Consider the following 104,232-nt stretch of genomic DNA (forward strand, 5'->3'; position numbering starts at 1 on the left):
CCAGAATATAGACAGACAGACAGACAGCCAGACAGACATAATTTATTGGTCCCGAGGGAAATTGGGTTTCGTTACAGTCACACCAACCAAGAATAACGTAGAAATATAGCAATATAAAACCACAAATAATTAGATAATAATAAGTAAATAATGCCAAGTGGAAATTAGTCCAGGACCAGCCTATTGGCTCAGGGTGTCTGACACTCCAAGGGAGGAGTTGTAAAGTTTGATGGCCACAGGCAGGAATGACTTCCTGTGACGCTCAGTGTTACATCTTGGTGTAATGAGTCTCTGGCTGAATGTACTCCTGTGCCTAACCAGTACATTATGGAGTGGATGGGAGACAATGTCCAAGATTGCATGCAACTTGGACAGCATCCTCTTTTCAGACACCACTGTCTGAAAAGATACAACCTTTACAAGACAGACAAACTTGCAATTTGATGCTATTTACACAAAGAACATTCAGCAAATGGAGAGCACTCTTGTCTTCCAGAGGAAGAAAAACTTAACATCATAAAAACATGTGCTTGTACATTTATAACCAGATCTCACCAGATTTAGTAGCATCCTGATCTATAATAAAAGTCAGATGATAGTTCAATGGGAAGGAATGGACAGAAATGAAGACCTGTGCAACACATGGATCTTTAAATATATATCAAAATGTGAATTTTGCAGATAAAGGCCAGCATTTACTGTTCACTATCAACTGTATCTTGATATCCACAAGTACGTAGGTGGAGCTAGACCTGGAAATTTTTTACGACAACTCAAAAGCATTTTTGAAGAATGAGGGGAGCTCTCATTGAAACCTATCAAATGTTGAAAAGCCTGGACAGAGTGGATTTTGAGAGGATTTTTCCCAATAGTTTTTTTTTTGGGGGGGGGGCGGATTGGTGAAGTCTAGGACCAAAGAGCACAGCCTCAGAATGCAAGGACATCTTTTTAGAACATAGGTGAGAAGGAATTTTATTAGCCAGTAGGTGGTGAATCTGCAGAATTCTTGCTAATGACAGCTGTGTAGGCCAAGTCATTGGGTATACTTAAAGGAAAGGTTGACAATTTCTTGATAGGTTACGAAGTGAAGGCAGAAGCATGGGGTTGAGATATATTAAATAAGACATGATCGAATGATAGAGCAGATCTCGATGGGCCAAATGGCCTAATTTGCTCCTACTTCTTATGGTCTTACGGCCTTGAATTTAAAGTCTCCAGTTGCCGTAGCTGGATTTGAAATCAGGGATCTGGATCGAAAGTCTACACTTGGAGATTTGCCTAGTAACAACCAGTACACCACAGCACTTCGTAATGGTAAAGCGGGAGGGTCACTTTCAGCCCTTCCACTTTTCAGCTCTTAATACTCAGAAAAGCAAAATTTTACCTCATGAATTTCGTATAAGGCGCTGGAATACTGTTTTAAAAATGGGTGGCATCGCCCTCTGAAAAGCAATCTCCCACTGCTGGGAGACGATACGAAAACTGTATTGTGATCACTTAGCATCAACAGAACAGATAATAATGCTGGAAGGAATTATTTCACTGACGTGCATTTTTCTTAAAGAGGAGAGCTCGCAAATTGCATTCTGGATTTTCGGAGTCGCCGTGACTCCGTTTTAAATCTCAGCGCTGCTCTGAATAGATGAGGTCACTTTATTGTCACATGACATCTGCAGAAATGATACAATGACTATCTCGATTTGTGCTATGGGAAGCACTCGCCCTCTCTCTCTCTTCATTGGTTCGCTGCTCTCCAACCCGCTCTTCTGACTGGACAAGATGTATGTCAATCATTCGGCATCCCACCCACCTCCTTGCTCAGGCTAAGTTCGGCTGCCTGTACAGTACAATGCTACCGGAGTGAAGTCAGTAGACTGTGGGATAGCGAGAGCAGCGAACTGCAGCAGTGTGGAGTTATAAATATTGACATTCGTGCTGCATGGGGAAGGAGGTCCAGATGTGTCAAACTATGTTTTAGAATAGTGAGTGCGAACAGCAGAGCTCCTCGCTTGTTACAGCGTTTGCCCTCTTGACACATTTGTATCAGTCGGATTTAAGGCAGGGGAAAGGGGGCGGGGGGGATCTCCTGGCAGTTCTATTTGTATTTGTTTTAAAGAAATAGTTTGTTTTGTTATTGGGGGAATGCAGTTGTTTGAGAACCGCTGTTCGGGTTGAACATGTGGAAAATGGCACCTTTGACATGTCCCGGTGGAAAGATGATTCGGAAGCAATGAGCTGCCCTTACCATGGCCAATGGAACCGGTCCGAAGAGTATGTTAAAGTGCGTGGTGATCGGTGACGGAGCGGTGGGCAAAACTTGTCTGTTGATGAGTTACGCTAACGATGCTTTTCCTGAAGAATACGTGCCAACTGTGTTCGACCATTATGCGGGTATCGTATATTTATATATATATATAAATTTTGTTTTCTGTTTTTTAAGTTTTTCCTCTAAATGAGTTCCTATCATAAGGCTGAACACAAACTTTTGGGAAAGTTTCAGTGAAGTTTCACTGTCTGGTTTGAGCTTTTTTTTTCAACCAGACGTCTGCCTTTTTGATGCATGTTCCATCCGCTATTAATTAAAAACATTTGTTGTACTTTTCTATAAAGTTACGATAATGTTTCATTGAAACTAGTAAAATGTACATTCTTTTCCTGTTTGAACAGTCACTGTCACAGTGGGAGGTAAACAATATCTCCTTGGACTTTATGATACTGCAGGACAGGTGAGCTGAACCTTTTAAACTTTTTTTAAAGTCTAATTTCAGGAAAAGAAGGAGTGTTTGAATATTTCTTGTACGTGGCGTAAGATACATGTACTTTAAAATGGAGGCATTTTACTCCATAATAATTATTTGATGACTTTATGACTGCTATTTGCTTTTATCTGGGGAATGCCGTTTTAAATTTTCTCTTTGGCTAGAATTCCCTATGGGATGGTTTATTTAAGTTGTACTCCTGGCAAAGATATAAACAGTTACACAAAAATGTTGGAAATATAATGGTAAGTTCAAAGCAAATAGTGTCACTAGAGCATAATCCTCCTCAGCTTTAGCAGTCTGTGGCAAAGAAGGGACCGACTGAGAGTTATAAATCGTTGTTAGCCTCTCAAAACACCAGACCTCAGTGACAGCCTCCCCAGGAGATTCAAGATATTGCTGGATTTGTGCCATAAGTACAAATTAAGTTCTTTGTGGAACATTACGGGTGGTATTTCACAGCATAAGGACCCTTTAATGTTGAAGTTCACGTAATGATACACAACCTTGGAGATCCAGAAACAGATCAGTTACAATCGCAGAGGCTCAGTACTGAAGGAGCTAAATTGTTTCCACAGGCTATTTTTCAGTTTAAAATGCTTCAGTATTTTTCTCACAGCTCTCAACCAATCCAGACTTGCTTTACCCTCATTTATTTCTTGCTTTGTTTCTAACGTAACAATATTTCTTTGCAAGTCTTTCCCTCTCCTTTGCTTTGTTCTTTTTCTATCATTAAATTTCATTGGCTACAGACTATTTGCAGATGCCCCATTATTAGTTTGCACCTCCTGTAGTCTGTGGTATAAAATCTTTTTCTGCTAAAAGTGAGAAGGAAAATGCATCCAAGTCATGAATGCTTCTAGGAAATTGCAACTCATTATGTACAAGAGGTCTTGGCAGGTGAACTTAAACAAAAACAATTATTGTAAAGGCCATTTTTCCTGATGGTGTGTTATAGTTTGCCAAAGGTAGGTCAAAAAGTTATGTAATGTGCATGTCAGTACAGTATATCATTAATGGCAAAATAAGTAATAACTGCCAAATAGATTTTATGTTATTACACAGAAATTAACTTTGGTTCTGTGTCATATTTTAAAAATCAAGTTCTATGAACATATTATGCTGTTATTTAAATAATGTTTTGGCAGCAAAAATATAACTTACTTGGATATCTGCAGAGATGCCCATTTGGATTAAAAGTAAACGCAGTTATGCTTACATAGAACTTTCAGTAGGTCAATACTTCTTTATAATCAGGGAATAAGTTATAATTTTATAAGTTATTTCTGAATACTGCCTTATCTTTGAGCTGGCTGATGTGCGTGCTTTGCAGTTTTTGTTCAATGTTAAGTGGTATAGTTTCCAAATTTTAAGTTAATATAAATATTGTTTTTAAAATAAATGTTCTAAATATAAGCAATAAAGAAATGCAGGCATTCTTTATTTTCCTGTAAAAGTCTGCAAGAACATGAATTTCAAGGTAATATATGGTGATATCTATATACTTTGATAATAAATTTATTTTGACTTTGAAATGGTTGATCAAAATTTGATCCAATTAACAGACTTCTGTTGTAACATAAAGAGATAAACATATAGTTTTGAAGTACAGAATTTTGAACTTCAAATATACATGTTTATGTAATTCCATTTTAAGTCACCTTGAAATGAGAAAGATAGACTCAAGTGCTATACTCCACAACATATCAGAAGCCTTATAAAGAGGGAGATATCTGGCCTTTGGCCAGTCAAATAAACATGGATTCAAAAGTTCCAGTATATTAAGATGGGGGTTTAAACTTCTCAATAAATCAGCTTGGTTTAACATTTTGATTTCAGTCATTTTTAATAGAGACACATCATAGTTTCTCTGATGACAACAATGCATTTGCTTAGCAGAAAAAGATAATGCTGTCTATTTCATATCACTGTAAGACTAATATTACCTAGTTTTGGTTATTATGTGCTCAATTGCAGTAGTTACTAATCTATATACAACCTCACATTTGTGTTTATTGTTTGTCAACATAATTGGAGCAAGCACAGTCAACGGATAAAGCAATTCATTTCTTTGCATTCTGAAATTGTTTTGGATTATGATGTTTTAAAATAATAGTTAAGAGGCAGGAAAAACATCAAAGCTAGATTATCCAACCTAATTTGTGACTGTGACAACCAAGATGACAGTTGACTATCATTATTTAGTAGTAAATTTGAGCTTTCAAGTAAGGCTATATATTATCTTCAGTTGTGAGCTAATCAACTTTATCGCATGGTATTTTGAAACCTTGCATCATGTAGTAGTTTCAATAGTGTGCACTAATTTAAATAAGTTTTATTATTTAAAACTGTGCACAATGAAGTGTCTATTTGAACAGCACAGTTAATAAAATCATGCCTATTTGATCTAATAGTATGCTAATTTTTTGTTTTGAGTAGGGCCTGATTAGACAAATTAGATTTCTCAATCAGTGTAAGATTTTGGAAAGCATAAGGAGTTCAATAAATAATTCCCAAGTTAAAATTCCATTATGTTTCACTTTGATTCACCTAATTCTCTTCAGTTCATGTTGATTTACTAATGTAAAGAAGCAGAAACTTGTTTTCTCTTTTGCTTTCTACCCCTACTGTTCTTTAAAATTATTCCAGGTTGCAACGTAGAAAATTGTAACTACAACTGCATGCATTTCAAGAGAATGTTTCCTGCTGAAACTGGATTCTGATCCACCAACATCTGCAGAAAGCATGTTCTCACTTAGTGCTAGATTGTACAATTGTAGATGGGAGTTACAGTGCTTTCTTTAATTTTTAAATGATATTATATCCTGGAAATAACACCCCACAAAAAGAATCTTCAAGGAACTTTTCAAATCAGCTGAATTCAAAATCTTATTGAGAATTGAATCTGCTTCTGCATAAAACTTTAAAATGTATACTACCTTTGGATTTAAGACGATAAATTCCTTTCCGCTCAAACATTCTATGCTTTTTAAAACTTGCTTCATAAGTTATTCGTTCCCAAGCCATCTATGAATTGACATTTTGATATTTGTAGGACACATGCTCTCCATCTATTTTTGTCATGCAGATGGTTTTGATTGACTCACCCTGCCATGATTAAGATTATGAGCATGAAAGCAACAGATGGTCAATGGCTTTACAATTGGTAACCTAACAACTTTAAATTTATATATGCTTTGGTAGAGTTTTCTCCTGAAGGTAAAAATATTATTAAACTAGCAATCACTATGTTAGACCATATTAATGTATTTTTTACATTTGTGCACTAAGTTTCTGAGCCACCTTGTGCCTATAAATATAAGGTTTTATTTTTCAATACTTTCCCATGTTAAGCCTCTGAGCAGGGTTTTGAATGTCTGTCTTTGAATGATACAGCATATGCTTAGCTTGCTTTTAATCTACCCTGTAAGTTAATTAAATGTCTTTTTCTCTTCTTTCGTATTACTTTTTAGCAATTCTACGTGCAGTTTGGAATGTTTTGAATTATCTGACATCTAAATTATATACCCAAGTGTGCTTTATTACATTTGAGTTGCAATAGCTTCAATTACTTGTCAAAACTGTTGAACTAATGAATTCAGATTCACTTTGCTCAGCAGCTTCCAATGATACAAAGTGTAAATTAATTGATGTTCTTGGAGGAAGATTTGTATTTGGTTTGTTTTTCTTTCAGACCTTTCATCATGCTTCTTCAACTTGAGTCACATGAAAGGATAGGAAATGTTACACCACACCCTAATTTGTCCCTTGAATGTAAGATTTGTGTTGTTAATTATGTTGGGTTATAATTTTCAATAGCAAATAAGAACTCTCAAATCGACAACTTTATAGGCAAGCTGCTGTAACATTGGTTTGGAACTTTACATAGTCCATATTATCAAAGGTTCTTTTTTAAAAATACGTACAGTTGTATGTATGTTATGAGTTGAAAAATATTCTAAGCTGTATTCATTGTATGATTTAAATTTGATTTAATTTTTACTAGAATTGTTTTGTGTATCACTATAAGAATAAATTTTTTCAAGGATGTACTTCAAATCTAGAAAATAGCATTACAATGGCCTATGACTTTTATTCATTTAAGTCCACTGGAAAAATGATTTGCTTAATATTTGCACTGACATCAGCTATCTTTATTTCTAGTTGATATCAAGTTACCAACTTGTGAAAAGTGGTCATTGCAACCCCAATCTCTGTGTGTTTGTAGCGTATATTTTATAAATGATATATGTTACTTTGATTGGAATAACAATGATTTTTTGTTATACTGTATTATTCTTATCAAACACCTGGGTAAATTAAGAGAGTCTGTGTTCCATCTCTCCAGATACTTTAACACTTAACACTATTAAATATGAAAATTAGTTGCAACACTGCTCAAATATTATCATATGGTTTCTTTTGATTTGCTTATCTGTTTCATTTCCTGGTTTTCTTTTCTAAATTAGGCATTTCAGCTGGTTGGTTTCTAATAGTGCCACAACATGGAATAATCCTGAAACAATTCTTGTTCTTCTGATTTCTTTTTTCAGGGGAGGGATGATCAAAAAAAAGCATTGCTAAAGCTGGATTGTAGGAGAAGGTTGTTGTATTAATTTCTGTGTACCATACATTGGATTCTTAATGCCATGAAAAAACTTGCTAGGATATTAGACACAAACCTTGTTTAGTCAATATTGGTTGTTGCGGCTTGCAAAATAGCTCACATCTGATAATTAACTTTTCAGGTGTAAATGAATCTGTTCTCCAATAATTTATGTTATTTAACTTGTACTTTTTATGCATATATATATCCCACTTATTTTAAGTCAAATTGCTTAATTTTCATTCATGCAGGTCAGCTGTATTGTGAAGAGAAAGAGTACTGTGTATTGAGCCTCTTGATGTAAGATCAATATGTAACTTTGTCATTTATCATCCATAAAGATGGACACTGTTTACATTTCCCAATGTGTATTTTGGCCTTTACATAACATTTGCAACTACTCTTCATTCACAGGAAGATTATGACCGTCTGAGACCTTTGTCTTATCCAATGACTGATGTCTTCTTGATCTGCTTCTCGGTTGTGAATCCAGCGTCATTTCAGAACGTGAGGGAAGAGTGGGTCCCTGAACTTAAAGAATATGCACCAAATGTTCCATTCCTGTTAGTTGGAACACAGGTACAGAAATTTCACAACATAAAATAACTTGTTCTGTGAAAATTTCTTCAATGTTTGAAAATAGTAAGGAAAAGCAAGCTTTGTTACACATAGATCAATAGGTATTTTCAGTCTTAAAGTAGATCTTGGGTTCCCTTCCCCTGAGTTTGGCAGTCGGAACGTGAAATGTCTTTACTTAACAGGTTTGACCTCCCAACCAGATGTTTTTGGTTTGCTGACTGGATTGGCTTCATCGTTTAGCACAAAAGAATCAGTGTTAGATGTAGTGAACCAGGCATTTACTTTTGTGGGTGTTTTCAATGTTACGTACCTTTGTTGAGCTGCTGTTCTTCAAATATGTATTAGTGAAACATGAAGCCACATTTGTGGCAGTTAGTTAAATCCTGGGCTGCACAACTTTAACAGATCAAAAAGTTTTGGGGGAGGGAATGGAAAATTGGAAATAGTTAATGCTCAGTGTGAACACCTATGGTAGTATACTTTTAACCCCATTTGAAGTATAAAATGTAACCTCAGTTATAATATAAATACATTTCTGAGAAAAGAAAAAAATATGCTAATTTGAGTACCCAAAACTCTGTTAATGTATTTAATACTTCATATTGTTTGTTTCACATGATTTAAAGATGCAATGCTGATTAATGTGGCAGATATGAAAATTGACGCACAAAGAATCTTCAACAGTGCCATGACCTTAGTGGTTTTGTTTTGTTGGATTTAATTCTCAAAGTTTTATCCTTTAGTAACTTTAGCAGATTGTATTATGTGGGCTAAGGTTGTTTCATTAGTGGATGGTTCAAGAAGTAGAGAAAATAAATTTAAAACGGAGTAAATTTCAAAAGGAAGATATGAGGAAAATCTTTTTTTCATTCAGAGAAGTTATGATCTTGATCTCACTGGCTATAAAAGTGGTAGAAACAGAATTGATCAGGGCCTTCAGAAAGGAATTGGATGGGCATTTGACAGAGAATAATTTGTGGGACATTAGAGAAAGTGTATGGGATTTGAACTGGTATGATAGTTATACTAAAGTTGGAATGGCTTTGCTGGGACAAATGGCTTCCAGTGCTGTAGCGATTATATAAAGAAAGAAATCACATTCTTAGTTAAATTATTTTAACCATTTGTTTTCAGATGATTGCTGGTGACAGAAAATTATTTGAAATAAAAAATGTCTTGAATTTGTTGTGGGATAAGGATAGTTTAGTTTGGAAATACTTCAAGCCTATCTGAACAAAATTAAATGGCAAGATGTGCAATGTTATTTACATTGATGCATGACTAATGCAAAGTTAGTTCTCTGTTTTATGTTATATGTGAGTTGCTCTGTATTAATGGTGATCTATGTGTCAGTGTTTAATTGAATATCACAATATTAGACAACAAGCACTTTAAGAAGGCCAATCACACTGTAAATATCAGTAGTGCAACCTACTGTGGGAATCTTTGATTTAGTAAGAGGATTCCTGCTTCTAAGTCAGAGGCTGCGGAGTTTGAGCAATGCTGGTAACCTGACAAGTGAGGATTAGAAGGTGGTCCTTAAATTCTGGCACATCACTCAGAGTAGTATCCGTTTTCAAAGAGGAGAATTAAATGTGGTCTTTTCTATGGTGAAAACGTCTTGGTTTTGAGATCTGGGCATCACCAGCAAGGCCAACATTTTTATTGCCCTTGGGAAGGTAATTGCTGCATTCCTTCTAGTGAAGGTAGCTCAGAGGGTACTACAAGACTTAGCCCCAGAGACACTGAAAAACGGTGGTTCATTTTCAAAGCAGGATGGAGTGCGACTTTGGAGTGGAATCTGCAGATGACTTTGTTCTCCAATGCTTGAAGTTCTTACCTTTCATGGTTTTAGAGGTTGTGGGTAGGAATTTTGTTTTTGGAGTAGTCTGGAAAAGTAACCATGGAATAGTCTGTAGATGATGCACACTACTGCCACAGAGGTAGATGGGACACCCAACAGGCTTCATGTTTACTGTTGGAGCAGCACACTTCCAGGTAAATGGGGAGTTGCCAAGAAGCAGTGCTCTAACAAATTAAGGTTTGAAGCAATACTTTTACGATGTGTTAATTATTATTAGCAGCAATGGAGGAAAGTTGAAATGCTTATGGTGACTATAGTAATCTCTTGCTGGCTGTCTTGAATGGTATGGGCAGTAGGCTGGGAGAAATAAAAAGTGACTAAGGAGTGTGCTGTTATTAAGTTTTTTAAGCTGGGAAATAACCAAATATACTTCACTCTTCTAACAGGATAAACAATCAATTAGTTTAACTAAATAGCAAGATAATAATAACTCGATGTTTGAGCCTTTAAAGGTGAAACTTGTTTTTGCTTGAAACCAACCAATAGCAAGGTATTCTGTTCTTTATCTGAATTGCATTTTGTTTCTGCATCATTTGGAAGAATGAAGCGTGCTTCAATTTGTTTTTTTTTTAAAATCTATTGTAACTCTATAATGGGCCGGAACTTGCTGAGAGATGCCAGCAGGTAGTATCTGATAAACCTCCAGCTGTTCAGACGTGGAAATCACAAACTTGCTGCTGAGTCACAGTATCAGGTTCTGTGCTCTGATGAGGCACTCCTATCAAGCCAGAAGCAGAGCATAAACTTACTCAATTTCTCGGCTCTGGGAGTCTGTTCCCTGTGCTGATTGATGCAGTAATAACAAACTCATTTATTTGAATCGCTGCATGAGAGTGATTAAAAACATGATAACTTAATATTTTAAATTAAGAATATAAAAACAGAAAATGTTTGAAACAATAAATGTTTCCAGGATTTCCTCTTTAATTTCTGAATCAGTGTTTTCTAATATTTTAGTAAATCAGTTTGCTATTGTCGCATGTACTGCGTACAATGAAAATCGTGTGCCATGCATGCAATCATTTCCGCACGTCGGTACATTAAGGTAGTACAAAGCAAAAAGCAGTAACAGAATGCAAAATAAAGTGTTACAGTATTTGCTGTTAGTTATTTTGAAATGAACAAGTGACTTCAGGTTTTAAATGTTTTAATTGAATGCCAAGGTCACTCGAAACATTCAGGACAATTTGGCAAATCCAGGCATTGAGTTTACCAGTTGCCCATTTGTTTTTTTTCCAAGCTGTTGAGTGGCAGGATTTGTGCAGTTCCACCCATGTGATAACATTACCTTAGAGCAATAGGACAATGCTATTTTGGATGCTGAACTTCTAAATTGGAGAATTCCAAAGAATCATTAACATCTAAATAAAGACATTTCTCCTCTTAATTCTAAATGGCCTATACTTTATTCTAGGATCTTGATTCCTTTGCCTTGGTAAGATATTCAGCCAGTCAATCCCTGTAAGAATCATGTACATTTCAGTGAGACCTTTTCTCATTTTTCAATACTCTAGAGAATTTGGCTCTAGTGTATTAATTTTCTTTCTTTGGCAAATCCACCATGTTTGGCACTGGTCCAGTAAACCTTCATTGTACACCCTCCTAAGGCAAGTATATCCTTTTATTTTTGGGAAGAAGATTTGAAACATATTGTTAGATGACACAGTAGGGTAGCTGTTAGTGCAATGCTATATAGTGTGTCAGATGAAAGTTTGGAGTTTGACTCCCATCCTTCTTTGTAAGGACCCCGCGCGTTCTTTCCGTGACCGCGTAGGTTTTCTCTGGGCAACTCCAGTTTCCTCCCACACTCCAAAGAGATATGGGTTAGGGTTAGTGAGTTGGCGGTGGAAGAGTGATAATATTTGCCGACTGCCCTACACAATCTTTGCTGATTTGACACAAAAGCCACATTTCAAAGTGACTTCTGATGTTTCAATGCACATGTGACAAATAAAGCTTATCTTTAATAAAGATAATCTTTCCTTTCTCCTGACGAAGGGTCTCGGCCCGAAACGTCAACAGTGCTTCTCCTATAGATGCTGCCTGGCCTGCTGTGTTCCACCAGCATTTTGTGTGTGTTGTTCTTTAATAAAGCTTAAGTTTACATATTTAATATTCCAGATGCAGTCTCAGCACGGTCCTATTTAATTGTAGTAAATAACTTTACTCATGTACTCATCCTTTTAATAAAGGCTGATGTGAAATTTGTCATCTTCATTGCTTGCTACACCTGCATGCTAACTTCCACTGATTTGTGTACCAAAGACACATGGTTTCCTTTGGATGTCAGTGTTTCCCAGTCTTCACATTGCTTTTCTTTTCATGTGCTGAAGTGGGTGAACTCACTTTTTCTCAATATATTCCATCTACCATGTTCTCACCCACTAAGTTATCCTGTTCCATACATCAGTATGCAGCTGCCATCCTGGGTCCAATCAAAGGTGTCATCATTTTTTTTTACAATCACAGGCCACTGCTGGGTACTAAGAACAATATGTTTGCAGTTCTGCCCCATCAGCAAGTTGCTCAGTGGCTATAGAGCTGTGTTTCTTGCGGTGCTGTCGCTTGGAGTTGTGGCAAGGCAGTGCGACTGATTGTCTTGTGATCACAAGACTCCCAATGGACATTGGTAATGTAGAACACTGCAAGTCCGGTTCTCTGGCTCATTAGTGAGACCGGCAGCAGGGGAGCTGCAATGGCTTGGCTGTAGCGCGGACTAGGCTATCATGCGATTGGGGTCACCTGTTGTAGCTGGCCGGGGGGTGGTGACATAGGAGGCAGTGTGGGAGGGTACTATTGGCACGCTGGAACCCACAGCTTTTTGCTGGCCCCTCATATTCGTGCTGCTCTCCTTGGTGTTCGCTCGGTGGAAGAGCAAGGTGGATCAGGACAACTTGCCATTCATCTACAGGCCATGCCAATGGGCTATAATTTTTTTTCCCTTTGTGATTGTGTTTTTCTGCTATCGTAGCCATATGTGCTATTTATGCAATACGCAGTGTGCTGTGTGCTGTTGGTAACATGCTTTGCACCTTGGCCCTGGAGGAACACTCTTCTGTTTGGCCGTATTCATGAGTAGTTGAATGATGATTAAACTTGAAATTGAACACCCTCTTCCATACAGACACCGAGTTTTGTATGGATTTGGAGTATCCATAAATACGCTCAAGTCAGTGGTTGAGGTAAACTACTGCTGAACTAAACCACTCCTCTGCACTCTATGAAACAAAAGTACTCTCATAATATTGACAAAATCTTTAAGAATTATGACTTGCTGACAATAAAGAAACAGTGATGTAAAATAGGAGAGTAAAGAATTAAAAGTACAGGGAAAGCTATAAAGGCCACAGCAACAACTTGAATTTGAATAACATTTTATAACATATTTAAGCATCCCAGGATAATTTGCAGAATTTGATTTCAGTTAACCTCTGGACACAATAGGAGATGTGATCAAAAGTTCATCACAATGTATATTTGCAGTAAGATTTAAAAGAAAGACAGGAGTAAAAGCCGGTATGTGAATTGGATTGCCGTGGCTGCCACTGATACATTGACTAAAGGGAATGTCAGTAGTCAAAACAAGGGAGAGTTTTGAATTCACAGAGAATGTAAATTAGAGGCCATCTGGGAGAGAACTTTAGAGGTTAGCTGTAAAGGAAACAAAAAGATGGTTGAAGCTTTGGCAGAAGCTGAGCTTAGGTAGGGTTGAAGTGAACAAAGTTAAGGACGTGCAATTACTAGGCCTCAGTGAAAATATTGGGTTGGAGGTGATGTTGAGGAATATAACTGAGATTCCATAGTGGAGCTTTTGTAACATTAAAAGAAAAAGTAAGATACTAAAAGAAAATGCTGGGTAGGAAAATGTTAGAACCATAGAGCCCAAACTTTGAGCTAGTTTAGATGGGCATCTTCATAGGTATGGATGAGTCATTTTTGTGCTCTGTTACTCCGATTGTTTTGTATCAAATTATTGGTTTATCTCTGTGAATTTTCAAAGGGCTTTTGACAAAATTATAAATGCATTAATTTACTGTAAATCGGCCTCCTGTGGAATGCTTCACTACCAGAACAATGGTACTGATTTCCTGGTAGGTAAGCTTTGCTCTGGGCAAGTGCATTCTCCCAGGAATTCCCAGTGTAATTGTTATTCCATCATCAGTATTATTTCATCATCCACTGGTGATTCCACTGTCGAGATATGCAGTTTAGATGGAGTGGAAGATGTTAATAGACATTGTGTGTGTGTGTGTGTCCACGCGCGTGTATATATGTGTGTTCCTACTGCAGTTCCTGTCTCCAGTCACCCTGAATCTCTTTGATCATGGACTGAAACCTTTTGCTTTTATGATCTTTTGGCAGCTGCTGTTCAACCACCGGTGCTTATTAAGAGAAATCATGCAATAGCATTTTCAACTCTTCACTTTAGTAGAAGGAAGTTGCCCTTGATCCCAAGGGACCTCCCAATGAGAGGTATTTTCAAGGGTTGATGACTTGGTGATCTCATTTGTTTGCTGCTCTCAGTAAATGTTAGTTTTTGGAGATAACTGATATACTGGTCAATTTGGAATGCTTATGTAGTCAAAGGTGATGCTTAAAATGATTATTACTGCACGTTCTTGTGCCTTTTTTGAATAACATAAAGACTTTAGTGGAATATTGAAATAAACCATGAGTCATATAATTCCTAGACTCTGATATGATCTTGCAGCCATACTACTTTTCCACTTGAGGTTCTGATCAACGGTGACTTTGAGAGATTTGGTGATAATTTTTTTTATATTACGTTGAGGTGGTTAACCTAAAGATGTATATTTGCTGCTTATCAACGCAACTTGAATCTTGACATCTTGTTGATGTGCACGTAGATTCAAGCTGCCTTATTAAATAAGAAATTGCACAATCTGCATTATTTTAAAAACATTTTGTGAATTATTTGAAGGGAAAGTGTTAGGTTGGAAGTTTTAATTTGAAAGACATAATTTAGCCTGTATTGTGCCAATTTTATGGATGGTATGACCTTAGTTAGGGTTTAGTTCCACACGGAAGGTGCTCATTGAGACCCAGGTAGAAATTGTGCTGCAGAAGGTGGATCAGCTTTCACATGCTATCTACACCAAGAAAAGTTAGCTGTTTTATTTTATAGCAAGCAACTTTAATGATTCAGGAGCAATATTGCTTCATCATATTCCTGAAGGCTTTGTCTTTGTCATCTGTTCTAATCCTAAAGTTGTGAGATAATCTCATACCATTGTTCAGGAGGAAAGCAGCCCACCATTTTTCATCAAATGAGTAAGCAAATGTGTATGGTCTTTAGAGTGTAGAGAATCCTGAAGCGCAATAGGTAGAGTGAATGCACTCTGTTTTTTCCCCAGGGTTGGGGAATCAAGAACTAGAGGGCATTGATTGGTGATATGTGGAGTTAAGTGTCACAGGAAGTGGATGAAGCCAGTACAATAACATTTAAGAGAGTTTGATATAGGAAAGGTTTCGAAGGTTATGGGCCAAATTCTGGCAGATGGTACTACACCTTGGTTGGGCTGAAGGACCGGTTTCTGTCCTTTATGATGCTAGGTGCAACCTACTCTAGAAACTCAACCAAATAATTTTTATTAATACAGAACCCTAGTTTCTAGATGGTCCTGAGCTTATTGTTCGAATGGGCTGCAGGCTATTCCAGGCCCAAAAGGACACCTGAAAATGTATGCATCCTGCTTTGCATTTAGATTTTGATTATCTTTTCATAAACATTTGCATTTAGTAGAAGCAAATTTAAAGGATATGCAAATACCTTTTCACTATATTAGATCCAAACAGATTTGCTATTGGCAGAATGCAAATAGCAAAATAGTCCCTTTCTGAGATGGAAATAAGTTTTTAGTTTGTGAATTAGTCATTTAAAGGGCAAGTTAACATCTCAAAATATTTTACCAGTTGCCCCAAATTATGAAACAAATGATCTTTGACAGTTGTAAATAGAATAGGGTTTGGTTTATATATGGGTAGCACAGTAGGCACATTGAGTTGAGCTGCTGTTTTACAGTTCCAGAATCCTGGGTTCATTACTGATCTTGGTGCAATCTATGTGGAGGTGTACCAGCTTCAACCACCTGTTTTACCCATTTCCACTAAGTTCTCTAGATTCCTCTTGCATTTTCAAGGACTTGAAGATTGGTAGATTATTTGGCAACAGTAAATTAACGTGTGTGTAACTTTAGTTTATAATCCAGGGACGGAGTTATAGAGAATGGTGGAATAATACAAAAGGATGAATGAAAAATTAATTTAAAATGTGTAGTTGATAGTATGAACTTGATGGGCCAAAGGTCTTATTTTCCAAGCTGTGCAGCTCTATGACTCTATGGTTGAACTGTGCTTAATTTTGCAGATCTCAAACTAAAGAAGAGGTGGAAATTGAAAGATAATTAAAGATAGAAATTGAAATATATTTTCTAAGCTTTAAATAACAAAGTTGTAGTGTATTTAGTTGCTTAGAAAATATTTCTAACTGCAGTATTTTTTGGAGATTCTGGTAATGTATTTGTTCTTTCCTGATTGGAAAAAGTTACTTTATTGTGTATTTGCTTGTAATTATTTAAATGAAGAGCTAGTTAACCACCAGCTTGCTACTATTTGAAGGGCTGGAAAAGGCTTGTGTTGTACCAGGTTCACAGTGTACCAGATTTAGTCTCAAATTTAGACACATGAATATTTATCAAGGTGAGAAGATTTGTTTTCAGCATTAAGTAGTGCCAGTGAAAATACTCTAATCAAAATATTGCCTCTAATTTGCACTAATTAAAAATATAAACATTAACACATTTGCAGATCAAGGCATGTGGGAGATTCATTAACAGAACTGTTGTGTGGGCAATTCCTGTGTGAAACTGCTAATGATAACTAAAAATTCGGAGGTAGTGTTTTTTTTGGAGGGATGAATTAGTCCTGCTATCTTTTCTTTTTCATGTTTTATCATTTCAAAGCTATGCCTTTTTCATCCTCCAGATCATTTTCCATTGCTTTAAGTGTATGGTGCAAGAAAATAGCTTAAAGTGGTAAAGAAATGATGCAAAGAAGAGTATCTGAATTGAATAATGAACTTCCCATAGGTAGATAATTGATATTTAAATTGATTTGCTGTACAATTCTTTAGGAACTGTTGCCTAGTCATTTGGAATTTTTAATTAACTATCTTTTAGTAAACATCTTGACTTCAGTTATAGATTTTGACCCAAGGATATTTAACAATCAAAGGCAAAAGCATTTTGGTTCGAAACCCTCAGGAATCCACACTTCAAACAGTGTTTAAGCTAATGAGCAATGAAGCATAAATTGACAAAAAAGGCTTGGTGTTTAATAATTTGTTTTCATCACTATCCAAAGAATTGGAGATTCACTTTCTTAATGGGGGGGGGGGGAAGGAATGAATTCCAAATGGTCAGGAAGGTACATTTCATTGGAGGTCAATGCCCCACATTTATTTGTAATTCACTTCCTAGTTCTGAATCTGCATCTGCATCTTATTTTATTCTTCACTTGAAAGACTTGTGATAGTTTCAGTTCTAACGGGGGTGGGGGGGGGAGGGAGAGAATCACTTTAGATCTTCAAGCTCAGCTTAGTCCAGCTATTATCTCCTGGCAGCCACATCACTTCCTCTAACTCCAAATGATGAGTATTTTGAAAATCTGTGAACAATAAAATTGTTATTTTTTTCCCCTTCAGTGTCAATTTAATATGTAATTAAGTTTTAGATATGCTAATACATCTATGTTTATAGACGTTTAAAATATATGGGAAATGGTTCATATTAAATGTTTCAATTTTTTTGAAAATAATAGCAACTTGTATGCCTTATCAATGAATAAAACCTGTAGAAAATAGCAATGTGACAAAACATGATTTAGTCTGTGGAAATGCAGTGGGATATTAATGATCACGAAAGTTGAAGTAGTGTGAAATTTGTATCACAGAAAATGCTTGAGGAACTCAGTAAGTCAACTTGCTCAGTATTTACAGCATTTGCAGATTTCCAGCAATATAGCAAAATTAAAGAGTGCCAAAATAGGAGAAAGATACTTAAATTGTGTGTATTATCTATTTAGACAAGCAATATTGTGCTGTCAGTATTCAATTTTGAAGCTCATTTGTGTCTTGATTTTAATGCTTGTTGGTTGCATGCTTCATGTAATTGATTTTAAGCAGGTAAAGCTATCCCCCTTTCACTCACTATCATCGCTAAAAATGCATTGACTCTATGTCACATTTGGGATAAATGTGTGTTGTTTATTCTTTCTGTTTACAAATTTCTTCCAAAAGAATGGGATTACAGCAGTCTTAGTCACTGTCAAACAATGTTCACAAACTTCTCACATTAATGACTTGTGATAAAATATTAGGGATCATTTTTCTATATATGGGCATTCTAGCACCATGCGAGTTTTGTTTACTTTTGTAAAGAGACCATCTAATTATAACTAGAGAAGAAACTGTTGCATAAATGCCTGCCTGTCATCAGACCCTGAGCTGAGTTTTAAATGTGATGTTCTGGGCATTATGTAGCAAGTTTCCAAAACATGAAATAAGAACTTTATTCTTCATTCCTGACTACTTTGATTTTAACTTTATTTGATTGTTTTAGATGACTCACTAGAGTGTTGTATCATCATTTCAAAATTCTGGAATATGTAATCACTTTCAACAATCATGCTTCAAAAATGTATGTGACTGATTCATATTTGCAGGCTTGATCCAGAACACATTGAAGTTAATTAGATTAGCATGACACAAAATGCTGGTGGAATGCAGCAGGCCAGGCATCATCAATAGGAAGAAGCACTGACGAAGGGTCTCGGCCTGAAACGTTGACAGTACTTCTCCCTATAGATGTTGCCTGGCCTTCTGCGTTCCACCAGCATTTTGTGTGTGCTGCTTGAATTTCCAGCATCTGCAGATTTCCTCATGTTTAGATTAGCATGAAATCATTTGTTCCCATCTTCATGATGACAGGAGCTTTATAGTTTTTCTGATAAAGACAGGGCACAGAGACAGGAGGTTTTAACGCTGTCAAATTTAAGTGTTATAAAGAAATTCAATATTATAGTTATTAACAGATTTGTAAAGAAATACTAAACAGGATTTTGTTGTTGTTCATATTGAACTTGCATCTTAGTGTTAATTTTGTCAAATACTGCAATAATGAAGAACAGTTTCTTTTTAACTTTTAAATTTAAAGTGAAAAGCTGATTCATAGTCAGATAATTCAGAGTACATGTTCATTTGAAAGTGGGGAACCAGATTTCATACTTTGAAGTGGGCGAGGAATGGTGGTGTTGAAGGGTGTCTTCCAGGGATTAGATGATTTTGATTTGTTTTCCTATATCTAAATCCCTTTTTTTTAAAAAAGTTACTTAGAGACACAACACAGTGACAGGTCCTTCTGGCCCAACAAGCCTGTGCTACCCAATTACACCCATGTGACTAACTTAGTAACCTGCATGTCTTTGGAATGTAGGAGTAAACCTAAGCAGCTGGAGGAAATCCACAGGGAAACATGCACGCTCCTTACAGATAGTGGCAGATCTGAACCTAGGTCACTGGTGCTGTCATAGTGCTAGGCTACCATTCTACTCCTCAACGCACTCTCAACTTTCCAGTTGCTGCTCTTTCAAGACAACTTTGTATGTAAAAATAGTATTTTTCCCTGCTGAAAGGAACAATTTCCACTTCCCATAAACTCTTTTGATGGGTCTAAATATACTAATGAAGCAATGGGATCTAACTTGATTTCCGACTGTTTCTTTAAAATCCAAGTTGATTATGATTCACAGACACTACTTTCATTTCATGTGCTTGATTTTTAGTGAAAATACAGGTATTTCAGTGACTTCATCTAATATTTAACAAGCAGCAGTGCAATTTTGACTATGACCATGTTTGCAGTTTGTGCACAGATAACAGCGGCAGTAGAGGAGGCCATGAACTGACATGCCAGAATGGGAGTGGGAAGTAGATTTGAAATGGATAGCCACTGGGAGATCATAGGAGCCATTTCTAACAGGATCCCTGTGCTTTCCACAGGGATCGCTCCCCAGTCCATTCGTCACCCCCCACTGATCTCCCTCCTGGTACTTGTCCTTGCAAGTGGAACAAGTGCCACATCTGCCTCTACACCTCCTCCCTCACTACCATTCCAGGTGAGGCGACACTTAAGCTGTGAGTCTGGAGTCATATCATTGAGACCTGATGTAGACTGGGAAACTGCTTCACCAAGCACCTTTACTCCATCTGGCTGAAAAAGCCAGATCTCCAGGTGGTCACCCATTTCACTTCTACTTCCCATTTTCATTTCAACATGTCAGTCCATGGTCTCCTCGGCTAGCATGATGAGGCCGCACTCGGGTTGGAGGAGCAACATGTTACGTTCTGTCTGGGTAGCCTCCAACCTGAAGGCACGAACATCGATTTCTTGAACTTCCAGTAATTCCTCCCACTTCATCATTCCCAGTCCCTTTTCTCTCCTGACCTGCCCATCACCTCCCAGTGCTGCTCCTCTGCCTTCCCTTTCTTCCGTGGCCTTCTGTCCTCTCCTATCAGATTGCCCCTTCTCCAGCCCTTTATCTCGTACACCAGTCAAATTACCAGCTCTTTATTTCACCTCCCCCCCACCCCCATCTTCTTACTCTGATTTCTCAGCTCTTTTCCAGTCCTGTTGATGGATCTCAGCCCAAAATGTTGAATGTTTACTCTTTTCCAGAGATACTGCCTGGCCTGTGTGTGTATTAGTTTGATTTCCAGCATCTGCAATTTTACCTTGTTTACGATTTGAACATATTGAACTATAGCATAACTGAGCAATAACTCTGCATGCCACCTTGGCTGAACAGAGGGGCACTTTTAGTAGTAGACTAAGACAACTGTGCTGCTCCAAAGAGTGCTATATGAAGTCATTCTCACCCTTGGCCATTAGGCTCTATAATGAGTCAACCTGCAGCCAGGGAAGTGATGACCCCCTCCTGTTAGATTCTTTGAGGTAACTTTTTAAAATTCTTCCTTACTTCTCTTCTAATATTTGTATATCTGTGCACTTGTAATGCTACTGTGACACTGTAATTTCCTTTAGGATCAATAAAGTCTCTATCAGTAATGAAACTCTAATACAATTTTTCATTTTAAGGATGAGGACCAATCAGTCATTAAGATCTTTTCGGAATCTTGACCGCGATGTCAAATTCACCATATCCTTTGATTTCCTGCAGTCAAAAAATAATTCATCTCAGCTTTGAATACATTTGAAAAGATTGAGCACTCCTAACTCCCAAGGTATACATTTCCAAAGATTTACTGCTTTAAAGAGGAAGTATCTCATCTCCAATTTATTTGATCCCTAATCTTGAGGCTGTGCCCTGTAGTTTCAGACTTTTCATCTTGGGGAAATAGAACCTAATTTCACTATAGTCTGCTTTTATTCTTTTGAACAGTATAATGTATATGCTGGTAGTCTTGATCACTCCTTTAAGGCAAAATAGAGTCCCCACAAATAATCAAATGCCTGCTTTTAATATACTTTAAATACTGTCCTTGTTATCTACTGACTTATTACCTGTCATTCATATGGACAGCCCTCTCCCATGTGTGGGACACTAGGGTAGCAAGTTCCCGTATGGTTTGACAAGCTGAAAAATACATGCAAGCTTGTTATTGCATTGGAGATATCAATGCCAGAGGTGTGAGTTGTTTTCAGTAACTAGTGAAAAGCCTGTACTGTTAACACTTGCAAAAAAGGAGACTTAATTGTATAGTAGTAAACATATACAGTACATACTGTAACACACACAAAATTCTGGTGGAACGCACAGGCCAGGCAGCAACTATAGGAGGAAATACAGTCGATGTTTTGGGCCGAGACCCTTCGTCAGGACTAACTGAAAGAAAAGATAGTAAAAGATTTGAAAGGGGGAGGGGGAAATCGAAAATGATAGGAGAAGATGGGAGGGGGAGGGATGAAGGTAAGAGCTGGTAAGTTGATTGGCAAAAGGGATACAGAGCTAGAGAAGGGAAAGGATCATGGGACAGGAGGCCTAGGGAGAAAGAAAAGGGGAGGGGAGCACCAGAGGGAGATGGAGAACAGGCAAGGAGTGATTGTGAGAAGGGCAGAGAGAGAGAGAGAAAAGGGGGGGATAAATAAATAAGGGATGGGGTAAGAAGGGGAGGAGGGGTATTAACAGAAGTTAGAGAAGTCAATGTTCATGCCATCAGGTTGGAGGCTACCCAGACGGAATATCAGGTGTTGATCCTCCAACCTGAATGTGGCTTCATTTTGACAGCAGAGGCGGCCATGGATAGACATATCAGAATAGGAATGGGATGTGGAATTAAAATGTGTGGTCACTGGGAAATCCTGCTTTCTCTGGCTGACAGAGCATATGTTTTCAGCGAAACAGTCTCCCAGTCTGTGTCGGGTCTCACCAATATATAGAAGGCCACACCGGGAGCACAGGACACAGTATAACACACCAGCAGACTCACAGGTGAAGTGTCACTTTACCTGGAAGGACTATATGGGGCCCTGAATGGTGGTGATGGAGGAAGTGTAAGGGCAGGTGTAGCACTTGTTCCACTTGCAAGGATAAGTGCCAGGAGGGAGATTGGTGGGAAGGGATGGGGGGGGACGAGTGGACAAGGGAGTCGCGTAGGCAGTGATCCTTGCGGAAAGCAGAGGGGTGGGGAGGAAAAGATGTGCTTGGTAGTGGGATTCTGTTGGAGGTGGCGGAAGTTACGGAGAATTATATGTTGGACACGGAGGCTGGTGGGATGGTAGGTGAGGACAAGGGGAACCCTATCCTGAGTGGGGTGGCAGGAGGATGGGGTGAGAGCAGATGTGTGTGTAGTACATACTGTAGTGATCTTGTCAAAGGCCTACACTCTTACCAGTAATCCTTGAGGAAGTGGGAGGTTATTCCTACTACTCTCTAATCTGTATTACCGTTTAGCATATTCACAGCTATATTTTCTTCACCGCTTGCTAGTTCTTGTGATTTTGGTGTCATCTTGCAGATAGTATTTTAAAAAGCTGGGGCCCCAACACTGATTCTTTCTGGTGCCTCACTAGTTCCAGCTTGTTAACCTGCAGTTTACTCATCCATTCTTACAATTACCTATTTAACTAGTCCTTTCCCCTTGTTAACTGTAAGCCTTTTCTTACACTGCAAATGTTTCATTTTAAGAAGAGCCTGTTGAAAATCTGGATGTGCCATGTCAGCAGATGCTGTCTCCACTACTGCTTACTTCCTTAAACTTGGGTTTGTCAAACATAATTTCCTGTTGATAACACTTTGAGACTTCAGATGATTTAATTACTTTAAAAGAAATATTGTGCCACTTTCAACAAATACTATTGGGCAAATCGGTATGTAGTTCTCTATTTTCTGACTCCCGTCCCCAAGTCAACTTTCTATCTTTACAATTCAATGAATTTCAGAATCTAGGGAATTCTGATTTTTACTGTGGCATCTACTAGAGAACTGAATGTTTTGACAGTTGAACGTTCATCACCCTAGAAGCCAAGAACTGTAATTCTTCCAAAATGTTCCCCATTTTCTTTTCATCAGTTGTGTAAACATCATTGCTCAAACCTTTGTCATACCTAGTATCTTCTCCTTAAGCTTGTGTAAAACTTTACTGTGCTTTAAGATTTGGGTTTTGTTCATCAGATTTGCTAGTACTGAATTCACAGTTGGCTATCCAAAGTGGAGGACAACTGCAGATCACCACAGGAAAACTTTAGAAAAACTGTTCAACACAAGTTGAGTTTGACAACTTGCAAACTCAAATATTGCAATGGATTGTTTTTCAGATTGACCTTCGCGATGACCCAAGAACTTTAACTAGGCTAAACACCATGAAGGAAAAGCCCGTGTCTACAGAACAAGGAGAGAAACTGGCAAAGGGGGTACATTGTTCCAGTTAATATTAGTGATTTAATATTTCATGTGTATCTTTTGCAATTGAAGTCCATCTTACTGTTTTTGAAAGACTCAACTTTTAAATGTTTTGCTTTGCTTAAATATGTTTTTTAAAATAAGTTCCACTTTCATCAAAAAGACTCCACTGTTTGAAAGCCAGGCCATTAGCTATAGCTGAGATTCCTGCAATACAGCGCAGGAATAATATGATTCAGGACTGGTGCTATGTGAAAGAACGTGCCTCATTATTGTCATACCGTTATATCTTCTGCATCTAAAAATGGACAAAGTAACATAAACAATCCATTTAATTTGAGCAATGTTCGATCCACTTGATCATAGATGCATGAGCAGCTCCAGGAAGAGGCAAAATATTCGTAGAGACTCATTCTAGGAATGTCTAAATTCTTTCCAAAATTTATCAAACATATCTCCTTATCCTTGCATATAATTTGTTCCATCTCTCCAAGCTTTATATCCTGTATGGAATCTGTGCACTAAACTTGCATATAAAATAGCCAGGATGAAAATTGGAGAAGCAAGTGCTTTAGTTCTGTTTGACTTTATCGTAGGTGATTTTTGGATTCTTGACACTTGCTTTTCCCGTCCTCCTGAACCCCCACACACACAACTCAAATTCCTTGGGTTCATTTTGCCTTGATTGCAATTTGGTACTTGCAGTTTTCAAGTTGGTAGAGTAAAATCTAATTCAGCTTTTGAACATGGCTGATATATCCTCAGGAACCAGGATTTTGTGTATAGCTACAAAAGCCTTGGGTGACAGCTTTTACAAAGGCATGCTTCTTGAACTGGCTTAGGGACACTGGTATTTATTCAACTACAGGCTGTGTTCTAGCTGTCCAAACTTTATCCTACATACGGTCTGAGCACTACATTTGCATATAAAAAAGCCTAGATGAAAATTAAAGAAATTAATGTTTTAATTAAACATCTATTTTTCCACTGAGGTTGGGTGGGTCATGTGTTAAGGGTGAAAGGTGAGAAGTTTAAGGGGAACACGAGGGGAAACTTCTTCACTCAGAGGGTTGTGAGAGTGTGGAACGAGCTGCCAATGCAAGTGGTGCATGTGAGCTCAACTTCAACGTTTAAGAGAAGTTTGGGTAGGTAAATGGATGATAGAGGTGTGGAAGGCTAGGGGCCCTCGTGCAGATAGATGGGAGTAGAGAGTTTAAATGAGTTAGCATGGACTAGTTGCGCTGAAGAGCCTGTTTCTGTGCTGCGCTTTTCTACGACTCCCAAAGTACTGGATTTACCTTCAGTAGATGGGGTGGGGGGGGGGGGGTAAGTCAAAACTACAGATGCTTGAAGTTTAAGGAAAACAAAAAGCTGCATAACGCAAGTAGTTTCTATAGATTAAATTTTATATTTACATTCAGAACAAGTTTTTTTTCTGCAACTTCAAAATTTTACAAAATGTAACCCAATTCCTTTTATTTATCTGACAGATTGGGGCATATTGCTATGTGGAGTGTTCAGCATTAACACAAAAAGGACTGAAGACTGTTTTTGATGAAGCCATAATAGCTATTCTAACTCCAAAGAAAAATGTTTTGAAAAAAAGACTTGGATCAAGATGTATAAACTGTTGTATGATCACATGAGGATACAAGAAAGGTTGATCTAGTCCACTGTGAAAATCCCTCCAAATATAAAATAAGAGCTTGTATTACATATGCGTTCATTGCAGCTAAAGATGAAAGTTATCTAGATTTATCAAACTGCACAAGTTTTGTACTAGCCAGAGACTGGGGCTGGGAGGTGGGGGAAAACAGCAAATAAATATCATCTGGAGGAATCTATTTCCTGGTAAGGTACAATGTTAAGATTCTCAGGGGTCATTTCATTTGCAAAAGCTACATATTTTATTTCCCCTCTTTAAGAAAGAAAATAACTGAAGGATTTCCAGAAAAATATATATAGTCTTGGAACACATGCATTCAAGTAAACACTTTACAAAATGTAATGCTGGATGCTGCGGAATGCCCATATGCCATTCAAAATAGAGCTAGTTTAACCAATATATTACAGCACTATCACCAACTGCTGAAATCATCTGCATTTGTAAGTGAGGTGCTTCCTGTTCCAGTATATCCATAAAGGCGCGATGACAAGACTGATAGTGAATCCAAGTGTTGCTCCAAGTGTACAGGAAATTGGCCACACCTGTGAGAAGTAATAAATACATAATGTTGGGTTGCACATGGGGAAACTCTTAAGCACACTTTTGCCTAACCTGGCTCTAATTAAAGTGTAAAATTAAATCAGTACAGAATAGTCAGATCTGTTCCATATTGCTGCACTGCACTCTTGTGCAAATGGAAAGAGTTAATTGACTTTTGTAGGTTTGTTCCCATCACTGCAGCCAGTTATACATGCACAAACATTTTTTTTTAAAGCCACTTTTTTTTGTAGGCTTTGCCTACTTCAAGTGTTATTTAAAAAAATGTTAAACACTAACTTATGCCATGCCTGTATTAATCAAGATCTCTCGATTTTTGAAATGTATATGAAAGATCCTCTTGGTAAAGAATGTGAAATGCAACTCCCAAGAGTTTGAAGCTACATCTAAAGTTTGACTCCCTCTTCCTAATCCCTGCCCTGAGTGTAAATAAGTTAGATGCTGAGGAAGCAACTTTGTAATGTTGTTTGATACGAAAATAAATTTTATTATCTCAGTGCATTGTGGGTTACAATCATTCATGCTGCAAACAGAAAACTTGTTCATGTCAATGATAGAACACTACTTTTATTTTTCTGCTAATTAAATGAAGTTACCAAGTGGAGTAAAACAGCTGTCATAAGCATGAGTAAGCCAGCAGAGTACCCCAAATCACTGTCATCATCCTCCTCCTGAGATTTTTAAACAATAAAGTACAGAGGACATTTGTTTTATTGTAGATTCATGTATTTAGCAGTGATTCAGATGCTTATTTTTCTAGATTGATTTAACCAAATCAATGAAACATTAAGGCAGCTTGCTAAGTTTAAATAAGTTTTGTAGTTTAAAGGATTTCAATTAAAAATCATGGGAAAGAATCAACATAGTATTCATTGGTCTATGTACTTTAAAAGTTAAGCTCAGAACGTAGGAAGAACTCTGACAAGGCCATTGGGGCCATAGAAACTCTCCTTTGATGCAGATCAAAAACAGGCACCCAGCTTCACTAGCAAAGAACAATCTGCTGGAGGAACTCAGTGGATCAAGCAGCCTCTATTGGGGGGGGAAAGGGGTGGAAGGAGAAGGAATTGATGATAATTCCACTTCTGTCTAAAGATGCTGTTTAATCTGAGATCCACCAGCAGATTTTGTTGCTCCAAATTCCAGCACTTACAGTCTCTTGTGCACCAAACTTTACCAACTCCGAATCACTTTTCCAGAAAAAAGCATCAAATGATTATAATCCAATTTTGTGGCCTTTAGTTCACAAGTATTTTCTTTCACAATTAAGAAAAACCCACAGACCCAATATTATTACATGCATAAAAGTTGATTATTTTGAATATTTAGTTAAGTTTTGAATTTGATTCTACTCTATAATATCTGGGTTGGAACATACAAGATTCCAATGGATCTGGACAGTGTGGATGTGGTGAAGTCACTAACTCATTGGAGAATCTAGAATGGGGGAGGGGAAGGGAGAGGAGAGTGCAAGTGAGCCATTCACATGAGAGTTATTCCCACAAGGTTCTCGTGTGTTTACAAAACACCCTTCCTTGTAAAGGTGATGGAAGCCAAGTTTCTGAATAGTAAGGCAGAGGTAAATTGAATTTTGATAAATAAGGAGGTGAAACATTCTTGAGGATAGATGAGAATGTGCAGTTGAGTCTGAAATCAAATCAGCCATGATCTTAGTGAATCCTGTAGCAAGCTCAATGGGCTCGCCATTCCAACATGAATGAGTTTAAAGAAATACAAAACTCCTACTGAACTATCCAAGGGAACATATCCAGCTGTTCTTAAAGCTTAACAATTATATAAAAATTATTTCCCTCCCAACTATTTTTAACATTCCATTTTGCCAAATACTGGTTTTAAAACAAAAAAAACACATGGTTTTCAAGGGAACCCGATACAAACATATTCCAAACAGGAATATATACAGCTTGCATGTGCTGTGGATCTGTGTGGGCTTTGGGCAAACATGAAAAAAAATTGGATCCTGCTTTCACTTCTTAAGTAGTTAATTAAGCAATGATTATTCTCAATTTCGGTCTGAATGAAAAGAGAAGCAGAAACTTGCTTTGAGATACCCCGCCAAAAGAAAATGTCCCTGTAGCTACTTTTAGAAGAGAAATTGAAACAGAACTGATATTTAGATATATATATAAAAACATAGAAACATAGAAAACTTACAGCACAATACAGGCCCTTTGACCCACAAAGTTGTGCTGAACATGTCCTTACCTTAGAAATTACTAGGCTTACCTATAGCCCTCTATTTTACTAAACTCTATGTACCTATCTAAAAGCCTCTTAAAAAACCCACCACCGTTGCCGGCAGCCCATTCCAAGCACTCACCACTCTCTGAGTAAAAAAACATACCCTTGACATCCCGCTATATAAAAAGAGTTACCAGAGGAAACGAGAAAAAGCTTGGCCATTAAGGTAAGTATTAAGACATGCCGTAAAGGAAAGAAGTGGAGAGTTGAGTTGAGAGTATTACAGAGCTGAGCTAGGGCCTTGGCAAATGAAGGCACAGTTGGTAAGTGATTGCATCTGTGTCTGAGAGGTGAATATTGAAGGAAGGTATTATGGATGATTAGACTATGGAGACCAACACCAAGGCCAGAATTCAATTAAATTAAAACTGTAGGACGATTTAATATTAGAAGCTACAATATTCAATTTGATTAGGATCAGTAGCTAACATAATGTGTTCAACAAAATTCCAATTTGTTTGTATCCACTTTAGTCTTGATCTGACATTCAATTAAAAATTAAACAATTATTTTTGCTAATATCTCGACATGGGCATGGAAAAGTTGTGACAGTAGGTGGGAGGAAGGTGGTGAATGCAACAGGACAAAAGTTAAACTGTTCATGTTTTTTGTAAGCTTGTTGCTCTATATCACCCACCCAACCATTCAGAATTAGAATGCCACAAAAGCTGATGGTGGCCTCTTTAGTATGAAGGAATCTTAAATTACAGAACAATATTGATCAACAGGATAATTGAGTGGAACTTAACCCATCAGAAGTGAGAAGTGATGCCTTTTGGGCGGGGGGGGGGTGGGTCTAGTAGTGTCAAGGCACACAGAACCAATGATAAGGCCCCAAAGAGTACTGAGGATCAAAAGGACCTTGGTGACCTTTAAATTCCTAAAGATAGCAGCATAGGTAAAATAGTGAAGGCACATGCCATGCTGGCCTTCATTAGAAGGGGTACAAGTGAACGGAGGGCATGGTGCTACTTTCTAAAACTTTAGTTAGATCACAGGTCGAGTATTGGAGAGTGTTGGAGAGTATTGGAGAGTGTGCAGAGAAGATTAACCAGAATGCTGCCTATGATGGAAATGTCTCAGCTATGACAAGAAATCTAATGGGATTTTGTTGGAAGCAAGGAGGGCAGGGGGCAAATCTGTTAGAGGACTACAAAATTAGGAGGGGCATCTTCCCCTTATAATAGAGGTCAAAAAGGGCTTAGTTTTAAAATGAGGAATAACAATGTTAGAGGGGAAAAGGAGTAAAAACATTTTTTCAACCCAAATTTGTTTGCAATCTTAAATGTAGCAGGATGATATAAAAAGAAAAAAAATCATAGTAAATTTATGCTTCCATATACTACCTTGAGAAAGTATCTGGACAAGCACTTCCATCACCAAGGTACAGAAGTGAACTGCTAGTAAATGGGGCAGTTTGGTGGATGATGAGCAACATAGATATGGTGGGACCAAGAGTCTGTCTCTGTGTAGTATGACTATGAATATCTTGATTCAATCTACATTATTTATGCATATTTTAAAATATGTAGACAATATCCTGTATAAACATTCTGTATTGGGAAATAAGGAAAACTATATAGAAATTTTGGAGCCCCAAAGAGTTTTCCATTTTCATCAAAATGTTTTTGTTAATCCAGCCATTAATACTGGGTGTAATATTCATGTAAAGTCCCACATGGAAAGTCAGTCACAAAGGTTCGATTGCTTGGTGCTCAAGATGAGTAGTAAACTGGATTAGACATTGGCTTTGTGGGAGAAGCCAGAGAGTAGATGACTGCAGGCTTGCGACTAGTGGAGTGTCACAGGGATCAGTGCTGGGTGTGTTGTTGTTTGTTATCTATATCAACGATCTGCATGAGATATGGTAAACTGGATCAGCAAATCTGAAGGTGACACCAAGATTAGGCGTGTAGTGGACAGTAAGAAAGTCTATCAAATCTTGCAATGGGATCCAGACCAGCTGGAAAAATGTGCAGAAAAATGGCAGATGAAATTTAATGCATTCAAGTGTGAGATTCTGCACTTTGGGAGGATAGGGTAGGCCTTGCTGAGTGAGCGGTACAGAGCTAAGGAGTGCAGCAGAACCGAGGGATCTGGGACTACAGATCCATAATTCCTTGCAAGTGGTGTCACAGGCAGATAGTGTCATAAGGAAAACTTTTGGCATATTGGCCTTCATAAATCAAAGTACTGAGTACAGGAGTTGGGATATAATGTTGAAGTTGTACAATACGTTGTTGAGGTCTAATTTGGAGTATTGCAGTGCAGTTTTGGTCACCTACCAAAAGGAAAGATGTCAATAAGATTGAAATATTGCAGAGAAATATGTAAATCCAAGCAGGCTTATTTTACTGAGGTTGGATGAAACTAGAACTAAATGTTATGGATTAAGGTAAAAGGTGAAATGTTTAAGGAGAACATGAAAGGGAACCCTTCACTCAGAGGGTAGCGAGAGTGTGGAATGAGTTGCCAGTAAGATGATGGATGCAGGTTTGATGACAACATTTAAGAGAAATTTGGATGGTTACATGGATGGTAGGGGTATGGGGGAAGCTATGGTTCTGTTGCATGTCGATGGGAGTAAACAGTTTAAATGGTTCAGTATGTACACATTGCTGGAAGAACTCAGCAGGCCAGGCAGCATCCGTGAGAAAAGAGTAGCCAACATTTGGCTACTATTTGGCAATGTTGGCTACTCTTTTCTCACGGATGCTGCCTGACCCGCTGAGTTCTTCCAGCGATGTGTACGTATTCTTTGATCTACAGCATCTGCAGTTGTATTTTTGTGTTTTAAATGGTTCAGCATGGCCTAGATGGGCCAAAAGGTCTGTTTCAGCGCTGTAGTGTTCTATGACTCTGTAAGATTTTTTATAGAAAAATGTACACAGAAAATCTTACTCAAAACACTTACGAGATTTACAGCATAACAAATGATCTATGTGTCACAATCTGTCCAAGAAACCATCTGTACTTTCAGGATTCTGCTTTTTAAAGATTTGGGACATGGGAATAAACAAATTTTGTTTGGAGTACAAGTTAATTTCAGAGAATTCCCCAGTTAACTGGGGAATACTGTTAAGCATTAATTAGATACATACATGCATGCACTATCCTAACCACAGACTCATGTTTAAATCTCCAATCTTTACAGTTCATGAAACAGTGCAGAAATATAGAAAATCTACAACACATTACAGGCCTTTCAGCCCACAATGTTGTGCCGACCATGTAACCTACTCCAGAAACTGCCTAGAATCTCCCTACTGCATAACCCTGTATTTTTCTAAACTCCATGTACTATCTAAGAGTCTCTTAAAAGACCTGAGTGAAGAAGTTGCCCCTCATGTTCCCCTTAAACATTTCATCTTTTACCCTTAATCCATAACATCTATTTCTAGTTTCACTGAACCTCAGTGGAAAAAGCTTGCATTTACCCAATCTATACCCCTCATCATTTTGTATACCTCTGTCCAATCTCTCCTCATTCTCCTATTATACAATTTAAAAAATTATTCATCCAGAATAAAACTACAAGAATTTATTAAAATCATCTTTCCAAAATGTAATCGTTTATGCAGGAAGAATTAACATTTGATTCACTTATATGATATGGGGAAGTGTGAAAATAGTTTAAACGGAAACCCATGTCAAGATATAATAAGCATCAACTTCACTCAAATGCGACTCTGGAGGTTCAAAACAGTGCTTTACTGCAGAGGTTTCAACTTAAAGGCAAAGTAGTTATATTTATAACCATAAATGTGTGCTTTCTCCAGTAACCCCGACCATTCCCAAATTCCCTTGAAAGTCAGGTGGTAACACCTTGATGAAGTTCCCATCTAGCTAAGGGAAATGCCTGAATGTTGAATGCAGACCAGATCATGTGCCACATGGCCTTCATCTGCTCTTCTTTCAAACTCTTATAATGGATATTGAGCGAAAATGTAATACTACAATTGCAATGAAGTTACAAGACACATGGTAAGAATTTTACTCATTTTTTAAAATAACATTTCTTATGAATAGTATTGGTCTTTTGAAAATGAATCAATCTATTGCCTTGCCTATGTAAAAGAAGGTGACGCAAGCAGCCTGTGAATAGTGGTTTTGATATTGATAAGTTTGTAGAAACTTTTTACTCATGGGTAATTTTATGTTTAGAAAAAATGTTACCTTGAAGATGGATAGCAGCTCACTTCCTCTTAACTATCACATGCATATTTAAGCAATATTTAATACTAAAATTGCTCAAACTTCCTGTTGCTTTGTTAGTTGCCTTCAGTTCCAGAAGTCAAACTTCTGCATTTCTTTGCAAAATAGTTTGAATAAGCAAACCCATGCATGAATTACAATCTTGGCATCTTCCATTGCATTCTCCACATGGACCCTTCCCCACCACGCAAGCAAAGTGTAAATACACATAGTTGTTTGAAACCTCCAATTTACCACATCACTGCATTTTAGACAGATGCACATTCCTCCTTGAAAAACCCAAAAACTGCCAATACTCCAAAGTCATTAGCTCACTAAATAACTTCTCCTTTAATTTTACTCACTTCCTCCAGTTGAGTGTGTAGATTTAGGTTTGTGTAAGGATTCAAGTTACATCTGTCTCTGTGTGATACAGCCCTCATTTCAGTCCTTTCTTTATCCTCCCTTGCCTCCTTTTCTAGTATGTCTTTTAAGTGCTGTTTCCTGCTCTTGCATAGAACTTGAAACTTTCATTTTCATTGCTCTCCAATTTCCACCGTAATCTTGTTTCCACATTTATCTCTAACTTTTCCCTTCTCCAAGTTCTCTATCTCAGAGGAAAGGTTTGCAGCCTGTCTCGATGGCAATCTATCCTGACCGTCTTTGTTCATGACCCCAGTTTTTGCAGCACTACTGTACTTAATTCTGATCAAATCTTCCACACCAATTCTTCCAAAATGGCTAATTTTTTTCTTATCCATAATATCCTTCCACCCAAGCTGACAGGGTTCCAATCATTTCTGTCTTATTCCCCACTGCTCTGCTTTCAGTCAAGACTGTTCCACAATCCTTACTTTCCATGCCATATTGAACAGATGTTCAGCTATTTGTTTTATTAACTTCAACATAATGTCATGATCGGATACGATTTACTTTTATGGCATTCTAAAGTCTGAACATGCCATAAATGCTCCTTATTATTTGTCAAGTCATTTGTGGCAATATGATTTCATGTGTTGTGAGCGTTATATATACTGTGTTGTGCACCTTGGTCCGGAGGAATGTAGCTTCATTTGACAGTAAACGTGTACTTGATGGAATGACAATAAACTTGAACTTGAGACCCTTCCACAGTAATTCCTCTCCAACAGGATCCTTTTCCATGGCACCTTTATATGCGAGGGCAGGAGCTGCAATATCTGCATTCATCTCATCCCTTCTCATTGTTCGGTTGAAGCAGCCATACCCTCATCATTTTGTCCCCAGTTTTTAAAAAATTTCAGATAACACATCCTTTCCACTTTGTAACAGAACTGGTCTGTCTAATGAAACTTCTAACATCAACAGTTCCTTTTCTTTTGCCACAGCTGCTACCAAAACTGTTGAGTATTTAGACCACAAGACACAAGAGCAGAATTAGGGCATCAGGCCTCCAGCCGGGAACAGGCATCGATTTTAACCGCATTTCAGTGGCCAACTCTGCATTGGGGACGATGCCAAGGCGTGTCTAGACTGGTGGCATTTTCACCTTCGATGTCCATTCCCCCTGACTGGTCATTCCTGATGGGGGTACAGATACCACTGGACTAGACATGCCCAGGCATCATCCCAGATGAAGCTGGCAGAGTTGGTCAACAAAATCCATAAGATCAAAAAACCATAAGACATGGGAGCAGAATTAGGCCATTTACCCACTGAGTCTGCATTTTCTGTTCAAGTCGCTGACAGGCACATCAGATAAAATAGACTGACCCTTCTGGACATCGGAAAGATGGTATTTACCCACTGTGTGCCGCCTTAGCTACTCTGGGAACCCCTGCTTGTGTGATCCACGGAAGACTCATCTCTTACACCGCCACTACCTCGGAAGAAGCGCTGGAGGTGAGGGAGAAGTGCCGATGTCCTGGTGAGGCTGAGGCAGCGTGCAAATCCACCGCCACCCTCTAGCATACACCTGGCTAATGTTCAGTCCCTGGATAACAAGCTGTGAAAACTGAGAGCCAGAATCTCCTATCAGCGGGAAGCAAAGGAATGCAACGTTTTGTGCTTTGTGGAGACCTGGCTGACGGAGGAGATACCAGATCATGCCATCCAGCCCCCTGGGTTCTCCCTGTACTGGGCAGACAGGCCGAGAAACCTCACTGGGAAGAGTAAAGGAGGAGGGGTATGCTTCATGGTCAACAAAGCTTGGTGCGACCCCCAGAATGTGCATGCACTCAAATCCTTTTGCTCCCCAGACCTGGAGTACCTGGTGCTGCTGTGCAGACCCTACTGGCTGCTGAGGGAGTTCACGGCTGTTATCATCGCAGCAGTGACCATTTTACCACAGACCGACACTGACCTGGCTCTCAAGGAACTGTACGAGGCCATCAACACACTGGAGACCTCACACCAAGAGGCTGTCTTCATCATCGTCAGTGACTTTAATTGAACATCACTGACAAAAGTCTCTCCAAAATTTTGTCAGCACATCCAGGTGAGCACACATGGAGATAACACACTTGACCACTGCTACTCTCCCTTCCACAATGCTTACAAAACTCTCCTTTGCTCAGCTTTTGGAAAATCAGATCACTCTTCAGTCTTGCTTTTGCCAACATGCAAGCAAAAGCTGAAACGAGAGGCAGCCGTAGTTAAAACCGTCCACTGTTGGTCCGACCAATCGGCCTCCATGCTGCAGGACTGCTATGATGATGTTGACTGGAATGTCTTCCACGATGAGGATGTCTCCAAGCTCACCGATGGAACCACGTGCTTCATCCGGAAGTGCACTGACGATGTTGTCCCTCAGAAGTCGGTCAGAGTCTTCCCGAACCAGAAACCCTAGATCAATAGTTTTGTGCGAGCAGCACTTACCGCACTACATCGAGCTTACATTGCTGGCAATCAGCTAGAGCTGAAGAAAACCAGCTATGATCTGCGCAAAGCTATTAAGGCTGTGAAACAACAATATAGGGACAAGAGTGAGTCAAGATTCACAATGAATAGCACACATGATTTGTGGCGAGGGCTGCATACCATCGCAGACTTCAAAGCCAAACGCTGTGGTGCCGCCAACGTCGCAGCCTCTCTCCCAGATGAGCTCAATCACTTTTATGCTCGGTTTGCTGTTGCTAACTCTGAGCCTCCGAGGAAAGCCACCTCTACAACCTGCAACCTCGTCATTTCTGAGGCGAGGTACACAGATCTTTCCAACGAGTGCACAGCCGCAAGGCTGTGGGACCGGACGGCATCCCAGGGCAGGTACTCAGGATGTGCGCGGCACAACTGGCAGCTGTGTTTACTGACATTTTTAATCTCTCCCTCTCCCAGTGTAGAGTGCCCTCCTCCTTCAAAACATCCACCATTGTCCCTGTACTAAAAAAGCCCAAGGTAACATGCCTGAATGACTGGCATCCTGTCACACTCACCTCAATAATAAGCAAATGCTTTGAGAGACTGGTCAAGGGTTAAATCTGCAGCGTGCTACCACCCATACTGGACCCCCTACAATACGCCTACTGACACAACCGACAGATGATGCAATAGCCACCACTCCACATACTGTCCTTACACATCTGGAGAAGAAGGATGCTTATGTGAGAATGCTGTTCTTGGACTACAGTTCGGCATTCAACACCATAATTCCCTTCAGGCTCGACAAGAAGCTCAGAGACCTCGACCTTCACCCTGCCTTGCACAGCTGGATCCTGAACTCAGATTGCAAGTAGGTTGTAAGAGTGGGCTCCCTTACCTCCAACCCTCTGAGTATGAATACAGGAGCCCCTCAGGGCTGTATACGGAGTCCCCTCCGTTACTCCCTGAATACCCATGACTGTATCACCATCCACAGCTCCAAACTACTAATTAAATTTGCTGATGTAAATACATTGATTAGCCTTATCTCAAACAATAACGAGGTGGTCTACAGGGAAGAGGTCATCTCTTTGACACAGTGGTGTCAAGAAAACAACCTCTCCCTCAATGCCACAAAAACAAAGGAGCTGGTTGTGGATTACAGGAGGAACTGAGATGGATAACCCTTATTGACATCAATGGATCTGGGGTTGAGAAGGTAAACAGCTTCAAGTTCCTCGGCAACCACATCACCGAGGACCTCATATGGTCTGTACACAGCAATTGTGTGGTGAAAAAAGCACAACAGCGCCTCTTTCACCTCAGACAGTTGAGCAAGTTTGGTATGGGCCCCCAAATCCTAAGAACTTTCTACAGGGGCACAACTGAGAGCATCCTGACTGGCTGTATCACTGTCTGATATGGGAACTGTACTTCCCTTAATCGCAGGACTCTGCAGAGAGTGGTGCGGACAGCCCAGCTGTAGATGTGAACTTCCCATGATTCAGGGCATTTACAAGGACAGGTGTGTAAAAAGGGCCAGTAGGATCATTGGGGATCCAAGTCATCCCAACCACAATCTACTCCAGCTGCTACCATCTGGGAAGTGATACTGCAGCATAAAAGCCAGAACCAACAGAGGGACAGCTTCTTCCACCAGGCCATCAGACTGATGAACTCATGCTGATTTGAGTGTACTCCATATTACGTCGACTGTTCTATTTATTATAAATTACTATGATTGCACATTCAGATGCAGACTTAACGAAAATAAAATTTCTCTTCATGTATGTGAAAGATGTAAGAAATAAAGTCAATTCAATCATGGCTGATATTTCTTTCCCCTCCTCAGCCCTACTCCCCGGCCTTCTCTCATAACCCTTGATGCCGTGTCCAATCAAGAACCTTATCAAACTCTGCCCTAAATGCACCCAATGACCTGCCCTCCACAACTGCCTGTGGTAATAAATTCCACAAATTCACCACCCTCTGACTAAAGAAATTTCTCCATATCTGTTTTAAATGGACGGACCTCTATCCTGAGACTGGGCCCTGTTGTCCTAGACTCTCCCAACATGGGAAACATCCTTTACACATTTACTCTGTCTAGCTCTTTCAACATTCAAAAGGTTTCAATGAGATCCCTCCTCATCCAGTTCCAGTGAGTACAGACCCAGAGCCGTCAAATGTTCCTCGTATGATAACCCTTTCATTCCTGGAATCATCCTTGTGAACATCCTCTGGACTCTCTCCAATGCCAGCACATCCTTTCTTAGATGAGGAGCCCAAAACTGTTCACAATACTCAAGGTGAGGCCTCACCAGTGCCTTATAAAGCCTCAGCATCACATCCCTGCTTTTGTACTCTAGACCTCTTGAAATGAATGCTGGCATTGTCTTTAACTTCCTCACCACTGATTCAACCTACAAGTTAATCTTTAGGGTGTTCTGCACAAGGACTCCCAAGTCTCTTTGCATCTCAGATTTTTGGATTTTCTCCCCATTTAGAAAATAGTCCACACATTGATTTCTACTACCAAAGTGCATGACCATGCATTTTCCAACATTGTATTTCATTTGCCACTTTTTTGCCCATTCTCCTAATCTAAGTCCTTCCGTAGCCTGACTGTTTCCTCAACAGTACCTGCCCCTCCACCAATCTTCATATCATCTGCAAACTTGCCAAAAAAGTCATCTATTCCATTATCTAAATCATTGATATACAGCATAAAAAGCAGTCCCAACACCGACCCCTGTGGCATTGGAGCCGATGCGATCCACCCAGGGCAGAGTGACGCAGCATCTAGGTTCGAGTCGATGCTGCTCCCTGTGATCGTTTGGCAGATGACAAACTATATTGTGGTCGACTGCAGGTTTCGGCAATGATGGGTCGAGAGCACACTTCTTTTTTAAAATCACATGGCTATATCTTGTACCTTTCGGTTCTTGCTATATTGTACGTTGTACGTGTGCTCCGTGCTGTGTATGATTGTTGGTACTGTGTTTTCAACCTTGGGTCTGTTTCGTTTGGTGGTATTCATGTATGATTGAATGACAACTAAACTTGAATTGAATTCATTGAAGAAGCATCTGGATGAGCTTTTGAATTACTAAGTCTCAGTAGGCTACAGACCAAGTACCTCACAGAGAATGGCAGGTTCCTGGTGAGTGTTACAGACAGAGGATCTTTGCAGTTCAGGAACAGAGGAACCAGAAAAGGATCCTTTATTCCCACTCACTGCCTCCTACCAATCAGCCAATGCTCTAATCATGCCAGTAACATTCCTGTAAAAATCATGTGCTCTTAATTTGGTAAGCAGCCTCATGTGTGGCACCTGTCAAGGGCCTTCTGAAAGACCAAATATACAACATCCACTGCACTCTCTTTATCTATCCTACTTGTAATCTCCTCAAAGAATTCCAACAGGTTTGTCAGGCAAGATTTTCCCTTAAAGAAACCATGCTGACTTTGTCCTAATTTGTCCTGTGTCACCAACTGAATGACTTCATCCGTAACCTCATCTATTGAATAACTATTGTTCCTCTCTGCTCAATCACCTCCTCTGTTAGGATCTTCTCCAGGCAGATCAGTTGCAGTTAACTCACTGTTACTACCTCCACGCAAGTAGTATGGCCATCTCTTGTGCCCTTTGGTCTCTTGGTCTTCATCATGTTAGAAATATTCCTTTTATTTTCTTCACACCTCCTTCTATAACTTAAAACATTCCATTTCCAACTTTTCCTTGTTCTAGTGAAAGATCATTCATCTGAAACATTAACCATTCTTCAAGATGCCAATGGATTTACTGAATGCTTCCATCTTTTTTTATTTTTTACATATCACAGGCTTCCTCTTTTCCTCAATCTCCTGGATAGCTAGTTCAGTTGCAGTTGAGGAAAGGGAAAATAAACATGAAATAATTCATTAAGATCCCATATGTTTCTGTGGATTTACTTAACCAAAAAGTATAAAATTGATTCAATCAGGTACTTAATTCACAGAAATGGGAGACTATGGCTATCCAATTAATTTCTAGCAAGACTTGACAGAAAAAGTTGTTCTTATTCGAACTGAATCTCTATGTATTGCAATCAAAGTGCGTGATCAGTCACTTACATGATGATTCAATTTTGGCTTTTAAACTGCTTAGTGTTTCTTTTATAAATAAAAGACTACGTCAACACTAAATGAGATACAGGAATTTTTGCCAAACCTTGGAAGGGCAGTAGATCAAACACAGACAGGAAATAATCTGATGCAAAATACAGAGGTCAGTTGTTCAAACTTGAGTTAAAAAAGTGCAACAAGTTAAGGTCAATTTTGATTATAGGCTACTCAACATCACTCCACAGCAAGACAAAATAGTCAGACGTGTAATCAGAGGAAGAAATGTGGGAGATCTGGATCTAAAATAGACGGGGGAAAAAAACATATAAAATAACCTGTCAGCCCTAATATTCCAAAAACACTTTATAGAGCAGCTTTTAGAATTTGAGCCTAGCACAACTTTTAAAATTTATTGCCTTAATAGCAGCCACTTGTTATATTATTCAGACAATTGGAGTTAGGAAATTGTGGGTTTCAGCTTCAGTGCAGAAATTTGAGTGTAGCGACTAGGCTGCTATTTCAATCCAATACAGAGTACTTGGCTTACTAGAGGTGTAATTTTTCACTTAGGATATTAAATTCTTATATCAGTCCGCATTAGAAGTTCAGACCCACCTGCCCCCTCAAGGATAAAAGACTTTTTGGGCCTCTTGCCCTCCTTCAGCTTCCTCATAGGGAGGCCAATCAGTAAAGATGGGTAAATAACATCTTCTCCTTGCTGACAATCGACACAGCCGCACCACACCGCATTCTTAGCCCACCACTTTACTCTCTCTACACTTGTGACCGGATGGTTAAGCACAGCTCAAACACCAGCTACAAGTTCGCAGATGACACCACTGTTGTTAGTGAGATCTCCGATGGCAACAGGGACGCATACAGGAGTGAGATATATCAGTTAGTGAAGTAATGTTGCAACAACAACGTCGCACTCAATGTCTGCAAGATGAGGATTTGCCAGACTTCAGGTAGGAGAAGTTGAGCGATCATGCACCAGTTGTCATTGATGGGTCAGGGATGGACAGGGTGAGGAGCTTTCCTGAGATGTTGATGCACAGAGGATCTATCCTGGGTTCAACGCATTGACACAACACTGAAGGCAGCACACCAGCAACTCTACTTCATTAAGATGTTTGAGGAGATTCGGTATGTCACCAAAGAGTCTTTTTAAAATTTCTTTGGACACTGGTGGAAAACATTTTGAGGGTTTTAATTTTGTAATGAGAGCATCGTTCATTTTTCAAAAATGAAGGCAGCTTTGGTCCCTCTGCTTACCCCTTTTCCCTGTATTGCACATATTTTCTTTGCTGGATGAGATCAGACAGTCTCACGAGGCTCCAGTATCAGTAAAGCAAGATGTCTGCTCTTGTAGTGAAATCCTCTTGCAGAACAAGCCAAACCACCTAATTACTTGAAATACCTGTATCAGTGACTCATGCAGGACACCCACGTTGCTTGTGTAAGCGTCACTCATTATTTTACAAAACAACAGTTTCTCTGCTTTTATTTTCCACTTGAGTGGATGACCTCAATTTTTCCACAGAATTCTATCTGCCAGAGCCTTGCCAATTTACTTAACTTGTCTTCATCTTCCCAAACCCTTTCTGCTCGCTTCTCAGACTGCGCTGCCACTCAGCTTCACACCAAAGCAAACCGTTTATACTGCACATGATCCCCTCATTCAGATTGTTGATACAGATTGTGAAAAGCTGACATCTCATCAACAGCAACCCACTCTTCACAGCCTTCAACCTGAAAAGGATACATTTATTCTTTCTGTTTTCTGACTTTCAACCAATTCATTCGTGCCAGTACACTAATTGTTTTCTCTCGTGTGGCGCCTTATCAAAGGATTTCTAAAGTCCACATCTGCTAGTTTGAAACCCAATTTGACAAATATGATTGCCCTTTCACAAACCCATGCTAATTCTGCCCAGAAGTTATTTTACTCACACATTTTCTTACTGTAATTTAACTGTTATTTCAGTTAATTCTCATTTTAGTTTTTCATCTACCTGTAAGAGACCCGCATTAACTTTTGCTAATCTTTCCTATTCAAAGACCCACAAGATAGTTTAGTCATGCGTTTGTTAGACTGTGTGTGTACTTTACATCCTCTTTCCTTGCCAATGCCTTTTCTTTTTACCAGATTCTGAATTTTTAAAGTTCCCTTTTCCCTTAACATGACCAGTTTCTTTCTTTGATCCAGTACAGGTTAACCACCGATCCTAAGCCTTGTCGGATTAGAGTTTTTGCTGGGCAAAAGGAGGTCACCCAATAATAATGGCAAAAATAGACTATATTAGTTTAAAAAGGATTAATAATTAAACAAAAATTAAATGTATTAATTAATTACTGTGCTTACAAAGAAAGCTGCTTCTCAGTCATCGTTTTTAACATTTCATCCAGGCAAAGTTGTTTCGTGTTTTGATCTCTCCCTGTATAATTTTTCTTGCATCAAATAAAAATTCATTAGCTCTTGTTCCGTCACTAACGTACATTTCTCTAACCATTTGATTAAATCACCCAACAATTCAATTAACTTGTCAGTAGTAAATCTTTCTGTTTCATCCGTTCCATTATCATTGCTGCCATCTTTATCACTTGCAGTGTTTTTATCAGCATTCAGAACACTGTCTATAATTTCTGAGTCTGTAAGGCGATGCACAACAGGTGTTTTGTCATCGACAATCATCCACTCACATAGATTTTCTTCATTAGGACTACTTACTATAATCTTTGAAAGCAAGTCTTGTAACAATTTTTGCATAAGCAAGCATATTATGAAGAACTACTTTCTCCTTTGGTTCATAAAATCCTGTAAAATTATCGTCAAGCTTTCCTTCAGGTGCTTTATCAGACATCAAGGCAGGCCACAGTTTATGCCAGCGAACCTTTAGTGTTGAAAGCTCTACCTCCTCCCACTCGTGGGCAATGAACCAAAGAATGTCCTTCAAGTTAAATTGCCATCATCTAACAGACGTTTCATGAAAAGTCAGCGATACTTGGCCTTGTAATTTCATCCAAATTAAAAGAGGTGCCGAACCATCAGTTTCTGGGAAAAATCGGTGGTCAACCTGTACTTTTTTTTAAACTATCTATACCCATACCAATTTTCCTGTTGGATTTTTTTTTATAAAAGTCCTTTAAGCATAACAATGCATTCAATCTTTAAATAGAACATAAAATAGTAGTAGTGTGATCACTTGAGTCGAGGAGGATGTTCCCTTAATGAGTTACACAGATTAGATGAAGAATTGCGTCAACTGAGTTTAATGTCCTCCCAGTTTTTAAGATGTAATGTTGGATTTCTTCAGGCTAATTTTAATGTCATCTTTGATGCATTTCCTTTGCCCACCAGGGACTCTCTGACTTCCCTTCAACAAGGAGTAAAGGATCTGTTTAGGGAGATGCAAGTTAGACATCCAAATGACATGACCTATCCATCGGAGTTGGTGTTCCTTTATCGTGGTGGAGATGCTGTAACGAAACCCAATTTCTCTCAGGATCAATAAAGTATGTCTGCCTATCTGTCTGTCTGTTCGTGTTGGCATCCTCCAGTATGCTGGTGTTTCTGAGCCTGATCCTCAAAGTCTTTTATCAGGATCTTTGGTGGTATTGTTCCAGGGCTTTCAGGTGTGTACTGTAGGTGGTCCATGATTCAGCTCCATGCAGTAATGTAGGAAGAATGATTATTCTATAGAACCTGTTTGGACCTGTATACCGTGGTCTTCAAAGACTCTTTTCCTCTATCTTGCTTATGCTCCAATAGCACTACTCTGGAAGTTCTTGATCTTGAAGTTGACATCTGCTTTTGCGGAAACACTGCTGCCAAGGTAGGGAAAGTGGTCTAAATCTTCAAAAACATTATCAACTTTTATCGAGCGCCGTATATGTAAATATCTGGTTTGGCAGTGGCTGACCTGTGTCAAAACAAGACCTAGGGCCCTATATGCATTGGCAAAGGCATTCAGGATACATTGGAGGACTTCTTCAGAGTGTGCTGTGATGGTCTTGTCATCCGCATACTGAAGCTCCATGAGAGAAGCAGTGCTGACCTTATTCTTGGCCTTGAACTGGTTGAAACTGAAAAGCCTGTTGACTATTCTGGTCATCATTTGGATCTCAGGTGGCAGGCCTTGGCCAATGAGGTGAAGGATGGTAGTGATAAAGATGGCAAAACGTAGGGTACAATGACACAGCCGGTCTAACTCTTTTCCTCACAGTGAAGGGAATCTGATTCAGAGCCACTACTGCTGAGTACTGTGGCTGATGTGTCATCATACAGCAGCCCAGATGCCCCGATGATGGGCTATGCCAGAGAACTTGGTGGTATACTGTGTCAAATGCCTTTATCAAACCTATGAAAGCCAAGTACAAGGGTTGCCTTTGTTCACTGCATTTTCCCTGTAATTGTAGTGCTGTGAAAGTAGAACAACACAGGAATGGCCCAAAACATCTATACCAAACATGATGAAGACGCTACATTATGCACACTGTTCTATTCCGTACATATTCTGTGCTTTTATAAAAGCTTCTTAATATATAGTCATTGATCGCTTACAGTTACATCTTTTAATACATTTCCCCAATGTACCACCAACAACTCATGCCTTTGAAGTTTGCTTTATTCAGTTTTAAGAGCTCAATTTCAAAGTTCAAAATCCATTTATTACCAAAGTACTTATATCTCCCCCTATACAATCCTAAGGTTTATTTTCTTGCAGGCAATCAGTTACTATAAAAATAGAATCAATGCAAGACCACACCCAGTGTACCGATCCAAATTTCTCTTAAACGTTGAAATCAAGCCCACATTCACCGCTTGCGTTGGCAGCTCATTCCACACTCTCACCACCCTTTGGGTGAAGAAGTACCCCCCTCATGTTCCCCTTAAACATTTCACCTTTCTCCCTTAACCCATGACCTCTCATTCACCAAAGCCCAGTGGAAAAAGCCTGCTTGCATTTACCCTGGCTATACTACTCATCAGTTTTACCTCTGTCAAATCTCCTCTCTTTCCTGTGCTCCAGGGAATAAAGTCCTAATGTATTCAACCTTTTCCTATAACTCAGGTCCTGGCAACATCCTTGTAAATTTTCTCTGTGATAATTTAATCTTATTGACAGCTTTCCTGGTGGTAAGTGACTAAAGCTGCACAGTGCTCCAAATTAGCCCTCACCAACATCTTATCCAGCTTCATCCAAATTACTTACTCAATACTTTGATTTATGAAGGCCAATGTGCCAAAAGCTCTCTTTATAGCCCCATCTACCTGTGACGCCACCTTCAAGGATTTATGTATCTTTATTCCATGACCCTCTCAGTTCTACTGCACTCCTTGGTGTCTCACTACTCATCATTAAGTCCTAGCCTGGCTTGTTCTCCCAAAGAGCAACATCATACACTTGCTTGCATTAAATTCCATCTGCAACACACTCAAAATTTTGGAGGAACTCAGGTAGTCAGGCAAATGAATAAACAGTCAATGTTTCAGGCCGAGACCTTCTTCAGGTTTGAAAGGGGAAGGTGCCAGAATAAAAAGGCGGGGGTGACAGGAATAAGGCTAACTCGATGGTGACAGGTGAAGCCAAATGGGTGGATGGTTGGAGAGAAAAGAATCTGATAGGAGAGGACTCTGGGAGAAAGGGAAGGAAGAGGGGACCTAGGGGGATGTGACAGGCAAGGGTGAAGAGGTAAAAGGCCTGAGTAGGGTATACAAATAGGGGTAGGGGAGGGGGATTTTTTTTTAAACCGGAAGGAGAAATCGATGTTTATGCCTTCTGGTTGGTAAACAAATTGTTGCTCTCTGAGGGTGGCTCATCTTCATAAAACAGGCACATGCCGGAATGGAACTGGGAATCGGAATTAAACTGTTTGGCCGCCGGGAAGTTCTGCTTTTGGCAGATGGAGCGGAGGTGCTTGATGAAGCGGTTCCCACAATTTACAATGGGTCTCACCAATGTAGAGACTGCAACATCTGGAGCACTAGACACAACAGACAACATCAACAGATTCGCAATTGCCTCACCTAGAGGGGAGGTTTGGGGCCCTGAATGGAGGTGAGGGAGGAGATGAATGGGCAGGTGTAACACTTGGGCCATTTGCAGGGATACCTGCTGGGAGGGAGGGAAGGATGGACAGCTGGACAAGGGAATTGCAGTAGGAGCGACCCTTGTGGAAAGCAAAGAGAGCAGAGAGGTAAAGATACGTTTAGTGGTAGGATCCCTTCGGAGATGGCTTAAGCTCTGTTTAAATTCTATCTGTCGACTACACCCCCAATCTTGGTGTCATCTGCAAATCCATTGATCCAGTTTACCACATTATCATCCACTTTGTTGACATAGATGACAAACAAAGGACCCAGTACCAGTCCCTATGGCACACCACTAGTCACAAGCCTTCAGTCAATGAGGCAACCATGTACTACCACTCTGACGACTTCTGCGAAGCCAATGTTGAATCCAATTTTCTTCCTCATCTTGAATGGCAAGCGACTGAACCTCCTTCACCAACCTCCTCTGCGGAACCTAGTCAATGGCCTTGTTAAATGTTACACTGGGGCAGTTTTCTTTGAGGAGCAGGAGACTGAGCAGACAGAGATTTAATTGAGCTATATAAAATTGTCAGAAACTTAAGCAGGATGTTCTTAAGCATTCATTTCCCTGTAGAGAAGCCAGTAAATAGCAGGCATAGATTTAACTTAAATGGTAGGTCTTAAGAGGAATTAATAACAAGATACCAGTTAATGGAGAGCTGCAACTCGCTACCTGAAAGGCTGATGAAGGCAGAAACATGCAACACTTTTAAAAGGTGATTGAAGGAGCATTAAAGAACCATTACATTCAGGGCTATGCATCAAAGAGCTGAGAAGTGGGATTAAATTAAAATCAATTTTTACCCAGACTGGTTACAATGAGCAAAATGGTTTCCTGTGTTGTAAAAGTGTACAATTCTCTATAGAGAATGTCTACTTCCGACATATGAGAATTTCATAACCACAGGTTGAAACATGCAAATTCTTACATGGAACAGCATGCAAACGAGAGTGGATCTTGGATAACATCTTTGTTTGGTGTGGGGAGCTGCTAGATAGTAATCACTCTCCATAGGCAGAGAATGCAACCAAACTTGGACCTTACTGAGATTTGTCCGTGCTGTGAGCGCAGGCAGGATGGTACTTATTCTCCTTTGGTGGAGTTTTGGCCCAGTAGGAGGGGAAGATTACATTAAGACTCAGTTGAATTCCATGAAACCTGATCAGCAGGAGAGAGGTGAAAGCAAGTGCAGACCGAATGTTATTTGCTTATGAAACAACTTTTGCTTTAAATGAGCCACAGTTTGAAAACCTCATTCACTCTCCCATAAATCTGTTCTGTGAAGGGTCACATGTTTAGTTATTTCTTACTGCCTTGCTGAAAACTAGTCAGTTCCTGTGAGTGCATAAGCATGCCTTTTGCCTGGAGACTGAGCACATTTGCTCTTCAGTAAATAGAGACGATTGTTATAATTTTTAACGCTAACTCATCCATTTCCATATCCACTCACTTTCTGCTGAGCTCCTTTTCTTCATTTCTATTTCTTAATTGATGCTGTTTAATTTCCAAGTCAGGATGTTAGGCTTTTCAATCTCAGACTAACGAGGTGTCCTTAAGGAAAGGGGCTTTCCTTCCTCCACCATCAATGCTGCCCTCACCCACATCACTTCCATTTTGTACACATCTATCCTCACTCCATCCTCTCAACACCCCACCAGGAAAAGGGTCCTCACCTACCACCCCAGTAGCCTTGTGCCCAGCACCTAATTCTCCGTAAACTCTGCCAATCTCCAATGGGATCCCACCAGTATGTAATCTCCCCCACCTCCATCAACTTTCCGCAGGGATGGCTTCCTATGCGACTCCCTTGTCCATTCACCTCTCTCGCCGATCTCTCCCCAGTACTTATCCTTGAAAGCGATGTAAGTGCTACACTTGATCCTACACCTCCTCCCTCACTCCTATTCACAGCCGCGAACAGTCCTTCCAGGTGAGGCGACACTTCACCTGTGAGTTTGTTGGGGTCATCTACTGTATCTGGTGCTCCTGCTATGGCCACCTGTATATCAGTGAGACCTGACGTAGATTGGGAGGCTGCTTTGCTGAGCACCAAAGTTCCATATGCCAGAAAAAGCAGGATCTCCTCGTGGCCATCCACTTCAATTCTACTTCCCATTCCAACATGGTAGTCCATGGCCCCCTCTACTGCCGCAACGAGGCCACACTCAGGTTGGAGGAGCAAAACATTATATTCCGTCTGATTAGTCTCCAACCTGAAGGCATGAACACTGATTTCTTGAACTTCTGGTAATTGCCCACCTCCACCATTCCCATTCCTATTTCCCTCTCTCACCTCATCTCCTTAACAACCTATCACCTCCCTCTGGTCCTCCTTCCCCTTCCCTTTCTTCTATGGTAATCTACACTTTCCTACAGGTTCCCCCTTCTGCAGACCTTTATCTCTTTCACCCATCAATTTCCCAGCTCTTTACTACACCACTCCCCCAGTTTCATCTATCACCTCCCACCTCGTAATTCCTCCCTTCCCCCCAACCTTCTTGGTCTAACCTTTCTTTCCAGTCCTGATGAATGGTCTTAGGGCGAAATGTTGACTGCTTACTCTTTTCCATAGATGTTGCCTGTCCTGCTGAGATCCTCCAGCAGTATTTGTGTGTTTTTAAAGAGACTCATAGATTCCACCCCGGCATCTCTAACCAGCAAACTTTGCCATTTTGCATGATAGTTCTCAGACTGAAATGGAGTCTCTTGCAGCTATCTCTAGACTATTGAGTTAGGCTCCATGTGGCTGCCAGTACTTGTGTACCTTAACACTAATTATTGCCTCTAGAAAGGAATTTTAAAAAATATAGGTGCGTACAGAATGACGACGAACTATATTTTGAGTGTTGCAATCACCATTACTGCTCATTTGCCACAAAGAGTAATTCTTTGTAACATTAAATTTTAGTGTCACTGAATTGCTGACCAATCAATTACACAAGTACATGTATTTAATACGAGTCAGGTCACTGGTCTGAGTGCTACTGGTACCATGTAACCCAGTACTACCTGTCTCATGGTCAGTGACTAAACTGGCTCCCCCACCAGGCTTGCCTGGTAAGGGGGGGGGGGGGGCTAGACACCCTGCAGGACGAAAAACAAGACCTGTGAAAGGGTGGATGAACCCTCTTGTAGGATCAACGGCCATCTAGCAAACATGTGCCGTGAAGCGCGGAGAGGGCATCCCTTGCGTTGAGGCTTGGTCTGGCCATTCACTGCAACAGAACTTCCCCCGGCTGTCTTGTACCCCACCGTGCTGCTGGATCCAGGAAGGGATGTTGAGAGGGCTAGTCTGGACCTGTGCAACCCCTACTCACCTAAAATCCATTCATGCACACGCTGTTCCTTTCTGAGGCGTGGGGTATCCTCAAAACCCCACTAAATGACTGAAAGGAACCATCACCATCCTATGGGATAGATAGACAGCCATATTTAATATATAACACTAAAGAGGAACACTGTAGTATAAGAATTTTAGTTCAGCAATTTTTGAACTAGATTTTGTCAGGTCATGCCACATTAAAATCTAGCCAGTGGCCATCTTCTGTACTTAACTGGCATCTGGCATCAATGAACACCACAGTGTTATCAAGACTGAGCAGAAACCCAACCCTGCCATTCATATCAATGATACGACTATAAAAGCAAATCCCTGGTCAGGTATTCTTATGTGAGTGTTTCACCCCTAATGCAGCCTGGCTGAAAGTTTCATACAGGTTAGGAAATCAACTGGAGAGAGGGGTGAAGGAGAAGTGGTAGACTGATACAACAGGTGCATGGGATCTGAATCCAGGTGTGAAGATGGCAACACTTACGGGGAGTATCTGCACATGGATTAGGCTGGAAGCAAAAATAAATATTCAGGAGATGCCAGAGGTAAAGAAGAGAGAATAATGAGTGAGTCAGTTCTCATCAGATAACTGATTGGTAGCAACTGTGTACATACATGCTTAAATCAGTTAAAGCACCAGAAAGGACCTGATGAAAGGTCCTGGCCTGAAACATCAGCAGTTTATTCTTCTCCGTAGATGCTGCTTGACATGCTGAGTTCCTCCAGCGTTCTGTGTGTTGTTAAGGTACCAGAATACTTTTTGTTGGATCATGGGACAACATAGTACAGAAATAGTTTCTTCCACCCACCAAGTCAGCTGGACCATCAAGAACCCATTAAAAAAAAACTTATTCTCCTCAAACTCAACTCCGCCATAGATTTTATCACTGATCTACACACTTGTGGTATTTTACAGTGAACAACCCAGATTTCGGATGTGGGTTGAAACTGGAGTAGCTGAAGGAAACCCATGTGGCCACTTGGAGATCTTGCAAACTCCACACAGAGAACAACTAAGTGTAGGATTGAACCAGGTTTGCTGGAGCTGCAGGGCAACATCTTTACTAGTGGCACTAACTTTTGATTTCACCTTTATTATATTACAGCACTAAGGGAGTACCTTAATGAAATGGATAAGTTGCCTCACCAACACTAATGAAAGAATAAAAACCAACTTAGAAACACACGTCTTATTTTTTACTGTGAAACATCATTTGGAAGGGACCTATCTGACCAATTAAACCTCCAATAGTTACTGCTCAGGATTAGCTTTATGGCTGTTAATATATGCACATTGTCATCCAAAACTATTAAAAGACAATGGAAGTCTAAATAGGAGTCACCTTTGGAACCAATGGTACTAAATAAAAAGCTGTTACAACTTTTATGAGGTGGAATTAATCTCCCAGACAGAAATGGCACTGAATTTCTCATTCAATTTGTACATTAAGGATGTTCTCACTGCCCAAAGTAGACAAGCAGTTTGTGACTGACATTTTTTCTCATTTAACAGAACTCTCTGTATTCTTTTCACTGCCAACACCGATCTGAGCTTCATTTTAGCAATGACAAATAACTGGTGAAACCGTCCCAAATTGCATCAAGTGTGAATGCAGTCTGCAAGACTGGAGAGTAATACATAATACCCTGGCTCATGTTTATCACTCAATTAGCTTTAATATAAAAAATAAGAGATTCTTACTGCTGCTGAGCTGTCTGTCTGACAAAACCACATTCTCCACACTGGCTGTATGATCTGTAAAGTTGTAGCTGATGAGGAGTGCTATTGGGATCAATGCTGAAAACTCAACTATTTACATAACAGCCCAATTAAAGTGACTGTTGCCAGATTTGTTGAAGATTCTAAGTGGGAAAGCAAACTGTGGGGAAGGCGTGAAGGGCCAAACTTAGTGGGTGTAGAATAGCGAGGGGAAACGTGAGGTTAACTATTTAATGAATAAAAGGAAAGAAACACTGTTAAGCGTAGAGACTTCATAATGTTTTGGTGCAGTGGGATCTAGAAGTCCTTGTACATGAAACACGAAGTCAGTATTCAGGTAGCAGCAAGTAATTAGGAAGGGAAATCGAATGTTAGCCTTTGTCACAAAGGAAATAGGGTACTAAAGCAGGGAAGACTTGTCTTTGACAGGCATTGTTGGGACCATACTTGGAATACAACAGAGTTTACATCATCTTCATTGTTCACAAAAAGATTCAATAGGTTGATTTATGATATCACAAAACTGTTGTCAGAAAGGCTGGAATTTAGAAGAATGAACAACTCTGATGGGACCACAAATGAGAAAATCTGCAGATGTTGGAAATCGGAGCAACATACACAAAATGCTGGAGGGGGAGGGGAGCACCAGAGGGAGATGGAGAACAGGCAGAGTGATGGGCAGAAAGAGAGGGGAAAAAACAACTCTCTTTCTGTCCATCACTCTGCCCGTTCTCCATCTCCCTCTGGTGCTCCCCTCCCTCTTTCTTTCTCCTGAATCCTCCCGTCCCATGATCCTTTCCCTTCTCTCGCTCTGTATCCCTTTTGCCAATCACCTTTCCAGCTCTCAGCTTTACTCCCTTCGCTCCGGTCTTCTCCTATCATTTTACATTTTCTCCTACCCCTCCAACTTTCAAATCTCTTACTATCTTTCCTGCCAGTTAGCCCTGATGAAGGGTCTCAGCCCGAAACGTCGACAGCGTTTCTCCCTATAGATGATGCCTGGCCTGCTGCGTTCCACCAGCATTTCGTGTGTGTTGCTTGAATCTCCAGCATCTGCAGATTTCCTCATGTTTGCTTAGACAATACGTGAAACCTGGAGGGGGAGGGATGAAGCAAAGAGCTAGGAAGTTGATTGGTGAAAGAGACAGAAGGCCAGAGAAGAAAGAGAAAAGGGGAGGAGGAGGAGGAGCACCAGAGGGAGGTAATGGGCAGGCAAGGAGAGAACATGAGGGAGGGACAAAGATGGGAAAAGTTCGGGGGGGGGGGGGGGGAGGCATTACTGGAAGTTTGAGAAATTGGTTCATGTCGCCAGGTTGGAGGCTACCCAAACAGAATACAAGGTGTTCTTCCTCCAATCTAAGTGTGGCCTTATCCTGACAGCGAAGGACAGACAGAATGGGAAGTGGAATTAAAGTGGGTGGCCACTGGGAGATCCCACTTGTTTTGGCGGATGGAGTGTGGGTGCTTGATGAAGCGGTCACCTGATCTCTATCAGGTCGCACTGATATATGGAATGCCACACTGGGAGCACTGAGCAGCATACATGACCCCAACAGCCTCACCGGTAAAGTGCCACCTCACCTGGAAGGACCGTTTGGGGCCCTGAATGGTCGTTAGGGAGAACAAGCCTGTTGGGGGTCATATACTGTTTTCAGTGCTCCCAGTGTGGCAGTCTGTTACTCTGATGGGACCACAGGATAGATACTGAGTGGGTGTTAACCCTCAATCTAAAATTGTGACCACAGCTTCAGGAAAACAAGTGTTCTCTCTTTTAAAAGAAATGAAGAGGATTTATTTTCCTCAGAGGGTCCTGAACCGTTGGAATTCTCTACCCAAGACACATGTGGAGGCCAGTTCATTGAATATATTGAGACAGACAGTCTTTAGACTAGTAGAGCAGTCAAAGTTAATGGGAAACAGACAGCAAGCTGGGAGCTGAAGCCAAGATCAGATCGACTATTATTGAATGGGACAGCAGGCTCATATGACCACATGACTTAACACTGTTCTCATTTCATTCACAGCATTAAAGTTGAAAGTCATTCCTAAAAAAAAGGAGAAATAGTATAATACTAAGGAAGGGAAAATACACTAATGTGTAATACTTCAATTAGTTGTGATTGAACTCCAAGGTGGCTCTTTCCTTCTTTATTGACGCAATGCTTTCCATTTCAAATGGGATCAGAAATTGACCGGGTGCAGTACAGATGGGACGCTGTATTGTTGAATGGTGCCGTTATCAGATGAGTTGTTAAGCCTCAAGCAAGTCTGTTCATTTACCTCAACACTGCTTATGGGATGTCATATTGTGAAAAATGTCTGTTGCATTTTCCTACAAGAACTCTTTAAAAGAAATCACTGTGTTTGGGGGAATTCTGAAGTTACGAAAGATACTTTCGGTCTGTTATTTCTGATGACTAGTTCACAGCAGGCTGAAATGGCTATCACGAGAGGACACAGTTTTAAGGTGTTTGGAAGTAGGTAAAGAGGAGATGTCAGGGGTAAGTTGTTTTTTTTTTAAAAAAAACACAGAGTGGTGAGTGTGTGGAATGGGCTGCCAGTGACGGTGATGGAGGCGGATACGATAGGGTCTTTCAAGAGACTCCTGGACAGGTATATGGAGCTTAGAAAAACAGAAGCCGATGGGTAACCCTGAAGTAAGTACATGCTTGGCAAAGCATTGTAGGCCAAAGAGCCTGTACTGTGCTGTAGATTTTCTTTGTTTCCAGGTTTCTAACAAGTACCAACGCCAGCTCTTACATACTTGCATATGGATAACAATGTTACAGACAGCAGAACAGTGCTTTTCAAGTTCAAAACAATCCAAAGTGCAAGTCTCTGGAGTCCTTATTTTCCAAAGGAAAACTGGCCAAGAATTCTCATCTGTGAAGAATTCTGTGTTGGTCAATATGGTTTCAGAGTTTAGTCAAATTATGTTAAATTGTTGGAATGGATATGCCAAAGATAATCTACCCACAAAGCAAAATTACACAAAATTCAAACAATTTTCAGTTTGTTCCATATCCATAAGGAGATAAAAGAATCTAATATAAAAGCAAGCCAGCCAATAAAATAAAAGATGACACCAAAAGCGTTTTTTCCCTCCAGAAATATAAAAAGAGTAAGAGGCAAGAGTAGATTTTGGCCCACTGGAAAATGACGCTGGAGTGGTAGTAAGGGAAGGCAAAGAAATGGCAGATGTATTTTGTGTCAGTCAGCACTGTGGAAGACACTAGCAGTATGCCAGAAATTCAAGCGTGGTCACGGACAGAAGTGAGTGCAGTTGCTATTATTAAATAGGCGATTTGAAAGCTGAAAGGTCTGAAGTTAGGTAAGTCACCGGGACCAGATGGACTACACCCCAGGGTTCTGATAGAGGTAGCTGATAAGATTGTGGAGGCATTAGTAATGATATTTCAAGAATCATTAGATTCAGGAACGGCTCCAGAGGACTAGGAAATTGCAAACATCAATCTTTAAGAAAGGAGGGAGGCAGAATAAAAAGAAATTATAGGCTAGTAAGCTTGACTTAAGTGGTTGTGAAGATGGTGGAGTCCATTATTAAGGATGAGGTTTCAGAGTATTTGGAGGCACAAGATAAAGTAGGCCAAATTTGGCATGCTTTCCTCAAAAGGAATTCATTTAGAAACAGGCAGGAGAGCCAAAAAAGATAGCCAGTGGATGTTGTTTACTTGGATTTTCAGAGGGCCGTTGAGAAGGTGCCGTACATTAACCTGCTGAATAAGATAAGAACCTCTATTGCGGGAAAGATACTAGCATGGAGAGAAGGTTCGCCATCTAGCAGAAGGCAAAGAGTCGGGTTAAAAAGGAGGACAACTCCAGTTAGCTGCTAGTGACTAGTGGTGCTCCAGAGTCTTGGTATTGAAACTGCTTCTTTTCAACTTGTATGTCAATGAATTTGATGACGGAATTGAAGGCACTGTGGCCCAGTTTGCAGGTGTTACAAAGATATGTTGAGGAAGCAGAAAGTCTGCAGGACTTGAACTGAATGGGAGAACGGGCAAAGAAGTTGCAGATAGAATATACTGTACAGAAGTGTATTGCCATAGACAGACTATTTTCTAAATGGGGAGAAAATTCATAAATCAGAGGTGCAAAGGGACTTGGGAGTCCTTGTGCAGGATTCTCCAAAGGTTAACATGTAGGTTGAGCAGGTGGTAAGGAAGGGAAGTGTAATGTTAGCATTCATTTTGAATATGAGCTACAATATAAAGCTGAGGCTTTAAAAGCATTGGTCAGACCTCACTTGTAGCATGGAAGGGGGAGAAAGAGGTCACAGCCACAGAATAGATAGACGTCCATTTAGAACAGAAGTGAGGGTGGGGAATCTGTAGAATTCATTGCCACAGAAGACTGTGGAGGCCAAGTCATTGTGTATATTTAAAGCGAAGGATGATAGGTTCTTGATAAGCCAAGGCGTCAAATGTTATGGGGGAAAAGGCAGGAAAATGGGGTCAAGAGGGATAATTAATCAACCGTGATAGGCTGAGTGTTCCAAATCTACCCCTATGTCTTATGCTGACATTTCGAAGTGATTTAAGTATTTCTTTCCAGGTTGCCATGTTATGAATGTTACATAGAAACATTGAAAAACTACAGCACAATACAGGCCCTTCAGCCCACAAAGCTGTGCCAAACATGTCCTTACCTTAGAACTACCTATGCTTACCCATAGCATTCCATTTTCTAAGCTCCATGTACCTATCCAGCAGTCCCTTAAAAGACCCCATCATTTCCACCTCCACAGCTGGCAGCTCAGTCCACGCACTCACCACTCTCTGCGTAAAAACCTAACCCCGACATCTTCTCTGTACCTGCTTCCAAGCACTTTAAAACTATACCCTCTCATGCTAGCGATTTCAGCCCTGGGAAAAACCTCTGGCTATCCACACGAGCAATGCCTCTCATCATCTTGTCCACCTCTATCAGGTCACCTCTCATCCTCCTTCACTCCAAGGAGAAAAGGCCGAGCTCACTCAACCTGTTCTCGTAAGGCATGCTCCCCAATCCAGGCAATACCCTTGTAAATCTCCTCTGCACCCTTTCTATGGTTTCCGCATCCTTTCTGTAGTGAGGCGACCAGAACGGAGCACAGTACTCCAAGTGGGGTCTGACCAGGGTCCTACATAGCTATAACATTACCTCTTGCCTCTTGAACTCAATCCCACGATTGATGAAGGCCAATGCACCATGCGCCTTCTTAACCACAGAGTCAACCAGCTTTGAGTGTCCTATGGACTTGGACCCCAAGGTCCCTCTGATCCTCCACAATGCCAAGAGTATTACCATTAATGCTATATTCTGCCATCATATTTGACCTACCAAAATAAACCACCTCACACTGAGCTGAGTTGAACTCCATCTGCTACTTCTCAGCCCAGTTTTGCATCCCATCAGTGTCCCGCTGTAACCTCTGACAGCTCTCCACACTATCTACCACATCCCCAACCTTTGTGTCATCAGCAAATTTACTAACTCATCCCTCCGCTTCCTCATCCAGGTCATTTATAAAAGTCACGAAGAGTAGGGGCCCCAGGACAGATCCCTGAGCCACACCACTGGTCAACAACCTCCATGCAGAATATGACCCATGTACAACCACTCTTTGCTTTCTGTGGGCAAGCCAGCTCTGGATCCACAAAGCAATATCCCCTTGGATCCCATGTCTCCTTACTTTCTCAATAAGCCTTGCAAGGGGTACCTTATCAAATGCCTTGCTGAAATCCATATACACTACATCCACAGCTCTACCTTCATCAACGTTTTTAGTCACATCCTCATAAAAATTCAATCAGGCTCGTAAGGAAACACCTGCTTTTGACAAAGCAATGCTGACTATTCCTAATCATATTATGCATCTCCAAATGTATATAAATCCTGCCTCTCAGGATCTTCCCCAACAACTTACCAATCACTGAAGTAAGACTCACTGGTCTATAATTTCCTGGGCTATCTCTACTCCCTTTGTTGAATAAGGGAACAACATCCACAATCCTCCAATTCTCTGGAACCTCTCCCAGAGTTACACTTTCACAATTTCTCCACAGTGCCAAATCATCGACAGAACAGATTCATTCATAGAGCCTGTTAGTTTAATGTTGTGCCCTCTGTGAAATGCTTTAATTCGTAAACTGGTATGGTAGAGTGGCTACACTCAGAGAAAGTAAGGAGCATCCAGCTAGGTTGGGTTCAGACTCCATTGCATTAAATACATCTTCAGATATCAATGTTAAAATTCTACATCTACCTTCAAGAGAAAACTTGTTGTTAGATTCAAATGTATTCTTTGGCAGTTGCTAGACCAATGTCAAACAGTGGATGGAACAAAATTGCAGGACCTCTGCCACAAATTGCCTTCTTTGTAAACGATTCAGTGAAGAGGGTAGTGATACATTAGCTATTCACTTCAGTACATTAAAAAGGGAGACTGATAGTTGAACACAATCACCAGCTGAAGTCTTCGTTCAATTGTGCCAGCATCAGTGACATTCTGAGGCATAGACTATACCCAGATTTGGTACATTGTCAGGCGCTGACTCTGCAGGCTGACAAACTGATACTGTTTTCACTAAAGTCCAAACGTAAATTTTGTCCATACGTCAGAGAATGCACAAAAATCACTCAGATGGCAAGCATATCTCAATAGTATTGTAATGAATAGCATCAAAAACACACAAAGCTGATAAGAAAGAGCAATTGCTGAAATTGCAGAGAGAAAACTATTTCTGCCATTTGTATGGAATAAAAACCTAATTACCTATGGACCTTTGAAATTAGTGATATCACGGGAGCTCATTCATATACATGGGGGTGTCCATAGTTGGTCATTGTAACCCAGGAATAATCTGTCTGGAGATGTTGTAATCATTAGAGAATAAAAAGTATGAAGGACACAACATAATTAAAAGAAAACTAACATCTAGAAAGTATTTTACACGCTAAAAATATGACATAGAATGAAAATGCTGCAAACACTTAGCAGGTTAGCCAGTGTTCATACAGAAATAACTTCCTCAAATTGATGACCTTTCAGAGTAGATCTCTTCCACTTATTAGAAAACTAATTCAAACTTCAAACTAAACATCTCACTGAGTACATTTAAACTCACCTGAAGCTCATCAAGTTTGTCACCGAAGCTGGAAAATGAGGGCAAGTTACTCCCCAAACAGATACTCTGTTCCAGGCCCTGTCACAGAGGATTACCAGGCAGACAGAAAAGTGTTCTTGGACGCACTCATAGCTTTCCTCAAGTCCCCAACTCCTGGGAGTCGCAGGTCAACTCAGTGCAAAGAAGGAATGATAAGAATGGCACTGACAATCTTTTTGGCACATGGAAGCCCTTTGTGTTGACCTAGGAGCTCACTTCCTGTCCCATCAGACACCTCTTGCTCCTTCTATGGAACAGAAGCACAACTACCACCATTTTAGGCTATTTTTCTATGTTGGATAAGCAATATACAAAATATTTTTAAAATTACATAAAATGTGAATAAAATATTGAAGTTATTAAGCAGTTAATAAAAAAAATTGGTAATAACAAGATATAACAGCAGAATTAGGCTAGTTGCCCCATCGAGTTTGCTCTGCCATTTCATCATGCCTGATCCAATTTTCCTCTCACCTGTACTCTCCTGCCTTCTCTCCGTATCCCTTCATGCCCTGATCAATCAAGAATCTATCAACCTCTGCCTTAAATATACATAAAGACTTGGCCTCCACAGTTGCCTGTGGCAAAGAATTCCACAGATTCAGCACTCTCTGGCTAAAGAAATTCCAACTCATCTCCATTCTAAAAGGATGCCCCTTCTATTCTGAGGCTGTGTCCTATGGTCTTAAACTGTCCCACCATAGGAAACATCCACATTCACTCTATCAAGCCCTTTCAACATTTGATAGGCTTCAATTAAGTCACCCCTCATTGTTCTGAATTCCAGTGAATACAGTTCCAGAGCCATCAAACGCTCTTCGTATGACAAGTCTTTCATTCCTGGAAAAGGATGATTCTATGGAATTCTACAAAGTGCAAAATTCAAAGTTCAAGGTAAATTTATTATCAAAGTACATACATGTCACCATGTACAACCCTGAGATTCTTTTTTTCTGCAGGCATTCTCAGTAAATCCAAGAACTGCAATAGAATTAATGAAAGACTGCACCCAATAGGATGGATAAACAACCAATGTGCGAAAGACAACAAACTGTGCTCATACAAAAAAAAAAGAAATTATAATAAATATCGAGGACATGAGGTGACGAGTCTTTGAAAGTGAGTCCATAGATTGTGGGAACAGTTCAGTCATGGGCAGTAAAGTTATCCCCACTGTTTCAAGACCCTGATGACTGAGGATTAAGAACTGTTCCTGAACCTGGTGGTGAGAGTCCCGAGCTGGGATCAAGTTGGGAGACCTAAATTTGAAAATTTGTACATTAAAAAGTCCGACAGCTGAACAAGTTACTTTTTTTTAGCTCTGTGTAAATTAACATGCATTAAAATCACTCATGTCTTACAAATAAATACATGTATTTTCAGATATAATTCTCCAAAAGCTTACACAACAATATATTAGTTATACTCTAAACACTTCTCATTTCAACTATTAGCCTGACGTTGATCCTCTTACCCATTTAAGAATTCACTGGCTATTATTTTTCTACTTTACACACAAGTCCTTGTTAAAATTAGTTCCTTTTCAAACAATTTGGTTCTCTTTCTCATAATGCATACTACCAAGCCAATTAGATATTTAGTAGATTTTTCAAGTTCACCGTAAGTTTCCAAGTGAAAGCCCCGGTTTCCTTGGCTGCTTAGGTCGAGGGAAGAAAACCTCCCATGCTCTTCCATGCCAAACCCATCTGTGGTAGATGCTTACCCTGTTACAAATTTGTGCCACAAAATAACAGACAGTACACTGCATAGGATTAAAGGAATTATATTTATGAACCTTAACTTAAGGAATAGTAAAGAATAACAAAAAGAAAAGGGCCCATTCTAATAAGCAGTCAAATGTGCACAAGTTGGAGCTCATCCTGAACTTCTCTGTCACTCACGCGTTGGGCCCTCAGTCAGCATGAAAGCCCACACCACCTTCCGAAAGGCGCTCGCGATCCACCTGGAACGAACGAGTCTCCCACCAGATCGTATGCAACATCCAGTTCTCCCCAGTGCCTTCTCTCTTCATTTTCCACCGAACCAAAAAACTCATGCCCAACCGTAGTGCCCTCACCAGAGAAAACTCCCCTTAATTCAACCATCCTAATTGGATAACACACATTTCTCCTCATTTCTTATCTTCGACAATAATCCTAGCAAGCTGAAAATGGAGCAAGTTGAAAACAAGCAGCTCTTACAGAACTGCTAAAATACATACAGCATAACAGTAAAAATATGAACCAGGGCATTACAGAAGATTCCTATAAATGATTATGTACCTGCCAGGGCCTGTCCCAGTCCAGTGGGATAGGAAATGCTCCTAGCCAAGCTCCAAACAAACTGGAAATTGTGGTGATTTGCAGACTCGTATCCCAGACAGATGTTGCCCTGCAGGAAGAAAAGGACATTTTATTCATTAGGTCATTCCCAATATTGTTAACCTGGAAGACTTTTATAACATGGTTAAGACAATTGCAAACAAAATAGATATTGATCAGTAGGCAGAAAAAAGGACAATGTAAAAAGCCAAATGACAGAGAATGAACATGGAGCAATGTTGCACTGGGGAGGAATTAAAGTGAGTTGGCAAAGGAACGAACACGAACTGGTAACAGAAAACAGGAGACAAGGCAGATTATAGATAATGGAAATCTGGAGCAACTCACAAAAGGCTGGAGGAACTCAGCAGACCAGGCAGCATTCTTGGAGGGAAAGAAGTGATCGATGCTTCCAGCCAAGATGGCCTTAGCCTAGAAACGTCAACTGCTCAGTTCCCTCCACAGATGCTGCCTGACTTGCTTAGTTCCTCCAGCAATTTGTGTGATGCAATGGAAAACAGAGATAAAATAGACAAAGACCCACCGGAGTAGAGTATTCGGTGGAAGCATATCAAGATGGAAGACGAAGAACACAGAATGTATTAGGATATGAGCCCTACTCTGATAACCACTACCCAAATGGTCAGGGATTGCTCAGAAACTTCCACTTCACATGACCACCATTAGCTTCCTGAAAAGTTTACCATATTACTTTCTGATACTTAATGGACTAAGTATGTTCTACCATTCAAGGCTGATTCGCACTTGGCTTAACAACACCCACCCAAACACTGCCCAAGGTACTTTGAGATCTGGCAAGACTGCATACAGCATTCTTTCCTGGTGTCTTTGATAAAGGACCTTATTGATCGAATTAATTCAAGTTAGACTTAGATATCTGAGGAATATTGAACCAGGACAACAGATAGCATTTCAAAATATCCGAAGGGGAATAGGACTCCTGACAATTAGATTGTTAATCTTGTGACATGACTACCATCCTGCATCCACTAGTGCGACAGGGTTTGAGGTGGCAATAAGAAACACAGAAAACCTACAGCACAATACAGGCCTTTCGACCCACAATGCTGTGCCAGAAGTGTACTTACTTTAAAAATTACCTATAGTTACCCATAGCGCTCTATTTTTCTAAGCTCTGTGTACCCAGTGTTGTACATGCACCTTCACACCAATCAGCCCTATCATCATACATTCACTCTGTATTCACTGACTCTTGTTTGGACAATGCCTTAAGTAGGAAGCAAAAGCCCAGGTGAGTACTCAGCTAAGCAGACTCAAACTTGTGTTAGGCCTTGGATGAGGTAACCATCTGCGAATAGCAAGCGGAGTGCAGTTTGTTGCCTGGGCAATCAGTAAAGCCCAAATGAATTCAGGTGAGCAGACTGAGAGCAAGACCCAGGAAGGATCTTATTGATTTGTTCAAGACTGGATATTACCGGAAACCAGCAAAGAATCTGTCAGCGTTTAATGGTGGCTAGGAGCCCCTAAACTCTAAAATTCCCACCTTTCCATTTCCTCTGACATTAGCAGGCATTCATTCTTTGGCCATTTTAATATTTATATGAATCACCAGTTTACAATGAAAACCATCAAAATAAGTTTTTAAACTAAGACTGCAGCTCATAAAAGACATATTATTGCTAGCTTGACTGAGTGACACAGAATAATAATAGGGTGTCAAATTCTGACATCCTGTGTCTTGCAATTTGTTTTGTGCCTCAACTATTCAAGGCCTTTATTTATGATTTCTGTTGTACTAAATATACGCATCAGAAAACTACATATGCTGGATTACAAAAGGCACTCAGGGAAACTATACACTGTGGAGAAGCAAACTAGAACTACCAAGCAGTAATAATAGATTAAACAAAAGTGTGGGAAATCTACTTCAATGTCTACAAATACAAGATCATCCACCAAGGACTTGAAAACAGTGGAAAATTAAAACTGTAGAATTCCAAGGAAACTTTATAGACAATAGACAGTAGGTGCAGGAGTAGGCCATTCGGCCCTTCTAGCCAGCACCGCCATTCACTGTGATCATGGCTGATCATACACAATCAGTACCCCGTTCCTGCCCTCTCCCCATATCCCTTGACCCGCTATCTATAAGAGCTCTATCTAACTCTCTCTTGAATGCATCCAGAGACTTGGCCTCCACTGCCTTCTGGGGCACAGCATTCCACATATCCACCACTCTGGGTGAAAAAGTTTTTCCGCATCTCTATTCCAAATGGCCTACCCCTTATTCTTAATCTGTGGCCTCTAGTTCTGGACTCACCCATCAGCGGGAACATGCTTCCTGCCTCCAGTGTGTCCAATCCCTTAATAATCTTGTATGTTTCAATCAGATCCCCTCTCATCTTTCTAAATTCAAGTGTATACAAGTCCAGTTGCTCCAATCTTTCAACATATGACAGTCGCGCCGTTCCGGGAATTAACCTTGTGAACCTACGCTGCGCTCCCTCAATAGCAAGGATGTCCTTCCTCAAATTTGGAGACCAAAACTGCACACAATACTCCAGGTGGGGTCTCACCAGGGCCCTGTACAGCAGCAGAAGGACCTCTTTACTCCTATACTTAATTCCTCTTGTTATAAAAGCCAGCATGCCATTAGCTTTCTTCACTGCCTGCTGTACCTGCATGCTTGCTTTCATTGACTGATGTACAAGAACACCTAGATCTCATTGTACTTCCCCATTCCTAACTTGACACCATTTAGATAGTAATCTTTGTGGTCCAAAAACAGTGATATCAAATTACATTGAAATTCTTCAATAATGGAAATGCTCTCCTTTTATATTCTAGTCCTCTGGATATAAAGCATGTAGAAGTTATGCTTCAGTTAAAAAAAAAAGCCCCAAGTAGACTATACCTAGAATATTATGAAAAGTTCGGGGTAACTTAATGAATAATCAGATTTTGAATTAGGGTACTAGTAGAATTAGAGGGAAATTGAGGAAAATAAATCACTATAGTGTGTGAAAGTCATAATCTGAACTGATAGTGAAGATAGAAACAATGACCATATGTAAAATATATCTGGAGAAATCCTGACACACAGAACCTATGAGGTTACAGGCCAATAACTGGAAAGTGTGACTAGTCTGGATATTTGTCCTTCACGACCAGATAAAATGGGCCAATTGACCCCTCTTCCACTATAAATGCTTATGACAAAATATAGCTCCCTGTCTTAGCAAGTCACAATTTGAAGTGAATTATTGCTGAATTTTATCTCAGCAGCAGGACAACCCTAAATTGTTCACAGTCAAATATGCAGAAACTTTTAATTGAAATACATCTTATTCAACATCTTACTCTACACTGAGCAATACATAGAGAGTTAGCTAAAGTAGATTGCATCCTCCTCCTGGGACTTAAGAATCTTTATGATACCATCCATTTTTGATTCTATGCATGACCTTTATTTCAATCTTATGTACAAGTTGGCAAAAAGCAACATTATAAAATTTAAGACTTTTGGCAAGGAGTTCAGCATTATGTCAAATGAATCTTGCTTACTATTTCAGTCTAACAAGTCATGACACAATTATGAAACAGTTACCTGGTGGCTTTGTTATTTGACTGGAGCCAGAGGCATGGACTATTGATCTGTAGGTGAAAATTCTATTAAGGTTATCCCACCAGCTGGAAAACTTTAATTAAACATATCTAACAGTGTGGCCTGTACATGACCCTGACTCAGCAACTAACTGCCACAGAATCAGTTACATAGAAAGGTGCCCTTCAGAAGAGGACCCTCTATACCCAAGTACAAACAAGAAAAAATCTGCAGATGCTGGAAATCCAAGAATCCGAGCAACATAGACAAAATGCTGGAGGAACTCAGCAGGCCAGGCATTATCTATGGAAAAGGGTACAGTTGATGTTTTGGGCCGAAACCCATCAGCAGGACTGGAGTTCAAGTACTCATCTACACTATTCTCTTTTACCAGTATAGTCATAGAGACATAGTGTGGCAACAGGCCTTTCAACCCAACTGATCCATGCTGGCCAAGGTGCTGTATCCAAGCAAGTCCCCTTTGCCAGTGTCCGGCTCAAATCCTCTAATTTTCTCCCAATCTACATACAGTATACAGTGTACAATATACAGTTTTTCTGTGTTTGCACGTTTTAAAAATCTATTTAATATACATAATTTATTTACTTGTTTAATTATTATTATGTTTTGTTTTATTTGTTATTTTTTTCTCTGCTAGTTTATGTATTGCATTGAACTAAGTTAACAAATTTCACATCACATGACGGTGATAATAAACCTGTTCTGATTATTTTCAACTGTCTCTTAAAAGTTGTTACTGTACCCATCTCAACTACTACTTCTGGAAGCTCATTTTTTGTGTTAAAAAAGTTACCCCTCAAGTTCTGACTTAATCTCTCCCCTTTCATCATAAACCCATGCCTTTGAGTTTTTGATTCTCCCCAACTCTGGGAAGACTGACTGCACTTAACCTATCTATACCCTTCATGATTTAACACACCTCTACAAGATCACCTCTTCAGCCTTCTACACTCCAAGGAATAAAATCCCAGCCTGTCCAACCTCTCCTTATAACTCAGTCCCTCAACTCCTGTTATCATCCTTGAAAAACTTTTCTGCTCTCTTTCCAGTTTAATAACATCTTTCCTATAGCAGGGCAACCAAAACGAAACCAAGTACTCCAAGTGTGACCTCCATCATTGGACTCTGGCATGGTTCCAGAGAACTGGAAAATTGCAAATGTCACTCAACTCTTTAAGAAAGGAGGAAGGCAGCAGAAAGGAAATTACAGTCCAGTTACCCTGACCTCAGTGGTTGGGAAAATGTTGGAGTCAATTGTTAACGATGAGGTTATGGTGAAGATAAAGGAAAATCTTGTCTAATGAACCTGGTGGAATTCTTTGGGTAGATTACAAGTAGGGTAGATAAAGGGGATGCAGTGGATGTTGTATAATTGGACTTTCAGAAGGCCCTTGACAAGGTGCCACACATGAGGCTGCTTACCAAGTTGAGAGTCCATGTTATTACCAGGAAATTACAGACATTTAAGGTTAGAGCATTGACTGATTGGTAGGAGGCAGTGAGTGGGAATAAAAGGATCCTTTTCTGGTTCCTCTGTTGTTGAACTGCAAGGATCCTCTGTCTGTAACACTCACCAGGAACCTGCCGTCCTCTGTGAAATATTTGGTCTGTAGCCTACTGAGACTTAGTAATTCAAATGCTCATCCAGATGCTTCTTCAATGAATTCAATTCAAGTTTAGTTGTCATTCAATCATACATGAATACCACCAAATGAAACAGTGTTACTCCAGACCCAAGGTCGAAAACAGTACCAACAATCATACACAGCACGGAGCACACGTACAATGTACAATATAGCAAGCACCGAAAGGTACAAGATACAGCCACTTGAACCATCATTGTCGAAACCTGCAGTCGGCCATAACACAAGTTTGTCACCTGCCGAACGATCACAGGGAGCAGCATCGACTCTAACCGAGATGGTGCACCACTCTGCCCTGGGTGGATCGCACCAGCTCCAATGCCTCTCTCCTGACAACTGTCAACAAGTGACACCACAACATGAGGCAGGGTCCATTGAATGCCGTAGAAATCTGCAGTTGACCACAACATCTTCTGCTCCACTCCAGCACCGACTCCAGCCTGGACGCTGCACCACACTGCCCCCCAGTGGAGCCCACCAGCTCCAACATTTCTGTCCTGACAGCGGCGTTGGCATTGGGGCTTGAGGCCTAGTGCTTGCTATGACCGAGCCCATGCAGCTCTCCCACTTAGATGTCATCTTCCTATCTCCTAGCTGAGAAAAAAAATTCACATATATCCGTTAAACCCATACTCATCATCAGGAAAGTCTATTCTACTATCCATTATTTTGTATACCTCTCTCAATAATCTCTGCTGCCCCCCCCCCCCACCATACATCCCAATTATTTCTTCTCGAAGGACTATCCACTGCTACAGTTTCTCTCTCCCACTTCAACATCAACCTTGTCCAATGCTGTGTACTTTAGGCTGTGATCCAAGTTTCTTCAAACAATAAATTTTCACTAACTGAATAACTTCCACAAAATAGAGTCTTTAGAAGTGGAGAGAACAATGTCCAGAGAACCAGATCCTAAGAAAATCAAAGCTCAAATCAATAAGATTGAAATATGATGGCACTGTTATTCGACATTCTCTGACAGCACAGCTGGAAATAAAACCATAGAGAAATTATGAGAATTTACTCAATCTGATTTGACATCTTTTGCATTTTCTCATAATCTAAATTGCTCTTGGAACCTCTAAATTACTGAAAGAGGCACAGCTTTCTATTTCTAGTCTTATTAAATTTACGTGTGAAACCATTATTTCTGGTTCTGTTAGGTAAAGTTGGACTTGAAGTTCCTAACCCAGTGTCTAAATTACAAAAAGAAATATCTTTTTACACTATTGATACATAAATACTCATCTTCAATTTAGTGAAAGCTATAAACTGAGAATCTTTTTAAACGTCAAGAAAGACAAACCTCCCTTTCTGACTTCCCTTTCCTCTCCTGGCTAACAACTCCTGTAAGTATTGTGATGGAAACCTGCATGCAATTTCATGCTGATGTCAGAAGTGCCGAAGCCAAGTTCATTTCAATGCACCACTCACTCAGATTTATATTTTAAATGTAACCAGGTGATATAATTCTTTTTTACCATATCTATTTTGTTAACAAGGGCACTGACCTCCTCCTCTTGCTCTGCTAGTTCCTGCCAGTCGGTCAGGAAGATGGAGGCGCTCCCTGTTCGTGTGCATACCACGATTAACAATGAGCAGCTGTCCTACAGTGCAGATGTAGTAGGAATGGGGCAGCTCATTGCTCATCTTGGCTTTACTCCCAAGTAAAGCTTCAGTTACATGGGACTAATATACTGCTCCTGTCTTGAGAAAAGGAAGCAGGAAAAAAAAATCTGAGATGAAGAATCACACATGCAGTCAAAATCCTATCTCCTTTATCCTTCAACCAAGCACTTTTTGCTTTTCAGCCTGTGGAAAGCAAAGACATTTTTAACACTCAACTTGAGCAGAAAAGTTTTTTCAATTAACAAAGAGTTACATATGTAAGATCCAGTTGAAAGAGTGGATTTTAATATTCAAAACATGGTAGACTGTTAATTCCAGACGTGGGTGTTGGTCGAACAAATTCTATTGCTGAGCCCCTTTTAAATCAATCCTATTGAGCCCATAAGTTAGCCAACAAAAGAACCTGTATGTAGAGCAATATTAAGGGGAAGTACTTCTCTCTATTAAGACCAGCAACCCATTACTTTTAAGAGCCCATTAAAGGTACTCAGTGCATTCTGGTTGATTGGGCTATCGGCTAATCGAGGCTGCAGTTTATTAGGGACAACTCTTAAAGAACAAAAAACTAATCGAGAAAATAGCTGGGATTTCCTTCATTTAGTTGGGACACCATGCCTCCTAATTGGGACAGCAGACTGGTGCCAAGCAGTTTCTAACAAGTGTCACTCAAGTGTATTTGTGCGGCTGTTAGACACTAGACCCTGCTTAGTGCAAACAGTTTTTTAAAATAACATCAGTTGTGTGTGTTTGTATTCAAAAAGCAGTGATATTTATTACTGATAGTTGGCAAGAAATAAGCAGTAGGACAATAACAGAACTGTTTTTCTCACTGCAGTTTCAAACAGTCAAGCTTGGAGGTGTGAGAAACAGAATGGAGTGAAAATGAAACTATTTTACCACTTCAACAAACAGGAACTATGATGAATTTGAAGGTATCGACAAACATCTTAAATGTTACAATGAAAATGATGATTTAGAGGATGCAACAGTTTTTAACTAGAAACCATGTGTGCTTGTGTGGCTGTTAAGACACTACACTATGCTTAGAACTAACAGTTGTTAAATAGCGCCAGTTGTACATGCTTGTGTTAATGTTATTTGTTTGAGGTGACCAACACCAAATTAAAAAAGCAGTGATTTCTGACACTACTTCATGCAGGAAGGCAATAAAGGCACTCCATTATTTGCAATGGATGTCTACACAGTCAAAAGAACTCGGCAGTGTACACTGTCCAAATTTCTCCATCAATAACAATTAGGAAGTAATCACAGTTTTAGAGTACTGTAGTAATATTGGTAGTGTTCCAGTTTGTTCTGCATTTCATATAAATACATAATTGGTACTTAATTAAATGGTACTTTGTCCATTTTAAACTATTACCATGAAACTTTGATTAATTGGGAGGGGGTGGGGGCAGCAATTTAATTGGACTGAAGTGTGCTGGTCCTGATATGTCCCAATTAACTGGAATCCACTGTAAAGTTATTCACACCATAGGTAGCAAATAAGGCATGGTTGCTTAGTGGTTCTGTTATTTACTAAAAGCCAGATGTTGGAACCAATGCCACGGTGAGACAAGGTCAAATCCTTGTAAAAATCCTAGGAATTTAGTTTCACATTATTTAACTCATCTGAATTTCTTTTCAAAGCTGATTTTTATCATGATAACCTTAAAGGAAGTCTGCTATCCTTAATTTCTTATTTTCTTGAGATATAACACAAAATAGACTCTTTGAGTCGTGATACCCAGCAATCCCCTGATTTAACCCTAGCCTAATCATGGGACTATTTACAATGACCAATTAATCTACCAATTGGTAAGTCTTTGGACTGTGGGAGGAAACTACAACATCCAGAAAAAAAACACACAGTCACAGAGAGAATGTACAATATCCTTACGGGCAGTGGTGGGAATTGAACCAAGATCGCCTGTACTGTAAAGTGCTGGGCTAACCAGCACACTACTGTACCATTCCACCATTGACTTACATGGAGTTGAGACCTACCAATGCAGCTGATTCTTAACTGTCTCCTCAGTTTAAGGGTAATTAGGGATGAACATAAAATACTGGCATTTTAGCTATAATTCTCAAAGTGAATGCATAAAAACAAAAGCAATAATTTTAAACAAAATGTTTAACTGCACCTGCTGCTAAACTGTCTGAGGTCAACTATCTGTACAACCTTTGCTCAACTCAAAGGAACAAGGCTTCTCAGAATGTATACTGTAAATTTAACTAAATGTCTGTGACCACACGCCTCCTAGTGGTCGAGGTACTCTGCACAACTGTGAAACAACCAAATGAGAGCAGCAAGATGCAGTGTTGATTAAATGACGCAAAGGGAAAACTAAATCACTACCATCTGTAACTTTTTTTAAATTTCCAACCTTCGACAGCAAAAGCCTTTTTATTTTTCTAAAGGGTCTAAATGTTTACCTCCTGATTTCTCTCAGATTTTCTCCTGCCACAATCATTTTCTTGTGAGAATTTCCTGGTACTAGGACCTGTTACCGTTAATAAAACATTTATTATCTGGGCCAAATTTCCTATCACAGGAAAACCTCAACAATCCAATACCGAGCTATTTGGAAAATCCTAACGGTCTGGTTTACTGTGTGCAGATTCCCGCAATCTCTTCCATTCACAGGGCTCTAGTTCCCAACTCCCTTTCACTCAGCAGGGCCCCAGTCTCCACATTCCCTTGAAACTTGCTGTGTTCACCAGAAGAATTACATTTCTACAGCACAGCATCTAAAACATTTTTAAAGTGCACTGAAGCACAAATAGAACAACCTCTGATGGTCTGGAAAATCTACTGGTCCAGCACCAAAGTGCAGATTAACAGCATTACACTGAAAATTAACGTTTTGACTTTTGCAACTCTTAATTACATCAGTAATCTGTATAACTTGCTCGCAATCCTTCATAAATGTTGTAAGTTTTTGAAAAAAAATGATATTGAAATTGAAAATCATGCTTACTTCAACCTTGGCTTTTACAATAACACATTTAAGTGCAGCTTAAACCATGATGACTATCAAATAGATGTTTACTAGAGTTTTTCCACAGCATCACCTTCCCCACTTATTTTGATGACAACAACAAGGGTTTGATGACAATAATAACTGAATCACATGAAAACACTGTAGCATTCAGTGCAAATGCCAAATTGGGTTTATTTCAAAGGGATCCAAGAAGGTGTACGAAACAGCATGAAGATGGACTATTTCCCAATTCTGACTAAATCTGCAAAGACACCATGCTCAATTCAGCACAGCTGTCAACACTTCCCTGCACGGCTATCTGAGAAGGGTATCAGCCATTAAACTCCTTCCCCTTGTGGGAGCAACATACATTGTGAATCCTATTGGACAACTGAGGGCCAGCATCAGAAATAGAAAGGGAAAAGAGTACTCAGATTTTTGGAGTTGGTGGGGAGGGAAGTCGGGGGGGGGGTGTTGTTGCGAGGGGAAGAGGCAAAAAGATAGAAGATTATATTAGAAAAGCCAAAAAGAAATGCAGATGCTGGAAATCTGAAACAATGAAACAGGCAACTCTGGAGATGCTCCGACAGCATTTGTGGAAAAGGTAAGAAAGTGGAGAGTGGGGAGAAAGGCTATGCAAATGATACAATTATTTTTTTGGGTTACCTGGTCAATCATCTGTTAGGAACAGTGTGTGGATAGATGCAGGTTAATGAAGGCAGATGCAAAGGAATGGGAAAACAATCTGCAGGAGATTTAATACCACAGTTGCTGAAAATGTGAAAGGGAAGGCTGGGGGCAAAACACTTAGCAGTACTGATAGAGAGAAACTGAGTTCATGTTTCAGGCACACGACTTCGCATTAGAATTGGCTCGTTACGATACAAACAGGAATGAATGGTTATCTGGAATCGTTGAATATTCAAGTTCAGAGAGCTGCAGAAGATGAGGTATGGTTTCTCAAGTTTAGATTAGCTTTATTGGAATAGTGCAAGATGCAAAAAACAGAGTCTGGGAGTTGAATGGAAAATTAGAATCAAAGCTGAGTGGAAACCTAGAACCAAAATTGGGGGAATGACATGCACCACACCTCTAAAGATTATACTGCTTATTAAATGAGAAGAGACTGGCAGTTTGCGGCCAGAGCTGTTACTGCCAGGACTGTGAATTACCATTTAGACGCATGTCATAATAGATTTCATGACCTTAAAAGACATGACAGGGAAAGCTGCATACCTCCAAGACACACTTACCCAGATGCATACACACGTACACACCAAGACCATCTACATTCCATCCCCTCTTTCATCACTAAATTTCAACCCTCTCTGCCTCCCAGTCAAGCCTCCAAAGATAGGACATTGGAAAGGCCACTAGGCATTCATTAATCATCACAGTTTCAGCTAAAACTGCGAGAATCTGAATGCAGGTCACCTCCACAGGACAAGAGTCTGCGCCGTTATTCCAAAATCACAGGATAAGCATTAATGGTTAGAGGATGCACAACACAGAGGAATACCCCAAGCTACATTCTGACACCAGTCATTTTACTGTGGAGAGGGTCACCAAAGAGAAGGTTCATACTACCCGAAGAGGACTCAAGTAAACACAATGATTGGAATGCTTTCATATCTAGACAGTCACAAATGCACAACGTTGCCCTCTCAAGAACAATAATTCTGAGTACTCACTCACCTCATTTAGCAGAGCAATGCCAATTATGAACATCCAACAGATGCACCAATGAGTAGTTTGCGATTCTAAAGGAGCAAAATGATGCTACGTGTGGACAGGCTATTGTTCCTAAAGTACAAAGTTGCTACATCAAAGAGAAAGGACGCAGGATCTCACCAGTCCCTCCAACATGAGTAAAGCCCTGCACAGTGACTCCGACAGAAAGAGTAAAGGCCAGATTGCAGTGATTACACTTGTCAACAAAGATTTTGCCTCCTGTAAATGTATCTTCTGGGTTTTAGGCTGCTGATCATGAAACTCCCCTATTACACCCCACTTTTTTGAAATCACCTATAATTGTTATTTCAACTCATAATTCAAGTCAGAATAACTGATGCCAAGGAAGGCATTTTTGTTGGTCCACAAATCAAACAGGTCATCAATGACAGGAAATTCAAAGAATTCCCAGCGGGACCGGAAATGAAAATTCATATGGAAGGCATTCAAAGATGTTGAAAATTTTCTTGGCAACTACAGAGCACCAAACTATGTACAGCTGGTTGACAACATGCTTCAAGCATACAAAACTCTTAAGTGCAGCATGTCATCGAAGATTCATTTCCTGCATTCTTATTCAGACCTCTTCCCTGCAAATCTTGGTGCTGTCAGTGACGAGCATGGTGAAAGGTTTCACCAGGACATTGCAGTCATGCAGAAACAGCATTTAAGGCAACTGGAATTCGTCAATGCTGGCTGATTATTGTTGGACACAAGCGAGAGGCCTCAGACACTCAACACAAAAAAAAATCATCAACAAAACTTTTTTTTGCTTAGTAGAGCGATTGCAAAACATCAGCACTGCTATGCAATTAAATGCATTATAGTCAATAAAGGTTAACTTCTTGTTTCTCCAAATTCCTATGTAATACAAGTAGTACGAAATTGTATTCGTGTTCAGATTCAAGTGGTTTATCATAAACTGAAAAATTTCCGAGGAAGCAGCCCTTTCGAAAAAGTTTGTTGCCCAGTGTTATTTTATTGTGTTGCTTTTATTTAGAGATGCAGTGCAGAATAGGCCCTTCTGGCCCAACCAGCCACACCACCCAGCAACCCACCTGTTAAACCCTACCCTAATCACAGGACAATTTGCAATGACCAATTAACCTACCAACCAGTACATCTTTGGACTGTGGGAGAAAACTGGAGCACCTGGAGAAAACCCACGCAGTAATGAGGAGATCATACAAACTCTTTACAGGCAGCTGTGGGAAATGCTCCTGCATTTGTTTCTTATAGCCAGATTTAAAAAAAAACTCTTCTAAGGGCATGTAAAACAGAAGCAGAAGTAGGTCATACAACCCCTCTGAGCTTCCTCAACATTCATTAGCATCATAGATCAATAAGATCATTTTACCTTCACCACATCTTCTCATTCCCTGGATGTACAAAACATTCATTCAGCCTCCACCTTGCATACAATCAAAAAGCAAGCAGCTTTTAAAGGGGAGCATCGCAAAGGTTTACAAACCACTTTGGATAAAGAAACTTCTTGCCTCCGTATTGCTGGATCCTGAGCCTATACTCTAAACTCTCCAACTCTCTAGCACATTTCCTGTAAATCCCTTTCAGTCTGATATACATTAATGAGATCCCCTTACAGTGATCGAAACTCTTGTTTGTATAGACCAGCCTCTCCCAAAACAACAATCCCTAATCCTGGGATTCAATCCAACAAAATTCCATGAAATTGACTCCAGGCAGGAATGGCTTGCTTTAGGTATAGGGTGCTGCACACAATACAAACACACACAACAGCGGAACAGGCCATTCGGCCCACAATGTTGTGCCGAACCAGCTAAAAACCAAATCAAAATCCTCCTACCTACACCATGTCCATATCCCTCCATGTGCCTATCCAAATGTCTCTTAATTGCCTCCATGTATTTGACTCTACCACCATACCAGGCACCTACGACTGAGTAAAAAAACTTACTCCTCACGTCTCCCTTGCATCTACCCTCTCTCAACTTCAGTGCATACCCTTTGGATAGAAGATATTCCAGCCCTGGGAAACAGATACTCTCTGTACAGTCTGTCTATAACTCATAATCTCATACCTCTATCAAATCTCCCCTCTGCCACTCGAGATAAAACAAATGAAGTTTATCCAGTCTGTTGCTTGACATAGGCCCTCTAAAGCAGGCAGCATCCTGGTAAACCTCTGCTATCCCCTCTCCAAAGCCTCAACATCCTTCCTACAGAGGGGCGACCAGAACTGTGACATGGCCTCACCAGGCTTCTATAAAATTGCAATATAACCTCTTGACTTTTGAACTCAGTGCCTCAACCAGCAAAAGAAAGCATTCCATCAGCCTTCTTAATCACGTTATTGACCTGTGTAGCTACTTTCAAAGAGCTATGAATTCAGATCCCAAGATCCCTCTGCTCAGCAACACTCTTAACAATCTTGCCTTTAACCGTCTCCTTGCACTTCTGCTACCGAGGTGGAACACTTCACATTTATCTTGGTTAAACTCTATTTGCCATTTCTCAGCCCATATCTATATTGTGCTATATTCTTTGCTAGTCTTCTACACCAGTGATTCCCAAAGGGAGCAGTTAAGTGTCCTAAGGGAGTGTTACGAAATAGAAGTTGCTAGGGAGCATTCAAGATTCTTTTGGGGGGGGGGGGGGGTTTACTGTAAGTGGAACCCTAACTTGATTCACAGGACCTGGCCAACTATTAGTAGAGCAGGCACTTCCAAAAAAAGCACTGAAGGTGGTGAGCACTCGTCATCTGAAACTCGCCGATCTCACCAGACCTTACCAACCAAACAGACGTTACTGGGGATGCATAAATTATCAAGTAGCATTCCCCTTGACACGCGGCACAGAACAGGTTTATGCAATTTAACAGTCAGTGTCAAGTACACCCTCTCAACTTTCTCTACAGATCTACAGAAAACAGGGAGCACTGGCCAGAGCCAAATGGTGAAGTAGGACCAATTAGTGAACCTACTGACCCTGAGGATTCCTCTTGAGGTGCTCAAAGTGACCTCAGCTTCATATGTGCGGTCAAGAACCATCTTTAGGGATTATGAGACCTTATGTGATTGGTCAATCGCACTGACTGGAATAGTATAAAGGTAGCTTGCCGAACATCAGCTCTATCCTGACTGACATTCAGATTGCAATCTGAATCCTTGTCAATGTAATTTTCACTGTTGTGATCGACTTCATCTTCACCTAATCCAATTCCTTTGGATACTGCTACCATCATTCCATCCACATCAACTCACTGCTGTCATCAATATTTCATATGCATTCAAAGTTTCTGTTAGTTTTTTTAGCCCTGCTAATGATGGATAAATTTGTGTAGAGCCATAAATTCTAATCCTGCTAAGAAACAGAAACTAGAAGAAGTGTGTCAATACAATGTTACATAACTGGAGTATAGCTTTATTCCATATCCGTCGGATCAGCAATGCCCCATGTTTCTTATTTCTAACAGTGTACTGTCTAATGAAGCCACAAAACCATCAGGATTGCAGAAACACTTCCTTAAAAGACACCCTGAAAAGGCTACTTATGGTATTAATCAGTTCCAGAAGATGAAAGAAGCATTTGAAAAGCATTGCACACTCGAGTCATTTGCCTAGGAAGCTGAAAATGATGTTGATAGTGGTCTCATTGCTTTTATAACTTTTCCAAATGATAGCAAAGTGTGAAAAAATCTCACACAATTGGTGAAAGATTAATAATGCCTGTTCTCAAAATGGATCCCAGTATTTTAAAAATCAATTCCTGAGTAATAACTTCGTAGCTTGTTGTATTGACAATATGAGTGAAGATACAAAGTAACAACTAAGCTCAGAGCTACAAAAAACAGAATTTGTGATACAACTGGGTGAGTCAACTGTGCGAGGCATTGGTAATGGCAAATGCATAGTTCATCAAAAATGGAAAGTTCTATGAGAGATTCTCTTTTGTAAAAAGAGAAAAACAAATATCAATGGAGAATCAATCTATGACAAGCTCAAAATGTATATTGAGGACAAAAGTATTTCGATTAGGAACATGATTTCTTGCTCAACAGATGGAGCACCATATTATGACAGGTCGTCATGCTAGTTTAGTGGCATTTATGAAAAAAGAAATTCCAAGTCTGCTTGCAATCCATTGTGTAACTCATCGTCAACAGCTTGCAGCCAAAAACCTCAGCTGGCGACTTTTTCATGCCCAACTCTTGTAATATCTGCTATCAACAAAGTTAAAGCTCATTCATTAAACAGCAGAATATTTTGCCAGCTGTGCCAAGATAACAATGAAGAGTTTGAACACCTGCTTCTTCACAATGGGGTGCGTTGGCTGTCAAAAGGCTGCTGCTTAAAATATTTCTTTGATCTTTTTGACACTGGGGTTGAATTTTTGCTCAAGGTAGACTAGAGCTTGGGAAACAAGATTGAACTTCTACTGGAGATATGGCAGAAGAATCTTCTCACAGTTTCCCTGTATAGAAAGTATGGCAATCTTGTTCACAGACAATGATTTGAAAGAGTACTGCTTACATTTGCAGTTACTAAAGGATCTATATTTATCAAAGACCTGATAAATTCAGGACTGGGTAATTAACCCATCTCTTTGTCAGGTGGAAGAACAGGATGAGAGCTTGCAAGAAGAAATTATTGAAATTCAGGACACAGCAGTAGCAAAAATGATTTTCAAAAATGTCATCATTTGTGATATGTGGCTACACTCTCATACGAAGTTTTCTGGTCTTTGGAGAAGAACCAAACTGCTCTTCATTGCGTTTCCATCCTCCTACTTTGTTGAAAGAGGCTTCAGTGCAGTGAACCACATACTCACAAAAAAAGAAACCGCTTGGACATTGCTGTTCAGGGCACGGGTACTGTGTAAGCTAGGTTTAAAGACAAATAAAAATTTAAAGCAGAATCATTTTTCTCATGTTAGTATACGGTAGACATGTTATTACAGTATGGGGGTGCTGGAAAGTATGCTGTGACTAACAGGGGTGTTGGCAAACATGAAAGTGCATTAAGGGGGCTTTGGGATAAAAAAAATTTAATAAAACACTATTCTACACTATTCACAACTCCAACAATCTTGGTATCATCTACATATTTACTAACTCACCCATCTACATTTTCCTCCAGATCATTTATATACATCACAGCAGCAGAGGTCCCAGCACAGATCCCTGCAACTTCCACTAATTATAGACCTCTAGCTTGAGTAAGTCCCTTCAACCACTACTCTGCCTTCAATGCTCAAGCCAGCTCTGAATCCAAACAGCCAATTTGCCACAGACCCCATTCATTTTAATCTGCTGGAATAGCGTCTCATTAAGGACTTTGTCAAGCACCTTGGTAATATCCATATAGGCAACATCCACTGCCCTAGCTTCAATTTCTCTCATCACCTTGTCCAAAAACTATCAGGTTGGTAAGGCACAACCTGCCACACACAAAGCCATTCTTGCTGTCCATGCCACATGTTTCCAAATGCTCACATATCCTATCCCTAAGAATTTTCTTCAGCAATTTCCCTATGATAGACGTAAGACTCACCGGTCTATAGTTCCCAGGATTTTCCCTTGTTTCCTTCTTAAATAGAGGTACAACGTTAGCCACTTGCCAGTCCTCTGGGACCTTGCCCGTGGCAAGAAAGGACACAAAGATACTAGGCAAGGGCCCAATAATTTTGTCTCTTGACTCCTGTGGAAGGAACCTGGAGCAGCTGGAGGACATCCATGCGGGAGAATGTACAAACTTCTTAATCAGTGTTGGAATTGAACTCAGAACTACAATGCCCTGAGCCTCCAAAGTGTTGTGCCAACTGCTACGCTACTGTCACACCCCTTAAATGTCTTTTAGCTTGATCAAGTGTTTTAAATGGCGGTGGTGTTATCTCAATGCCAGTGTATCATTCCATCTTTGTCCCAAGAGATTGTCTGGTGAAGGAAGCTGGCTTCAAACACATTCAAATTAATTTTACCATTAATTATTAGAAACTGTTTGATCATGTTGATAAATACATCAACTAGAAATCTGAATAAAAGTTTTATTTAACTTGGCTGTTATATAAATTTGCTCTTTGGCCCATTCTACAGTTTCCCGACCAGGTAAAGCATACTTCAGAAAAGGAGCATTTTGTGAAGAGTATATAATCCGAAAGTCACGAAGTGCCTTGCATTTGACCTTCAAATTAGTCTTTCTTTAACCTCTACACCAAGTACTTCCAATGAATGAGCTATGCATATACTTAAGTTTCCTTTTCATTTATTGCAAACACTTGACAGTAGAACTTCATCCACAGAGATGCCCAAAAATGAAGTAGCTCGCTACTCTTATTTCAGACTCAATTCCTGGCAGGATGGAAGAGAGTATCAGGTGATTCCGATAAGAGGTGACCAAAATGATATTGCCCAAATAGGCCCACATTACAGGGTGAATTTCTACCAGCTTTACTTCTTGGAGTATTTATTTTGTTCCTGCTGCATCACCAGCCTCCTGTCTCTTATCTTCACTGACAAACCGCAGAGTCCAAGTCATTCTTTTCCTTCTGCATATTGACATTTTCTACTGCTAATTAAAAAGTTTAAATTTTTCCACTTGCACGCATTTACATTTCAGAGTGTTTTAAGCTCAGACTTATTTATTTTTCTATTTAACATGAGTCAGTTCATGTCTGATTTGACTACTGGTTAATAAGTACTCTCCAACTCAATTAATATAAATGTCACTTCACAATATTGGATCCAATCCAGTTTAGGAACACATAACCTTCTGTTTCACAATGTCAATAAATAATGAGATAACTATAGCCTCTTGTCAATAGTTAATGTTCTCACAATTTTATTGCACGGCGTCACTTTTTCCATTAGACAGGTTATTTAGAATGACTTCATGCAAGTCTTAAAACAAAAGATTTCTCACGCTCCAAAAACTTTGAAATCTTTGTTGTGTAGAGAACTACCATCAAGTTGAGTGTTCTCAACACCCAAACCCCCACAAAAAAAGGAACAAAATTGACTGCAAACTAGTATCTTAACAATTTCAAACAGCTGTATCAAAGAGATTTACATATGTTGCAATGTGCAGACAGTTTATTACAGCAGTCATTACTTTGATGCAAAATAGTATCAGCACTTAAACAAGGTACACAAAATGCTGGAGGAATTCAGCAGGTCAGGCAGCATCTATAGAAATGAATAAACAATTGACGTTCCAGGCGAAGCCCCTTCTTCAGCACTGGAAAGGAAGGGGAAAGATGACAGAATAAAAAGTTGGAGGTGGGGTGGAGAAGAAGCATAGCCAGAAGATGATAGGTGAAGCTAGGTGGGTGGGAAAGGCAAAGGACTGGAAAGGAAGGAATCGGATAGGAGCAGAGAGTGGACCATTGGAGGAAGGGAAGGGGAGGTGACAGGCAGATGAGAAAAAGTAGAGGCCAGAGTGGGGAATAGAAAGGGGAAGGGGGATGGATAATATTTTTAATAGAAGGTGAAGTCAATATTCATGCCATCAGGTTGGAGACTACCCAGATAGAATACAAAGTGTTGCTCCACCATCCTGAAAGTAGCCTCATCATGTCACAAAAGGACCAACATGTCAGAATGGGAAGTGTTACTAAAATATCTGGTCTCCGGGGAGGTCCCGCTTTTGGCAGATAGAGCAGAGGTGCTCGATAAAGCAGTTCCTCCAATTTACAACAGGTCTCACCAATGTAGAGGAGGCCACATCAAGTGCATTAGACATAAAAAACTACCCCAGCAGAGTCGCAGGTGAAGTGTTGCCCCACCTGGAAGGGTGCTGAACGTAGCCCTGAATGGAGGCGAGGGAGGAGGTTAACGGGCAGGTATAGCACGTTGGCCGCTTATGGGATATGTGCCGAGAGGGACAAATGGACAGGGGAATCAGGGATCCCTGTAGAAAGTATGTGGGGGGTTGGGGAAAGGTAAAAACGTTTGGTGGTAGAATCCCTTTGGAGAGCCAAGGAAAGGAATTGCGGGAGCAGTATGAGCGGGAGAGTGAAAAAAACAACATAAGATGCAGAGAGCACTGAATTTCTCCAAGCACAAAACTGAATTATAATGGAGCAATGCCAGAAACAAAATCATGACGTCACAGGAACCAATGCGATCAATTCTGCATTATAAATACTGTTCTTTAATGCTCGCACACATACCCGATCTATATTCCTACAAACGACAGCTCTCTTATACAAATAAAACCTGTAACTAATTTTCTGTTTCAAATGTCTAATAACTGTTAATAACTAATATCCATTTCAAATGTCATTAGAAATGGGAATGGTGCTGGTGGATGGGCGTATTGCTCATGTGGTTCCATTGTTTAAAAAGGGTTCTAAGAGTAAACCTAGCAATTATAGGCCTGTCAGTTTGATGTCAGTGGTGGGTAAATTAATGGAAAGTATTCTTAGAGATGGTAGATATAATTATCTGGATTAACAGGGTCTGATTAGGAATAGTCAGCATGGATTTGTGCGTGGAAGGTCATGTTTGACAAAACTTATTGAATATTTTGAAGAGGATACGAGGAAAGTTGATGAGGGTAAAGCAGTGGATGTTGTCTATATAGACTTCAGTAAGGCCTTTGACAAGGTTCCACATGGAAGGTTCAATCATTAGGTATTAATATTGAAGTAGTAAAATGGATGCAACAGTGGCTAGATGGGAGACGCCAGAGAGTCGTGGTGGATAATTGTTTGTCAGGTTGGAGGCCGGTGACTAGTGGTGTGCCTCAGGGATCTGTATTGGGTCCAATGTTGTTTGTCATATACATTAATGATCTGGATGATGGGTTTGTAGATTGGATTAGTAAGTATGCAGATGATACTAAGGTAAGTGGCATTGTGGATAATGAAGTAGGTTTTCAAAGCTTGCAGAGAGATTTAGGCTAGTTAGAAGAGTGGGCTGAACAATGGCAGATGGAGTTTAATGCTACATTTTAAGTGTGAGGTGCAACATTTTGGTAGGAATAATCCAAATAGGACATACATGGTAAATGGTAGGGCATTGAAGAATGCAGTAGAACAGAATGATCTAGGAATAATGGTGCATAGTTCCCTGAAGGTGGAATCTCATGTGGATAGGGTGGTGAAGAAAGCTTTTGGTATGCTGGCCTTTATAAATCAGAGCATTGAGCATAGGATTGTTAAAATTGTACAAGGCATTGGTAAGGCTGAATTTGGAGTATTGTGTACAATTCTGGTCACCGAATTATAGGAAAGATATCAACAAAATAGAGAGAGTACAGAGAAGATTTCCTAGAATGTTACCTCGGTTTTAATACCTAAGTTACAGGGAAAGGCTGAACAAGTTAGGTCTTTATTTTTTGGAGCATAGAAGGTTGAGGGGAGGCTTAATAGAGGTATTTAAAATAATGAGGGGGGATAGATTGAGTTGAAGTGGATAGGCTTTTTCCATTGAGAGTAGGGGAGATTCAAACAAGAGGACATGAGTTGAGAGTTAGGGGGCAAAAGTTTACAGGTAACACGAGGGGGCATTTCTTTACTCAGAGAGTGGTAGCTGTGTGGAACGAGCTTCCAGTAGAAGTGGTAGAGGTAGTTTCGGTATTGTCATTTAAAGTAAAATTGGATAGGTATATGGACAGGCAAGGAATGGGGGGTTATGGGCTGAGTGCGGGCCAGTGGGACTAGGTGAGAATAAGGGTTCGGCACGGACTAGAAGGGCCAAGATGGCCTGTTTCCGTGCTGTAATTGTTTTATGGTTATATGGTTATAATTATCATAAGGAAATCTATCTCCTCACACCAAGACAAAAACCATCAGAAGCAGATGTCCATACAAATAGGAGAGTACACTTGGACCCTGCATAGCGCTGATTCGTAACAATGCAGATACTCAATTCTTTATTGAAATTTTTAAGAATGACAAAAATTCATTCTAAACAACACGTAAAACTCTCAAGCGCGGCTGCCATTACAGTAAACATTCATTCAGCCAACGAGAGTGCTTTACATACACTCTGTGCCACTCACAGCCAATCACGTACTAGTCCAAGCTCAGCCTCCCCCGTGTATAAAAACGTTTTTGCTCCCTCGCCAATTTACTCCATTTCGAAAACAGCCTGCAATAGTACGTCTAAGATGTCTAGGAAATGCATTGGCATGGATGTGAAACTGCAAATGATACGGCATTAAGAAGCTGGTGAATGTCAAGCAGATGATGGCGCCTCTTTGAAATTGGCTACATCAATCAGAACAATTATACAAAATGCAGACAAGATGAAAGCTTCTGCAATCCTTAAAAGTTGTCATCAGCAAAGGTGACTTGTTCAAGGAGCTTGAAAAAATGGAAAATAGACTAAATATATGGGTGGATGACCAAAGACAATGAAACATGACCCCAAGTCACCTGGTCATATTGGAAAAGGCAAGAAGCGGCTTCGATCATATTCAAGAAGAAGAAGATAGGTTGGTACCATTCTCAGACAGCAGAGATTGGTGAAGTGGCTAGTGCTGACAGCAATGCAGCCCAAGATTTGCCTGCAACACACACGTTCTGAACTTATCATCCCAAACTTGCTTCTATGTGGATAAAACAGGCCTATTTTGGAAAAGAACGCCTTCTTGTACTTTCATCTCCAGAGAAGAGAAACATGCATCTGGTTCAAGGCTGCAAAGGACTGGTCATCTCTCTTGCTAGGAGACAACGCTAAAGGTTACTTTAAGTTAAAGCCTATGACTGTGTATCATTCTCAAACACCACGAGCAGTGAAAGGAATTTTAAAGTCAAGTCCACCAGTGATTTGGAAATCAAACAAGAAAGCCTGGGTAACGATTGACGTTTTCCAAAATTGGCTTGTTTCACATCTTTGTCCATCAGTGAAGTGCTATTGGGACGAGCATGACCTCGAACCTAAAGTATTCTTGGTACCTGATAATGCCTCAGACCACCCTGAGAATCTTAACATGCTTCGGACTTGCATTCCTGTAGAAGAGTGGTGCTCATGACATGATTTCCTGCTACCGAGAACTGCTTCATGAGGAAAAAGCAGTCAAATCTCAACACCCACTTGAAGAAGCCAAAGCTAGAGAAGGACCCACTGCCTGGTCCGTCCTCTAAGATGCACACAACACCCACTTCCCTCTGCTGCTCCTGCGATGTGTGCTGCTCCACTGATGAACAGGTTAGGCCGATTTGCCTGTTTGTTACTCCATGAATGACTGTGTATACACAAAATATCATACATCACGGGTTTGTTTTCTTTTTAAAAAATCAGGCACACATCCATTTACGTAATATTATAATGACCCTGCAAAGCGCTGAGTTACATAGCGTGCCACTTCCAGTGAATGTGTCCTCAGTGTTAACTGGGGTCTGAATGTATTCAACTAGGAGAAAGACTTCATCAGATTGTAGGCGAGTGACCTGTTCCTAGGCAGAGGGAATCACTGAAGCACCAAATAATTATAGCTTTCACTTACTGATTCTCTTAAAAAAATGGACTCTGGTTACGGACAGTCTGAACTCTTTGAGAAGTCTGCAGCAAGCTTTTGAGTTGCTTTGTGCACTGTCCTGTCATAACCTCAACGTCCCTTTGAATCTAGAGCTCAACATGATATGGTTTTGCTCTTTGGTTTCGGAAACTGGGAACACCAATTCGTATCAGAAGAGCATCAAATATGAATTGCTTGATCACATTATTCGGTGTGCAATTGACACTGAGAATACATCAGACTGGTAGAATGGATAGTGACTGGAAATGTCCTGCCACTTTTCTGAGTTCATGTAGAAATGAACTCAGTTCACACTAGCTCAACTTACTCTGATTACGTTGTATTTTTAAACACTTTGTTATCCAACCTATAAAATATTCATACATTTTACATCAACCAAGTGAAATGTCCTACACTTCCATTCCTTTTATTGCTAAACTCCACAGCAATAACCCCAGTCAATCTCATCTTCTGAAACAATCATTCAGAATTAGGCCATTTGGCCCATCGAGTCTGCTCTTCCATTCAAACATGGCTGATGTTTCTCCCCCTCCTCAGCCCGACTCCCCGGCCTTCTCCCTATAACCTTTGATGCCATGTCCAATCAAGAAATTATCAAGCCCTGCCTTAAATACACCCAACAACCTGGCCTCCACATTTGCCTGTGGTAATAAACTCCACAAATTCACCGCCCTCTGGCAAAATAAATTTCTCTGCATCTCTGTTTTAAATGCATGACCCTCTATCCTGAGGCTGTGCTCTCTGGTCCTAAACTCTCCCACCATGGGAAACATCCTTTCTATATATACTCTGTCTAGGCCTTTCAACATTTGAAAACTTTCAATGAGATTGCCCCTCCCCGATCCTTCTAAATTCCAGCAAGTTCAAACACAGAGCTATCAAACATTCCTCATATGATAACTCTTTCATTCCCAGAATCAGCCTTGTGAACTTCCTCTGAACTCTCTCCAATGCCAGCACATCTTTTCTTAGATGAGGAGCCCAAAACTGTTCACAATACTCAAGGTGAGGCCTCACCAGTGCCTTATAAAGCCTCAGTATCACATTCCGGCTCTCATATTCTAGACCTCTTGAAACGAATGCCAACATTGCATTTGCCTTCCTCGCCACTGACTTCACCTGCAAGTTAACCTTCAGGGTGTTCTGCACAAGGACTCTCAAGTCCCTTTACATGCCAGAATTTCGGATTTTCTCACCACTTGGAAAATAGTCTTCACATTTATTTCTATTACCAAAGTGCATGACCATGCATTTTCCAACACTGTATTTCATTGGCTACTCTCTTGCCCATTCTCCTAATCTGTCTAAACCCTTCACACCATTGCCGCTCTGCTGTCATCCCTGCCAGCACCTCCTTCCAATTTATCTCTCTCACACCACTGTAATCTCCCTGACTCCACTGAAATACTGCTATGTCAGACTTTATTTTTTCCTAATAAAATTCCAAGTTGAGCTCAATCGTATTGTGATCACTGCCTCCAAAGAATAATTTTATCTTAATCTCCGTATTTACCTCCAGTTCATTACATAACACCCAATCCAGTATAGCTGATCCCCTAGTAGACTCAATGACAAACTGCTCTAAAAAACCATCTTGTAGGCATTCAACAAACTCACTTCTGAGATCCAATTCCAACCTGATTTTTCCAAATGACCTGCATGTTGAAATCTCCCATGACTGTCATATAAATTGCCCTTTTGACATGCCTTTTCCTGTGGTCCATATCCAGCTGTTGGGGGAGGGGGGGCCTGTATATAACTGCCATCAGGGTCCTTTTACCCTTGCAGTTTCTTAACTCAACGCACTTCCGAACCTATGTCAAACCTTTCTACTGATTTGATGTCATTCTTTACCAGCAGAGCCACGCCACCCCCTCTTCCAACCTTCCTATTCCTCCAATACAATGTGTAACCTTGGACATTCAGCTCCCTATTACAACCATCCACAACTCAGTGATGGCCACAACATCATAGCTGACAAACTGCAATAGTGCAATAAGATCATCCACCTTATTTCTTATACTCGGTGCATTGAGATGTATCACTTTCAGTACTTTACTTGCTATCCTTTCTCATTCTGCATCCCTAATGCTCTGATACTCACCTTATTGGCTGCAATTGTATCCTATTATTTTCTGCCCTTCCTGACCAACTGACTGCATGTTATCTTTACTTTTTTACCATGCATTCTATCCTGGGTCCCTTTACTTCGGTTTCCACCCCAACAGCTCAAACAAGCCTGCCCATGAGAATATTGATTCCCATCACTTTTGTACAGGTCATAACTCCCCCAGAGAAGATCCCGATGATCCAAGAACCTGAAGCCCTGCCCCCTGCACCAACTTCTCAGCCAAGCATTAATTTGCCAGATCATCCTGTATCTACCCTCACTGGCATGTGGCACATTCAGCAATCCAAAAATTACTAGCCGGGAGGTCCTGCTTCTCAGCTTTTTACAAGCTCTCTAAATTCTCTTTTTGGGACCTCTTTACTTTTCCTCCCTATGTCATTGGTACCAATATTTACCAAGACATCTTGCTGCTCTCCCTCCCTCTCCAAAATGTTGTTTTGTGATAAATAGAACATCTACTGTTAGAATATTTACTGATAAGAATTCTGATTAGAGTGGACAGTGAGAGGCTCTTTGATGCAGGAGTCAAAGACTATAGGTCATAAGATTTAAATACATGGGAAGTGAATTGAGGGCAAAATTAATTTTAAAAATGTATGCAGCATGTGGTTGGAATGTGGAATGCAGTGGGGAACATTGTGTGAACTGCATTATGTAGCAAAAAAAAAATTGCAAAACTGGAGAAAGAATTGGTGGGACTAGAGCAAACACGAGGAAATCTGCAGATGCTGGAAATTCAAACAACAACACACACAAAATGCAGGTAGAACACAGCAGGCTAGGCAGCATCTATAGGGAGAAGCGCTGTCGACGTTTCGGGCTGAGATCCTTCGTCAGGACTAACCGAAAGGAAAGATAGTAAAATTTGAAAGTAGAGGGGGGAGGGGGAAATGCGAAATGATAGGAGTAGACCGGAGGGGGTGGGATGAAGCTAAGAGCTGGTAAGGTAATTGGCGAAAGTAATACAGAGCTGTTGGCGAAAGTGATACAGAGCTGGAGAAGGGAAAGGGTCATGGGACGGGAGGCCTCAGGAGAAATAAAGGGGTGGGGGAAGCACCAGAGGGAGATGGAGAACAGGCAAACAACTAAATATGTCAGGGATGGGGTAAGAAGGGGAGGAGGGGCATTAACAGAAGTTAGAGAAGTCAATGTTCATGCCATCAGGTTGGAGGCTACCCAGCCGGTATATAAGGTATTGTTCCTCCAACCTGAGTTTGGATTCACTTTGACAATAGAGGCGGCCATGGATAGACATATCAGAATGGGAATGGGACGTGGAATTAAAATGTGTGGCCATCTTGCAAAAAGGCTATCCCCTTCTCACAATTCCTCCGTCTCCGCCGCATCTGCTCTCAGGATGAGGCTTTTCTTTCCAGGACGAAGGAGATGTCTTCCTTTTTTAAGCAAAGGGGCTTCCCTTCATCCACCATCAACTCTGCTCTCAAATGCATCTCTCCCATTTCCAGCGCTTCTCCCTATAGATGCTGCCTGGCCTGCTGTGTTCCACCAGCATTTTGTGTGAGTTGTTGGTGGGACTAGAGAATTGTTTTAGTAGAAAACTATTATGAATATTATAGTCTCTTACTCTTTAACTTTATATCAAATTGTGCTATGGAAACCGGTCTGATTAATCAGACGATTGGATAAACAGTGGAACTGAAATAGTCTGGTTTCCCTCAAAAAATCTAAGAGAAAAGTAAATCAAATACTGCACACTTTGCTGCTTACCCATTTTTGCTAAAGACGCGTATCCATGCTTGCACATTGGGTCCCCGCAAACACAGGCATCGAAATGTTGTGAAGGTAGATAATAGAACAGCAAATGAAAAGGTTTCCTTGAAGGACCTGTAAAATACAAGACATCAGTGAAACACTGCTTCTTAATTGATATTTTCAAAAGTGTTTAACATACATTTACTGCATCTCAAAATACGTGGCAGCCAAGTCTTTCTAAGTCTTAAGATTCTTACCTGGACATTTACTGAAGTTAGGAGAAGCTGAGTAACTTTCGTAAGAATGTGAAAGTGCCCTTAACACTGTGCATCGTCAGATACTTTATGCACAAGGTCATATAGTGAGTGGAGATCATCTCAAGGCACAACAAAAATATTTGGAGAGCATCCAAACTATAAAAATGTTTCTCCTAGACCTATCAATAATCAGATAGAATCTAAAATGAGATATGTTTATGAATAAAGCAAAAAGAGTCGGTAATAATGTCAGAAGTTACTCTTCCTTCCCCTCTTTCAGCTTTTTCCAGACCTTGGTTGGTCCCATTTAAGAAATAAAAAAGGCCATTCTGCCCCATACATCTTCTCTAGCTTTCAATAAGATTACCCTACTTTCTTAAGATAATCTTATTATTTCTGCAAATCCTTTGGGTAAAGAACACCAAATATTTATTAACCATGGTTGAAATTCTTCTTGTCCCTAGTCTTGAATGGCTGACACTTATTTTGAGACTGTATTCTCCAAGTCTAGACACCTCTGTAGGTGGAAACACTATTACTCAGTCTGGGGAAATATCTATCCTGCATCTGCCCTGAACATCCCACAAGAACTATGCATATTGGAATGAGATCACCTCTTATTCTGCTAATGTCATGGCAGCATAGGCCCAGGCATCTGTATTAAAGGGTAAACTATCCACCCCAGGAAACAATCTGATGAATCTTGATCGCATGTATATCCTACTGGAGCAGGATGAACAGACTACCAGAACAGTATTCTAGGTGCAATCTCACAAGGTCAATGACTTAATAGAATTCTATTAATTCCAAAATCTTTTATTTCATAAGGGAGGACAATCCTCTATTTGTAACTAAGTATTTATTTATTGGTTGATTGCCATACTGCATGGAATAGGTCCTTTCAACCCTTCGAGTCCCTAATTTAATACTAGCCCATTCGAGGCCTAACGAATTAACCTACCAACTGTTAAGCCTTTGGATTGAGGGAGGAAACTGGAGCACCCAGAGGAAACCCACACAGTCACAGGGAGAGCGTTCAAACTCCTTACAGGCAGCTGCAGGAATTGACCCTGGGTCACTGGAACTGTAGAACGTTGTGTTAACTTCTATGCTACCATGCCCTCCATCAAAGACCAAGGTGCAACATGTTTATATTGATTGACAAGTTTGTTTCATTACTTCCTGTCTAGTATAGACATCAGCAAGGAATCCAATAAAAAGCATCACTCTGGTGTCCATGCCACAGCTCAAAAGAAATTTATTATCAAAGTATATGTTACCCAGAAGTACAGTTTAAGTACCTGAGCAACACACACAAGATGCTGGAGGAACTCAGCAGGTTGGGCGGCATCTGGAGTCGATCGATGTTTCAGGCTAAGTCCCTTCATTGACACCCAAAATATTGACAGCTTATTTCCCTCCACGGGTGCAGTCTAACCTGTTGAGTGTCTCCAGCATTTTGCCAATTGCTCAAGATTTCCAGAGTCTGCAGAAGCTCTTGTGTCTTCAGTATATTGACCCCTGAAAGTGGTGTGACAGGTAGACAGGGCAGTGAAGACAGCTTCTGGTACAGCTGGCCTTCATCCGTCAGGGCACTGAGTATTGAAGCTGGAAATGTTATGTTGATAGTGCAAAACAATGCTGGGATATTATATTCAGTTTTTTCACCCTTAAAATACCAATTTTAGACCTTTCAAAAAAAAACTGGAAGCCACAAACGTCCATAATTTTGAGTTACCTGTTGTAAGTACTTTTGCAGAAGCTTTAGATATTTACTTACACGAGTAGTGGTGCTCCATATAATACAATGATTCCATGAAACATTAAACAGGAAGTCAAGAATAACAAACAGGACTTGATAGTCTTTGAGATCTAAACAAAAATAAAAGACAAAAACACCACTTAATAATTTAAAAACAAAATTCACCGTATTTAAGTCCATTAAACATATATCACAATCTTACCTTATTATTGAAGGAATTCTTTTTGTTCGATGGAGTGTTGGTTTCCAGTAGTGAATGTAAAACAATGCTAACAGCCACCACAGAAGCTGAACAAATGTACAGCCACACCAGGTGCGTTTCAATTACAGAAAAGTTATCCAAAAATAAGGAAGGTACAAAAGTAGCAAAGAGAACCGAGAGGATGAGAATTACGTGCGCTGAGAACATGCCTCTTAACTCAACGTCCTTCATGTTGGTGTCTGCACAATGTGTTACAACAGTTAAAAATCAGAGCAAAGAATGCAAAGTAAAATAATTCTGGAGCTGCGTTTTCAGTCCTGTATCTGGTTCACAAGGATTATTCCCCTCTTTCCTCATCACAAATCAATCTTCCATTGACGCCATCATGAATCAAGCAACCTGCTTCACCACAGCGGAAACGCAGGGTTCAGACCGTCAATTGGTGACACGAATCGACCAATCAAAATCAGAGAGCCGCGTTTTGCTGCCTGCTTATTGGGTCAATCGTCCGCGGAGAGGGTGGGATTTCTGACGCGCGTTGTGCTGGAAAGGTTACTTTCGAATCGCGTTGTCCCTGCCGGGGTGTTTAATTTTTATAGCAAATGTAAGCTCTTACATACATTTAAGGCGAATTCATGCGAAAGTTTTCAATTGCATATTTGCAAATTTTATTGGCAAAAAATCTAAGCTCTGGAAATATGAAACTGGTCAGATATATGTGTGGAGAGAGAACTAGTCAGAACCTTAATCCATCCGATTTACTGAGGGAATCTGAAAGATTGAAGAAACTTAACTTGGAATCAGTACAGCCACATCACCTGGAAGAGAAAAGTATGAGAAAAAAAAGGTAATAGAAACATTTAAAAGTCATTTAGATGATGCATAGATAGGAGACATTTAGAAAGCTAATGGCCAAACGCGAACAAATGGGATAAACTCGCTAAACACAGCTGGCATTGTCAAGTTGGACCGAAGGGCCTGTTTGCTGCTGTGCGGCTCCATGACTCTGGAGTATAACAAGTTAAAGATAGTCTTGTGCTGCTGCAAGGGTTTGACCCAAACGTCGACCGTTCCTTTTCCCTACAGACCTGCTTGACCTGCTGAGTGCCTCCAGCAAATAGCCTGTTGCTTTTGAAGAAAGTATCTTGTGAAGAAGGTCGATTTCCGCTCTGTGTCGAGTGTTCAAAGTAGATGTATTAACAAAGTACGTATGTTACCAAATAAAAACCCTGAGATTAATTTTCTTGCAGGCATTTACAAGAAAAAAAAGAAACACAAAAGACATTATGAAAAACTATCCATAAACAAAGACTGACAAACAACCAGTATGTAAAATAAGTCAAGCCCATCACTGAAACGTTCCCACAATCAATGAACTTGCTTTCAAGGACTCTTCATCTCATGTTCTCAGTATTTATTGTTCATTTACTACATTCTTTTTGTATTTGGCCAGTTTGTTGTCTTTTGCACACTGGGTGTCTGCCCAGTTGGTGTTGTCTTTCATTGATTTGATTGTTGTTATTGGAGTTATTGAGTATGCCTGCAAGAAAATGAATCTATGAGTTGTATATGGTGACATATATGTACATTGATAATAATGTTACTTTGCGGGTGCAATGTTTGTTGTTGGTGTGTTATCAATAACTCAATCAGAACATTAGATAAAAATGTAATTTTGATTCTTAAATTATTGGTTTACTTTTGTCAGTTTTTGTTTGTGACCAGCTTTGTGGTATGCTTAGTTCCTCCGGCATTTTTTTTCTTTGATCCAAAAATAAATTTATTTTTCTTTTTGTTAACTTTAATCTCAGAAAAATGCCTTTTGCTTGTATAACAATAAAAAGCTACAGCAAGTTGCAAAGTTGGTAGGTACAACGTGTACTTATATTGGTTAAAAAATCTGCAAGATGGGTATTCTTTAATGTAAACAGAAATATTGGAAATGTGAAATAAAAACAGTAAATGCCAGAAATGCTCAGCAGTTGTTCAGCAATAGAGAAGTTTATGGAGAGAAAATTGCACGTATGGTCAATTATTTTTCCACCATTCATTAAGTTTCTTTTGACGCAGATTTTGCTAGGTCTGTTGTGTATCTTCATCTATTTCAGATTTTATCTAGTATTTTTGAATGCTGCTGGAACAGACTGAGTGTGACAGGTTGCTGAAACGATTTCTGGCTGAATTGTCCTCGCACTAAGACCCAGAGGCTCTCCTCCCTGATCCTGTGAGCCAATGAGGAGGCAGCTTCTGGCGGCGGAAATGCGACCTGTGTATTGGAGGAAGTGAGTGATCGGAGAAGGGGACAGGATGGTGTGTGAGAAATGTGAGTGTAGACCTGGGCATTCCGTAATTGAGGCCCGGGCCCAGAGTGACACCGGCTACTGAGGTCTCGGGCCTCCAAGCCGGTGTTAATCCAGGGCACCGAGCTTGTTGTTATGGCTTGACTGCTTTAAGAGGGGTGCGGGGAGAGGCAGTGGCCATCTGCCCTCCATCCCCAACTCTTCTCCCTACCTGTGGCCGGGAATAAATCTGAAATTAAAGCACAACAGGAAATGTGGGAAGCTCACAGCAGGTCGGGACGCAGCTGCACGGAGGGGAAAAAAGCAGTTAATATTTCGGGATAAAGAACCTCAGAATTGGGAAAAGGGACAAATCAAGTTATTTTAACTCATAGAAAAGGTGGGAAGTGTGGATAGAAAAGGGATTATTTCTGAGAGGTGATACCAAGGTTGCCACTGTGTTTTTCTGGATCTGTGAAGACTTTTTCGACAGCCAAGCCGAACTGACGGGCAACTTCAGCGTTCAGCTGTTAGTTAAAGCAACAATTCTGGCTTGTATTTCACATCTTTAATGTGTCCCGTAGTTTATTGGAACACCCTCATTAATCTATTATCTAGAAGTTTCTGAACAGAAATCTATTGTATCTACCCTCTTCATAAACATTAATTATGATTTAAAATACTTTCCAAATTGCTTATGGATTTCCCATGACCAATTAATGTTTGACTTCTCCTTTAATCATACCAGAATTGTTGTTTAAAATAAAACTCTTCCATTCAGGAGACAGTTTCTTCCGGCATAAGTGATAAACTGGGGACTGAGGCTTGGGCCTACTTCAGCTGCTCTGGGAGTGGATCTGAGACTCAGTTTGATTTGGGATGCTGTCAGCTTGCTTCTGCTGTTTGCATGGTTTGTGTGTGTTTTCCCCCCTCTCTCTGCATTGTGGTTTTTTTTTTAATTGTTCAGGTTTCTTGATTTGTGGCTGCCTGAAAGCAGACAAATTTCAAAGTATAATTTATACATTCTTTGATAATAAATGTTCTTTGAATCCCCATTGATTCCTCTTTATTGGTGGTTTTATTAATTTTACTCTTTGATTCCTACTCTCATAGGTGAAAAGAAGCTGGGAAGAGTTATTACTCCAGACACCTGGAAAGATGGATCAAGGAACACAATGGGTATGACATTCAGTTATGACTGTATTTAGAATTTTATTACATATGATACACTGCAATCCTTTTAACCAAAATTGCAATTTTACTGTTATGCAGAAAGTGGTGGCCGCAAGATCAATGAGAATAAAGCTTTGACTTCCAAAAAGGCAAGGTTTGTATAAAGCTACTTTTTAAAAGATAAAATTTTCAATGTTGAATTTCATTTAATGTATTACTAATAATTTAGTATCCCCAATTGCCCTAGTTGGGTAGGATTTGTTTCTGACTTTTCACTTATGAAAAGTTGTACAATTTAACATTATAGATTTGGAGCATGGTTGTGTTCAGATGAAGTGACGTGATCCAAAATATTGACTGTTAATTTCTCTCCGTATCTGCTGCTGTACCCTCTTGAGTTTTGTTCCAGATTCTGACATCTGCAGTTACTTAGATTTTTTTTCCCCCATTGGGAATTGAGAGTAAAAATTGGACTGCAAAGCATGCCAGAATTATGGGAGCTAGCAATTTCCTATCTGATTATTTGATTATCCTTAACTAATAAATTCAGCCTATCAATTGAACTGAAACCTTTTGACTTGTGTTATTTGTACAATGTAAATATTTTTTAAACTAGATTTTTTTGAAAATTATGTTCATACTATATTGTATGGTTGTTGAACAGAGTTCTCTAGACAATGCTGAAAAGAACTTTGAAAATCAGTGCTAGAGGTTGAAATTTGACTTTATGTAACTTATTGATGTAGCAGTGAATAATTTGGGCAAATAAAGGAACAGGCCCTGAAAAGTTAGCATTTTCCTTTTGTGCTTTTTAAAAAAAAAATGCATTGCATCATGAGCCATTATCTTTATCTCCCAGCCTCCTCACCATTATTGCAATAACTTGTCCCTGTGGCACCAGTTTCATTCCTTCCAAAGGCACTGAGTCAGAATTTGCTATGCAGGGTGCGCTCTGACTTCAAGCTGAAACTTCTGAAACTATTATTGTCTTCATACTGCCTGGTTCTGTTTTCTTGTTGTCCATTTAACTCTATCTGCTGTGGAATTTCTTCTCTAAAGTCTGTGATCCTTCAAATTGGGAATCATAAATACAGAGCTGCCCGTTGTTACCAGCAGTCCCTTAGCTGAATAAACCATAATCTGTGAACTTGCAAATTGCGTCCTGATCCTTGGAGGCCACATTTGAGCAAGCGCAAGGATTTCAAAGTATTTAGGACTGGGTAAACGAATGAGGTGAGAAAGTATAAAGTCATGACATGATTTGAAAAGAGCAATGAGAAATTTTAAATAGAATTGTCAGGCTGAGAACCTATACAGATAAGCAAAATCTGCAAGTTAATATTCTAGTCCCTTATTTTCTAGCCTGACATTTCCATTTCCATTTTTTTTAAAATCCTTCAGTAACCTTACATTTTTTGACTGTAAACAGAAAGCTCAATCTATTCAGGAACATGCAATCAGAAAATAGTAGAAGCACTCAGCATCTGTGGAAGAACAAAGCATTTCTTCTGTCCTATTAACTGCTTTGCCTTTCACAGATCCTACTGTTTCCACTCTTTTCATTTTGGATTCTTAACTTGATTAACTTTTTTCTATATTTGTTTTGCCCTAGAGTAGTTTTATATTTTAAGAAAAACACTAACATGTGAACACCTTTCAGACGTTGGCAAGATAAATCTTTACTGCTTTTTCACTTCCCTCTCAGTGGAACGTAACTGTTCTGTAACATAAAATACTTCTATAATGTTTTAACCAACTTTTTTTTTCCATTCTTTGTCATTTTCTGAATAAGATCCAGTCTAGTTCCCTTCTAATCTTAGAATAATGTAAAAAATTTAAATTGTTATCAGAAGTAATTAAGTAAAGCAATTACTTTTTCCTTAGGTTTGATCCATACGGAAAGAGCAAATTTTCAGTGTGCCGTATTTGTAAAAGTGCAGTTCATCAGGCTGGGTCTAATTATTGTCAAGGCTGTGCATACAAAAAAGGTATGTGTTGGTCATTTTGATTTATTTTAGTATTTTAAGGTGACAATATGCTTGTCCACAGGAAGTTCTCAGATTTAAACTTTATGACGCACAAGATCATGTTGAAAATGTTTGTAGTGATCTCAGTGGAACGGAAAATTAGCTCTGCACTAATTTTAGAAAATTTGATTTTTGTCTCTTGCTTGATTTTTGCATGCAATTTTTCCATTATGTTTTAAGTAAACTATTTCATTCATTTGATGTCTTCCCACAATGTTTTCTGACTTGTTTGGTTCATAGTTAAAAGTTAACTCAAATCTAAATAGAATTTGTGTCAATCAGACCAATAGGTTAAATCGCCAATAAAAGAAATCCTTTATGGAAGGGCTGTTACCAGGTACGTTCCTAATCTCCTTCCTGCTCAAGAAGAATGAAGAAAAGGCACAATGCTACAAAAGGATTTATTGATCTTGGTTTAGGTGCAGCACAGATTCACCAGAATAACACTGACTAAAGGGTCAAATAATGAGTCTGTTTGCACAGATTAGGTCTATGTTGGCTGGTGTAAAGAAAATGTTACCTCCAACTGAGGTATTTAAATTATTATAGAAATTCATAAGAACAGCTTTCTTCTGGCATTACCATCTAAAACTTGAGTGAATACTTAACAGAGGTTATGTCAGGATGATCTTCCTCTCACAAAGGACATTGTAAATCTGGAATATTCAAAAGCTGTTAAAACAAGGACATTTTTTAAAAAAAAGTCAAAACAGCTAGGTTTTTAATCAAGTAAGGAGTACTGAGTAAAGGTATGGAAATTGAGCTGATGTGTACATGGAGTATGACTTTAATATTTTAATCTGCTATTTCTATTCCTGGATTTGGTTCTTTTTGCTTTTGTGTCTATGAATATTTTTATCACAATTATTCTGGTCTTCATTTAAATGTTACTCATTACTATAGTTTTCTATTTCCAGTAAAGAATCCATTTACAATATGTTAAATTGCCTATTATATCTAGATCAACAAAATTATCAAATGTTCGAACATTAAACAGATTTTTCTTCTGTTACAGGCATCTGTGCAATGTGTGGCAAAAAAATCTTGGATACTAAAAACTACAAACAGACATCAGTGTAATTTAAATTTGAAACTGTGCTTGGGTATTTTGGGCGTCATTGAAGTATCTAAACAACGTGCTGTTGCGCTATTAAAATTGCTCTTGTATGTAAATGAAATAAAATGTATATAATTCTAGAACAGTAAAAGAAAAGCAGGTAATACTTCTGAAATAAATGTGGTTGCTTGTCTTATCTATTGGTGCACATATTTCAGTTATAGAATTTACTCTGAATTGTAATATTGTCATAAATTTTGACTGGATAGATGACAAAGTCTCCAAATGAGTGGAGGCGTAATCACCTTGGCTATATATTGACAACATGCAACAGCAGCAAAATTTATAATATTTGATAGTTTATCTCCTCCTTCCATTTCTTGATAGCTCAAATAAAAAGAAATCTTGTGGCAGTCAGCATTCTTAAATTTGAAATGATTGGAGATTTTTTTTAAAATGGAGTCACAGTGATAGACATCCTTTGTGATGAAACTACCTTAATAGAAACTTTGAGTACTGTACTTCCTGGGAAGGATTCTATTCATGTTTTCCTATATTTGCTTTGTTTTCTTCTGGTTCAGATGAAAATATTTATCAAGAATTTGGTAATTTGAACTTTTTCATTGCTGAGACTAATTTGCTATGCTGAGTTACAGAATTACTCAGCAATTTTGTAAAGTTTCCTTTTTCTTAATGCTATGTAACAAGCTTTTAATGTTCCAGTTTTTGGAAGCAATAAAGTTACTTGGATTTTAGGAGTCTTTATCTCTGACTTGTTAATCCTTGCTTGGTACTGATTGACTAAATTACTCAAGAAGTCAAGCATATATGAATCTTCATGGTCATGAATCAGCACTCAGTCCAATCCTTATCTTGTCATCAAACTCACTGACCAGGTGAGTGCCATTGAAGTCTGGTACACTAATCTCTACATGGCAAAGGCTAAATGCCAGCTTTCTGACTGCTCCTTGTAACTTCCTCCTGGACTATAAGATCATGGCCCCAGTAATGAACAGCAGGCCACCATCTCCCAGAATTTTACATAATTCATCACATTGGGAAAATCCTTCACATTTCATAGTCTCAAGCCTGCATTTCCTGCTACCTCTTGTCTATTATCTGTAACCAGGACTGCCCTGAAAGGCTTGCTGTTCTGTACAACTTGCCAACTGAACTGATTTCTTCATACCTGGACTCTTTCCTGTCTCCCTCTTCCACTCCCTTCACACTAATGTCTGGGATTCTTGTTTCCTTCTTGAACAAAGACCCCAGCAATTCCCTTCCACTAACATCATCATCCACTTGGCAGAACTTGTCCTTGCTCTAAACAAATTCTATCAATTCCTCCCACTTTCTGTAGATCAAAAGGGTAACCATGGGTTCTCATGGGCCGCAGCAACACATCATTTTGTGGCCTATATAGAGCGAGCCTAGTTGCATCTACTCCAGCACACCTCAGACCGTCACCCCCAACCACCCAGCTCTTTTCTCCACTACACTGGTACTGCTCCCTACATTTATGTGGAACTCATTAATTTATTGCCTTTGCTGCAAGCTTTCACTCTGCCTTTGAATCCACCAAACTGTTTGACTCTCATAGTCTGAATGGCCACTTACACAACTGTCCACCAACTATCACAACTGCCTACTATAAAGGTGTCAGTTTGCCATCTCTTCTCGATTTGTCATCACCAAGTCACTTCTCAAGATGAGGCCTCTTGCCCTACGGCTTTTGAAATGTCTTCCAGAAATGGGGCTCTCATTAGCTTTCTTTCCTGCCTTTCTGCTCTCACCACCCCACCCCAGAAATAAGAGTTCCCTTGATCTTCACATTTCACCCCATGAACATCTACATCCAACATATCATCCTTTCCCAGCTCCTAGGGGATCATTCCACCGGTCACAGAGCCAAAAAGCATGGAAACTGGCCCTCTGATCCAACTAATCCATAGTAACTATGACTCACATCTAAGCAAGTCCCATTTGCCTGTGTTTGGCCTATATCCATCCAATCTTCTGTGTTTCCTAAGTTTTGTTTTTCTGCAAGGACCATTCTCTGTGACTCCCTGATCTGCTTATCCCTCCCCACACACCCCTCACTGTCTCCTGGCGCTTTCCCCTGTTGCAGTTGGAGGTTAAAGATTTTTCTTACCATTATCTAAGTATCCAAACAGCCTTTCCAAGTGAGGCAGAGGTTCACCTGCACCTCTTCCAACCTGGTCTTCTGTGCCATCTAACTGATGTGGTTCTCTACAATGGAGAAACCAGTTGCGACTAAGTGTCCATTTTGTGGACCATCTGCATCTTGCCCACATCTTAAGCTTTTGGATGCATGTCATTTTGACTCTTGTTCTCACTCCTGTTTGTCCTTAGCCTCGGCTATTCATACAAAGAGGACAAACACCATCTTATTTTGCTTGGGTTACTTAAAACCCAGTGACATGAACATTGAATTTATCTATTTCAGGTAACCCACACCCCTGATACATCCTCACCTGTCAACCTACTTGTCTTCTCTTTGTTCACTTTTCCCATTCCTTCCTCTCCACCTTGTTCCATCTGGCAATCATCCCTTCCCTATTTAATCATATCCATCACCTACCAGCCTCTGTCACTCTCCTACCTTTTATAGCTGGTGTAGAGCAGTCTCTCCCCTTTCCTCTCAAACCTGATGCAGGATTGTGAACTGTTAAGTCTACTCACACCTTTTGTCTATTAAATGCTGCATGCCCTTATGCCCCTCTGAGTTCTTGCAGTGCTCACTCCTCTTCCCCCCCCCATTCCATTTCCAGAATCTGCACTGTTGTTGTGTCTCTACGTCCAAAATTATCTACTAAAGGAGCATTACAAAAGAGCCATAAATACTTCAACATTTGCACAAGTATTCTTTCCAACTTGCATATTTTGGCTAAGATCAGCAAAAACAACTAACTGTTCCAAGAGCTGTTTAACACAGAAAATATCGAGCAGGATAGCCACAAGATGGCAGTCCTTTCATTGTAGTTGTACTTTGGCAGGAATCTTTGTAATTCAACTTCACAATCCCTTTGTTGTACAGTTTATGTTTATTGCTGCTGCCAGGTGCAATAGAAGCAGGACGGGAGTAAAATACAGCCATAAATTGATAGAATTCGGATGCATCAGCAGAATAAAGGGGGTTCTGGTCACATGATACTTCTCTAACACTGATAATTTCTTTATCCTCAGTAATTCACCTAGCATTGATTAAAGTTCAAAGTTCAAGTTAATTTATTATCAAAGCACTTATATGTTGCCATAAACAACCTTGTGGGTATTCACAGTAAATACAAAGAAACACACATTGGAATACATTATAATAAAAACTGTAAATTACAATAAGTAGGTAAAAAAATTTAAATAATTATGGAGTGCAAAAAGAGAGGGAAAATAAACTGAGGTAGTGGTCATGGGATTATTTTCCATAAGATTTCTGATGGGAGGGGAAGATACTGTTCCAGAAATATAGAGTGTGTGTCTTTAGGCTCCTGTACCTCCTCCTTGATGGTAGTAATGAGAAAAGGGCAGGTCCTGGGTGACTGGGGTCCACAATAATTGATGCTACATTTTTGACACATCGCCTTTTGAAAGTATTCTAGATGAGGAGGCAGCTGGCTGAGTTACAACTCATTGCAGCTCTTTCTGATCCTCTGCAGTGGCCCCTCCATACCAAATGCTGATGCAACCAGTTAGAATGTTGTCTGTGGTACACTTGTAGAAATTTGAGAGTGTCTTTGGTTACATACCAATTCTCCTCAAACTCCAAATGAAGAAGATGCCTTCTTTGTAATTGCATTAATATGTTGGGCCCAGGATTGATCCTCAGAGATGTTGACACCCAGGAACTTGAAACTGCTCACCCTTTCCACTTCTGATCCCTCTGAGGACTGGTGGGTGTTCCCTCTGATTGCCCCTTCTGAAGTCCCCAGTCAGTTCCTTGGTCTCAGTGACATTGAGTACAAGGTTGTTGCTATGAAGCCACTCAACCATCTGATCTATTGCACTTCTGTGTGCCTCCTCATCACCATCTGAAATTCTGCCAACAATAGTTGTGACATCATTGCAACAAATTTCATGATGTCAGTAATATTAAACCTGTTTCTGAATCACTGAAAGACCACCCATAACAAAATGGACAAACCACCAATGTGCAATAGACAAAAAGAAAACCTAAAAATTGATCAATAAATAAACACGCAAATAAGCAACGAATATTGAGAATAAGTGGTGAAGAGTCCCTGAAAGTTAGTCAATAGGTTGAGGGGACTGTTCAGTCAGGGTGAGTAAAGATCTCTATTGCTTACAAGGTGAGAGTAAGCGTTCAGCACGGACTAGAAGGGCTGCGATGGCCTGTTTCTGTGCTGTAAATGTTATATGTTACATGGTTATATAAGAAAAATCTGTTATAGTACAGGATTGTTTTTGCAAAGTTAACTGTATAGCACAAACAGTGACTCAGTGTGAATTGTGTGAAATTTATTAACCTGTCATTTAGATTTGTTTACTCCTATAAATACACCATTACTGTTAACTAAGCAAAGTTTGCAGCCATTTCATAAATGTATGCAAGCAATAGACTCCAGGATGCCAGTAAGCAACATTGAGATGAAGAGGATTTTAATTTTCAAGTGGTAATTATATGGAGGTATACTTGTCCTTTATGTAATACTTAAAACCAAATAGTCATGAAGGAGAGAGTTAGCTAATGCACAAACACAAGACATTCTGCAGAGGCTGGAGAACTCAGCAGCTCAGGCAGCATCAAGGGAAAGAAAAAGAGAGAGTCAACATTTTGGGCCAAGACCCTTCATCAGTGTATTACAGTAAGGGAAGGGTTAAAGACAACACCCAGGCAAGAATAGCTTGAAGCAGTTATAGTCAAGTGAGACCACCAGAGACACGCCCCACTTACTACAGACTAGATATGCACATATAATTTACCTAAAAGTCAATATCCTTAAGTTCAGCAAGTTGAAAATAATGTATAGAAATCATTGAACTTCGAAATTCTCAGCTTTTGCTTTTTTCCCCAGGGAAAGCAGGTCCTGAAGTAAATTTTTAGGTGGAATCTATTTTTATTAATTGTCTCCTCTGATAGTAGCAGTGATTTAATTTGAAATTAGTTTAGGTCTGGCTGAGGCTTCCTGTGAATTCTGCAGGCAGCCTCTTTAATATTAAATTACTGAGGAATCCTGGCACAGATGCATCAAAATCACAGAAATAGAATTCATAATGTACTGGGGTAAGTAGTAAAAAAATTATATATATAAAACAGGTGATCAGTTAGCAGATTTCTGGTAACTGCAGTTTGTTTGAGATGCTTATTTGAAATTCTATATGAAAGTCATTGTTTTGGAAGACAACAGCAAGCAATATACCAAATCAAAATATTTTGGATACTGGAAATCTCATTTTATAAATGGAAAATAGTAAATTCAGGCCTACCAAGCAGCATCCTTAGAAGCAAAGTTAAGTATTTCAGGTCAATGAATATCATATACAGCATAGTGTACAGAATATCCCTTAAACAATGCATGAGAAGAGTTACTTCCACAACTATCACAGTAATAGTTGTACAGCAAGGAATCAGACCCTTCAGTCCAACTCAAGGTGCCTTCTAGAACTGGCCCCAGTTTGGTCCACATCCTTCTAAGCCTTTCTAATCCAAGAACCCATAACAATTTCTTTTAATCATTGTGATGATGCCCACTTCTACCATTTCATCTGGCAATTCATTTCACATACACCCCACCCCACACTCTATGTGAAAAAATTGCCCTTTAGGTCTCTTTTAAATATCTCCCCTCTCACTTTAAATCTATATGCTCTTGTTTTACACTTCTGTACCTTGGGGGTGGGGGGGGGGGTGGAGAGACTGGCCATTTAATTTACCTATGCCCCACATGATTTTGTGTATCTCTATGAAGTCACCATTCAGTCTTCTATGCTCCAGGGGAGAATGTAGAAGATCCCCACCTCAACTCCAGTAACTTTCGCTGAAGAACCATACAAATCCTTGGATCTTGGAAAGTTTTTATCTGAGGCTTCCATGTTATAAGCAAAGAATCCCTGTGGGTAATTTCACTTAAGTTTTGATACAATTGTTCCCCTCCCCCAAATTTTGGGTGTTTTACAATTATAATCTTCTTAAATGGTGCAAATTATCAGCAATAATGAGCAAGGAGGATGTGGGAGTGAACAGCAGGATGGACACATAAATAGACCCACTTCCAAAAGAACAGTGACAGTGTTGGAGGTGGGTAAATGCTATGTGCCTATCTATATCCTGCTACTGATTCAGAGGCAGATGATTGGTGAGTGGCAACAAGTGGGTATTTCTACCCTTGTTACTTCCATTCACTGAAATAAAAGTAAAGGGATGACTGACTACTACAATTTAAAGTCCTTAAGAGAGCAATAAGATCCCTAGAGTAATTACTAAAATGAGTAACTGGTGGCTTAGTCCAAGCTTAATTCATAGCAGAAGTTCTGGTCCCCATGAAATACTACTCCTGTACTATCACAGTTTCAGGATGTGTGTATGGCTGTAACTCCCGACTGAACACATTGCCCAGTTACATCTGCTGCACCATGGAGTAGCTGTGGTACTGAGGATATTGTGGATACAATGTTTAGTGATCTGGTCACATCACAAGCTATGAGTGCATAGACAGAAAAGCAATGGCTACCCACAGAACAGAGTGGTAAGTGTAGGCTGGTAGTGAAGGAATTCTCTGTGCTCATCTGCCTGTTGGATAATGTTGGAGGGAATGGCCTCCACAGGAGACAGCACCAGCCAAGTCTGTGGCACTGTGGTCTGCTTTGTTGCAAAGGGTTTGGGGGTTGGTTAAGAAAAGACCAGGTGGCTAGTGATAGGGGACACAATTGTAAGGGGAGAAAACATGTCTTGTTGTGATTTAACAATCAGCAACCTCTACTGCAGCGTGTTACCTCTCTGATGCCAGGGCCAAGGCTATAATTACTGCACATTCTGAACAGGGAAGAGAGCCAGCCAGTGGTCATGGTACCTCTTGGCTTTATCAATGTAGACAGAAAAAGGAAAGGGTAAGTTTCTTCAGGATTATTGAATTTATTGGGGGAAAAGTTAAAAGAACAAAGAGGGGCCATGAAGTATCACTGACAGATAAGATTAAGGCAACATCTTCATGGACTTTGTGTACACATTAAGAGCAAGAAGATAATCAGAGCAAGGGACAATCTGTACATGACAACAGAGGTCTTCAATGAAAACTTCTGAATTCAGTAGGGAAAAGGCATTGTATTTGCATATACAATATGTATCATGGATGAGGATGGATATATTCTCGAGTATGAAGGTGTATAAGTTTCTTGAGAAGATGTAGCTCAGCCATCTATGAAAAGCAAGCAAGAAAATTGCCAGTACCAGATGATTGGAGCCTAGCAATTATAGTTCCTTTACTAAAGGCAGCAGGATATGCCAGATAATTATAGAGAGTCTAATGAGAGTGGTAGAGAAATTATTAGAAAAAAGTCAAGCAACAGGATTAATCTACACTTAGAAAGGTCAGGATTGATCAAGGATAATTAGCATGGCTTTATTGGGAGGGCATTCTGTCTGATTCATTTGATTGTAATTTGTGAAGTAGTGAAATACGTTTGTATATAGATGAGGGCAGTGTGATTGATGTTGTTTATGTGGACTTGAGTAAAGCCCCTGATAAGATCATACATGGAAGGGTGGTCCACCAGGTTAATGTCCATGGAATCCAAGGCAAGTTGTTAAACTAGATTCAAAGTTGGCTTGGTAACAGAAAACATAAGTGATAGTGGAGGGCTGCTTTTATAAGTTGAAGCCTGTGACATGTGTTTATCATTTGTCATGAATGTCAGTGATTTGTATATGAATGTAGGAAATATTATTATGTTTGCTGATGGTATGAAAGTTGATGATAGTGAGGAGCATAGTGTTGATAGTGATGCCAGTATCTCAAACTTGCTGCACTGCTTCCCCATTATCCAGTCATTTTGAGCAGTATTATCATTTAATTAAGTATTGGTAAGGTACCTCAACCCTAAAATTCCTGGGGTATCATCCCAGTTAGTGTATTTGTGGCAGAACGGAATCCTTGTCTATAACCGACGATTGTCCCAGATCTTGATATCTGGGTGATAGAAAACATAGAAATCTACAGAACATTACAGGCCCTTCAGCCCACAGTGGTGTGCCAACCACGTAATCTACTCTAGAAACTGCCTAGAATTTCCCTACCGCATAGCCCTCTATTTTTCTATATCTGTACAGTAATGTGTGTAAGTCTTAGACACAACTAAAAAAAATTCTGTACAGCTAAGTTGCTTTCAAAAAAAATGAATTTGAAAAGTTTCAAAATGTCAAAAAATACTATAAGAGCAGTAAACAATAGGAATCTAAATCAAATCCATGTTTGATGTGACCACTATTTGCCTTTAAAACTGCATCAATTCTCTTAGATACATTGTGCAATTCTATCAGAAAATCGGCTGGTAGGTTGTTCCAAGCATCTTGGAGAACTTACCACAGTT

The 104,232-nt window shown here is 39.9% G+C and overlaps 3 protein-coding genes across 4 annotated transcripts; 2 read left to right on the forward strand and 1 right to left on the reverse strand.

The window, feature by feature from the left end:
* Positions 1 to 1,815: 1,815 nt before the first annotated feature.
* On the forward strand, positions 1,816 to 26,469 carry rhoq (ras homolog family member Q). The gene is made up of 5 exons (XM_059985746.1): positions 1,816 to 2,391; positions 2,668 to 2,726; positions 7,780 to 7,944; positions 23,662 to 23,757; positions 25,237 to 26,469. The coding sequence occupies exons 1-5, from the start codon at positions 2,247 to 2,249 to the stop codon at positions 25,390 to 25,392; spliced, it is 621 nt and encodes a 206-aa protein (XP_059841729.1). The 5' UTR covers positions 1,816 to 2,246; the 3' UTR covers positions 25,393 to 26,469.
* pigf (phosphatidylinositol glycan anchor biosynthesis, class F) lies at positions 25,819 to 89,567 on the reverse strand. Of its 2 annotated transcripts, XM_059985745.1 has the most exons (6): positions 89,135 to 89,567; positions 88,951 to 89,042; positions 86,929 to 87,045; positions 59,969 to 60,077; positions 48,784 to 48,873; positions 25,820 to 25,954 (listed from the first exon to the last, which is right to left on the reverse strand). In XM_059985745.1, the coding sequence occupies exons 1-5, from the start codon at positions 89,363 to 89,365 to the stop codon at positions 48,784 to 48,786; spliced, it is 639 nt and encodes a 212-aa protein (XP_059841728.1). In that variant the 5' UTR covers positions 89,366 to 89,567; the 3' UTR covers positions 25,820 to 25,954. The 2 variants fall into 2 exon arrangements, with proteins under 2 accessions (XP_059841727.1, XP_059841728.1); XM_059985744.1 differs by lacking the exon at positions 48,784 to 48,873 and having other exon boundaries at positions 25,819 to 25,954; positions 89,135 to 89,562.
* A 1,690-nt stretch (positions 89,568 to 91,257) lies between these two features.
* Positions 91,258 to 96,428, forward strand: cript (cysteine-rich PDZ-binding protein). Its single transcript, XM_059985747.1, has 5 exons — positions 91,258 to 91,457; positions 92,527 to 92,592; positions 92,686 to 92,740; positions 94,471 to 94,574; positions 95,629 to 96,428. The coding sequence occupies exons 1-5, from the start codon at positions 91,442 to 91,444 to the stop codon at positions 95,691 to 95,693; spliced, it is 306 nt and encodes a 101-aa protein (XP_059841730.1). The 5' UTR covers positions 91,258 to 91,441; the 3' UTR covers positions 95,694 to 96,428.
* Positions 96,429 to 104,232: the final 7,804 nt, after the last annotated feature.

Source organism: Hypanus sabinus, chromosome 12 (genome assembly GCF_030144855.1).
Source record: "Hypanus sabinus isolate sHypSab1 chromosome 12, sHypSab1.hap1, whole genome shotgun sequence".
Classification (NCBI taxonomy): Eukaryota; Metazoa; Chordata; class Chondrichthyes; order Myliobatiformes; family Dasyatidae; genus Hypanus; species Hypanus sabinus.

Coding starts and splice junctions, on each gene's coding strand:
- rhoq (XM_059985746.1), top strand. CDS start 2,247: ATGGCCAATGGAACCGGTCCGAAGAGTATGTTAAAGTGCGTGGTGATC. Junction 2,392..2,667: donor TGTGTTCGACCATTATGCGG/GTATCGTATATT, acceptor CTGTTTGAACAG/TCACTGTCACAGTGGGAGGT. Junction 23,758..25,236: donor GAGAGAAACTGGCAAAGGGG/GTACATTGTTCC, acceptor TTTATCTGACAG/ATTGGGGCATATTGCTATGT.
- pigf (XM_059985744.1), bottom strand. CDS start 89,365: ATGAAGGACGTTGAGTTAAGAGGCATGTTCTCAGCGCACGTAATTCTC. Junction 89,043..89,134: donor AGAATTCCTTCAATAATAAG/GTAAGATTGTGA, acceptor ATTTTTGTTTAG/ATCTCAAAGACTATCAAGTC. Junction 60,078..86,928: donor CGCGTCTTTAGCAAAAATGG/GTAAGCAGCAAA, acceptor TTCTTCCTGCAG/GGCAACATCTGTCTGGGATA.
- cript (XM_059985747.1), top strand. Junction 92,593..92,685: donor TGGATCAAGGAACACAATGG/GTATGACATTCA, acceptor ACTGTTATGCAG/AAAGTGGTGGCCGCAAGATC. Junction 94,575..95,628: donor AGGCTGTGCATACAAAAAAG/GTATGTGTTGGT, acceptor CTTCTGTTACAG/GCATCTGTGCAATGTGTGGC.